Source organism: Hippoglossus hippoglossus, chromosome 1 (genome assembly GCF_009819705.1).
Source record: "Hippoglossus hippoglossus isolate fHipHip1 chromosome 1, fHipHip1.pri, whole genome shotgun sequence".
NCBI classification, from domain to species: domain Eukaryota; kingdom Metazoa; phylum Chordata; class Actinopteri; order Pleuronectiformes; family Pleuronectidae; genus Hippoglossus; species Hippoglossus hippoglossus.
The window spans coordinates 270,289-393,813 of record NC_047151.1 but is presented as its reverse complement, the minus strand read 5'-3'; the positions used below and the strand labels follow the sequence as shown (position 1 = coordinate 393,813).

At 41.6% G+C, this 123,525-nt stretch overlaps 3 protein-coding genes, 2 long non-coding RNA genes and 1 pseudogene across 5 annotated transcripts; 4 read left to right on the top strand and 2 right to left on the bottom strand.

The window, feature by feature from the left end:
* Positions 1–6,702: 6,702 nt before the first annotated feature.
* On the top strand, positions 6,703–9,293 carry hmgb2a (high mobility group box 2a). Its single transcript, XM_034608982.1, has 5 exons — positions 6,703–6,839; positions 7,636–7,795; positions 8,060–8,208; positions 8,313–8,487; positions 8,654–9,293. The coding sequence occupies exons 2-5, from the start codon at positions 7,649–7,651 to the stop codon at positions 8,813–8,815; spliced, it is 633 nt and encodes a 210-aa protein (XP_034464873.1). The 5' UTR covers positions 6,703–6,839; positions 7,636–7,648; the 3' UTR covers positions 8,816–9,293.
* A 2,812-nt stretch (positions 9,294–12,105) lies between these two features.
* On the top strand, positions 12,106–55,578 carry wdr17 (WD repeat domain 17). The gene is given in 36 exon segments (XM_034603036.1): positions 12,106–12,216; positions 22,977–23,105; positions 30,884–31,067; positions 31,178–31,408; positions 31,568–31,678; positions 31,806–31,897; positions 31,899–31,923; positions 31,926–31,946; positions 32,064–32,127; positions 32,129–32,184; positions 32,477–32,664; positions 32,794–32,962; positions 33,301–33,392; positions 33,496–33,501; positions 33,503–33,579; positions 33,700–33,786; positions 36,814–36,978; positions 37,514–37,629; positions 40,058–40,144; positions 40,734–40,883; positions 40,967–41,097; positions 41,747–41,872; positions 42,755–42,910; positions 45,324–45,388; positions 47,249–47,381; positions 48,304–48,392; positions 49,721–49,820; positions 49,935–50,074; positions 50,609–50,720; positions 50,845–50,986; positions 51,336–51,441; positions 51,628–51,729; positions 53,334–53,432; positions 54,723–54,790; positions 55,156–55,253; positions 55,339–55,578. Coding segments are annotated over 36 exon segments (3,882 nt in total). The 5' UTR covers positions 12,106–12,171; the 3' UTR covers positions 55,459–55,578.
* Positions 55,579–73,985: 18,407 nt separating this feature from the next.
* LOC117770940 lies at positions 73,986–76,170 on the top strand (annotated as a pseudogene).
* Positions 76,171–77,288: 1,118 nt separating this feature from the next.
* LOC117776706 lies at positions 77,289–86,603 on the top strand. The gene is made up of 3 exons (XR_004616486.1): positions 77,289–77,400; positions 82,517–82,521; positions 86,591–86,603. It is a non-coding gene; the product is annotated as an uncharacterized LOC117776706 (long non-coding RNA).
* Positions 79,282–100,417, bottom strand: LOC117776786. The gene is made up of 3 exons (XR_004616491.1): positions 100,407–100,417; positions 99,221–99,225; positions 79,282–79,381 (listed from the first exon to the last, which is right to left on the bottom strand). It is a non-coding gene; the product is annotated as an uncharacterized LOC117776786 (long non-coding RNA).
* On the bottom strand, positions 79,705–95,297 carry hpgd (15-hydroxyprostaglandin dehydrogenase). The gene is made up of 7 exons (XM_034607942.1): positions 94,988–95,297; positions 94,019–94,142; positions 90,593–90,699; positions 89,290–89,386; positions 81,945–82,021; positions 81,698–81,861; positions 79,705–79,835 (listed from the first exon to the last, which is right to left on the bottom strand). Exons 1-7 carry the CDS (start codon positions 95,078–95,080, stop codon positions 79,712–79,714), a joined length of 786 nt encoding a protein of 261 aa, XP_034463833.1. The 5' UTR covers positions 95,081–95,297; the 3' UTR covers positions 79,705–79,711.
* Positions 100,418–123,525: the final 23,108 nt, after the last annotated feature.

The following is a 123,525-nucleotide window of genomic DNA, read 5'->3' as shown; positions in this document are numbered from 1 at the left end:
ATTTGAGTTTGTCTATTCGAGGCATTGATTCTTTATTGACAGGTTTAACTGTTGCTGTTATATAGCTTTCTTCCTCTGATGTCTCCATCCCACTCTTGTTGCCAAATCTGATTCAGCCTTTCAATGATGATGCTATGACACTCCATCCTTCCAAGTGGCACTTGTATATCTACTGTATTTCTGCCCAAACTTGCCTTTGCTGTCCTATCTGCCACATCATTGCCCTCAACCCCAACATGTGCTGGCACCAATTAAAAAAAACACGCTACTTCCCTGCCTCTCCAGTTTAGAGACCATCATTAAAATCTCCCCAACTATATCTGGCCTAGCTCTGTTTCCCTCTCCCCCCACCAATGTGACTAGGACAGATAAGGAATCTGTGCACAGTACAACTTTATCCCAGCCTCCATCTTCCACCCACCACAGCCCCCACAATAAAGCAATTAACTCTGCAGTGAATATTGAAATCCCATCTGATAGTCTTCTACTCTGACAGATTTGAACCTGGGGATGTATGAACCAAATCCCATTCTATTGCTTTCTGGATCCCTTGAACCAGCGGTGTAAATATTTATATAGTTACTCCATCTGTTCTTAAGATGTCTGTCTACATGTGCTGCCAGATCTCCTATTTCACCTTTCTGCAATAATTCTTTAATTGACAGATCCACATCAGCTTCTGCCCACAGCCATGTAGGGACACGTGGCCAGCATACCATTTCCCACATCTAGTAAATTCAGCTGAGGCAAAAGTTAAATCTATTTATACAATACCATTTACAACATGAAACCTCGTCGGTCTTACATCATTCAGCTTGACAGGTAAATGCTTATCTAAAAAATCTTCTAAAATTGAACCCTTCATGTATTTACATTTGCTGCCCCATAAAGGATTATGAGCATTAAAATCTCCTGACAACACCACTAGGGACAGCACTTGAGCCATTATTTCATCAAATTTTTACATATCGAACTGGAGACAAGGGTTGTAATAATTTATTACTAAAAAATCTTCCTGTTGAGCTCCATATTTCTATCACAACACACTCCTGTATTGAATTCCCTCCCTTACAAATACTGCACATACTCCCCCTGAAGTATTACGATCTTTGCGCAGACAAACATATCCTGGTAATACAAATTTAAGAGTAGGTTTCAGCCACATCTCTTTTACACATATTAACCCGAGTTTTTTCTTTAAAGGCATCTACAAATCATCTTCCTCTGTCCGGCCTCCACTTGTTTTTACCTTTCCTTCTCTAGAAAACACATTTCTGTAAAGTGTAGATGGCTCAACCCCTTCAATTCCAAGGACCCTCTCAGCAGTTTTCACCACACTTCTAACCATATCTGAATTATTTGTTGTCTGCTTTATGTCACACAATACCTCAACAATAAAGGTCAGGAAATTAAACTTGTTTACTACCATTGAGTCTTCTGTTACACGTGTTACTGGAGGGGAGCCTTCCCTTCATTCTTCCTCATTTCCTCTGCTTCACCACATTTAGTAACTTTTTTAAGAGCCTCAGCATATGTAGTCCCTGTATTCATCTCTCTGCACTGCTGCACCCTTATTGCATGCTTATACTGCTCGCACTCACGACTCCCAGCAATATGTCCTCCACCACAACTGCCACACTTGAGCACCTACAATCAGAAAGCTCATGTTCACCCCCACATTTACCCCATTTTCTAATTCCTCGACATGCAGCTGCAACATGACCATACCTCTGGCATTTAAAACATCGCAGGGGCAGCTTCCTATATAGATGAACTTTAAAGGACAAACATCCCAGAAACACTCGTTCTGGGAGAGCTTTTTCACGAAAAGTTAACACCACTACTGTTGAGTCAAACTTAGCTCCGTCACGAAAAACTTTTATCCGAGTTGCTTCAGAGATCCCCGCACAATCTACACCCCTGACCTATTAATCCATGGAGATTTCAAGTGAGACCCCATAAATCACACCTTTCATACCATCCTTACTTACTACTTGGAACAAATCCTTCCACTTGCCTATCCCTATCGCTTCCAGTGAAACAGCCTTGGCCAACTGAGTTTCTATTTTTCCTACTACTTTTTCCCCAACTACCTCCACCTTCATCTTCAGATTGCCTTGCAAGCGATTGCAAGGCAATCGTTTTCTTGTGCTCTGAAAAACTGTCAAATTGAATCAAACACTCCACATGCAGCGTCGGAGCTCAGCTTTTTCTCAAGAGACCTGAGTTTTGAATCATGGAGTTTTGCCTTCCTTAGTGACTGAAAAATGTGATTTCTCTTGATTGCATATTTCCTGAAATGAAGTAGTAGATGTTCAGCTGCTTCTGTCATGGCATTTACCAGTTGGGGGGCTTGTCAATTACTTTTATGCAATGTATGGAGACCTGTATGACAAGTGATGATGCTTTCCTTCCTTTCGTTTCCAGCCCACCTTCCTGTTTCATTAATGTCCCAGTACTCCTGTCATGTTGATTGTGCATATGTCCTAATGAATGTCTTTGCTCCAGTTTTGCTTAATTGAATTTGTAGTTCTACTTGCTTAATTCTAAGTGTTTGTATGGCCAGAATATCCACCTGCTCATTTCCCTCCACACCTACATGAGCAGGAACCCAAAGGAAATGTGTGAGGGTACCCTTGATATCCATTCGATACATTGTAATGAATATTTCATTAATTATATCAGTTATAAATGATGATTTGCAGGATCGTGCTGATTAATGCTGAAAAACTGTAATTTCTTTCTTTCTCCTCTATCCACTGCAAGGCCAGTAATATTGCCAATAGTTCTGTGGTGGATACTGATAGATGAGCGATACTCTTTTCTTCATGTAGAAATGACCCACCGGGAAATATACTGCTGCACCTTCACAACCTGTATCTGTATCTATGTTTTCTACTTTTGCATCACATGTTTGAAAAGATCTATTGCGAATTCTTAGGGCCTGCGCTTGTAAAAACATCCAGCTTCTGAAGATTTTATTTGCTGCTGACATACAGGTATAAGTGATACTCCCATAATCCAAGCCAGATCTCATTAGCGCTCAGTATATATTTTTAAGAGGCTCTACTTGCTCCCCATTCCTGCCCTGTCAAACAATTAAGTATATTTATAACCTCTTTACATTTATTCTGAACTTTCTCTCAGTTAATATTCCATGTCAGCTTCACATCAAACCAAACCTCAAGAAATCTAACCGCTTTTCACTTGTTCAAGAGGTTGTTCATATAGCTTCAAAGAAACCGGTTTAGCACTTTCATGTCAAAGTTCTTCTCAACTGATCAACAATTATTTTGATTGTCTCATTTTGGCTTTTTCGTCTGTGCTGAGCAGTTCAATGTCTCAGCCATAAAGAGCAAACAATCATTCTTATTCGCTATCAGAGTTCTCCTTCAACTTATCGCATCTGTTACATTTTCCTGTCTCTTTGTCTCTTCTAACTGTTTGTCTCAATACCTGTGTGTCTCCTGAAACCTTTCTTTACTGCCTCTGCATAGCTGATTCCCTTGGCAACCTTGACCTGCTGTACCTCTGCTGCTTTCTTACTAAACTTGCACTTACATTAAGCTGAGCTGTGTTCCCCTCCACAATTGCAACATTTCAGCTATGCCCCCTCTCCTCCACATCTACCACACCCTTGCACACCGCATGCACATGTCCTTATATTTTTATGTAAGGAGAATTCAGTTTCTTCCTCTTCTTTGTTGTAACTGATCTCAAAAGTTAGGTGCTTACTTCTGTCTTTACAAAGATGTTGTATCTTCACAGGACCTTGTCCTGTTGACCTACATGCTGAGGAGTGTGGTGGCAAGAGAGAGAAAAGAGAGAACATAAACATAATTTAACACAAACCTTCACATATTTTTGGGGGATTTTGGGGACCCAAATGTAGTTAATCTCAACACTGGCTGCCAGTAAGCCACATATATAATTTTAAAGTTTTAGGTCATTGCTTATTTCTATATATACCATGAATACATAACAGACATGATGGTACAAAATAAACCTGTGAGACCTGTGAGATCTCAGGTCTCAGGTGTTTTGAATGGTTCTTTTTGACTCACAATTGATACAATGATTGATACAATTAAACTTTGTCTGTGTTTTGAATGCCACTCTCCAGCACCTTGAATCTACCTGTGTTTATGAAATGTGCTATATCATAAAATGGCCTTGCCTGTGAGGAAAAGGGTGAAGATTCCTGCATTTGCAACATTTGCAAGCTCTAACTGCTTAATGGGGGGGGGGGGGGGGGGGGGGGGGGGGGGGGAATAAGAACTGACTCAGTAGGGTGCCCAAACTTGCCCAGTTAGTTGCATTGAATAAGATGCTTGACTTGATAGGGCGTAAATTTGCAACAAGCCATTTGCCCCAACAAAAGAAATGTTTTGTTCTAGTTTTTCTTTGACATGCATTTGCTACCTGCCCTGAGAAAAAGAGCCCATCTACTTTATGCATGGTTGACTTTCTAAAAAATGGTTTTTGAGGGGCTGCTGTGGGGATAGAGCGGTCGTCCTCTAACTAGAAGGCCTGTGCAGATCCCAGTCTTCCCCATTCTGCATGCCAAAGTGTCTTTAGGCAAGATACTGAACCCCAAAAATTGCCCCTTCTCATAGAGAAAGTGCTGTGATGCATGGATGAGTGGCAAAAGGTTTACTGTAAAGCATTTTGAGTGGTCAACAAGACTACAAATACAGATGTATAGGGGTTTCATTTTATTTCTCATTTATATGTGTTTGTTCAAATATGTGCACTGTCTCTCTGTATAGTTGCTTCATATAGACAGGGTATTTTGGTCTTTGATATTGAACTGACTTCCTATGAAAGACAAACAGGTTAAAGAGTAGCTGATTAAGTTTGTGATAATGTAAAAATAGGCCTACTTACTTCATTACTGAAGTGATTCAGTGCAGTAAAATGTAAAGTTAAACCTATTTCAAAGATGCAGTAAAACATTTGTTATTTGGTATTAAATGTTTCTTCCTGTATTTCTTTAGCTGCAGATAAAGTCATAATGGCACCATCTTCCTGCAACACTGTAGTTGGTAGAGTAAAAAAACATAATAATGAATGAATAACATCAGATGCAGTTTTTCAATAAAATAAGACCTTCTTACACATGGGTCATGAATAACTTCAGCATCTTGTGATGAGGCTCTACAACAATATTGTGTCTCCACTCACTCACAATGAGAGACTGATACCTGGTGATAAAAAGAAGCAAAAACCTTGGACATAAAGCCGAGCAGGTCTAAGGGCTCAGGTGGACGTCGCCCACTGTGGGTTTTTTATTATTATTATTCTGCTCACAGACAAAGCCTGACAAAATGTTTGGGCGGAACTGTCGTTCGACCAATTGTTTCCAGCCGTCTAACATTCCTTGGGACACAGCTAAACATAGCTTGACCGTGATCCTGGTACGGAGCAGGCAAGCTCAGAAGCATAAATTACAATGGCTACTGAGCAGGAATATTCGTAGAGTTGTATATGCTTCCCATGTTAAAAGATATGAGTGGCCACGCTGCTCTTCTACAGTTTCGAGATTTTCTTCGCGTTCCCCTTGCGATACACGAAAGAATGGACAGTGTAAATTATCTTTCACCACCTTTAAACATGAATATTTGCAACACTTCCTGTAGCCTACCCGTTTCAAAATAAAAGCATTACAGCGTTTCTGTTCTGTCTCTGTCTCTTTCGCTTTCTTTCTCTCTCTCTCTCTCTCTCTCTGAGGAGCTAAGAAAGGAGAACCACGGAGCTGAGCTGTCGGGTGTACGCTGACAGTTGTAATTTCCTGTTTAAAACTAAATGACGCATGAAGATGTTTTCATTTTATAGAGAGGGAACATTTAATCATTACCTACTCACAGGATATAACAAACACAGTTAAAATGAAACAAACGGGACTGAAATGTTAAAATAATGTAATAATGTGAGGAATAATAAGTGGAGAAAGTGGTATTTGTGTACATTTGATGGGGGGGGGGGATGACTTTCGTATTTGGGTTTAGTTACGATGATATTTTTAACTGAACATATTCGTTCAATATGGTTATTGTTGACTGGACAAATGCGACAGAGATAAAATCTGGAGCTCAGACAAATGTTGATGTTTTACATCGCTTCTGAATCATGTCATGAGAATAAAATAGCTGTTCTGTTTATAATATTTGCATGTGTGTTTCCAGGTGCAACTACGAGGCTGTGTCGCTTAAAATGTTGCTTCCGCAAAGAGTTGTTGGGGGTTATTTTCCCTTTCCTTTCATAAAGGGTGGTCCGATGTTTCCTATGCTAAAGGAGATAAGTTAGAAAGCATTAACGCTCCTTTCTCTATACTTTTGAAAATTCGATCAGCTCTTATTATGGCGGATAATTAAATACTTCCGGGTCATTTCAGTCAGTTATGAATGTTTCTTAACTACATGGACTATCCGAGGGCTCCGGCTCCCTCTCCCTCCCTCCCTCCCTCTCTCTCTCTCTCTCTCTCTCTCCCTCTCTCCTACATACAGTTAAACCGTTCTCATGACCGGACCACCAATGACTCCGACCAAACAAAGGGAATTTCGCGCCGAAAGTTTAAAAGCCCAGGTCAGCCAATCAGGGTACAGACAACACATACGAACATGATGTCTTCATGTCACATAACACAACCAATCAAAGCAGGGTATTTCAGTTACGTACTACGCTTCAAATTTAAATGGCCACATCTAGCCAATCCGCTGAAGGCAGGGCGGAGTTGTGGAAGTAGTTCTGCTTAAGTTAGTTCAGCCTCGCAGACAGTGACAAAACAGTTGTGCTTTCCTCGTCATCCACTCGTCAACAATTTGTCTTACTGCAAACAGGTAATGTCCACTCTTTTACAGCTCTAATTTGCGGACTGTGTTGTTTAAAGTAATCGGGGTTTCTACGGCGAATAGGTGTTATGTCTACGCCGAATGATTATCGTATGTAAAGTTTGTTAGCGGACAATTTTCTTTCTAAGCCGTTTGTATGTTATATATTACATCGCGACCTAAACGGTCACCGAGACGAAAGTTGTCGAATTTGGGTCATTTCAAACCACAGTCGGCAAAGTTTGGCCTTTTAAGTCGGTCTAGTTTACTGATGTTGCGATAAGCATGCAGCGTGCAGTTACGACGCCATTAGGTTTGCTAGCTTAGCGCCGCACAATACGGTAGCGTCTCTCCTATAGTCGCTCCTTAAGTTTGAATCGAATGTTGCTGTTTGGGTTGGTCCGTTTGTCAGTAGCCATCAATAGTATATTGGCCATGTCACATTATAATGACTTATTACTTTAATGGGCGAGTTTTTCGCGTAGTTAGGTTTGGGCGGGAAGATACAAAATGGAGTCTCGTCCTATTTATGCGGAGAGACAGAAATCCGATTAGAGACTAAAATACCCCTGAGCGCCCGCTTACCCCATTTCTGCTGCCGTAACGTATTTGCAGTGCTTGTGAGACGACGCATGTTAACTTTTACCTCGGGTGATGTTCTTTTAAATTAGAAGTTAATTAATAGAAAGATGGCGGTTATAATTTTAAGAGAAACGAGCCGTGTATGTTGGGCTGAAATTTTGCCTCCAGCCTACCCCGATGGTTACTAGTTTTTGACCGTGTCATGTGATTTTCTGTTTTGTAGATTGAACGCCGCCATGGCAAAGGACCCAAATAAGCCCAGAGGAAAAACCTCCTCCTATGCTTTCTTTGTTTCGACCTGCCGTGAAGAGCACAAGCGGAAACACCCAGGGGTCAGTGTGGGATTTGCAGACTTCTCAAGAAAATGCTCAGAGAGATGGAAGGTAAGATGGTCATAGTTTTGAAAGTCAAAATAATTGTAATAATGGACATTTTTATTTATTTATTTATTTTTATTTTTTATTTTTTTATTTAAAAATTTTTTTTTTTTGCTGCTTCCCTGCCTACTCGTGGAAAGGCAGGGTGCAGTACATAACACAACATTGTCACATTCAGTATATTAGGTATATAAACATGTGAGTTCAATGTTAAAATGTCATAAACTAGTTTGTGACATGGGACTGATTTTATAATTTTTTCATTATAAGACCGTGTCAGCAAAGGAGAAGGTGAAGTTCGAGGACATGGCTAAGACTGACAAGGTCCGATATGAACGTGAGATGAAAACATACATTCCTCCAAAGGGTGCAAAAAAGGGCAAGAAGAAGAAGGACCCCAATGCCCCTAAGAGGCCACCGTAAGTCTTCACACTACCTGCCCATATCAGATTTAGGTACACGCAGCTTTCATATAAAGGAGTGTATTCTGTTTTGACATTAAATCCATTTTTTTCCTGTCCAGCTCTGCTTTCTTCGTGTTCTGTTCTGATCACCGCCCCAGAATCAAGGAGGAAAACCCTGGTATCTCCATTGGTGACATTGCCAAGAAACTTGGAGAGTTGTGGGGTACACAGACTTCCAAAGACAAGGCTCCACATGAAGCAAAGGCTGCTAAACTGAAGGAAAAATATGAGAAGGTATGTAAAGTTTTTTCATGGTGCTGGTAACTTGAAAATGAAAACCAGTCCGCCCTATTTATAAGTTCTGGAACCAAAATTCACATTGTTCTGTAAGATGTACATTATATATACACATTACCATCGCAAGGCAGTTGTTTGAACATTCTCTTGTAAATTTGTTTAGGATGTGGCTGCCTACAAAGCCAAAAGTGGGTCCGGAAAGAGTGATGCTGGTAAGAAGAGTGGCCCAGGTAGGCCCATTGCCAAGAAAACGGCACCGGATGACGATGACGAGGAGGATGATGACGAGGATGACGATGACGATGATGATGACGAGGATGACTAAACAATTTGTTAATGGGTGTGAAGTCAACAATGTGTTTTTCAGCATAAGTATGTTTTGTGCATATGATTATAGCCTGCTGTCCCTGTTGGTCGGCCTCAGTAGGATACCAGACCTGTATATTTTTTTTTTTTTCTTATTCAGGGATTTAGTTATTATATTGTCACGTAGCCCCACAAAGCTCCTCCACTGAACAAGGGTTTGTAATGTATTAGATCTTTATTGCTACCTGAACCGGCAACCAGGTGACTCTGATAATACAATGTACCGGCAGTGGGCAGCAGCAAATCTGTCAAGTTTTAAAGTTCTTTCTGGAAACACTGCTTTATATTCTGTTTAGTGGTGTTGTTTCTTCAGTTATTTTACTTTCCAGATTTATCTGTAGTTAGAACAAGTGTTTGCAGCCATTTTAATGTGGAACATTGAAGAGTTTCGTGTAGAATGATTTTTTTTCTTTTGTAATAAAATTTTGTATATTGATTTATAGTTGTAGACAGTCATTTACTGGTTTGGATCTCTAAAAGCTTTGCTTTTTAATTTTCCATATCTACTAGAGTCCATTGAGGATCAGAATACAGATAGGTTCTGGGTGGCTGTTAAACTAACAAAGTGGTCTCATACATTAATTGACGGGATTTTAATTGTAATGTAGAACTGTTATGCAGGAATCTCGATTGCTGTCTGCATAGGCTTCTGTAGTGGCTTTCTCACAGATGATGTAATAACTGAGTGAAAATGAATGATGTTTCTGAACTGAGCCTTCAATACTTGTAAAACTGTCATTCTCCATTGCAACAATTCTAAACGCAATACCAGTATCATGGCTAACATTGTCCATGACTTTTGTTATCCAGGTAATCCTAATTTCAACATTTGAGTTTGGTTAATGAGATGCATGATTTGGGTATGCCCTTTCAGTTTTCTACCGTACACAAACAAATGTCTTACCTGTTTTCATTCCACAGTCCACACTCGTGCAGCTTAGGTTGATAGGTGGCTCTAAATATGTTGTCTCTGCGATACACTTGGGGACTTTTCCAGGGTGTCACTCACCTCTCGCACAATGTTAGCTTTGCTCCAGCTACCCCACCTCTAACAGGTCTGTGTAGAAAAGTAAGTTTAGTCATGTATTTTATTGCTCATGGTAACCTTTATTTATTCAGCAAAATTAAGTCACTTAAATATTTACATGTGTTTACAGTCAGGCTGACATTTGAAAGCGTAAGAGACCACAGACTGGAAATACCATCTCTGCTTCTTCACCGTGCCCACTGAATATGCTGACCTATTGGTCACAGTATTAGACACAGCCTCAGTTGAAGCATCACGATTAATGTGGCACTGTTTCTAATTAACATCACAACAGAACTATAAATGGTAATTAGATGTGGATTATTATTGTATCAAGTCAATTTATGGAATTTCTTCATTTTTAGTATAAATGTTCACTTGGACTCAAAGGTCATGGTGACCTCATTAAGCAAATTTTTTGCCTTGTGAAGATGATATCTCAGACCTTTCACATTTGACAAAAATGACTGACTCAAGGATGAACTGATCAAGATCCTGGTGGCCTCAAAGTATGCTTGTTTTTCTTGGACATGATGTCGTATAGCGATAGTTCATTGAAAAATTAAGAGCGCTTTTGTGCTGTGTTTACGGTGTGAATGTATTCCAAGGAGGATGTCAGAGGAGTTTTAGTCTTAAAACATTGTGTAAATGACGGCATTTCAAGTCGAATTTGAATGGCAGGCCTTGTGGACACTTGGATGAAACCACAAGGGTAGTATGGGGGCATGTTGTGTTTTTTCCCCAGTTGTATTATGTCTGAAGAATTAGTCACCAGATACTTCAATTGTATTTGATTTGGCTGCAACACTGTTTACCCCAGAGACTCCAAACATGTTTTGTGGACTCGGAACACTTCACCCGCCCCTCCATCGGCATAGTGGTTTGTAGATGAGTGAGTTTTCAGTTTTTGGTGAACTATCCCTTTAAGATCAGCTTAAGGATTCGTCTTTAAATTTGGGACAAGCATTCACTTAGACTTAAAGATGAACTGGTGGTTGAAGGTGAAAAGATCAAGTTCACATGACGCTATGTTGTTTTGAACACAAAATTACATGTGACACTTAAATTCACTTAGAGATATCTTAAGACCAGCTGTAGGGTATGTCTTCTAATTTAGTACAAATGTTCACTTTGACTCCAGATGAATGGATTAGATGTTGGTGTGTGAGGGGTCAAGGTCACAAGGTATATCCTAGCGAATTTAATTACATTTCACACCTAAAATCACATTTCACATTTCACACCTAAAATCACTGATTACCTTTCAGTGCTCGAAGGTCACATTGACCTTATATGAATATGGGGGGGAAAGTATGTAGAAATATGTACATGGAAACTGCAATGGTTGTCAGATGAGGCATACAACTGCAGTGCTGTAATTCTAGTTTTCTAGAATAATGTCTCCATTATTCCATATGTTTTTGTGTGGGTAAAAATTGTGTGGATGACCTATCAATAAAATGTAGATAACTTACTCGGCACCAAACAAAAAGAAAAGACCAACTTTTCTACAAATATTGTTTAGAATTAAATATATAAAATGAGTTTGGGGTTTTCAGACATTTCTTGATCTATGAGGCAAGGCAAGTTTATTTGTAGATCATATTTCAACAACTAGGCAATTCAAAGTGGTTTACAGATATAAAAGATTGAATGTAACAGAGCAGTGTAAGAATTGAGTAATTATTTTATTTATCAATAGGGAGAGTCAAACAAAGTCTTCAGCATTTATTTAAAAGAACTAAGAGTTGCAGCAGTCCTGCATTACTGCAGAGCTTTTTTCCACGTCTGGAGTGGATCATAAAAACGGAATGCTGATTCTCTGTGTTTAGTTTTGACTCTGGGGAAAAAAGCAGACTAATCTCTATAGATAGTATACAAAAAAGAGGAAACACGGTGTCCCGGAACCCTGGGACAGCCAATGGCTGATCAGAGTGATTATGCTAACAGACCAATCACCGCCGTGGTTGAGGCCCTCCCCACCGGGACAACGGGAGCAGGGTACATTTCAGCACCGGAGAGCTGTCCGCTGACACCTGACGGTAAGAAAAAGACGACACGCGCACACGCGCGCGCGCGCACACACACACACACATACAAACACATTTTCAGTGCTCGTTACATGTGTAATAGAAACAAAGCAGCAACGCTTACACTCTTAGCAGAGACGCTCGGTGCAGCTCTGTGGAGAAAATAGGCGACAGCGTGTTATTCCATGTCAGGATGAGTGGTTCTGCATAAACCTGTTGTAGTCAACACGCAGCAGGAAATAGTCTGCGTGCTGGAGGATGCAGCTCATCACAGCTCCTTCACGTTGGCAGCTGACAAACACGGTTAGCCTATTGATTAAACGGTGGCTTGGACTGAACGTTAAGTGTATCTTCTTCCTCTTCTTCTTCCTCTTATTATTATTATATTGAAGTGTCATGTCTGGAAACGAGCTCTTTGTGTTAATATTATGTCCTATATTCGATCTATTCAGCAACAGCAGGTGATGGGGGTTTGCATGATATTAATAATTGTGGCGGTTGTGGCTGAGGGGGTAGAGCGGTCATCCCCCAACCAGTGTCGGCGGCTCATTCCCAGTACTCCCCATCCTCCAAGCGTCCTTAGGCAACAATGTATGAACGTGTGTGTGAATGGGTAAGCTACATTAGACATATTATTTCAAAATAGAAGAAATATGAAGGGATGGTAGGGGTGTACACTGGAATCCACAGCATGGAATCTATATATTATACAGTATTTATTTCCAGCAGTAGGAGTGAACCCTAAGAGATAACAAATATGAGCATTCACATAGATGAAGTGGCCATATGTATTCTATGTTCACTTGTAAACTTTGCTCAGTTTCAGACTTAGCTTCTGTTGTGTGATGAGGGCTCTTTATGAACTGTGACAAACTGTGTAATTTGTTATGGTGCTCTCTTTTTCACCTCTAGAGTAGATCCCTCATCTGTCACCTTCTCCTCCTCTCCTCCGCCCTTCTCCTCTTCTCTCCTGCCCCCTCCTGCCTTAGTCATAACAAAGATGAAATCAGCATTATACATCATAAATAAATATTTATTTATTAGACTTTATCAGTTATTTGTACACACAAACCAAGATGAGATCGTACAAACACAAAACATTAATGTAGCTACTATTTCATCGGGCTAAACAGTCATCAGATCACATTATTTCATATGAGAAGACAGTCTCACATCATAGCAATACAACCTAGATATGTAGCTTCAGGTTAGTATTCAACAGATGTACACGAATCAGCATTTTATTGTTATTACTCACTGCAGTATGTTGCTCGTTTTTCTAACACTGGTTTTCCTTGGAATTTGTGTAATTTATGATTTACATACTATAATCATATGTAGAAAGATTTGATTGGCAAAGCTGAGGTTAGTTGGTCAATTAACTCCTGGATTCAAAAGGCAGCAGCAGAGCTGCCCAGAAGGAGACACAGGTGCAGACACGCGCCAGAGCTGAGCTGCCATGACCAGCACAAACTGCTGGACAACTTGTTTTTACTCCTGATTAGTAATAAATCATGTTAAAACCTGAGTGGTTCGTCTCTGGCTGTTGTTGGGGAACCCTGTGCCAACAGTCGGACAATGTGGGGCTCAAAGTGGGAGATGATTCCACAGGAGAGGAGCTTGATACTGAAAGCTCTGGTTCCTACTCTACTTTTAGAGACTTTAGGGACGACAAGTAAGCCTGAATTCTGGGAGCTCTGTGCTCTGGTGGGTTGATAAGGTACTAACAGCTCTTTGAGGTATAATGGTGCCATATTATTAAGGACCTTGAAGGTGAGGAGGAGAATTTTAAATTATATTCTAGATTTAACCTGAAGCCAGTTGTAGCGAAGCTAATACAGGAGGAAATGTTGGTCTCTTTTTCTTGGTTCTTGTCAGGACAACGTGCTGCAGCATTTTGGACAAGCTGCAGAGTCTTTAACGACTTACTGCTGGAGCCTGATAATAAGGAATTACAATAATCAAGTCTGGATGTAACAAAGGCGTGGACTAGTTTTTCTGCATCTTTTTGAGACAGGAAATGTCTGATTCATGAGATATTATGCAAGTGGAAGAAGGCGGTCCTAAAAAATTGTTTTAAGTGAGAATTAAAGGACAAATGGGGATCGAAGATTCCTGACTGTTTCATTGGAAGCAAGGGCAATGTAGTCTAGCGCAGCTATATCATTAGATAATGTATCTCTAAGGTGTTTAGGGCCAAGTATTTACCAAGTGTGTCCTGATAATGTTTCCTAGTGGAAGCATATATAATGAGAATAAAATTGGGCCGAGCACAGAGCCCTGTGGAACACAGTGGTTAACTTTGTTGTGCACAGATGACTCATCATTAATTTTATGTGTGTCTCTCTCCCTGTGGCAGCTGTTCCTGCTGCCTTTTAAACCTGAGGAGTAATCAGCTAACAACCATCAGCTACACTGATTACTCCCCTGGTACAGGTGGAGGTTCTCTCTGAGCCACACCCACAACACGTCAAAGCTGATCGTGGATAGTGGTGGTGGATCCTGATAGCGGAAGTTTTTCATGACAATGGATTGTGGATTATGGTGACATCTGATTGTGGTGGTGGATCCTGATAGTGGTGGCAGCTGATCGTGGACTATTTTCAACAAGACTGCTTGATATGCAATATGCCTACTCTCATACTCTACCAATACTGACAATAACTCCTCAATTCATTTATCATTGCTGCTCTCTTCATCTCTATCAGACATTTTTCTTATCCACAAATACTTTAAACATAGGCACACTTTCCATTATGTTGCAAACTGTTTATTCTAATCAATGTTGTCAATACTCTTATTTTACTGATGTTCTCAGTTACACTGTAGGCAATCTATTGCACTTTTGCCGGACCTGGGAGAGGGATCCCTCACATTAGATTAGATTAGATAAAACTTTATTGATCCACATACGGGGAAATTCACTATTTCCCCATGCGGCCCTCTCTGAGGTTTCCTATGTTTTTTTACCCTGTTTAAAAGGTTTTGGTAGTTTTTCCTTACTTTTGTTGAGGGTTAAGGACAGAGATGTCACACCTTGTTAAGCCCTATTAGACAAATTGTGAATAGTGATTATGGGCTATACAAATCAAATTTGATTGATTCATTGAAAGCAGGAAATGCTCAGTTGCGATTAGCAGCATTAATGAAGGCCATTTGAGTGAGCCTGACTCACTGGACAGGCTTTCTGACACACTTGATGTAAAAAAAAAAATGTCCCCAGATATACAGTAGTTCCACACATATATACTAGTGTGTGTGTTTGTGCGTGTGTGTGGGTGTGTTAGAGTTAGCGTTAGAGAGTACCAAAAGACAATTTTAGGTTGTTTGCCCATAGCATTATTGAATTCAATATAATAAACTGTAGAGATAAAGAGACTGAAGCAAAAAGTTATAGTTGGGTATCACCAATGCCATCATGAATGTCTGTATATAATTTTGTGTCAGTTAATAAAATGGTGATTGAGATATTGCACAGCATGACTGGTGCTTCTAGAGGCAAGGATCACTCAAATCAGCCGGATTCTTCCTCTGGACACAATTTTATGGCAAACAATCTAAAAACTGTAGAGATATTTGTATAGAAATATAGAAAAATTTGAGTCTAGACAAATCAACTGACTGGCCATCATTGTCATTCCCAGGGTAATGCTGCTAGCGTGGCTTGAAATACATATTTTACTATTTCAATGTTACACATAAACGTAAGACATAAACTTGTGACTACAAGATACAGTATTTGCAAATACTGCAATATGCCAAGAATAACTCAACCACAATCATCTCCAGGCATTATGTTGATTGTATCTTATCTGAGATTCCTTGAAGCCAAAAGTGAGAATTTATTACCCTTGATCAAAACAGGGACCTGCACCTACTCTAAGTGAGCAGCCCAGTAACAAACAATCTCAATCGTGAAGAGTGTTAGCTGTTAGAGCTATTTCACACACAGGTCTAACTTTCCAGAAGAGATAGAGGAATTTATATTTTTAACTATAGAAATTGTCCAAATTAAACTGTATGCATATTAAAAACACAAAGCATACATGAAGCAAACATATGAGGTGAAAGTTTGAACAAGATACTAGATTTAGAGGCTCTTTATCATAAAATAACACTTCAACTTATAAAATCTACCAAATTCACTGACAGAGACAAAGAAGAGCTAGAATCAGAACTTGCAATAAAAAAAGAAAAATACCTTTTAGCCTGAGGATGTAACATTAAAGGTCAAATACTCATATTGTTTCAAAAAATGTATCTTTTGTCAATTATGGGATTTCCATTAAACACCCATGTGTATCATGACACTTTCCTCCAACAAAGTGCTGTGTAGTCAGTATGTAATAAAGAGGATAATAAACAGAGAGGAATTTAAAACCGCCAATTTGCACCACAGGGAGAGGTTACAGGAAAACGGATGTCAGTGCTTTAAAGATTACCCTTGATAAAGTCCCTGGCCTAGCTAGGCCTATCAGATTTTTACCTCTCTACTGTGATTTGGAACTGTCCCTTTATAGATTAAAACTTAAAATACCTTATTATAAAGGTCAAAAATATGGTATGACATGTAGTTTACTGGTCTTTTACAGCATCTTTAGCAAAGATACTTGTTAGAACTACCCTGCAGATACACAGGATTGATTTAGATAACTAACCAATAGAAAAGAAGCTACATTTTTTAAAGGGGCCAGTTTAAAACTCTGGCTCAGAGGATGTGTAACAGCTTCAACGAGGGGACAGTGGCACCATTCCGATATGGTCAGTTCCTCACTTGTCTTAGCCAATCACAGCACAGATTAATACAATCCTCTCTCCCATCTCCTTGTCTATAATCATCTTATCTTCTCTAACCTGTGGGTCTACTGTATGTTAGTTTGCTGTGAGTGTTATGCTGGTTGTAGAAGAACTGTATGCTGCAATAAAATCTAACATTAACAGCACAGTAATAAATAATTGCTTCTCATAACTTTTATTAACAAAGGTCTTTAGATATGACTGACACAATTAGAAGTTGATCCAATTCATTCTCTAGGAAGAGTTAGTTAAGATACAGTGTCTGGAAAAAGCAAGAAATGACGCACAAAATTAAATAAAAATAAAGTAGATACTTTTTAATTCATCAGATCCTGTTGATCTGATTAATTTGCTTATTACTGTCATTAATGTATATATCTGAGTTCAAATATATACACAGTGGATTGTTAAAAATATGTGAAATGTTTGCCTCCTTTTCCTTAATACGTTCTTTTATAGACAATGAAAACTGCGTAGAGTGTAGTGTTTAGAACCTTTACTGGAACATTGTAGGCAGCATTACATTGCGTGTGTCTCTCATAGTAATACTACAACTAACTACTCATGTCTGTGCCCCGGAACTCTTTGCCCTAGGACATCATCAATAGGTCAAATTCCAGACTGTTTACATAACACCCTTTATATACAGTCTATGATAACACCACATCCCCCTTACTTTAAGTTCAAAGGAACCATGCCGTGGCTTTGAGGTTATATTCAATCAATACACAGGATAATAATATGCACATTTTCCTGTAACACTTTTTGTTTCAGCAAACAACAAAATTAGCTTATATTACCACATCCCCATAGCATCAAGTTCAAATGCATTTATTACCCTAACTCATATACACATTCGGACTTGAAATATCTATAATTTCCAGTCTCACAAGTCAAATCTCTGCAGTTTTATAACTTCTCTAACAGACCTTGTTCTCAGGACGCCAGGCGTGCTCTGCAGTTTTGACACAAAGTCCCTGAGCTCACTTCAGCAGTAGTGTCCAATTCTGGCGGGTGCTCATGTTGGTTCACACTCTGAGAGTGTTGTTTTTGTTTTGAACATTGTAAGCACCATTACATTACATGTGTCTTTCACAGTAATCCTGCAGCTAACTAGTTGTGTCTGTGCCCTGGAACTAACTCTTTGCCCTATGACATCATCAACAGGTCAAATGTCAGACTGTTTACATTACACCACAGGTGCCACAGTTTGTGTTAATGAGCAAGTTGTCGATCTTTTACAAAAATGAGTGAAACCAACGCATGCGGCCGGAAACATACATTCTTCACTTGAATCCATCGCACAGTGGACAAACACACTTCTACTATATCAGAGATGGAAACGGCCCTATATACTCACTCAGATAACATCACAACCTTGGAGCAAGAAGTAGTGGAGCTACTGTAGAAGTTGACCTCCATAACAGAGAAACACAGCACACTTCAACCGACTGGATAATATGTTTGATGCAACGTTCTTGCTTTATAATTTTACTCTTTATTTGGTGTTAATACGCTGTCCCGAGGCTTTTATGTTTAAAAAGTCCAGTCTTTTTACTGTCAAGAAGTATTTAGCACAGAACTAATTTCTTACAACAGACATAGCCCATTTATTTTTGTTATAACTGATATCTGTATTGATCCTTCTTAAATAACAATGATCTTGGCATGTACCAAGCATAAGCGTGACTTTATCCACTGCTTGGGAGTGGGTGTCTTTATCTAAGGTTTCTGTTAAATGTCATTATATTAGCTTCCTCTCTTTTTATCCAACACATCTTATTGGTCTGAATTGCTGGGCCTAATTTTTGCCAGCTCCTAATTTCTTAATGTATTGTGTTTCAAGTTTCTACTTAACTGTTAAAATGTTTATATGACATTTATTCTACACCTCAGAAGTGTAGTTCACTGTATGGTAAACCTATTGTGTGTAATCCAATCCTGCTACTTGTCCTGTTCCATTATGGCGAGTTTAGGATACAATTTGTCAATTAGTTCCGAGTTAAATTACTGTTTGAGTTTTTGTGGGAGTGTTTTGCTCTGTAATGGAAGATTTTTATATATTTTATTTTCAATGGAAACTTTTCCTGAATGCATTCAAAATGCATACATCTTTACTCTTCTTATCTTTTATACTTTCTCTAAACTGGATGCAACTAATGGTGGATCCAAACCTTGGGTTGGGCAAATATTTTATTCAACCTTTAACAGCAAATCTAGGGGTGGCGCTATTTTGATCAACAAAAGGCCGTTATATCGTGTGGCATTTTACATCAGACTTTAGTTGTATTGGTTAGTGTTTATGCCCCATAACACGGACAACAATCATTTTATGACCCCCTTTTTTTCTAAGATTCCAAATCCAGATACCCACCATCTCATTTTAGGGGGGATTTAAGTCTAGTGATCGATCCCAATCTGGACCGCTCACAACCTAAAACACTTACACCCTCTGCTATGTCAAGGACACTATCATCCCTTGTAAATCAATTGGGATGTTTGGCATTTTCTCCATCCACACAAAAAAATTTGTAAACATTTTTCTAAGGTACTGTAATGTAAAATTTTACCATTATACCACACTATATATTATCTCTGCTTATGCATACTATTTCTGTTTGTGTAACTACCAAGATGACATCAGGACCACAAATCTGAGACTGTGCTCGTCTCTCCCCACCAATACCTCAAAGAGGCATTCAGCGTGTGTCTTATCTCCTGGGATTTTACTATTCACTCAGTTCACACACACACACACACACACACACACACACACACACACACACACACACACACACACACACACGGTTCAACTCTTCACACACACATCACAGTACACACCAAGTTTTCTCTCGAATTGGGATCTTGGATCATGCACCACTTATTTTAGATCACGCACTCTTGCCCAATAATAACAAACAATGGAGGTTCAATACAGGGCTACTAGCAAAAAATGAGTTCTGTGATTAAATTTTTCAATGTTTTTCTCAAGTTTAACAGGACTGAGTCAACTTTCCCCTTGTTGTTATGGGAAACTTTAAAAGCTGTATTACAAAGAGTGATTATTTCGTACAGCACAAATTCGGACAATAAAAATAAACAAAAACAACAGAAGCTGACTGTTGCAAGTGTATTCCATCTCTCCCCGCCCAGACCTTTATTGCAGAAGAATTAAATCAATCTGAATTTGATTTGCTCTCCACAAGTAAAGCTGAATATCTTTTAAGACGGACCAAAGGAACATACCATGAATATGATGATAAAGCTAGCCGCCTCTTAGCCCTTCAGCTTAGACGCCAGTCAGCCTCTTACTTTATACGTAAAATTTATGATTCCTCCCACTCCATAATTACCAATCCTTCTCATCCTTCTACTTTTTTCTCTACAAATCTGAACCCCCAGTTAACAAGTTAGCAATGCATTTTTTTAGATGGCTTCCTATAGATTAAAATTAGAAAACATTTTTGACAAACCTTTACGAATATAAATAAAGAAATAACCAAGTGTCGTAAATTAATGCAAACTAAAAAAGCACCAGGTTCTGATGGATTTCCAATCGAGTTGTATAAGAAGTTCTCCTACTAACTTGCGCCTTTATTATTGGCTCTCTCCCTCCAACTCTAAATCAAGCCTCAATTTCACTTATTCTTAAGAAAGATAAATGTCCAGAGGACTGCAGCAGCTACAGGCCAATTAGCTTGTTAAATTCAGATGTAAAGCTATTAGCCAAGGTTTTCAACTTCTCTAACTTGGATTAGTATATAATGAAGGAAATTCTTCACATCCTTCTTCACTTGCCCTATGGTCTTTGCCCCTCTTGTCCCACTTACATTGGAAACCCAGTATTACATTCTTTCTGCCCCTTCCCCACACAGCCCCATTTGTAACAATCACATGTTTCCTCCTTCTAAGTTAGACTCGTCTTTCACTCTGTGGAGAGAGAAGGGTCTGACTTGTTTCTCAGATTTATACTTTGAGGGCACGTTAGCCACTTTAAAGGGGACATAGCATGCAAATTCCACTTTGTTAGTGCTTCTACAGGTTAATGTGGGTATCTGGCATGTCTACCAACCCAAAAACTCTGGGGAAAAAACACTCGCGCGTTTTGTTATAGTTCCTCTAAGTCAGAAACGTCATGCTTGAGCGACTCCATTGAGCTTCCTGGGTTTTGTGTCGTAACAAGGCACTGGAAGTCTCCCTACATGGTCTTGGCCCACCCCCCACCTCATCCCCCCCCCCCCCCGTCCGCCCACACTCGTTATGCCGGGTTTACACCGGAGGCAGCGAGGCTGCGAGGCAGCGCAGCGCCGTTCTCCAGCACGCAGCCGCCTGGCTGTTCACACGGGACGTGCATTTCTCCGCGCTGGTCAGCCCCATAGACTGTATATATAAGGTCAGGCCGCGATTCTGCTTTCTCCGCTTGTTGTTGTACCCATTGAATGTCGGGGTTCGGGGGTAAATGATGGTCTTCATAGCCCCCCCCCCCCACCCCCACCCCTCTCTTTCTCTCTCTGTCTGTCTGCTTGTGTGCTTGTAGTGGATGGGCAGAGGGGGACATTTAATTATGTGATTGGGAAAATTAAAACTCCAGGACAACAGAAGGGGAATACAAAGTATGGGATGCATATTTGATAATTTATATCATATAAAATATGTAATTTATATCGTTTAAAATCATGGGGGGAGAGGGGGGAGGGGGGAGCTGGCTCATTAGCATTTAAAGGAACAGGCACTCAAAACAGGTCACTCTGTGGAGGGCTGTTTTATACAGGGTAAAAAGGGTGCTGTTTTAAATGATCCTTGTGGTATTTTGACCAAAGTATGTTACAGACATTTCATTAAGACCCCAAGGAACCATATCAACTTGTGGTAAAATGGGCATGCTATGTCCCCTTTAAATGATCTTTGTGCTAAGTATAATTTGCCCTGATCCCATCTATCCGATATTTTCAAGTGCGAGAATATGTTCGCACAAACTTTACATGTTTTCCTCAACTTCCAACGGATTCTCCAGTTGTTGCTGGGCTTTCGCTCCCTGAGAAACATGGTATGATGTCACTTTATATGAGCTTATATCCTCTTCGAGTGTGGTCTCTCTTGTGGAGGTTAGGGGTAGTTGGGAGAAGGAGCTTGCGTTCAATCTGACTGACTAATGGTGGGAAAAGGCACTAATCAGGGTCAACTCCACATCCTCCTGTGCACATCCAAGTTTAATTCAGTTCAAAGTCCTGCATCGGATTCATTTTAAAAACGCTAAACTAAGCAGGTAATTTCCTGGCACTAATGATACATGTGATAGGTATGGTTCATCTCAGGCCAATCACACTCATGTTTTTCTCTTGCCCAAAATATGCGTAGTTCTGGTCTTGTTTCTTCAGTTCATTAAGTAAAGCCCTTAATACCACACAAAAACTCAGCCCCTTAAAGGGATAGTTCAGCATAAAATGAAAATTCACTCATCTACTCATCACTATGACGATGGAGGGGTGGGTGAAGTGTTTGAGTCAACAAAACAATTTTAGAGTTTCAGGGGTAAACAGTGTTGCAGCCAAATCCAATACAATTGAAGTAAATGGTGACCACTTCTTAAAACATATAAAAACAACATAAAGAAAACATAAAATGCCTCCATTCTCCTCCTGTGGTGTCATCCACGTGTCCGTAAGCCAAATTCAACTCGAAACTGCGTCATTTACACCATGTTTTCAGCCTAAATGTATTATTATCATTGGAGACCTACTTCTCCCTCTGCCCTACCCTGGCTGTCATTTTTTATGCTTGAAAAGGTGAAATATTCCCAGAGAGGCTCTTTAATAAAAAAAAAGAGATGGCAGCCTATCGTCTCCTATGTAAATACTGTAACCTCTCTGGACCCCATTTGATTTTGAATGCATTTATTTTTGTTCTGAGGTAAGTGTCTTGAACATCCTTCCCATGTTATTATTCTCCCTGTTATATTTATTACAGTCTTTATTTAATTATTTCAATTTTATTGTTTTTACTTTTTGACTTATTTTTGGTGCTTATATTTCGTATTTTCTTTTGAGGGTTTGTGTTGGTTGGGCGCTGGAGTTATGTGGTGCTCTGTTTCTCTTTTGTCACACCACATGATGGACGGGAAGGGGAAAAACAAAGAAAAAGAAAAGCTGGATCACAGCACACTGTATTTGTTGTCTGTACACCGCTGACCTTTAATAAAAATACATGGGAAAAAACGACTTAAATATAACATGAATAATGTCATGTATGTGTTTGTTTGTCTGCAGGTGAGGATGGCCAATGTGAAGCAGGTGGGCTTGCTGGCAGCAGGCTGTCAGCCCTGGAACAAAGATGTGTGCGCTGCTAGTGGAGACCGCTTCGCCTACTGTGCTACATTGGCTATTTACATCTACCAGGTGAACCAGATGTGTGTGTACTTGTTTGCATGAGAAAATTGTTTAGACGTGAAATGTTCAAAGGATGTTTAATTTTAAAATCTGAGACGATATTATGTAGCATTACCAAAGCAGCTCTCACATACAGTAATGTAGGTTATTATGTGTGGCGGAAATTTGGTCAACAAGCGAGGTTCTGAGACAAGTTGTCTTTGTAAATATATTTGTAAAAGCTTTCTGCAGAAAGGATCACACAGGCAAGGTGGAGGTTGCAAGTGTGATGAAAAGTGAAGTGTCTGTGCTCATATTTAAGTGTCTCTGCGTGGGTAACCTCCTGACCCCAAAACACGCAGGGGGGCGGGCGGGGGGGGGGGGGGATGTGAATGTATTGTTCTGTGTCTGTAACATATTGTTTGTAAAGGTGTGACTTTTAGGCTGCATCCTAAATGTGTTGGAGAGGGCATAGTATCATGTATGGTTAGGGTGTCAGTCAGCTGAGTTCTTCGAACAAAGGACAAACACAGTTAAACCAGAGTAGAGCAAAAGGTCACTTGAATTCAGGTGATCTCAGGATCAACTTCTGCAAGACATGAATAGACAATGGGCTCACATGCTAGACAGTGGGTGCACCATAAAGTTTATGTTGAGTTGTACCCTAGATTGAAATGTCTGCTGTAAGCATAAACTAAGAAATTATTAAGTAAATTTCCATTAAATTTGTTATTTTATACTCTACTCACTACCTGATTTTGCTGAATGTTGAATACGGTACATATCCATATCCGGTGGTAATGAGACACATGAATTAAGTACACATGTTTTGTGTTCAGCAAAGCTTATACAGTATAATTAAACACTGTATCCACATCTTCTAACGGAGTGATTGAAAGCAGTGGTTCCAGAATTTTTTTTTTTCATTGGTCCTCTCCTGCAACCGTGTTAGCAACTGGTGTGTTTATATAAACTGTATTTTTTTAAAACATTATTTATATAAATGAATCCTCCTCAACCAAACAAAACCAATTCACTTTGAGAAAAAATTGAACTAATCAACTTCTCCATCATCACATCTCCTCTCCCACTGTTGGATTTGGCTTGATGGAGTTTTTGCTGTGACTGCTCTAATAGAAACGCAGAGAAGTGTGTACTGCAACTCAACTCTGGATTGTCATCGTGTTGACTGACTACAATTTCTAGATATGAGAGCCACTCCATCCAAAGTGGGATGAATGGTGTCTCTCCTAATCAGATCAGACTTTCCCCAAAAAACTTCGACAATTATCTACGAAGTCCACATTGTTTTCAGGACACCACCTCGACAGCCAATGGTGAAAGGATGACATGCGGCTGTACATGTCATCACTGGTCATATTAGGCATGGGTCCAGAGAAAACTACGCCACCGTGAATAATAATCTCACTGTATGTATGCTTACCCTGAGCCAGCAGTTTTAAATATTACTCTATGTCGCCTGCTCTAGCCCCAGGAATGCATTTGACTGTGGTCGCCGGAGTCGCTAACTTCACGTTTCTCAGAATAACCAGAGTTGGTTCCTCAGCGGGTGTGTCGCTGAGTGGGGAACATTTTTCAGAAACATGAACAGGTTGGTGGTGAACCAAGAGCTTTGGTTTAGGACTACGCTTCATATTTCGGAAAGTCATCCAGCCACCCTGGCTTCCCTGTGTTCCAGTTTAACTGGGGATCATGTCAACTGGTAATATTTGTTGTCTTTGTTCCAAATGTTGTCAGTCGGTGGCAGACTCGGTTGCAGATTTGTCATTTTCACAAAGTGCCTGTGTCTGAAGTGCGGTCATATACTGAAGGTCTCGTTGAAATTTACATAAATTAAGACATATCACGAATACCGGGAGTGTAGTCTGATGATTTTTTCGGAGTCATGGCTACACAGGGACGTTCCCGACCAAAACGTTAACATCAAGGGTTTACAGAGTGCATCAAGGAGTATATAAAGTTCTATGTGAACTGCACTGTCCGCACAAGGACTGTCAGCTGTTACCCAAAAACAAGCCGTGGGTAACAAAACACATCAAAGCCATCGTTAACGAGAAGAAGAGGGCTTTCAGAGGTGACAACAGGGAGGAGCTGAGGACTATTCAGAGGGACCCTGAAAATCAAGATAAAGGAGGCAAAGGACAGCACACTCTTCATTTATGAACTCAAACAAGGCTTTATATTTCCCTTCCTAAATTCTGAATAAATTCTTTAGGTTTAACACTTCCATCCCACATTTCCCTAGCTCCTTCTTTATTTTTTCTCTATCTGTTTTATATTTCTGGCAAAGCCACATTCATACTGTCCTGATGGATCTTTCCCTATTAAATTTATTTGTTAAATCCTGTGTGTCCTTATCTATATATTGATATGACTGTTTGCTCTCTGGTGTTTTTACCTATCGTTTTCATCCATCCCACTGTTTTGCTTTATTTGATATAGATGCTGTCCTTTACTTCCCTCATCTCATTGTTTTTGCCAGTCAACCATGATGTCGCTCCTAAATACATGTACTGCTTCAATGAAAATCTCTCCTGTTTTAAAGATATTAGGGACAGTGTATTATTTGTAGTCCTTAACCTTCCCTCTACTATGTCTGCCCAATATCCTTTTTCTCTCTTCATTTTCTCTTGAATATAAAAATCTAGGGATACAGGAGGAAAAGAAACATGTCGGAGTCACTGGATAAGGAACTGTTGAACTGTATCGTTTATCATGCAATCTCATCTCTTTTGCCATTTTACTAGCAGCCCAAACATAACACTCTCCAACTTTCCCAGCATGGTCTAAGGGCCCTCACAGTTGGGTGATCTTCTTCCTTGTGTCCTTGTAGGTTTATCCAGTAATTTAGCATTAGTTGTTTGCACCTAAGATTCCGCAGCATTTCTCCAATTACTTGGACTGCTATAGTTGGAGAAGTCTTAATAGCACCACAACATAATCTCAGTGCCTGATTTGGTAATATTTCCAGTTTCGTTAGCAAAGTTTTTTGCTGCTGACCTGTAAACCACACCCATAATCTATCACTGATCTAATTAAAGCAATATAAATATTCCTCAAAGCTTTTCTACTGGCTCCCAATTCAGACCCTTTGAGATAACTCATTACTTTAAGAACCATCTTGCATCTTTTCTCTATCTTATTTATATGTTAATTCCAGATCAGCTTTGTATCAAATAAACCCCCATATATCAAATAGTGTTTACCTGCTCTAACTGTTCTCTTATACCAGCTTCTTTCTAGAAGATATCACTACCTTTGTTTTTTCCACTGAAAACCTTAATCCCCATGAATATGACCATTTCTCTACCACCCTGATTGCATTTTGTATCTTCCCTTGGATTATTGTTACATCTTTACCACTTTTCCATAGAGCCCCATTATCAGCAAATAATGAATTTCCAATATTGTTTTACGGACGTTGAGATGGAGGTTGTTGTCCTGGCACCAAGATGTCAGGGCTCTGACCTCCTCTCTGTAGGCCATCTCATTGTCACCGGTGATCAGGCCTAAATTTGATGATGGTGTTGGAGCTGTGGGTGGCCACGTAGTCATGTGTGAACAGGGAGTATAGGAGAGGACTGAGCACGCAGCCCTGGGGAGCACCGTTGTTGAGAGTCAGGGTGGATGATGTGGTGCTGCCTATCCGCACAGCCTGGTGTCTGCCCGTCAGGAAGTTCAGGATCCAATCACAGAAGGGGCAGTTGAGCCCAAGGTCTCTGAGCTTGGTGACGAGCTTCAGGGGCACAATGGTATTGAACATTGAACTGTAGTCAATGAACAGCATTCTCACATATGTGTCCCTCTGGTCCAGGTGGGAGAGGGTAGTGTGTACTGTGAGGGAGATGGCATCTGCAGTCGATCTATTTGGCCTGTAGGCAAACTGAAATGGGTCCAGTGAGTCAGGGAGGGAGGAGGTGATGAAGAATATAGGGGAGAATTGGGAGAGTGAGCGGTTGGTTGGGGGGGGGGGGCTTTTTCTTGATTTCATTAGATGGAGTTGAGGGGTGAATCAGGGAGCAGTGTGGGTGAAGGAGACAGTTCTGGTTTTGAGAGGGGCAAGCTGATTGAGGAGTGTGTCGTTTTAACTTTATCCAGTTAAAATATATGGTCAAAAAGACCAGGATCTAAAAGTGGTTCGTAAAGATGTGGCCTAAAACTGGATAAAAACTCAGATCATGACAGAGCCCTCTGACGGTCTGCTAAGTTCAGTGGTACAATGCCATTCAGTGATTTTAAAAGTTGGATTTGTATTGCTGTGATATTTTGGTAATAAGTTATTTGAAAGCGAATTTTAGTTATGTTATGCTCTTCACCGGATCTTTCTTTGCATGCAACTAAGTACTTTCTCTAAACTGGCACCAATACCTCACACACACATCTCCCCAAACTTAACACATACATGTGACCTCAACCACATGGGGTCTTTTGTCTTCATAGTGGCCAGCCGCCATTTTGAAAGCACACTTTCTCACTCACACATACACACACACACACACACACACACACACACACACACACACACACACACACACACACACACACACACACACACACACACACACACACACACACACACACACACACACACACACACACACACACACACACACACACACACACACACACATGTATATAGTACACCTTTAGTTAGTTTGTGTGTATTTACTTTTACTATTTTCATAATAAATGTTTTTCTTTAACACACATGTTGTCCTCAGTAATGTTGCATAAGTGTGAGTTTTATACTGCCAAGAACTCCATATTCTTCAACTTGGCTAACTACTTATGTGATCATTTTGATTAAAGTTATTAATTTAATTATTGATCAAAGTTTCAAATTTGTAGTTAGTAATGACACCTAATCAATGAATTGGCTATATTTTCCCCTCCATTGAAGGGTGGTGGCCAAAGGTAACTTTAATCAATTAAAGTTATTATTTAATATTAATATTTTTAATATTAATATTCAATATTTTTCTGATAACCAAATTTAATGAATGCCCAAAGGCACACCATTTAATGGTGTCATGCTTAAGGTATAATAATCACAACACTCCCTTATTCCACCTGCTTCCCCACTTTAGTCACAATTGTCATTTTACGCTTTCCTACCTCCTTCATCCTACATGCCCTTCTCTCTGGCCATTTTAATCTCACCTACTTTATTTTTTAATATTGTGGTTAGCTTTACTTGGCTCAAAGTGTGGACCCCATTCTCACTAAATCTGAGTATTAACTTAAATCCAATTACTTCCGTTTCACCACTTCCTCCCTCAAAATTATTCTGATGTTCTCAAATTACACGTGGCATCAATTGCACTTCTGTTCGTCCTGGGAGAGGGATCCCAATTTCGTGTTTTCCATGAAAACTCACACTTTTATTTATCAAATGAGTTGCAAAATGAATAGAAAATATAGTCAAGACATTGACAAGGTTAGAAATAATGATTTTATTTGAAATATTAATTTTGTTCTTCAAACTTTGCTTTCTTCAAAGAATGCTCCATTTGCAGCAATTACAGCATTGCAGACCTTTGGCATTCTAGCTGTTAATTTGTTGAGGTAATCTGTAGAAATGTCACCCCACGCTTCCTGAAGCACCTCCCACAAGTTGGATTGGCTTGATGGGCACTTCTTGCGTACCATACGGTCAAGCTGCTCCCACAACAGCTCAATGGGGTTGAGATCTGGTGACTGCGCTGGCCACTCCATTACAGACAGCATACCAGCTGCCTGCTTCTTCCCTAAATAGTTCTTGCATAATTTGGAGGTGTGCTTTGGGTCATTGTCCTGTTGTAGGAGGAAATTGGCTCCAATCAAGCGCTGTCCACAGGGTATGGCATGGCGTTGCAAAATGGAGTGATAGCCTTCCTTATTTAAAATCCCTTTTACCTTGTACAAATCTCCCACTTTACCAGCACCAAAGCGGCCCCAGACCATCACATTACCTCCACCATGCTTGACAGATGGCGTCAGGCACTCTTCCAGCATCTTTTCACCTGTTCTGCGTCTCACAAATGTTCTTCTGTGTGATCCAAACACCTCAAACTTTGATTCGTCTGTCCATAACACTTTTTGCGGGTACCATTTAAAGAAGCTGCCAGTTGAGGACCTGTGAGGAGTCTATTTCTCAAACTAGAGACTCTAATATACTTGTCTTCTTGCTGAGTTGTGCACCGGGGCCTCCCACTTCTCTTTCTACTCTGGTTAGAGCCCGTTTGTGCTGTTCTCTGAAGGGAGTAGTACACACCGTTGTAGGAAATTTTCAGTTTCTTCGCAATTTCTCGCATGGAATAGCCTTCATTTCTAAGAACAAGAATAGACTGGCGAGTTTCACATGAAAGTTCTCTTTTTCTGGCCATTTTGAGAGTATAATCAAACCCACAAATGTGATGCTCCAGATACTCAACTAGCTCAAAGGAAGGCCAGTTTTATAGCTTCTCTCACCAGCAAAACAGTTTTCAGCTGTGCTAACATAATTGCACAAGGGTTTTCTAATCATCCATTAGTCTTCTAAGGCGATTAGCAAACACAATGTACCATTAGAACACTGGAGTGATAGTTGCTGGAAATGGGCCTCTATACACCTATGTAGATATTTCATTAAAAACCAGACGTTTCCACCTAGAATAGTCATTTACCACATTAACAATGTATAGAGTGTATTTCTGATTAATGTAATGTTATCTTCATTGAAAGAAACAGTGCTTTTCTTTGAAAAATAAGGACATTTCTAAGTGACCCCAAACCTTTGAACGGTAGTGTATATGTTCCACATATAGACAGAAAGACAGATGAAAAAACAGACTGACCCTAGCCCTATCATACAGCCCTAGAAGCAGCCAAGGTACAGAGGTACACGCTGAAGCTCACATCGTTTGTTAAGTATCATACTTGATGATTTATAAAAATTATTTAAAAAATGTTGATGCAATATTCTGCAGTTCTTTCGTAATATTGGTGTAGTTAACTTGGTTTTGTAGAAAAGGATTTAATATGTCATGGTAAATGGATCTGTATTTATATAGCGCTTTTCTAGTCTTGATGACAACTCAAAGCTCTTTACAGTAAAGGTTAGTGCCATTCACCCATTCACACAGTGCGTCTATTGGCAGCACTTTTTCTATGAGGGGCATTTAGGGGTTGATGATCTTGCCCAGGGACACTTCGGCATGCAGATGAGGAAGACTAGGATCGATCCAGTGCTTCTACCCCTGCCTCTTTAAGGCCTGTTTTGTACAAACATATCAGTTATAGTTGAGGCCCCTAGTTGGTAAGAAACTGATCTTGACATTGGGGTTGGATGAGTTATTGTCAATAAATACCCTTTACTAAAATAGATATATTAAGATAAGGATCTCATAAATTTATTATCCTACCATTGTTCTTTCACAAGTGTGGTACATTTACTTGAATGTAATTAAAGGCACGTTGAACATGTGTTTTTTTCAATCAAACCATCCTTATCGTTTCTTTTCTGTACCTGAATTACTTTACATTTACTGCAGAGAACCTTTGGGTAAATAGCCCGGGTGATGAATCACATAAATCATTTGTCAACTATTTCTCCCATATAATGTTTTTTTCTTCATTTTGTCCTTTTTTTTTAAGTGTCTACAGTTCTGGACAGAATTGAATCTGTCTACAGTATAGTGTATTTACTACTGCAGAAAGGTTTCACCAGAGAACTAATGTGAAACACATCCCAGGATAAAATCTGTTGCTGATTTATTTCTGTTTATTTCCCCCTTAATTCCTTGTCATTCTCAATCTGTCTGTTATAGTTGGACCAGCAGTACAATGAATATAAATTGAGATCCATCATGTCAGAACACAAGAAGACTATAACAGCTATCAGCTGGTGTTATGACAACTCTGATCTCTTTGCATCGGCCTCTGCTGATAACCTGCTCATCGTATGGAACGTCGCAGAACAAAAGGCTGTTGCAAGACTGGACAACACTAAAGGTAGATGGATGGTTGACATAGGATTTATTGTCACTGTGAAATGTTTAAGAGCAGATTATTGCACAGTCTTCCATCTGTAAAGTTTACAGTGTCTCCTCCTGCGTTCCTAGGTGTCCCCACATCAGTCAGTTGGTGCTGGAACTCAGCTGATGGAGTGGCCTTTGTCTCCCAGCGTGGTCCGTTGTATATCTGGGTGTATGGAGGTCCTGACCCTGGGCTAACAGTGCATAAAGAAGCTCACTCCTTCCTGTCTGATATCTGTCTCTTCAGATGGCACCCGAAAAAGAAAGGCAAACTGGTGTTTGGACACACAGACGGAAGTTTGTCAATTTTTCAGCCAGGTAAAGACAGTTGTTTCTTTTCTCATCTCAACACACAAACTCACACACACACCTGGCTTAAATGCTAACTTAACCATAATGTAAACTGTACACCTGCACTTCTGTACCTGTAAACATACATCTTCTTTAACCTATTCACCTCTGTCTTCTCTTGTTTAGGGAGTAAAAGCCAAAAGCATGTGTTACGTCCAGAGTCATTAGAGGGCACAGATGAAGAGGATCCAGTTAGTGCTCTGGAATGGGACCCTTTGTCAACTGACTATTTGCTAGGTTTGACAAAATAATCACATTATCATCACTCTCTTGATAAAGTGTAATACTTATGATATGACACATTGAATAGAACAACGTTCAATATAGTTTTACTTTATTGTTTGGTTGTTTTTTTCTCTTACAGTGTCTAACCTCCACAATGGTATAAGACTGGTCGACAGTGAGGCCTTGAATTGTATCACGTCCTTCTGCTTCCCCTCAGCGGCTGCATCAGTTTCAGTGTCTGGCCTGGGTTCCCTCTGCGCAGGCATGTTCATTACCGGAGGTAAAGGTGGCTACATGTTTATGTGGGATATGTGTATGATCTCATTTCCCATCTGCCTCAATGTGTTTATCACCAGATGACACCACACACCTCATTCCAGCCATCTTTGTATGTCAGACTCTCAGGTTGGAGTACTGAGGGTGTGGAATGTGTCTCGCTCCACTCCTCTGGACAGCTTTAACTGAAAAGACTGGGTTTCATGCTTTGCATGTCCTCAACTCCCCTCTCGCCAAGAAAGGTAATATTTAGAGTAAAACTTGTTGGATATGCAGTCCGACTGTTGTTCAGAAATGAAAAGTGTTACAATCTGCTGTGGATGTTTATTCTGTGTATGAGCATCACTCACTTTTTATCATATGTGCACTGTCTGGGCAGTCATTCAAACACTCAGGCTTCATGTGATTAATTCAGCAGCCCTCTGTCTGTTATATAAGGATGAGAGTGAATTTTAAGAAATATGAGGATTATGTTATTTTATAACACACTAGATATTTTTCTTTGACTTAATTCCCTCTCTACTCACACTACAGCTCCAAGTTCCTGTTCCCCCAATAAAAGTCAGCACACCAGTTCCACCAGTGAGGCAGTGCCTCCCCCGAACCTGTCACAGAACTGTTCCTTCTCCCTGCCTCCTGGCCACGCTGTGTGCTGCTTCATGGATGGAGGAGTGGGACTTTATGATATGGGTGCCAAAAAGTGGGACTTCCTTAGAGACCTGGTATTTTGTAACATCCTTTGTGCTGTAAATTCTACAGCTTACACCTGCTTATGGAAGACAGATGAACAAATATTTTACCATGTTCTTAGCGTATGATTTATTTGTTCTCTGTTGTCGTATTGTTTCCAGGGTCATGCAGAAACCATCTTTGATTGTAAATTCAAGCCAGATGATTCCAACCTGCTGGCCACGGCTAGTTTTGATGGAACTATTAAAATCTGGGACACAAACACACTAACAGCTGTTAGCACCTCTCCTGGCAATGAGGGAGTGGTCTACTCTCTGTCCTGGGCTCCAGGTATATAAACTCCACATAAACAATCAAACACATATACGTGCATGCACACACTTTTTTTGTGGTGAAGATTTTTTTTTTTCAACACTTGGAAAAATATGCTGTGAAAATAACAGCAATTAACTTTAGATGATCAGTGTTCATAGACAACATCCCTACACACATGATACATTCACAAATTTCATTTACGGATACAAAAGAATTGTAGTCCCATCCGATCATCCATATAAAGTGTATCATCTTTTGCTGATGTGAAAGTTATTGATCTTTCTCTGTGACTGTGTGTGTGTGTGTGTGTGTGTGTGTGTGTGTGTGTGTGTGTGTGTGTGTGTGTCTTGAAGGCGACCTGAATTGCATTGCAGGGGCGACGTCTCGTAACGGAGCGTTTATCTGGGATGTCAGGAAAGGAAAGATCATCACTCGCTTTAATGAGGTTACTTTAACTTTCAGTGCAAAATGCAAAAACATTATTCTATTCTTTGAGAAACTACTAGTTAGATGTGGTGTGAATTAACAACCTCTCTATTATCCTGCAGCATGGTTAAGAATGGTATATTCTGTATATCATGGAGCCATAAGGATTCTAAGAGGATTGCTACCTGTAGTGGAGACGGATTCTGGTAAGTGCTCTTTTTCTGCTCTGTTAGGAGTATGTCTTTTATCAGAGAGAGTATTTCATGTATTCTATCTATTTATCCCTCGGAGATTCATACATGTTTTTTTTTATGTTTTAACAACAGTATTATTCGGACCATAGATGGCAAAATCCTCCATAAGTACAAACATCCTGCTGCTGTGTTTGGCTGTGACTGGAGCCAGAACAACAAGTAAGACCTAAATCACTCTGTCACATCACCTCACGTTGCTGTTAGCTACATATGGCCCACCTAGTAATTACTACTTACTCATTTCACTTATTGAACAATATATGTGGCATATAGTAAGACTTGAAAGACAACACTTAACAATAGCATAAAGCACAATTGCAAGATATTTCTAGTGTTATAGTGACATTCTTGGCCTGGCTTCAGGCATCACTGAGCCAGGATGTGGAAACCCAGCCTATGACCTGTAGGCTGACCTCCACCCCATCTCCACACCATAAAACCTCCATTTCCGACAAGAAATCAAAAACAAGGGTTGCTCTTCTTCAAAACAAACAGTTTTTAACCTGACAAAATAAATATATGACTGGCACTGCAGGTTAGTTAGACGGAACTGGCAGAAGGGGGGCAATTACACCAAATCCCATGCAACTAACTGACACCCCTTCTCAGATAGAGAGGTGCTTATCTCTTGATGATGATAAAAGCCATAAACCCACATTCCACTGTGAACTGAAAACCAGTTAGTTTTATTGAATTTCTGAAACAAGATAGAATAATGTTCAAACTTTCTGTTATGTGATTTCTGGAGCCATGTGAATTCTGGATCATGACAGTTTATTACTGTTATAATTAACAGTTCATTATACCGTTGTCAAATTTACTTCTAATGTTGTATATTGATCCTTCAATGATTACCTATAGATAACCTACAATATAGCATAGTGGGAATAATAAAGAGGCAAAAAATTGTCATTAATGCTCCCTTCATTGCTATCAGATATTTTCTTATGTATAAATACTTTAAACATTGAAACAACTTTCCATTATGCTAAAAAAACATTTCTTCTCATCAAAGTTGTAAATATTGTAATTTTGGAGATATGCTTATGTCTGTCCTGGGAGAGGGATCCCTCACATGTGGCTCTCTCTGAGGTTCCTACATTTTTTCCCCCTGTTAAAGGGTTTTTTATGTAGTTTTGCCTTGCTTTTGTTGAGGGTTAAGGACAGAGGATGTCGCACCTTGTTAAGCCCTATGAGACAAATTGTGATTTGGGAATATGGTGGAGGAAGGGACAAAGGTCTACAGCGGACAGGTTTGATTAATGAAACATAAAAGGTGGGATGAATCTTCAGAGAGACTAGATGTTTTAGACGTGCAGCAGAGGGATTGATAATACTATAAATTTCAAAGATACCAATGAACCAAGAGGCAAGCTTCTTAGAGTCAACTATGAGGGGAAGATATTGGAAAAGAGCCATCTCTTTTGGCCAGTGGTGAAGACTGGAGCAGGGAAGCAGTGGCAATTGGCTTAGGACTAGGTCTTAGTGAGTGTGAACTTGAATCTACCAAAGAAGAAAGCCCAACTGGCTTGCTGGGAGTTCAAACGTTTTGCGGTCTGAATGTAGGATGGGTTTTTGTGGTCTGTACACTAAATGAAGGGAAGAGCCAGTCCTTCAAATATTATAATTCTTTTCTGCAGATGAAGGTTTGTGGAAAAAGGAGGCACATGGGTTAGGTCTGTTATTAGAGGGACAACATTGAGACAACGGCGCACCTACTCCAGCTTCCATGATAAACTGAACGTCCAGGTCGGGTTGTGTGAGAACTGGGGTGGTGGTGAAGCGACGTTTGAGTTCCAATAATGAAGATTCAGTGGCACAGGCCCAGTGGTACGGGGAGGAAATGAAGGTGAGAGTGGTAAGGGTTGCTACCAGGAGATTGTATTTGCGAATGAATAGACTAGAAACTAGAAATTTACAACCCAGGAAATGCTAAAGCTCTTGAGGTTAGTTGGTACTCCTTTGCATATTAGGAATGGAAATAAATAGTGTGTAATTAATGTGGCATTATGAAATAAAAAGTCAATGAAATAATTAAATGTGGCATTATGAAATAAAAGTCCCATGAAATAATTAAATGTGGCATTTTGAAATAAATGTACCCTGAAATAAATAAATGTTGTCTTTTGAAAACATCATTTTGAAATAAGTGCCATATTTTGTTTATTTCAGGGTTTATTTCATAGCCATATTTATTTACCTATTTACCTATTTATTTATTTATTCAAATGGCATTCCATATTGATGTTTTGTTTTGTTTTTGGCGATGAAAGTTCAATTATAATAATAGAAGAAACCAAACCCCCAAAAAAAGTATTTAAAACCTGATCATGCTGTCGAAGCAGAATGCCTTGTCCAGTTTCTGGTGTTAGAGGCAGCTAACTAGTGGATCATAGACACAGATCAGGAGTCAGATGATCAGCTAAAGGGTTTTAAATACCGCAGTGGAAATTGAAGGTGATAGCAGGGTTTCTTACTTCACAGCTAGAGTGCAGCAGGTCCAGGAATAGTCCACAGGCAGAAGTGAGCTGGATTAAAACAAGCAGCAGAGTGGTGTATTCAGAGCAGGCAGAAACTGTGAGATAACGGTAACTCACGGCAAAAACACTCTTGAAAGAAGCTACAAATGCTAAAGCAGTCTTATCACCACAAACTCTCTTGAAATCTTTGTCTGTGTCTTCTATACGTTTTTGGCTTTGCTTTTTCACTCTGAGATATCTTTCAGTTTTGCGTCTGTCGCAGGTTAGAAGCATCATCAACCCCCCACTCACCCTCAGTGAAACAAGCGGGGGATCTCCTGCTGTGTTGTCACAGACTTATGCAGCCTTTCTGAATACTTTATACTAGGGGGCCAGGTGGGGCTCTCACACTGACATTTGCGTTCACACTGAAAGCGGCTTAAGAGGTAGTTGAATCTATGATCTGGTGGTGTGAAAATGGCAGGGTAGAGTATATTAAGAGGGCTGATTAGGTGATGAAACATGCCGGTGTTCTTCCCCGACTCTTGCTCACTAGCAGAAAGAGAAAAAGAGAGAGAGAGAGAGAGACTCACTCTAAGGAAACTTAGTTTACGGAGGCCTTGATGCAGAAGATTCAAGGGCAGATGTAACAATGCTGTGTCCTCTGCTTAAGTGGCCCCAGTTTGTCACTTATCCTCCGGCCTCTTCCTCCTCTTTCTCTCTGCAGGGACATGATCGCGACAGGCTGCGAGGATAAAAATGTCAGAGTGTACTACTTGGCCACAAGCTCTGAGCAGCCTCTGAAGGTCTTCACTGGTCACTTAGCTAAAGTATTCCACGTCCGCTGGTCTCCACTCAGAGAGGGGATACTGTGCTCGGGATCAGATGATGGGTGAGTATGTTTAAAGAGACCGAGGTGTAGCTCAGACTGAGATCAACAGGAGGAATTTGTATTAATGCAGCGAGAAATGATCAGGCACAAAATTAAGAACGAGGAGTCAAATTAGAACATACAGCACAAAATGAATAACATGCATATATTTTTTGTTTTTAATTATAATTTTTTCAATAGTAAATTTAAATTTCCCAGACTTTTTCAAGGATTTTTATTCTGTGTTACAATAATTTAATGACCATTCCCTGTTTTCAAAGTGTCATCCCACCACTGAAATTAACACAGCAGCATTTGACTGAATTGACTGTCAGGTCTTTTAAAACAACTGTTCTAAACAACAACCAAGTCTATGTTATGTAATTATTTTAGATGCTTGAATTTGTCCTTATGATGTGTTGATTTATCAGTTGTAACTTAACTCTGAACTCACAAACTGATCTGAATATACATGCATTTTGTAAGGTGAAGAAAATAAGGGTTGAGTATTTAGTTTCATTTTAATTTAAACAGTAATCTCTGTCTTTCTGTCTAGAACTGTTCGTATATGGGACTACACACAGGATGCATGCATCAATGTGCTGAGTGGTCACACAGCTCCGGTCAGAGGCTTGATGTGGAACACAGAGGTTCCTTACCTCCTCATTTCAGGTAACTAATGCAGTTCTAAACATGCCTGTTTGGAATGGGCTGTTTGTTTAGCCTTAACCTACTTTAGAATTACACATTGTTAGTCACTTTTCTTCAAACAGTTCTACAATATAAGAGCTTTCTTTATACAGTTTATGCTGCAGAGAGAAGTTAGAAAACTTTGCATTCATTCTACCTGGTTCAATGAAGATTTTATAGTCAATGTTTTTTACAAAATTAAACTGAATTTGCTTTATCACTGTGTTTGTGTATAATGCATGTTTAATATTAGTTTAAATATATAGGTATATAGAATTATATATGGTTGACTTAATAGCTGTTATTTTGTCATATATTGCATGTCAGCTATTTCAGAGGTCTGTTAAGCAAGTGACACAATCATTAGACCGGAGTTCACAACCTTTCAAAATCAATGCTCTATAATTCAGCTCGGTATAAAGCATTGCAGCAACAAAGATGAAGATGAATGGTTTGCTATTCAAAGATACATCCTATGCTGCGCTGGATCTTTCAACATCATCCTACCTTACTCAGGTCCCCCTGGCTGGGTCAGCAGCATTGGCCCATGGATCATCCCTCCTTACCCAAGCCATCTGAAGGCCCTTTCTGCAGCCTTCATGATGGTCTTGATTGTTTTCCTTTTTGCAGCCCCAGTGATGATAGAGTGTAGAACTTGCATACTGAATGGCCAGCTAAGCCTCTACACCTCACTTCAATGTGCTCACAACGTGCCTTCCAGCCTTTCCTTCGGCACTGCTCCACCAGTTCCTAGTACTTGGGCAACTTGTGCTTGTTCGACTCTTCCATTTGATTCTCCCATGGAACAGTCAGGTCTATAAGAAGCACTTGCTTTGAAGCCCTTGTTGGCCACAGCTTAGGAGATGGCCTCAGTGACGGTCATGGGCACCTCCCAGTGACCTTCCGCAGAGGCTGTTGGGCAGCTGCTAAACACGTGCTCAATGTCATTCCAGGATATCCTCTTCTCCAGAGCACCCTCCTACGCTCCCAGCCGCCACATGTCCACCATATATCTATACCCCCTGCCTGTCCACGCAGTAATGCCTGCTGATGCCACCCTATAGATAGAGTATTGCCTTGCTTGTGCAAGAGACCTAGAACTCCTCATCTAGGCTGATGATGGGGAGCTGGAGTTTGTTCCTCACATACAGTGCTGTACTGCAAATTCTGCGTGGCAGACCCAGCAATGTGGGGAGGTAGCTGCTGCTGGTCTTACTCTCCATGGTCTCCACAGTCGAAAGGGTTACCTTGTACACCAGCAGAGGCCAGAGAACTCAAGGTAAAATGCCTGGCTTGTAAATTCAAGCCTTGAACCTGCCTGTTCAGACAAACTTGTTGACTGAGGTGAGCCAAGTTTCCAGCTCCTTGATGGTAGCTTGGACTGACGCTGCATCTCTGGGCTCCCTGGTGTTAAAGTCCACCGCGGGAGATGGTATGTCCAAGAGGGCTCTGAGGGGTCAAAGCTCTTGCTCTCTGCCAAGGTCACTCAGGGTGTCGTGCAGGAAGAGTCCTACCTCTTCCTTGAAGTAGGCAAGACGTACACTGTGCTTCTGCCCTAGCAGCTGTCTTGTGAATCTTAAAGGATTGGCTATAAATAAAGTCCACTTCCGGGCCCTCTCTCTCCTTCTTCCCCTGTGCCATTCTGCTCTGCGCAGGGTAAGGAGCTACTTCCCAATGATGTTGCGAAGCTCCGCAAGTGGTTGTTTCTCCTCCTCAGATGCTGCCTTCAACTTCCTTTTCGCAGTGGATGGATCTTGTCTGCCCTTTGGTTTATGGTGAAGTTTGTGCTGGTGGTCTTGCACCTCTCTGCCGCAAAACTGACAATGATGGGGGTCAATGGCTTGAGAGACAGGCAGGCAGGCAGAGAGACAGGCAGGCAGGCAGACAGTAGTTTGTAGTATTAGTGGGTAGATGCCAGTAAAAGTAGTGATTAATTATAATTATCTTCATTAATTCCAACCGTTTGTTATCAGTGTGTTATTAGTGTCTGCACTGCTGATCCACACATGTTCCTGCTTGCATTTTTTCAATGCCTTAATAGACTCCACAGGAGAGGAAACATGACCTGTTTTAAAAAAGAAATGCATATTGTGGGTTTGAGGTTGACTTTTGATATATGGAATTCTACTTAAGAGCCCACATACCTGGATAGAGCTGGTTCTGTATCATTCACTTTTACTCTAACCACTATAAAATGTAATGTAAAAATCAATAGGTAGTTGATGCATTATCTGCTGGAGCTGACAGTTAAATATAGCTATTAAGTAACTTCTAGTGTCTGCAGTTGGAATCTATGATGGCAGGCAACATATCTCGTCTTTATACTTGTATTCTGGAGTGTATTTTAAATTGATGTTACTATTTCAGCATTGGTTGTATTTGAGTAGTAAAATGCTGTATTATTTTCTAGGTTCTTGGGATTATACAATCAGAGTGTGGGACACAAGAGATGGCACATGTCTAGATACAGCCTATGACCACGGAGCTGATGTCTATGGTAAGACGGTATTCTAATAATTCAACCTAATAATGCCAAACATACCTGACTGGTTTCAATTATGTATGTGATGAATGACATTCTTCACTGAAAACGCAATAAAAATTACAGTTTCATGAAATGAAATTTATTACATTGGGTAATATACTTTTGAAAAAAAATTATATCAAAGCCAATTTTTACTATTATGCGGCTGTGGATCACAGTCTTCCCCATTTTGGATGCTGAAGTGTCCTTGGGCAAGATATTGAACCCCAATGTATATATGTATGTGTGTATATTTCTACAAGCTGAATGGAAACAAAGTTAGACACTGTTTCTTTCAGACCACTATTTAGTCTCTATAACATGCATTTATGGCTGTTGTACATGAACACATGGCTCCATTAAATTAAATGTCTTCCCCTTGTGAAATCCCCAGTGAAATTTTGAATGAGTTATTAATGCTGGCTGACATAGAAACTAACCCTATTTTCCATATCATTAAATCTAACTGTGTGTGTGTGTGTGTGTGTGTGTGTGTGTGTGTGTGTGTGTGTGTGTGTGTGTGTGTGTGTGTGTGTGTGTGTGTGTGTGTGTGTGTGTGTAGGTTTGACATGTCACCAGAATCGTCCTTTCACCATGGCCAGCTGTAGCAGAGACAGTACAGTGAGGCTGTGGTCTCTCACACCCCTCATCTCTCCATTGCTGCTGAACATTCTTACTGACCAGCCTTGGGAAAAGATAATAGGAAACACAGGTGAGAAGAGACTTGGTTTGTTCTGTGTTATGGTGTTATGTTCTCAGCTGTCATTAAACCATGGTGGCTGTGTGTTTCTGCAGACACAGCTATGGTTCCTGGTTCACCTCCCCTGCTCTGTGGTAAAGTATCTAGAGACATCAAACAAGAGCTGGACAAACTGAACTTAGACATCAGGGCCAAGAAGCTACGCTGGTTCTCTGAATGCTTTTCGGTAACCACATTCTAAATGCTTATTTATCAATGCTAAGTCATTGTGATGCTCTCATAATGCCCTTCAAGATTGATGACTGATTCTGAAAGTTCTGCTGTAGTCTGTTTGTATTATCAGCAGTTTGTCTTGATATGCAACATACAACATACAACTAGGAAGGATTTTTAGGATGCAAATATGTTCTGCTGCTAAACTTGTACTTCGCAAGGGAGTTTGTTTTCATACTTAATTAAAAACTGCTACTTTCACCACCAAGCTGATTATTTCTATTGTATATCACACCTTGAACAAATGGAAGTATGAAACTATCTGTAGCTGACACACCATGGATTTTAAACCATCTGATGCGAGCCTGGTGGTATTACTCGTAAACACAAGCAGACATTAAGAATAACCGTGTAAAATGCTCCCTGTATATATGAATGATAGATTCATTTAAGTACCCTTTAAGAAGCTCCAGCACCTTTTTTCACTGATTGAATATAAAGCAAAAAGTAATCAGCTGCATTGAACATAGTTTTTCGTCAATGAATCCGTTTTTTTGTGCGTGTGTGACTGTGTGTGTGTGTGTGTGTGTGTGTGTGTTCACGCTGCTTGTGTGCGTGTTTATGTGTTTCTGAACACATCTGTGTACTCTATCCCATGCCAGCCTCCAGGAGGCACCAGTAACCTGTGGGACCTAGTGTCAGTCATTAATGGCCAGGATGACTCATTGCTACCAGCCAGCTACAGCAAAGGAGTGATGCACATGAAGCACCTGCTCAAGTTTAAAACAGTGAGTTGCTCCTATTCCCAGAGTCTCGGTTTAAAACAGAAAAGTCCAGATAAATCAAGAGCGACCACACAGTGATCACTGTTCATGATCAGCTGTAGTTTATAACAGACAGTCAATTCAATTTTATTTTATTTGTATTGTGCCAAATCACATTCATTATTTAATGGCACTTTACAAAGTAAGGGCAAGACCAATCAAATATATAACACACTCAGAGCTGTTTACTTCATTCAAGGTGAAGTAAATAAATATAGTTGATTCCTGCAGTCTGCTTCCTTTTATTTCAATCATAATTATATTTTTTCCACATGTATGCCACTAGATTTGAATTTATTTAATAACATGGGGGGGAAAAAGGTGATAGTTTCTGGTGCGCAGCAGAAAGTATTGTGTGCACATGTGATATCTTTCAGACCACGGTGCATTTCGAGTTGCTATGTGTCTGTGTGGAAATGACAGTAGTTACTTGACTGCGGTAAAGTTGGAAAGATATTCCCGGATTCTGAATTTATTGATCAATAACTAATCAAGCCTCCTTCCAATCAGATTGATTTACACAAACAGCTTTAGCTTTCTTTTCATCAAAACAAGCCTGAATCCATTCAGGAGAAAAACCTTTGTTCTTTATGCATTTTAGACGAGTGGGCAGGGTCCGTCTACAAAGTGCAATGCCGAAAACACTGCAAAATATTAAATAACATCACTGCTGTACAGTGTAGAGTCACCAAAATCTATAAATCTTCTGGTTCATATAATTTGAATCAAACTTCTCCAATTCACAATGTCAATCGAAGAATACATATAGTGAGTGAACCTTTGTTTACAATTAGTATAATTAAAACTGTCTTTTCCTGATTTATTGTTTTTCATTCTGTCACTCAGTCTGAAGCTCAGGAGCTGACTATTGTGAGGATGTGTAAGTTTGGAGGAGGCATCGGAGCTCCCAGTAAAGAAGAGAGGCTGAAAGAAGCAGCAGACATCCATCTGAGACTGGGACAGATTCAACGATACTGTGAATTAATGGTGGAGCTGGGACAGGTATGGAATGTGCGTGTGTGTTTGTGTGTTATTTTTCTATTTTCTTTCCCTGAAAGCATGGAACTCAAACATTATTGAGACTTAAAAGTTGTGTTGGTACCGATCCTTTCTGTGACTTTTTCCATTTCAATATTTTCTCTAATCATTGGCTGGCTCAACCACAGTCTGTTTTTATCTTTGTATACCATGTAAAATTGAAATTAAACTTTTCTGTAATGAAAATGCTATCCAAAAATCAAAGCAGTTTTCTAGCAGTCAGCAAAACACTGGTGTTATGGTATCTGTGTCTCCCTTTTGGCTCCATCTTCATGGACCAGGTCATAGAGAAAATCCAGTGGAACCTGGAGGTGAAAGGAGTTGACAGGAGAAAAGTCAGTCATGTAGGACTTGTGACTGAGTGGAGAAAAAAAGCAGGACCTGACAGGCACCTGCATACCACAGCTGCAGATACAACGGCCAGGTGTAGAGGAGGTCATAAATTGTGAGATCTGAGCATTATCAAAGAGCTTTTGACACACCAGTTAGTTTTTGTATTTGAGAATGTTTGGTTACAGTCACACCAATGAATCTCTTTCGAATATAAAAAAGATATAGAAATGAAAAGAAAGAAAAAATATATATGACAATGTAACTCAAATTAATTGAGGGAAAGTATGGACTCAATTTAGAAGAGTGTGTAGAGTGATATTCACAAATATGTTTGTAAATCAGTCTTTGTAAACCTGTTTACTAAATGTGCAGGGGAAAAGAAGTTTGTTCATGTGTAGAAAAGATTTGTATATGAAAAAAGATACTATGAATCTATCAATCAATCAAATTTTATTTGTATAGCCCATATTCACAAATCACAATTTGTCTCATAGGGCTTTAACAAGGTGTGACATCCTCTGCCCTTAACCCTCAACAAGAGTAAGGAAAAACTACTAAAAACCCTTTTAACAGGGTAAAAAGAACGTAGAAACCTCAGAGAGCCACATGTGAGGGATCCCTCTCCCAGGACGGACAGAAGTGCAATAGATGCCAAATGTAAAGGAGAACATCAGAAAGATAAGGGTATTTGCAGTTTTGATTAGAATAAACACTGGGTAGCATAACTGAAGGTCAATGAATTGATGGATTATTGTCAGTAATGGTCGAGTATATGAGGAGAAATATTATATATCAAGCAGTCTTGTTGTAATCATAGTCTATGGTCAGCAGGAGGAAGAGGTCCAGAGAAACACACACACACCCGGCTGCTCGGGACAAGTCGAGGGACTGCTAGCGGAGGCTAAGCTAGGTGGCTCCGCGGCGGATAGCGGGGGCTGGCTAACTACAGCTAACGGAGGTTCTAAGCTGCGGAGCCGGGCTTCGCTAAGCCTCGCCTCCATCGCTACAAATACATTACATTTGTTACATGTACCACTACTGTTAAAGGAGGCAGATAAGTAAGTTAACATTAGACACTCGGAGCAGGAGAGAGCAGTGGAGCAAGAGGGAGGGAGAGAAGCCATCGCTGATATATTAGCCTACGAGGGTGAGCTCAAACAGAAAAAATCCGGTGACACGCAAATGGAAAGACACAATCGCTAAAGCACCAAAGAGTAGGGGTTGGTATGTGTGGATGTTAAACTATAGTAAAGTATAGTAATATAGAGAAATATCGGTGTTAGTAGAGCTAGTTCAGAGAGAGTGGCCACCACCAGCGGCAGGAAAACAGGAAGTGACGCAATTCGCTTACCCTACTAGTCAGACCTCTTATGAATAAGATGACAGCTGATATCAGTGGGGAGGTCACACAACTACTTGTACAGACTTTAAGCAGAAACCTGTGTGTAAAACTCAATGTTCTAATTTCTCACGCTCAGTGTGATACTGAAGTTAACATTTTTACCCTGACTCTAATTAGACAATTACAACCCAATCACAAAGCAGAATGGTCATACGGTGTAATCAGAGGGTAGATGGGCAGGTGATCTTAATTACACTTAAGTAAGATACTGTAGAAAATAATGGTGAACATTTAATATGTTGTGTCTGGGTGCAAGCCCACTTGTGTCATGCATGATCATCCGTCTTGAAAATCTGCTCCACCTTCAAGGACTTAGAGGTAATGAAGCCATCTGTCCACTATTGGACTTTTTGAGTGGTTTGTCATCTTCCAATCCGTTTCATGTGTAAAATGGAGTCAGACGTACCTGTAACATCAGTGTCACTCAGAGTGTTTTATGCAGTTTTATGCTTTGCATTTGTACACATTAGTTAATGAAATCACTTATTATTCACAGTTTCATTTTACAAATACACAAACTTTTTACAAATGGTATTTCCCACATTTACTTTACTGGTGTACAAAGGTTAATTTACAACTACATACTTTGGAATTGTTTGTAAATCTTACCAACTACTCTGAGCTTTATTATCTCTCTGTCAGTGGGAGAAAGCATTGTCTGTGGCTCCAGGAGTTTCCATGAAGTACTGGAAGAAACTCATGCAGAGGTAACCCAACCTTTTTTGCTCTTCAACTAAACAACATTAAAAGTGAATTACAACAAATAATCATGCTCCCTTTTCAGTCAAAGTGTGCACCGCTATCATGATTGTGGAAGGTGTTTGCTCAGCAAGCTGCTGTCACAGTGTCTGTTTCAGTTTATTCGCTGCACTGTGAATGCAGATGAACAAGGGAGTGGACAGAATAAGAAGTGTTGATTCACAGTTACGGGGATCTCTGGGGCAGCAACGATGAACAAAATATCAGGAAGAGCAAAAAACGAAATAACAACTACACAACTTACCTGACAAAGTATTGAGGAAAGTTAAATACTACTTGAATGAACAACTCATCGTCATCATCACCACCTGTTGTTCTGATTTGTAATATGCTGTTACTTTTATTGTGTCCACCCTGCACACTTCACGTATAAGGCTTGTTCATTTCAATTCAATTTTTATTTGCATAGCGCCAAATCAATACATATATTATCTAAAGGCCCATTCCATAGTAAGGTTGAGACCTTAAAAATGATAAAGAAACCCAACAGTGCCAACAAAGAGCAAGCACTTTGGCGACTGCAGAGAGAAAAAACGTAACAGCAATCAACCTTTAGACAACCAGAGTCAATGTGGGAGTTATTATTTTATTTTTGATGATTGTTATTTTAATAATAATAATACATTTTATTTTTATGAACCTTTCACAGCACTCAAGGTCACCATACAAGGCTCAAATAAAAACCGAAGAAAATAAACTGAGGGCAGCTCAGATATGCTGATATGATTTATAGCAAGAGAGACAAAAGAAAGAGAACAAACAAAGCTGCTGCTGATTATGCAGCATATCACTGTGAGGCTCCTAATTAATGTAACATAATTAATAATAATAAATCGATAACATTTTTTTTTTTACAAGGCAGAGAACTAATGTGCAAACTGCAAATGTTGCACAAGAAAGTGAGATACTTGCACACCACATGAATAGCTCTTTGTCACACCAGTGTGCTCAGCAAGTTTGCATTGTTACATTTTTAAAATCTGATTTTTAACATCATTAGTAATTTTCCTGTAAATTTTGGCCCATTTTAATAAACATAAACACTAGATGTGGGGAAATTAATTGTTTGTTTGATGCATTGCTATGGGGACATGGACGACAAAGAACATAATAGATTTTTTTAGATTTTTTTTTTTTTATTTCACATTAAAGGTCCGGATGTCTTTTACTGTGTGTCTGAGTCTCCTGTCTGAGTGTCCCCCTCCACTCTCCTGCATTACACTTAAACAATAAACACCATCACTAATCAGAAGTTATTAGGCCCTGAACAGTACTGAAGTTTACTTTGTGTATGCTAATTCACTTTCGAGATTATGAGGTACGTATTTAAACATGTGCGCACGCAGTTCATCTGCTACGCACAACACGAGATGCACAGACCCAGGACATCAGGGTTAAAATGCTAAAGATGCAGCACACAACTCTAAACTGAATGAAAATCCAATCAATGTGGAGAGCAGTCTGATTTCAGAATTGAAAACTGTATTTTGTAAATTACAGAACACCTGTAAAAGCAGTAACAGTCTAAAATACTTTTAAAGCACAAATAATGAGGCTAGTAAAGATGCACAACTTTAGTAGTCACACAGTGCTGAAAAAATACATCATTTATAGAAATGAAATTCTTTGATGCATAGAGCTGCATCTGTAATCGTTTTATCATCGGATTGTAGCGCTCTGAATCGTAATCGAATCGTGAGGTGCAGATTCCCATCCTTAATAATCATACATAGAAAACACATGATTGCAACTTTTACAGGTCACATGTTGTCTAATAAGTATAGAATTGTAATGTGTTTGTGTTGCAGGAGAGCTGACCAGCTGATGGCCGAGGATAATGATGATGTTATCCCATACTGCATCGCCACAGGAGACATAAACAAACTTGTAACTTTCTTCACTGGCAGAGGACAATTGCAAGAGGCCTTACTAATTGCACAGGTACAGAGAGGGAAGGGATAGTCTTCTTAAGGACTTGATGAATGGTATACATCTTGAACTAATGGCTACAAAGTTGAAAAGGAGGGCTGGATGAATAAGTAAAGTGGAGACAGACACCCTGTTCAGACTTTAGAGACCAGATCACAAGTGTTCTGCTCTTAGTAGATCAGTTCACAACTGAGAATATGTCTCCAGTGACGTGTGATCAGATCTGACGTATCCTCTCTATATGCAAATAAACATGTACATCATTTGTGATCACAAAGACCAAAACATATATATAATTTTAATCTGTCAGTCAATGTTAATGTTGTGTCAGGGGCCACAAAGAAATCAATGTATGTGAAACACTGAGATTTGTAAAAACACTTTAGGTTGGACTTTAGTGGTTCAGAGGACATCAGCTAAGTATATAAATACAGACCATTTACATGTGTCACCGCTGAATGTGATTGATCAGATCTCAAATGCATAGTTAACTCCAGGTCTGAACAGGGTCAGAAGCACCTTCTAAACAGCCTGTTCAAGGCGGGAATATTGCACCCTTTTCCAGCTCATTAATCTTTATCAAATTTACAAACTTAAATGTGGGGCAGCATTGTTGATCCTCCTACAAGACAGCAGAGTAAGAAGATCTGAATCAACATGTGTGTAAAAATGTGGGACGGCGGGTGATGTTGTTGTGAACGTCACATCTGGAACACCAGGATGATTTCTGAAAATAGACAGGCAGAAATATGTCGGCTTTGTTTGGTTCAGTGTAAACAAGCATAATGAAGCTTCTTCCTGAGAGCAATGTAGCAGGACCTCTGTTTAAAAGAGGCCAAACATGAAGAGGTGAGGGAATACCTGAACAATCATTGTGATTGTTGTGATAATATTGATAAAAATGATAACAAATAAAAATAATATTTGTTTCCAGGGAGCATGTGAAGGGAACATTCTTGCACCACAAAGCTCCCCAGTCAACCACACAACTAATGATATGGATAACATACAACAATACCAGAGGTAAAGCAAACAGACACTCACACACTCTAATGCCAACTTTCTGTCATTAATTTACTTTTGTTGCACTAATCAAACTGAATTTGAAAGTAGTTTTTGAATGAGCTCAGGTCTGATACACAATTACACATCTCTTTGGACTAGAGCAACAAACTCTGCTGATATTCAGTATCTCGACCTCTCGTGACATCATCAAGGTTGACATCTCAAGGGGTCGAGACACTGGTGGTGGTTGGTGGTTGGTTTCAGGAGGGCACTGGATATGGAGATTGGAGGTGACTGGGGAGGAGAAGGGTTGAGAATCAACAAAATGATAGCTGACAGCCAAAGAGAGGAGAACAGAATTAAAGTTTAACAGCAACGAGATATTGGCTGATGGAGATCATGGCAAAATCTTATTGGATTACCATCAGCTGATTCAAAGGGGGGGCTTTAAGAGAATTGAGAATGAATGAGAAATCGGGAGAGTCTTCCTGATTGAACTATTGGTTAGCTTTATTTTATAAATATGACTAGTTTCATCAACAGTATTGTTAGAATATATTTTTGGCAATCTATCTTCTCAGTATGAAAAACAAGATCACATCCAATAAGCAAAATTCAACTGACAGCTTGACGATCAAAATGTAATGTAGGCCAGTAGTCAGTTCGGATTAATGTCAGATACAAAGGATTCTAAAGCTGCTTTCAGACATACACTGAACGCAGTTCCTCCGGAGGAGAACTTGTGAACGCAAATGTCCGAGTGAGACGCACCACAGTTTCTGCTGACTTTATCCGCCTGGCCTCCTAGTAAAAAATCGGTAGAAATCCAGGACATGTCGATGTGTGAACACAGCAGGGGATCCCCCGCTGGAATCACCACGAGGGAGTGGGGTGGTTGATGATGCTTCTAACATGCGAAAGCTGCAAAAATGAAGGAAGATGTCAAGTCAGTATGTGGTAAGAAGCGGAGTTAATGCATCACATCCTGCATCTGTCTGCTGCATCTGGCTGCTCCACCTCTCGCCTGAATAACACAGAGGATTTGTTGCTGTTGTGAGTGCGTCTGTGCAGAAAACACCCTGCTGTGTTGTGTGTGTGTGAAACGCAAACTGCGGGTAAAGCCAGTAGCCAATTCCATGGATTTTACCCGGAGGTCATGTCAAAAAATTGAAAAAGTGATCAAATTTCACAGTGGAGTGGAGCTTCCTGATTATTCCTCTAAAACTAAACTAAATAAAGAGAGCCTTGCTAAGTAAATTAATGTATCACTAAAATTCATCCCAGGGTATTTTTGTAGCTGATTCACTTCCATCTCAACCGCTGACTTTTGATCTTCTTCTGTCCAGCCTCCTCCATAAGATCTGTAAGGAATTAGCTGAATGGTACTTCCAGAATGGAGGCTCTGTCCGGGCAGCATGTTGTCACCTTGCTGTGGAAAACATCAAGGTATGCACACCACAGCCTGTGCATGTTACCATTAGCAATTTGTATGCATACTTTTTGTAAAAATGTGGCTGAAATGTGTGTGTGTGTGTGTGTGTGTGTTTGCTATATTTTTAGCTATCCATGTGTAGCCTGATCCGGGGTAATGAGCTGGAGTTGGCTGCATGTGTGGGCATTGTCATAGGAGACAGAGCCAATCAGAGCACTGTGTACTGCCTTGAACTCTTGGCCAGGAAGTACATGACCACACCTAAATGGTACGTCTATATCCATGCACATCCAATGTATGTGCTACACTCATCCAAACTCCAAACTATCACTAGTCCAGTTTGGGCTTTTTTGTGTAAAATTCTTGCTTTTAATTTAGTATTTTTAATTTACTTTTTCTTACCCATGAATAATTTGATCTGGATCAGCTACCATGACCAATGAATTGATTACCCTTACTTGGTTTGGTGTTAATTCATCTGTAATAACAGTGGGTTTACATTATATATTTATGTGTGTTAACTTCAAACACTGACCCTTATTGTTTGACCACAGGTGAAGCTCAGTGGCCGCTGCTATAGGCAGACCTCATCCCTCTGTGGAGCCAGGAACTTATCTTTAGATACATAGTTGTCTATTCAGGACCAATTCCAGTGTCTTCTCTTCAGTTTAGACTGTATATATCTGTCAGAATTCACCTCTGCAGTCACATAGTCACATTTTTCCCTGTAATTGGCGGTGGCTGCTTGAAAGTTACAACATTTGAAAAACAGAATGTTTATGTTTTCTGTGTTTCCTTGTAGGGAGCTCTCAGCTAACTTACTGCAAATGATTCCTGACAATTACATCTTACTGGCTAAGCTCTGTGCATTCTACCCAGGGAGTGCTGCTGAAATCAACCAATTACATGGGAGGGTGAGTAGATAATCTCTAAATTAAGATGTGTTTTGGATGAGATGGAATGAAGGCATCATGTCTGATGCTGATGATACTGACAGCTGTGATGATTAGAGGGATTATGTGTTGTTTGTCATTCAAGTGCGGCCTCCCTTCAGTAGAGGAGTGTACGGCCTTGGCAAAGGAAGCTATGAGTGAAGGAGATTTGTTTTCAGCAGTTAAATTTCACCTGCTCAGCTCTGAACCTGAGAATGCACTTCGGATTGGGATTGATCATATCAAAGGTACTGACAACACACTGTGTGTTTGTATGCTACATCTGCAACATCCTCACATGAAATTCATTTGTGTAATTGAAAGAAATGTCACTATTGTTATCACATTTGAGCCTTAAACAAGGTCATGTATCATTTTTTGTTTATAATACTGTATACTATATCTAAAGATAAATTCAACAATTTGATGTTTTAATTTATGAATAAACAGATTAGTCTTTGTGAAGGCCATAAAAATATGTAACCGATATGTCCGAAAATACAGTGTAACAATTACAATCAAATAATTCATCAGAAATTTTTACTACAAAGACGTGTGCAAATGAATAACTAATTAATCTGACATCTTTCTCACCAGAACAGCTGAATGGATCTTCTGATTGGACAGTGGATAGCATTCAGCCAATACTTGACCTGATGAGTTACATCAGAACAGATCGCCTCATCATGGCCAAGCTGACAGAGTAAAATCGATTATTACTGTCGCTTTAATGTGAAATAGTAATTTCACTCAACTCCCACTCTGCTTTTACTTCCTATATTTTGTTAGATGTGACAATCATCCTGTGTGTGTGTGTGTGCGTGTGCGTGTGTGTGTGTGTGTGTGTGTGTGTGTGTGTGTGTGTGTGTGTGTGTGTGTGTGTGTGTAGAGTCCGCAGTGAGCTGTTGATCCTGTGTGGTTATATTGGAGGTTTGCTCGCCATTAGAAGACAATACTCCAGCATCGTACCTGCACTCTACGAATACACCAGGTAGACACACTTTACTGTGTTCCAAACCTCTACATTAGACTGCATCTGATTAGTCTTGAGACTGACTGCCTGTTGTTTGTAGATTAATCCCATTCTTCTAAAATCTATCTGAAATCCTCCTAATAAAAGAATAGTTTGTTGCCTACAACATATTTCTTATCTCAGTCCATGAAAAACAATGAAAACACTCTTAGTCTAAATCTTTATTTTACCCCTGTAGAAGAAAATATTTTACTTTCTTTTCTTGTTATTTTCTTAACGCACCCAGATCTAGTTCCTTTATTACTCTACACCAGGGGTCTTCAACGTTTTTTAGGCCAAGGACCCCCAAACTGATGGAGAGATGGAGCAGGGACCCCCTACTATATATATTGTATACAATTTTGTTTTATATTAAACTGGGCCTAGTGCCATGTATAAACATAGCTGTGTAAAACTCTGAATCAACTTTCCAAGGAAGCTGACCTGCGAGAAAACTTACTTACTTAAGCTGCTTTCAGACTGATGTACTGAACTCCAGATTTTATCTGCAGTTTCTCCAGAGGAGGTGTATGTGTTAACAGAAATGTGCGTGAGATCCTCTGGAGTTTCTGCGGACTTTCTCTGCCTGGCCCTCTAGTATAGTCCGTAGAAAGCCAGCAGTCGTCGATGTGACAACATAGCAGGAGATCCCCCGCTGCTCAGCGGATTCTAACACGTGATAGACGCAAAAATGAAAAGAAACATTAAGAAAGCAAATATATCTGGGTGAAAAAGTGGTGCCATACACGTAGAAGACACAGACGAAGATGTCAAGAGAGTTTGTAGTGATGAGAGCCGACGGCTGTGTCAATGTGCTGTAAACAAAAATATGAGATCTCCACAGTGGACAGCAACACACCTCACCTGAATCCTGCAGAGATTTTGTTGCTGTTGTGAAAGTGTCTGAGCAGAGAATCTCCTGCTGCATTGAGCATGTGTGAAAGGGAAACTCCAGAGAAAGTCCAGACCAAACTCTCCCGAGATCCTCTTCAGGACATGTCTGAAAACAGCTTTACGTAGATTCAATTTCCCAGAACTCCCACTGATGCAGACAGAGATTTGACATTAGCAGAAGGGGATGAAGAGACTGACCAAATGAGTTACGGACAGATAGGAACCCTTTGTATTGTAAATTAGACTGTCCATGACCCCCTAAATTGAATTCGCCCTTTGTTCACACATACACCCTTTGTTTAGCTCAATCCACAACCTATTGTTTTAGATTTATCTTTGATGTGATGGTACAAAGACTCTTCTGAAGGTTGACCAGTAGACAGAATTGTGTTGTCTTGCTGTGATGCATGTCTCCACTGCCCAGTTAATTACACTCCTCTGAACCAGCTAGAGAATTTGGTCATTATAATACTGTCCACAAAGCTCTATCGAATGAGTCCTGCGCCTTGTTACACAGTTGGCATATATACATCTAGGATCTTTATTTGTACTTTGTGATCTTTACTTCACCATGTTAGATATATGAGTCTTCAAGAAAATGTTTTTTTCAATGATAATTAGTACTAATTAGTCTTAATCTTAGATAAGATAGTTAGACTAACTAGCATGTTTTTCTTTCTTTATCTCAGTCAGCTGTTGAAACGGAGGGAGGTGTGTGTTCCTCTGAAGATTGAAAAGTTGTCCTTGGAACTTGATGCCTGGCGAGCCTGCACACAAAGTAACAGCAAGTAGGTTACTTACACACACAGACACACACACCAACACAAATAGCCTTACATATTACAGATTAATGTTATTAAAAACCCATGAAAAAAACAACAAAATAATAAAACAAAGACTGAATTTAACAAAAGTAGGGCCAAAGTGTGTAGAGGAAAATTGGGAAGGTCTGATCATTATTATGCAACACAAGATTGTACAACAAAAACTACATATGTTCTTCTTGCCACTGACAAAATATAGACTAGAATTAGCGTACTGCGGTTGTTTGCTTCCACCAATCATTGCAGTTTTCCATCAACATATTTCTACATATTTGTTTCCAGTTTCATATATAAGGTCACTGTGACCTTTACATTTGACCACTGAAATCTAATGACTTCATCTTTTAGTCCAAGTGACAAATGATAACAAATTTAGAAAAGATCCCTCTAGGCCAGGGGTCGGCAACCTGCGGCTCATCAGTCCCTCTGCAGTGGCTCTGTACAGTGTTGTGCATGTCGCGCATATTTTTCACGAACGGTGAACTTAACGAATCAGTTTTCATATGATGAACGTGAACATGAGTGAACGTTACGATAAACGTGAGTGAACGTCACGATAAACGTGAGTGAACGTCACGTTCACGTTAATTTTTTAAATCATCATCGTATCAGGACATCATGAAATACCAGGAGCAGGCGTGTGTGTGTGTGTGTGTGTGTGTGTGTGTGTGTGTGTGTGTGTGTGTGTGTGCTCCCAGATAGCGCACACACACACAGGCCCCGGGGCTCCGCCCCCACTGCAACACCCATGTGACTGCTGATGACATCAGATGATTTCTGATGTGCATTTTTTTATTTTTATCTGATGGATGTAACAAACGCACCAGTAAATTAACTGGACAGATTATATGGTTGACATCTTAACATTTAAAAATTGTTCTTCCACCTCGACTCAAAGTGAGCACCAGAGATTATCAGTGCAAAGACAGAGTTTGCCTCCTTGTGTCACCGGAGTCTTGTGTTCTGTCCCTATGGAAAATGTTCTTCCCATCTATGTTGGGTCAGAGCCTGGTGTCTGAGCATGAGTCTGTTCTATGTATTTGCACTGGTTGTGATGAAGTTTGGTCTGGCTGATCCTGATCCTGAGTGCAGAGTATTTGAGGGTTCTGCTGCACTGTAATATAGCAAAAAAACTAAAATGTAGCTAATGGCTGTCGTCATAGAAATCTCTATATAGTGAGTAAGAGGTATTGTGTGATCTTGGACACAGCATGAGTGCTTAAAAATGTCTGTCTGTCCGTCTGTCTGCAACAGTCCTCCATCAGAGTGTCAAAGAGAGGAGTTTAATTGCCTGGATAGAAGAATCCAGCCAACAGACTCTGGTAGGAACAACATACAATGCTTCATCAGGAAAACCCAGTTATGAGGAAATAATGCCGTGTTCATAAAATATGTTTTGGGATTTGATGTAGACTTCATCCAGGACTAAGCCAGGATGTTAATGCTGCTCTGATGTTGGCTTCAGCATTATCAGCTTGATTCAGCAAGCTTTAGGTGCAGCTAAAGTGGGTGAATGAGTATGTTGATAAGTGATTGGCCACTGTACATCTTCTTGGAATGAAAAATGAATGAAAGAGCAGAGGAGACAGAATTAAGCATTACCTCACTAAGCTCCAGTCAAAGCTGTTGGTAGTAAATACATACTATATGTAATCATTAACCAGTAAATCATGCACCCTTGTCTCAGCTGCATTAGTCCTGTGTGGAGCTGATTATGTGACAGGCTCCAATCTGCCGAGCCACTCTGATGTTCAACTGTCCTGTTTCACCGGGCAGAGAATACAGGTGTGTGTTCTCTTTTTTACATATGTTGGACATAGATCTTCATAACTTGTGACTTTTCACATAATTCTCTTTTTTTATTGTGCAGGGTCCAGTGTTTTTGTTGGAAGATGGTAAATCGGCAATCTCCCTTAATGATGCACTTATGTGGGCAAAAGTCAATCCATTCTCCCCACTGGGAACAGGACTCCGCATTAACCCCTTCTAGCTCATAAGGAGGACATTACAAGGGAATCATTTACAGACTGGAAGAAAGGAAAATAAAGGATGAAGTGTGGAAGTGGAAAAGAAAATGAAAATGGCGGAAAATAAAGATTTTTGTGCATCAGTTAAGCGACTAACTTCATTTTAGAATTGACTGGGTCAACAAACATGGTGACATCAACAAACAATTCTTTTGTGAGGATGATTGTGTTTCCAACAAGCTTGTGGTTTTGGTAGGTAACAACTCTTCAATGTATGAGTATCTGTATATTGGGTATTAATCTAAAGCACTGTCTTCTCTTGTTGTAAAAACTAAATAATGGAATAAACCAACCTCTGTATATTTAGAGGAGAGACTCTGTTTAATTGTGTTACACTCATACTGAGATGCACGTAATAAATGGGCTGGCTGTGGCTGAGGGGGTAGAGCAAACAAGAAGTTGTTAGTTCGAACTGCAGACCCTCTTGTTAGAGGACGACTGCTCTACCCAATCTGCATTCATTGCTTTTTATGTCCCACCTCAAATCAAGAGCCCCCCTCCACCTCCATGCCACAACAACCCTGAAGCAGAGTCCAATAGCCTGCTGAAAAGTACTGGAGTATTTTTCATTTAATGCTACTTTCCACTCCACTTTATTTTTAAAGGGAAATATAGTCTTTTTTACCTCACTACAGTATATTTGACAGCTCTCTATTTCAGATGGACATTTTTAGTAAGGAATCATATGGCACAATTATAAAATACCAGTGTCCCACCACTTTTGGCACCATGCAGTGTCTGGCTGGAGTTCTGTGTCACATCTAACATGTCTATTTGAGACGTTAGCAGTTCTATCAAAGACGCACTTCAATCATTTAAACTGTTTGCAGCCCAATGAGGTATAAGCCAAAGTCATTATGACAAATATGTGCATGAAAATGTTGTATTTTTCCTGTTTCCTCTCTTTCTCTCTTCTTCCTCTCTCACTTTACCATTGTGTGGTGATCAGTGTTGATATCGGTGGTTTCATACAAATTAAGGAGAAGGGAAAAAATATGTTCGATTCCTAGTGAAACTGCAACAGCTCAGAGAACGTCACTTGAGTAATCGTTCTTTCATATGTGGCCCAGGACGGATTTGCATTCTCACTGTTAAAAGAATGTGGACATATAACGTTACGCCCGAACTAGGGGAAACCTGAGCATAGCATAAAATGTGGCTACCCTTTTTCCTCACTCCCAAGGATGACCAGTGCCACAGTAGATTGCAGTCCAAACAAATGATTTACTTTATAAATCAGGTAAAATGGGTGTCAGGGAGAGCACAGCTAAAAAACTAAAAAATAAAACCATCTATAATATCAACTATCAAACCTTTTTCAACCAAAAGTAAAGAAAAGAAAATACAGAGATCTTACCTACCTAACTAACATAAACAGGAGAAAATATTGCAAAAACAAACAGGGCTTCTCACCCCTGCAGCTAACGGGACTGCTCTTTAGAATATTATTTACAGGCTTTCAAAACAGAGGACAGCACAAATTGGATTGGTTACAGCGAAGTTGGCATGGTCGTGTTGGGAGCCAGGATAAAGGCGAAGGCCAACCGGCATCGGCAGGTGAGCTTTCAAAGTGAGCTCCATCAGTCTCCACTCCAGTCACCAGCCTCGACCTGAAACTCCACACACAGGAAAAACACAAAACAGAGTGAATACCACCACCCTTAGGCAGGGAGGGAGAACAACAGCATAAATCACACAAACTTGCACACAGTATGACTCAGAGTCATAACAGTGGCCCAGACCACCTCCGAATGTGGTCTGGTGTAATCAGGTCACTATCCGATCTGAGTGTACGTTCACATCTGTACTCAGAGTTGTCCACTAAATCCCGGTCAAATAACCCAGTTATAAGCTGCTTTTAGACTTTATCCACCTGGCCTCCTAGTATAAAGTCCATATAAATCCAGGAGAAGTTGATGTGTGAACCCAGCAGGGGATCCTCTGCTGGATTCACACTGTGAGCGAGTGGGGATGTCTGATGGCGCTTCTAACAGATGCAGATGCAAATCAGGAAAAAATATTTTCAGGCTAAAGCAGTAGGTCCAAAATGCTGCAGCATGTGTCCTGAAAAGAATTAGGAAAAGAGACCACATTTCTCCTGTATTAGCTTCACTACACTGGCTTCCTGTTACATTTAGAATACAATTTAAAATGTTCCTCCTCACTTAAAAGGCCCTTTATAATATGGCACTATCAAACCTTAAAGAGCTCATAGTACCATATCACCACACCAGAGCACTGCGCTTCCAGAATTCAGGCTTACTTGTCATCCTTAAAGTCTCTAAAAGTCGAGTAGGATCCAGAGCTTTCAGCTATCAAGCTTGTCTCCTTTGGAATCATCTCCCAGTGCCAGGTAGGGAGGAAGACACCCTCTCTATGTTTAAGAGTAGGCATAAAACCTTCCTTTTTGATAAAGCTTATAGTTAGAGCCGGTCCAGGCTTGTCTTGGACCTGCTCTTAGTTATGCTGCTATAAGTCTAGAATGCTGGGGACACATGACACATGGAGCTTCTCTTTGCTCTTCTCACTCTTTGTCACATTAATATCTCATCAATACATTTTACTTGACTTCTTCCCCGGAGTCCTTGTTCTTTATCGTTTGCAGATCCAGGACTGCAGCTGCGGCCACATAATTTTTTTCAATGTTAATAGTGTTTTTAGTTTTTCCGTACTCTTGTTGAGGGTTAAGGACAGAAGATGTTGCAACTTGTCAGAGGGATAGTTCACCGAAAAAGGAAAATTCACTTCCCCACAATTCATCTCTCCAGCCTCAACCTCAATATCTCTGACCGCCTGGCAATCACCATGGACATTGACATCCCTAGCCCGGACTAGCGCAATATATCCTTTAGAAATCTCAAATCTATCTCCCACACAACTCTTTCAGCCTCTCTTGCCCACCTACTACTCACACCTCATACACTCTGGCTCCTCCAACCCCAAGGCTCTCTTCTCCACAATAAACAAACTCCTCAAACCCAGGGACAACACCGCCAAATCCTTCACAGGGAACAAGTGCAACTCTTACATTTCATTTTTCCCCAAAATAATTAATACCATTTACAGCAACCTGAACACCTCCCCCGCCCTGTCCATTGCTCCACCTGCCCCACCCCCCCCCCCGTTTTCCAACGTGTTGTCGCCTCACAACTCAAAGTCCACTTCGTCTCCAACGATCTGTTCTGCTATTTCAATCCGGTTTCCGCTCACAGCACAGCACAGAAACAGCCCTCCTCAAAGTCACAAACGACCTCCTCCTCTCCTCAGACTCTGGTCACCTCAACATCCTCATTCTCCTTGACCTCACTGCAGCTTTTGACAACATTCTTCTTTCCTGCTTTGAATCCTACCTCAACACCACTGGTACTGCTCTCTCCTGGCATAAATCATATCTTACAAACAGACAACTGTTCATCAGTATCAACAACTGCACCTCATCCACTACTCCTCTGTCCCAAGGCGTCCCCCAGGGTTCGGTGCTTGGTCCTCTGCTGTTCATCCTCTACTTGCTCCCTCTTGGTAATATCACACGTCAACATGGTCTCCACTTCCACTGCTACGCCGATGACGTCCAGCTCTACATCTCCACTGAATCCATCACCACTGCTACTCACTCCACTCTGACCAACTGCCTCACTGACATTAAATCATGGATGCAAACCAACTTCCTCAAACTAAACTGTGATATATCTAACATTGTTAATCATCATCGGTCCCAAATCCCAAAACTTCTGCCTCACCATTGACAACTCTACTCTGTCTCCCTCCCCACACATCCACAACCTCTGACTTATGTTTGGCAGCAACCTCTCCTTTGAACACCACGTTAACCAAATCACCGGAACTGACTTTTTCCACCTAAAAACATTGCCGCCCATCACTCTCCTCCTCTGGTGCTGAAACTTTGGTCCATGCCTTCATCACCCTAACCCTATGGCACATGATCCAAAGTACTAAATAAACTACGACAAACATGTCGGCCATTAAGACAGAGCCACAGGTCTGACTCTGTAGGTAATCTTGGACATTGAAATATTATACAGGATGGGTTAAGCACTGCTTATTTAGCAGTATGGTCTGCTAATGCATAACCTTGTGAGACTGAATCAGTACCACCTGTGTGTGCTGCAAATTCCACAACTGCAAATTGTTTGGGTAAAAGGATTGCTTTAAACAGATTAGATATGAGAGCTGCATGTTGGATCTGTTTGCCCAAAGACGTTACAAAACTTTTGAGTTTCCACATAGAGCCAAAATCATGGGTGACACCAAAAGCATATCTGGAATCAGTGTAGTTAGTAGCTGACTGTCCCTCAGTCAAAATGCAGGCATGTGTAAATGCGTACAGTTCTGCTTGGTGTGCTAAAGTGCCACGAGGCAGCACGTGTGCTTCTACTATCCTTGTCTCTGTAGTCACCTCATCGCTGAACCATCACAAAAGAAAATGGCATCAGAGTTTTGAATAAGAGTTTCTTTCAAATCAGGCCTAGGGGAAGTGACAGTGTCAGGATGATACAAAAAAATATAACCAATAAAAAAGTACGTTTGACTTAAAATAACATGCATTGTTTAAATATGCCAGTAGAAAAGAAATATGATTGAAAGGAAGAAGGAAAAAACCAAACAAACAAACATAAAAGACAATAGTATTGACGGTGATAGTATCACGAAAAGTTTATTGTCCTTTAACTCTCATTGATATAGAATGGTAAAAAGGGATTTAAGAACTATAAGGTTATGATTTATGTGGCACTAGGCATAATTTGCTTCCACTCAGAAGGGTATTGGCCTTTTAACAGTGTATGTTTGAGCTCTGATGGTAAATACTCTAGGATGGGGCTCCAGATCTTAAGAAATGACCCCTTGTTACCCCTAAGCACCGCACTTATCCTTTCGTGAGGCAAAACACAGAAAATCTCTCTGTACCAGAGTGTTACTGTAGGTAGGGTATTCTTAAATCATTTGAACAGAATGCATTTATGATCAAGTACCAAAAGTTTGTCGAACAATTTTTAGTGATTATGGGAGAGTGCTTCTTTGGAGGGCAAACCTAGTAATAACAGTCCTAGATCTTTCCCTATTGCACTGCTCTAAGATCTTAAATGAAGCGCCATTGGGTTTAGGAGTTGGGAAAATAGGTGTGCTGTTTTAGCCAATGATTGAAAATTGTTTAATGACAACAAGTTAGAGAGTTTCTGAGATTGAACATGCCAAAAATTCAAATTAGATGTTTGTAAGAATTGAAACACTTATTTTCCAAAAACAAACCACGAGGAGTACAGTGAATCACAGCATTTAAAGCGCACAAGTCATCCCTGCCTAAAAGATTTACTGGTGAGTTAAAAACATTAAAACTGACCGTTCAAGGGAGCGATTATCGATATTCGCCCGAATTAGTATTGAAATGGGTTCTAGTATTGGGATACCAAGCAACACCTATAGTAGTAACTTTTGAAGGTTGGCAAGCTACAACATTTTTCCAATTGTAGAAAGTGTTGCTTCGCAACATAGAAACTCTTTGACCATTTAAAACATTTGTTACCGGATCTTCTCTGGGTGAATTAGACAACAAAATTTTAGAGGAATTTGTAACAAATCAGAGGTACTGATTTCTGTCTGGCACCTCTATGCATTGTTTTGATTTCCAAATGGATCAGTCATTGTGTGAGGAGAGGGCCCGAAGGACGAAGTGCAAGCGCGATTTGCTTGATATGACACTTATTGTTATGACGCACAAGATTGTTGTTGTGGCTGAGCATAGGATTGTTTTTTCTGATTGTGACCATGCTTCTGTTGATCATAAGACTGTTGTGGATTATAATCATTAGATCTGAACTTTGTTCAGTCCTTGGCACAATGCCCCAGTCTTCCACAATTGCAACATCTGTCTTTTCTTTTTCCTTCACGTCTCTGCATTGCTCCTGTGTTTTCATTTCATTTCAAGTTGCTAGGGAAACTTGAAAAAAACGTCACATGGGCCACAATGAGGATCAATACATCAAAATCAAGAAGCATCGATAAGCAAAGGTAAGAGATCAATCAATCAATCAATCAAATTTTATTTGTATAGCCCATATTCACAAATCACAATTTGTCTCATAGGGCTTTAACAAGGTGTGACATCCTCTGCCTTTAACCCTCAACAAGAGTAAGGAAAAACTACTAAAAAACCCTTTTAACAGGGTAAAAAGAACGTAGAAACCTCAGAGAGAGCCACATGTGAGGGATCCCTCTCTCAGGATGGAGAGAAGTGCAATGGATGCCACGTGTAATGGAGAACATCAAGATAAAGGTTTTAGCAGCATTGATTAGGGTAAACATTTTGAAGCATAACTGAAGGTCAATGAATTGATGGATTATTGTCAGTAATGGTCAGGTATCTGAGGAGAAATACTATGTATCGAGCAGTCCTGCTGCAATCATAGTCCATGGTCAGCAGCCACCACGATCATGATCCACAATCAAGATCGGATGCCACTATAGTCCACAGTCATTATCCACTGCCGCCATTAGGATCCATCATCAGCTGCCACCTCAATCGTGGTCCACCCCCATTATCAGATGCCAACATGATAAAGGATCCGCCATTATTATCACGATCAGCCAGCACGATACAGAATCCGTCATACTGGATCCACCATTACGATCTCTGATACGCGATCCACAGATCATAATCCACGATGTGGCCACAGCTGCGGCCCTGGATCTGTGGACGATAAGGCAAAGGGACTCCGGGGAAGAAGTCAAGTCAGTAATATGCATTGACGAGATATGAATTTCTTTGATGTGATAACGGTTGAGAAGAGGAAGGAGAAGCTGGAAAGAGAAGCTCCGTGTGTCATGTGTCCCCCGACCTTCTAGACCTATAGCAGCATAACTAAGAGCAGGTCTAAGACAAGCCTGGACCAGCTCTAACTATAAGCTTTATCGTAAAGGAAGGTTTTAAGCCTACTCTTAAACGTACAGATGGTGTCTGCCTCCCGAACTGAAAGTGGGAGATGATTCCATAGGAGAAGAGCTTGATAGCTGAAAGCTCTGACTCCTACTCTACTTTTAGAGACTTTAGGGACGACAAGTAAGCCTGAATTCTGGGAGCGCAGTGCTCTAGTGGGTTGATAAGGTACTAACAGCTCTTTAAGATATAATGGTGCCATATTATTAAGGGCCTTGAAGGTGAGGAGGAGAATTTTAAATTCTATTCTAGATTTAACCGGAAGCCAGTGTAGCGAAGCTAACACAGGAGAAATGTGGTCTCTTTTCTTGGTTCTTGTCAGGACACGTGCTGCAGCATTTTGGACAAGCTGCAGAGTCTTTAACGACTTACTGCTGGAGCCTGATAATAAGGAATTACAATAATCAAGTCTGGATGTAACAAAGGCGTGGACTAGTTTTTCTGCATCTTTTTGAGAAAGGACATGTCTGATTTTGGAGATATTACGCAAGTGGAAAAAACCAGTCCCAGGAATTTGTTTTAAGTGTGAATTAAAGGATAAATCAGGATCGAAGATCACTCCCAAGTTCCTGACTGTTTCATTGGAAGCAAGGGCAATGTCGTCTAGCGCAGCTATATCATTAGATAATGTGTCTCTAAGGTGTTTAGGGCCAAGTATTAGAACCTCTGTTTTATCTGAGTTTAATAAGAGAAAATTGCGGGTCATCCAGGTTTTTATGTCCTTGAGAGATGCTTGGAGTTTAGTTATTTGATTACTTTGTTCAGGTTTTATTGACAAGTATAACTGGGTGTCATCCGCATAGCAGTGGAAATTTACCGAGTGTGTCCTGATAATGTTTCCGAGTGGAAGCATATATAATGAGAACAAAATTGGGCCGAGCACAGAGCCCTGTGGAACACCATGGTTAACTTTGGTGCGCACAGATGACTCATCATTAATTTGCACGAATTGGGAGCGATCAGAAAAATAGGATTTAAACCAGTTTAGGGCGGTTCCTTTAATGCTAATTAACTGTTCTAGTCTCTGTAATAAAATGTGATGGTCAATAGTGTTGAATGCTGCACTAAGATCTAACAGAACGAGGACAGACACAAACCCCTGATCTGAAGCTATTAGAAGGTCATTAGTGACTTTTGCCAAGGCTGTCTCTGTACTATGATTAGCTCTAAACCCTGACTGAAAGTCTTCATATATATTATTTTCCTGGAGAAACTCACACAGCTGATTGGCTACAACTTTTTCTAGGATTTTAGACAGGAAGGGGAGGTTAGATATTGGTCTGTAATTGGCTAAAACCTCTGGGTCTAGGGTGGGTTTTTTGAGAAGGGGTTTGATTACAGCTATTTTAAAGGACTGTGGTACATATCCTGATGATAATGACAGATTTATTGTGTTCAGTAACGAACTATCAATTAGGGGCAGAATTTCTTTAAGTAATTTTGTAGGAATGGGGTCTGAGATACAAGTTGTTGGTTTAGAACATGAGATTAATTTGGTCAGCTGATCAAGGGTGATCAGAGAGAAGCTGTCTAAATAATCGGTAGGATTCTTGGCCGTTTCTGAGATTTCTGTTCTTGATGGGGTATTAGTGCCAATTGAGGGCAGGAGATGTTTGATTTGATTTCTAATAGTTCGAATTTTATCATTAAAGAAATTCATAAAGATATTGCTATTTAGGGATCGAGGAATACTGGGTTCGGTGGAGGTGTGACTCTCTGTCAGCCTGGCTACAGTGCTGAAGAGAAACCTGGGGTTGTTTTTATTCTCTTCTATTAGTTTCGAATAGTAGGCAGCTCTTGCTTTGTGGAGGGCCTTCTTATATGCTTTAACACTACTCTTCCAGTCTAGGAGATATTCAACACGGTTGCTGGAGCGCCACTTCCTTTCTAGTTTTCTTGATACTTGTTTTAATTCATGTGTCTTGGAATTATACCAGGGAGCTAATTTACTATGTTTTACACGTTTCTTTTTTAGAGGCGCTATTGAGTCTAATGTTAATCGTAATGAGTCTACAGAGCTATCGACGAGATGGTCAATCTCAGTGGAGCTAGGGTTTTTAAAGAATTTGTTGGTTATATCGACGGATAGTACGGGTTTAAATGTAATCGGAATTATTTCCTTAAATTTAGCTACAGCACTATCAGGTAAACATCTAGAAAATGAGTTCATTATTAGTGGCATATATTCTGATAGTGAAAAATCGAAGGTTATTAAATTATGGTCTGATAGAATTGGATTGCGCGGAAGTACCGTTAGATGTTCAATTTTGACACCGTATGATAATATAAGGTCAAGTGTGTGGTTACAACAATGAGTAGGTTGGTGTACACACTGACTGAAACCAATTGAGTCTAGTACTGAAATAAATGCTACGCTAAGGCTATCTTTATTATTGTCAACATGAATATTAAAGTCACCAACAATAATAATTTTATCGGTCTTTAGGACTAGGTTTGATAAAAACTCAGGGAATTCTGTTAAAAATTCAGAATAAGCCCCAGGGGCACGGTAAACTACAGCAAATATGATTGGCTGTTGGTGTTTCTTGGATGGGTGTGGAAGACTAAGAACAAGACATTCAAATGAGTTGTAGCTTAGTTTAGGTTTAGGATTAATTGATAGACTGGAGTTAAAAATAGCAGCAACTCCACCTCCTCGACCAAATTCTCTAGGAACGTGTGTATTTACATGACTGGGGGGAGTAGATTCATTTAGACTGACATATTCATCAGGATGCAGCCACGTCTCAGTGAGGGACAATAAATCTATTTTATGATCTGAGACTATTTCATTAACTAAAATAGCCTTTGATGATAATCTTATGTTTAAAAGACCACATTTAAAAGTCTTTGTTTCCTGAGTTGTTGCAGAGGTTGTGTTAATTTGTATTAGATTTTTGTGTGGAATTCTCCCTCTGTTATTGTTTGAATTAAATAATGTAACGGGACGGTGGACAGACACAATCTCTATAGGTTTGTGGTTGTGCGACTGATCCAGAGGGAGCGCAGAGAAGTGTGTAGCACTGCAGCTCTGCGTCCTGGTCCCAACTCTGGGTTGTCATTTAATAAACTGAGTAATATTCCTAGATAAGAGAGATGCTCCATCCCAAGTGGGATGAACGCCGTCTCTCCTAACAAGACCAGGTTTCCTCCAAAAAGTTTTATTATCTACAAAGCCCACACCATTTACAGTACACCACCTCGACAGCTAGCGGTTAAAAGACAACATGCGGCTAAACATGTCATCACCTGTTGTGTTAGGGAGAGGGCCAGAGAAAACTACTGTGTCCGACATCGTCCATGCTTCCTGGCAAACTAAAGCTCAGGGGCCTCATTTATAACCATTGTATACGCATCTTTCAGACCCCTGATGCAAACGTTGGGATCTACAAAAACAAAGTTGATGGGAGAATGTGCGTACTTGTACTCAAAATTAAACCCAATGCATAAGAACATTTTGGAGATAGGAAAGTGGCGATGCAGACATGAGGAGGTGAATTTTAGCCAGATTATTGATCTGACTCATCATTAACATTGAAGCCAACAGCTTTATTTGTGCTTGCGCAAGATAACTTTTACCCTAAGAACCTTCAATTGTAAAAGACACATGACGTTAAAATACTAAAACGAAAAGGTTATATAACGACTCGAGTTTTGATATAGTGTGGATCAATCAATCAATCAATCAATCAAATTGTATTTGTATAGCCCATATTCACAAATCACAATTTGTCTCATAGGGCTTTAACAAGGTGTGACATCCTCTGCCCTTAACCCTCAACAAGAGTAAGGAAAAACTACAACAAAAAAAACCTTTTAACAGGGTAAAAAGAACGTAGAAACCTCAGAGAGAGCCACATGTGGTCGATCGTGGTCCACCACCACTATCAGATGCCAACACGATACAGGATCCGCCATTATTATCACAATCAGCCAGCAAGATACAGGATCGGCCATTATTAGATGTGTGTAAAATTGCTGCAATGAACTGTCAGGCACATCGAGCGCACTTGAGACCATTTACAAAAAATTGTAAGTGGAGGTTAGTATCCCACTGATGTGTGAAGTAATTGGTCCCATTGCTATAAACATATACTGTGATGTCACTCGTCCGTAATGCTGCGAGATGGATATAGTTATTCTTTGTGCTAGGTCTTTCTTGAATTATTTGCTTGATTCTGGTTTTTAGATGTGTTGGAGTTTTAGGTCCATTAAATTCCTGTTGCTTTGCCGATTTTGAGCTGTCGGATTCCATTACGTTGATATAGAGCAGCATCAACAACACAAAATACAAAGATCATAAATTCAATGCAACTTGAGGCTTATGAGTATTTGGTTTTGGTTCTGATTGTGAATTTCAAACTTGTAGGTGAGTTGTGGGGTCTCTTTGTTCTGATTGCACATTTCTCTGCCACTATCTCTGTATCGGACTTGAGCAGATGATATACACGATAAAAACTCACATACTAAACTATTTAACTGGCATAGATTCTCATCCCTCTTTCTCTGCCACTGTCTCTGTATCTTGTAATGCTGTGGGGGTTCCTAACACACCACAGTCTTTTCTTTTATTTATCAGCCAAAGGTGAGCCAGATGAATTTCTTTTTTCAAACATTTCGTTACTATTTTGTCAAGAGGCAAGACATAGGAAAATAAGACAATTTCTTTACTTACCCAGTGTCCATCTCTATTGGAATCTTGTTTGTGACGCCAGTTAATTGATGAAGAAATATCTTCTGTACAGTTGTCTGATGATAATGTTGATGATGGCTGAATAAAGGAATTACTTGATGAGCCTCAGAGATCCATGTCATAATAGAGAAGATTCTTGGTATAAAGTACATGCAGATAGCCAAACCTAAAAGCTTAGAGTACAGCAGATGCTTCAAAGTATTATACGTTCTGGAATGAAAAAAAGATATTAGCCTGCGTCACCTCGGTCCCCCCACAGACTTTCAAGGTTTGCCTTATCTCGACACACAGACAGGCTGGCATCTTCCTTACACAGGCATCATAAATCCTATAGAGGATCTCATAACTCCAGATCAGGGGTCGGCAACCTTTTTGACAATAAGTGTCGATGTGACATTTTAATTGTTAATTAGTGTGCCATATTATTGACATTATTGAACCACATTAATATTTCCAACAGACATGTCATTTTATTCCATCCATATTGGCTATATATAGAACAACACTTTAAAGAAACATGTTTATCTCATTATGATTGCAATAATAGGTTGTCATTAACCCCACCAACCACACTCATATTCAGAATTGTGAAAGCTTGCTTCAGTTGCATGGTTTTTGGCAGTGGCAAAGACTTTGAGAGAGTTGGCTCGCTTCCCATACCTGGACACTGCACGTTTGATTGATTCTCCCTTGTCTGCCTGATCTTTGAAACTTCTTTCGTGCTTTGTCTCAAAGTGGCGCTTAACACTGGACATTCGACAAACAACATTTTCAAAACATAACGTGCACACAGCACGGTCCTTATGAAAAACAAAGCCGTAGTCTTCTGCCCATGAGAGCTGAAATGCCCGTGCCTTAGGTTTTTTAGCTGGCGGGGTTGCCATCATCAATACACCTGAATGACTGCACTTCACTGAGATTCATGTGGGAAAATGCGAGCAGCGCCGGCAGAGAGGCTTCTTCTTATTATTATTTAATGGCGATTGGCAACCAGCCTATGGTGCATTACTGGCACCTAGTGGCTGGGAGGTGTTTACATCAATAAAGCCAAATAATACAGGCTGCGTGACGGCAAAACCTTTGAACATTTCTTTAATAAGAAATCGCCTGAGTGCCAATGATTATGGTGCCATCATAGGCACGCGTGCCTAAGGTTGCTGACCCCTGCTCTAGATCAACCACTGATACACATAGTTGTCTATCTCTGCTACGTTATTATGTAATCTTTTTAAAGTGTTATCAATATTTCTGTTAAAGGTTCAGTGTATACAATTTAGTGAGATCTAGTGGTGAACTTGCATGTTGCAGCTGAATACCCGTCACCTCACCCTCCCCCTCCAAACATGAAAGAGAACCTGTGGTAGCCTTCAGTTGTCATAATACTTAAAAGGTGTTAAGTTTGTCCAATTTGAACTACTGTAAAAAACATGATGGCCTCAATAGAGAGGACACACTCCAGATTCTAGGGTAATTATCCCATGTTAGTGAAAACATCACCAGGATTATTCTATATAAATGTTTGCCTATAGGTCCCTTTCACCTAAATCGTACACACTGGACCTTTAATTCAGCAATGATGATGATTTCAGTTGACTATTTCAGTGAAGTGGAGTAATTTAGTAGATCCATTGAAAATCAGTTAAAAAGGGTGCGCATTAGTAGGTGGTGCTTGGACTTAACTTCACTATTTAGGGTTTGAACATTGAAGAGCAAGGAAAAGTCAAATGATAATAACATGTTACTTCTATTTATTTGTTGATACCTGGCGCGAGTTCCACACATGGTGTCAATCACCTCATCAGCAGCCCTACAAGAACCCAGGTCTTCCCAAACACTCATGGCCGAATTGTTCCTCCTCTGTGGTACACACTCTCAGCCGACTTAACCTTTTCCTATTGAAAGCTATTTTGTATGTTTCCAGTGCAAACTTCTAATGCTTCCTTTTTTCTTCTACGCCTGTCTCAAGCTCACAGGTACGCCTGGTCAGTCTCAACCAGCCACCAGCTTGTAAACTGCCTGCCTCAGTGCTTTAATTAAGAGACTTTTGTTTCACTCACTAACCAATGCCTTTCCCTGTCTGCTTTTGGGTCCAGTTTTAAAACAAAACGTAACAGAACAATCTGGCCAACTATGGACCCGGCAACTAACGTCGCCCAGCTCAGCACCCACTGGGATCAAATAACATCCTAGTCACCCAAGAGGCCACTCCCTCTCCACGCAAGGTATATGCCCTTGATGGTAGACTGTTGGCCCAAGTCACTCACCAGACTGACAAAGTGAATCTTATTTTGTCAGGCAATCACCGGGAAAGAATCGGATTTCTGGTCATTCCCTCACCTCATGCCCCTATTGTGCTTGTTCAGCCCTGGCTTAGGAAACATAACCCCCCATATTGAATGGTCCTACTGTTCAGTAACAACAGGCCCTTTTGTTATTCGCACTGCCTACAGTCTGGTCAAGCCCAGTATCCCAGTATCCACACCAGTGCCCCTGACATCACGCTCGTTTCCCCAGAGTATCACGACCTTGCTGTGGTTTTTTCTAAAATTAAAGCTCAAACTCTGCCTCCTCACAGGCCTTATGTTTGCGCATTGACTTGCTCCCTGGCGCCCCCTACCCCTACGCCTGTGCAACGTCTCCTGAGAGAGGCCATTGAGAAATATATTAACGACTCGCTGGCAGCCAGTTCCATAAGCCCTTCCTTCTCACCTCTAGGCACAGGGTTTTTCTTTGTGGCAAAGAAGGACAAGACACTCCTTGCATTGATTTTAGAGGACTCAAGGAAAATGGTAAAAAATAAATACCCTCTCCCTCTAATCGACCCAGCCTTGGTGCCTCTAAACCAAGCCACAGTCTTCTCCAAACTGGACCTTAGGAACACCTACAACCTTATCCGGATCCATAGAGGGGACAAGTGGAAAACAGCCTTCAACTGCCCCCTGGGTCACTTCAAATAACAGGTCATGCCCTTCGGACTCACTAACAGCCCAGCTTTTTTCCAGGCCCTTGTCAATGATGTCCTCCGTGACATGCTGAACCGTTTCCTCTTCGTCTACCTCGACGATATCCTGATCTTCTCCCGGAACATGGAGGAACACATTCAGCACATATGGTTAGTACACCACCTCTGGGAGAACAAGCTGTATGCAAAGGCAGAAAAATGTGAATTTCATGTAACATCTGTGAGCTTCCTTGCTTTCAATATCGAGCAGTGGCTGGTGAAGACAGAGCCCGTCAAGGTTCAGGCTGTGGCAGAGCGGCTTACTCCCACTACCCTCAGGCAATTACAGCGCTTCCTGGGCTTTGCCAATTTCTACAGAAGCTTCATCAGGAACTACAGCTGGGTGGCATACCCCTCGCCAAACTGACTTCCTTGGACTCCCAAGGTAGAGACAGCTTTTCTCACTCTTAAGCAACTTTTGACTCGTGCACCTGTGCTGATTCATCCTGACCCCAAGCTGCAGTTTGTGGTTGATGTAGATGCCTCTGATACTGGGGTAAGAGCGGTCCCGCTCCCCCAAAGATCACAAACTGCATTCCGTTGCCTTTTTCTCCCATCGTCTCTCCCCTGCAGAGAAAAATTATAATGTAGGTAATTGGGAACTCCTGGCGGTGGTGTTGGCTCTGGAGGAGTGGCGACATTGGCTGGAGGGAGCCGAGCAGCCATTCATCGTATGGACTGACCACAAGACCCTTTCCTACCTGCGCTCAGCTAAACGGTTGAATTCTCGCCAGGCCCGCTGGGCCTTGTTTCTAGGCCATTTCAACTTCACCCTTACCTAACGTCCCGGAACCCGCAACACTAAGCCTGATGCTCTCACCTTCATCCGGCAGAGGCTCTGGTGTCTTAGGACACCCGTGCCTTTGTGTCCGCTTGCTCCATCTGTGCCCACAGCAAGGCTTCCAATCAGCCTCCAGCTGGTCTCCAGTGCACCCTACATGTACCCAGCAGACCCTGGTCTCACATAGCTGTGGATTTTGTAACTGGTCTGCCACCATCCCAAGGTAACACCATTATATTAACCATTGTTGACTGGTTCTCCAAGGCTGTCCACTTTGTCCCTCTCCCTAAGTTACCCTAAGCCACAGAAACTGCGGATCTCCTCACCCTCCATGTTTTCCAGCTTCATGGTATCCCATCGGTCATTGTATCAGCCCACAATTTTCACAAGTATGGAAGGCCTTTTATCGGGCGCTGGGGGCTACAGCTCCTCTGGATATTACCCACAAACCAACGGTCAGACGGAGCGGGCTAACCAGGAACTCGAGTCAGCCCTTCGTTGCGTCTGTGCCCATCATCCTGCTTCCTGAAGCAGTCAGCTGCCCTGGGTCGAGTACGCACACAACTCCCTCACCAGTTCTGCCACAGGTGTATCCCCTTTTATGGCTTGTCTGGGCTATCAACTCCCCTTGTTCCCTGTCCGGGAGGAGGATGCGGCAGTGCCATCTGTTCAGGCCAACCTCCGCCGTTGCCAGCAGGTCTGGAAAGAGACTTGGTCCGCTTTTCTGCCCGGAACCAACGCCTTGCTGACCGTCACCGTGCCCCCGCTCCAGCCTATCAACTCGGTCAGAAGGTGTGGCTGTCCTCTAGAGATCTACCTCTTCAGGTTAATTCTCGAAAATTGGCTTTCCCTATTAACCCCTCTGCCATCAGATTAAAATTGCCTTCTTCCATGAAGATCCCTCTCACGTTTCATGTTTCTCTGCTGGAACCGATCACGAACAGTCCACTAAGCCCTCCGGCCACTCCCCCTGCACCCACCAGAGTCATCGATGATGTCTGGCGAAAGGGCCGGGGGTTCCAATTCCTAGCTGACTGGAAAGGATACGGTCCGGAGGGATGCTCATGGATCCATGCAGCCTTATCCTGGACCCTTCTCTCATCAAGGACCTATACTGGGCCCATCCTGACAAGCCTGAGGTGCCAGGAAGCGCCCGTTGAGGGAGGGGTCCTGTCACGGCTCAGACTGTTAGTCCTGTGTTTCCCTATTTTTTGTGTTCCTCTCCCCGTGTGTATGTGTGAAAGTGGCAGTCCTGGCACCTGGCAAAAGTTCCCCACCTGGTTTCGATCTCCCAATCAGCAGCCCTACAAGAACCCCGGTCTTCTCTTCACTCTTCACCAGATTTTTCAGTCTCCTCAGTGGTACACACTCTCGGCCGATCTACATGTCTAGTGGATTCTATTTTTGTATGCTTCTCGTGAAACCATCTAACACTATTTTTCTTCTGGGCCAGCTCACAGGATAATCTGCTCAGTCTCAGCCAGCCACCAGCTAGTTATCTGCCTGCCTCAGCTCTTCATTGAAATAATCTTTTTTCACTCACGAACTCATCCCTCTCTATGTCTGCTTTCGGGTCCAGTTCAAAATGAAACGTTACAAGTAGCGTCTAACACTCTCCAGAAAAGAACCTTAATATTTTGTTCAATAAATAATGAATAGATATTTGATAGTGAATTGATTGATAACTAAGAGAGGCTTGCAGGGGGGTCCACTCAAATAAAACAGTTCCCAACCAGGGCAAGAGGCCGCAAACAGTGAAGAAAAAAAAAAACAGGGTGAACACTATTGTGTGTTTTAGCAAATTTGACTTGAGTCCTGTGAAATGAATCTGACCTAATAAAGTGTGTAGAGTTAATGAGTGTATGCCAAGGTTGGCAGTACAGAGTGTGAGTGTATGCCAAGGATGGCATATGAAAAAAGCGCATGATTGAATAGCTGCAGCTGAAACCAAGTAACGGTCGAGTGAGATACAGCCTGACTGCATCTGTATTGGTAGGGATAGAACGCAAAAGTAGTTCATATACTGAACCGCTTAGGGCTCAAAGAAATGGTTCAGTGAGCAACAGTGTAGTTGGCACACCTAGTATTTATACTCGTGAGGCAACCCACGACTATGAGCAAGGATAAACTTCTAAACTGGTTACCAGTGAGACTACAAAAAAGTAATCCATTGCATGAAAGTTTAGACTGTAACTCAGAAAATTTTGCAGTCACTAATCAGAGGGCGCCTCTAATTATACATTGCTATTATTAAAATAACTTTAAGTAATAAATAAAGGAGATAGGAGTTAAGTTAGGAGTGAAGGCTGAAGTTGTTTCTGTGATTTAAAAGTAGCTGTGTGAGTCAGCTGACTGTGTGTCTGTGTGTGTATGTGAGAGTGTGACGCAGATAAGGAGTGGGATGAAAAAATAGACATTCCAGAGGTTTAAAGTTTCAGCGAACAGTTCACAATATAAAAACGCTAGACTAAAAATTTAAGTTAGTTGAACTAAAAAAGATTAAAATGTAGTTAAATACGCTTTAATTGCAGGAACATCACTAAAGATGTGTCCAGAGGAATCAGAAGATGTATGTTCACAGGTTACACCCTGAGTCATCAGTGACAGCCAGGAAACACTGGATGACAACCATGAAAAGTGTGGTGACTACTGGAAAGACAGTGACAGCTCTGAGAGACGGCAACCAGGGCAGAATCTGTGTTGTCTGTGAGGAGGACTCCCAAACAAAGCTACGATTAACCCAATGGAAAAACACCCCCAGGGGTGTCCGAGAGGGGGGGAGGATGAGCAGTCCAGTCGGAAGGACATAATGCTAACAAACCCAGACAACGATTACGAGTGAACAGTGTATATGTGGCAAAGTCTGCAAGAACAATCGCGGCTTGAAGATCGACCAAGCAAGGATGAAGTGTATAGTGGGAGCAGGAGCAGCACAACGCACAGGTGTTCAACCTGGTGAGACGCAGGAGGAGCCAGGCCAGGAGACAACCCCATAGAGCCTGGAACCTCCAAGTGTTGCAAACTAACCCCTCTAGCAGCAAATCCACCAGGAGGTGGATCAAATGGCATCCAGCTAACATGACTGCACATTGGAAACAGTTTGATGACGATGTTGACCAAATTCTGGAGGCAACGGTGAAGGTAGAGGCCGATGGGAAGCTACAAGCCATGACCACCAGCATTACCAGCATCTCTGCTGAACGGTTCTGAGAGGAGGAAAAGAAAGGTTCCGCAACACCTTACACAAGGAACCATAGAGCCGCGGCGATCCACAACCTCAGGCAGGAGATGAAAGCACTGAAGACCCAGTACAAGGAAGCAGGAGAGAAGGAGCGCATTGGCTTGGCCCAGCTGATGTGTATCCTTCGAAAGAAGATCAGGGTCCTCCGCCGGGCCGTGTGGCATCGGAGGCGGCGGTGCAAAAGGGCCCGGCAACGAGCAGCCTTTATCGCCAACCCCTTCAAGTTCACCAAGGAGCTGTTGGGGCAAAAGCGCAATTGGAAACTGGTCATATCATGTCCCCAGCAAGATCAATTTCAGGATGAGGGTCTTTTTGGGAGCAATAACATCAGGCTGGCACTCTCCCTAGCCATGAACATGCTCACAAAGTCCGCTGAACCAGAGTGCAGATGGCCCAGAATGAAATCCGCTCAATGGCAACCACCTATCAGGGCATTCATGGATGACCTCACAGTCACCACAGAATCAGTCCAAGGCTGCGGACTGTGGATTCTTCAGGGGCTCGAAAAGCTGTTGGAGTGGGCCAGGATGCGCTGCAAACCAGCCAAATCAAGATCCATGGTGCTGAGAAAAGGCAAGGTTGAGGACAAGTTCCTATTTAAAATCGCAGGCACAGCCATCCCAACCCTCACAGATAAGCCAGTCAAGAGCTTGGGCAAAGTTTTTGACAGCTCTCTGAGGGACACAACATCCATCCAGTCGACCTGCACTGAGGTGGATGGTTGGCTAAAAGCTGTGGACAGGTCTGGCCTACCTGGGAAGTTCAAAGCCTGGATTTACCAGTATGGCATTCTTCCCAGAATTCTGTGGCCCCTCCATCTATGCAGTCCCATTGTCAACTGTTGAGAACTTGGAGAGGAAGGTCAGCAAGGAGAGGAAGGTCAGCAAGCCAACGCAGGGATCTAAGTGAGGACTGGCAGGAAGTGGAGGGCAGAGGAGGCTGTTCAGGAAGCTGAGGCAAGGCTACGCCACAGGAGGCTGGTGGGAGTGGTCAAACGAGGCCGAGCTGGGTTAGGATCCCTTCCGACTCCCCAAAAAAACATCATCAGAGGGAAGGAAGGGTGCCGTCTAGTTCAGGAGGAGGTGAGAGCAGCAGTGGAGGAGATGAGATCCAGCAAGGCGGTGGGGATGAAGCAACAGGGAGCTTGGATAAGATGGGAGAATGCGGTTGAGAGGAAAGTGACCTGGAGCGAACTCTGGAAAGCCGAGCCTCACCGCATCAAACTTCTCATCCAGGCAGTTTATGATGTGCTTCCAAGCCCATCAAATCTACATGCATGGGGCATAGCAGAGTCACCAGCATGCCCACTGTGTTTCAAGCGAGGGACCCTGGAACACATCCTCAGCTGCTGCACAAAAGCACTTGGAGAGGGACGGTACAGATGGAGGCATGATCAGGTCCTGAAGAACATCTCTGAAGCCATCAGCACAGGACTTGAGTGGGCGAGGCAGTGCCGACCCTCCAAGAAGTCCATCGTCTTTGTCAGACTTGGAGAGCAGCCAAACCCCACCAAGAGGCCATCATCTGCAGGTATCCTGACCTCGGCAAGGGACTGGCAGCCGTTAGTAGACCTCAGGTGGCAGCTGGAGTTCCCCAGCCACATCGCAGCCACCACCCTGCGACCAGACATTGTCCTTGTGTCTGAGTCCGCCAAACAAGCTGTGCTGCTGGAGCTGACAGTCATTGTAAGATCAGTTGGAAGAAGCCTTTGAAAGGAAGCGCTCCAAATACGCGGGACTGGTCAGCAACTGTAAGCAGGCTGGATGGAGAGCAAGGTGTCTCCCAGTGGAAGTTGGGTGCAGGGGTTCTTTTCGGCCCGTTCTCTAGCAAGAGCCTTCAGCAGTTTGGGCATCGAAGGAGAGAGGAAGAGGAGAGCCACCTGCAGTACCACCAAAGCAGGCAGAGAGAGCCTCAAGATGGCTGTGGCTCAAAAGAGGAGAGCCATGGAGTCAGAGTAGCCATCTTGACACAAGCTGGGGTCTGATCAGCCACAGCTGGGTCACCTGAAGGAGGGTGTATGATGTTGAAAGACCCGTAATAAACCCGTTGATTCCAGGAACATCACTAAAGATGTGTCCAGAGGCATCAGAAGACGTATGTTCACAGCTATAATAAAGACAATTATGTGTTGAATGTCCTTCTGGAAATCTAGACATTTAGGCAAATTGCTGAGTAATATAATTTTCTGCACTGTGTGGTTTGTTCAAGAGTTTTTGCTGAACTATAACACCTGATGCTGCACTAAGTTTGTAATATCATGTGCTGCTTTAAATTTAGTCGGTTAAGGCTGATGGCCATAGTGAAACAATGAAACTTTCTGAATACAGTTGCTCTACAGTATTTCATTTCTTATGTTTTGTTGATTCTTATGTACTTTTACTAATTTAAAGGATCTAAATACTTAATTCAACACTTCATTGCACATTTTATTCATTCCCTCAAGCATATCACACATAACCTAATGTATCTGAAATCCTTCACTTCTAAACTGTTTTACAGATATTCAAAACTGGATGGCACATAATTTCCTTCAGCTGAACCCAAAAAAGACAGAAATACATCAGATTGCTACCAACTCCTCACACACCGAACTCACAAACATGCTAGGTCCTTACTCCCATCTCATTACTCCTCAGTGTAGAAACCTTGGTGTTATATTTGACAACAACCTCACTTTGAACAGCCACATAAAATCTATCACACAGTCATGCTTCTTTCAACTCCAGAAGATTTCTAAAATTAAGCCTTTTCTCTCTGCCAAAAACCTAGGCTAATCATTCATGCATTTATATTAACACGGTTAGATTATTCGCAACTCCCTTTTCTCCGTCTGCAGCACAAAATATCTCTCCTCACTTCAGCTCATCCAAAATGCAGCTTCCAGGATTTTAACAGATACCTGAAAACATGAACATATCAGCATAGTCAGCATACACTCCCTTGCTTTTTCTGTTGTTAATGTATGATCCTCCATTCAGTGTAATTTCTGTTAGCATCTTCGGGGTGTGGTTCTTTGTCTGTTAATTTCATACTGCTGTATCAATATACAAATGCGAAATGCCATCTCTAACCGGTTTGTGCGTTCTTGGCGACTGTAGCAACATGGCTGTGGGAGCACAACCCGCTTTGTTCTCAACAAATTATGCAATGTACATCTGTAAAGATTTTAAACTTGAATAATTCGTTCATCAAGTTCTGATGTGTGATTTAAGTGTTCCCTTAATTCTTTTGAGCAGTGTATATAGGGCTTATTCTAATGTAACAAAACACTTTTAGGGTTGTTACACAGTTGCTATTGAACGCCTCTAAGACAAAAGAGCTCATCATTGAATTCAGAAGGAAGAAATCTGACCATTTAAAGGGGACATAGCATGCAAATTCCACTTTGTTAGTGCTTCTACAGGTTAATGTGGGTATCTGGCATGTCTACCAACCCAAAAACTCTGGGGAAAAAACACTCGCGCGTTTTGTTATGGTTCCTCTAAGTCAGAAACGTCATGCTTGAGCGACTCGATTGAGCTTCCTGGGTTTTGTGTCGTAACAAGGCACTGGAAGTCTCCCTACATGGTCTTGGCCCCGTCCCCCCCCCCCCCCCGGGTTGCTCGGGCGCGACCTCTCGCTCTCCCATGCGTGAGCTGGAATTTGTGTCAGCGCCGACACAGCCAGCAGTGTGGAAGACTTCCGCAGTGTTCAGCACTACTGTACCAGTGGGACAAACACACCGAGCCCCCCCACTCGTTATGCCGGGTTACACCGGACGCGGAAGCGCCGCTGCGAGGCAGCGCAGCGGCGTTCTCAAGCGCGCAGCCGCCTGGCTGTTCACACGGGACGTGCATTTCTCCGCGCTGGTCAGCCCCATAGACTGTATATATAAGGTCAGCCCGCGATTCTGCTTTCTCCGCTTGTTGTTGTACCCGTTGAATGTCGGGGTTCGGGGGTAAATGATGGTCTTCATAGCCCCCCCACCCCTCTCTTTCTCTCTCTGTCTGTCTGCTTGTGTGCTTGTAGTGGATGGGCAGAGGGGGACATTTAATTATGTGATTGGGAAAATTAAAACTCCAGGACAACAGAAGGGGAATACAAAGTATGGGATGCATATTTGATAATTTATATCATATAAAATATGTAATTTATATCGTTTAAAATCATGGGGGGAGAGGGGGGAGCTGGCTCATTAGCATTTAAAGGAACAGGCACTCAAAACAGGTCTGAGGACAGCAGCAGCAAAATGAGCGACAGTTTATCTTTTATTACAGGATTTATAAATAATGCAATTACTATTTTTAGTAATAAAAACATAGTATACTGTATATTCAAATTCACCCCTGAATCATCAAGGTAATGTCCAAACTAGAATGTAATAATGTAATTCAAAGTTTATGAAGTTTAATGTAAAATTTGTAGAATCTTAAGGAAATATCTAATGGAAGTATGTATATGATACGTACGTCCTACCAGCACAGTTCAGATCCATCATAAAAATCAGTCCAAACTGTGACCAGATCAACATGAAATATGAAATGGATGGACAAGGTCCTCAGAGGATGAACAATAATAAGCTTTCCTCTGGTGCCATTGCCAAAGGTTCCACTTGCACCAACCTTTTTGGTAAATCACAGTCGTAAAAGCATATGTATATAATACTGAGCCCATTAAAGCCCACTGAAAGTGAGCACACATTTGAAAATGATTTACTTAGCTTTTCTTTGGCATCACCCTGTGAACTTTATCATTTTTAGCCCCAGTACTGGCAATGTTTGTAGAATATGAGGTTTTATTACTTTGGCAGCTTTTATATGTGAAGTGTGCAATGAATTGCATGCCTGGCATTTAGAGAACATCTATATTACGATGGTTACATTATTATCTCTCCATTTTGGCCCACAATCAAAACTGTAACTATAAACTTTAGCAAAACAGCCTTCAGTGTGTAAATCTTAATACGCTGGTTTGGTGTCTCAGTGTGTATGAGGTATGTTAATTCAGACAGCCCACTAGGGGTCAGGGCCTGTGAGGCAGTAAAAAGCTACTCTCTCTGTGCTCATTTCAAATGCCAGTATAGCTGACGACATAACAGATTTTGATGTCAGACAATTTGTATGTAGTTTACAGAGACAGTGATTGTAAATTATTTTATTATTATTTTATTATTCATGTCATGTTTGTGGGCCACAAGAAAATACTTTTTTGGGTTGCCTGATTGTGTAAATGAGAACAACTTGTAACCATACACACACACACATATAATGAATAAGTCCCATATCAAACTATACCACTGGATATTTTTTTTAAAAATCTATCAAATCAGCTACAACTCTTACAGTAAAGTCATGTCTGAGGTGGATGAGTTTTAATTACGATAATTATGGAATTATTAAAAACAGTTTTTAGATGATCAAAATTCAAATGCCGGTCAGATGCAGTTCAGATGTTAACCCCAACAGCAGCCAGATGTTGTCCTGAATCAGTCTGCGGTGTGTTATAGTGAGACAGATTAAAGCGCTGCACTGTTCCTTGAGCAGCAGCATGGAGTCCAGTTTGTCCAAGCTCAAGCAGACATGGGTTCATAGGTGTGGAAGTGGATTCCCTTGGAGCAGGTGATCTTCATCACTGCTCCATTCAGACTGGAGTCCATGATCAACCTCATCATGCCCTCTGCTATCAGTGAGGGCCTGCACATAAGCACAGAGAGGAAGAGGAACATGAGGCTGAGATTATACACACACACGCACGCACACACACACAACACAAAGTGAACAATAATGTATTTCCAAGGGAAATGCATCTTTGTTAAAAGAAATTGTGTTTATTTACATATAGAGAATGGAGGCACATATGGAGATGATTTTGCATGCTTTGTGCAAACTGACAAACTCAAAGCTGAACACTTATGATGGATCACTGATGACAGACGTTAACGCCAGGTCAGAACAGGGTCTATGGATGTGTGTGTCAGGAGGTCATCTGGCCTCAATTTCCTCTGACAGTAAAATACTTCCTGCTGCACGGTTTTAACTTTTAAATGTTTCCCAAGAGCAATAAGCACAGAGCACAGTTTGGTCACATAATCTGATCAATGCTCAGTATCAACTGTATTGAACCCTCATAGTAAAGTAATAGTGACCTTTGACACATTATACAATTATACTTTGTTTTATTAGATTTTCTAAGCTTTCCTGTTATGTGTAGTGCAAGAATACACATTTGTCTTCTTTCATTCTCATTCAGAACTGCTCCAAATTACTTAATCATAAATAATCATTCAACAGCCAAATGAACTCTGGAGCACTATGTAAAAAGAATGTAATGACAACAGAGACAGAGAAAGGCCAGAAAGTAGCAGAGGAGCTCTGACGTAACTGTGTTTGCAAAAAAGTAGAAGTAGTTCAATAGCAGGAAGAAAAAGAAACACACAAGGAGAAAAAACAAAAACCAAGTAGGAAGAGTAGTTTATTAGCACACATCAGATTGATCTTGACATGTCTTCTCGCTGACGCACATGCACCTTAGGCTTTTTTGACCAGTTACTGTGAGGCATTAATCAAGCTGAATAATAGTTGTAGCAATTCATCACTTTGGTCCAGACTGAACTATCCAAACAGTTTGAGGGTCAGTTACCATGACGTGACGTTCATGTACCTCTAGATGAAATGCATTAAATATGATCATGTTGCACTTGTCCAGTTCTTTTGTTTTACCAAATATCTAGCAGAACTAAATACACTGTTCATTTTGTTTTTGGAATCAATTAGCAAAAGTTTGCATGCTAACATGTTAAACTGCGATAATGTCAAATCACCAATCTGCCCAAGTACATGGCTGTTGAGTCATACAGTGATTCATCTGGTTCATGAATACAACAGACTTCAAAATTATAATTTCATGTCATAAAGTTATAGGTTATTAAGCTCGCTTTATATGTGTATGCCTACAAATGTTTTTAACAAAGGTTCTTGGCTCTCAACATTGCATAAAAGTAATTTTTTCATTAGACCATATGTCTTGGCTACTATTTTTTAGTATCCTCAGCTCCGGTGACAGCTGTGGTAGGAGACAATATATTTAAAATCTGTCTACTTGTCCCACTCTATTTCACACAAATTTGGCTCAAATCTTTACTTGCACCAATAAAACCGAATTTGTTAGATTTTGGTGGTCAAGGATCAAAAGGTCAATGGATAAAGCTCCCTGTGACATCACAAAACACATTTTTGGCCCGAATGTCTAATATAATTAAATGACGAAGTGAAGATTTTTTTAATCCAAAAGGTCCGAGTTCAACCATTTTTCTGTTGTGAACTGAGCCTAATAATTTCCCAACTTTTTAGAGATTTTTTGTTTTTTAAAGATTTTTATTCAGCACAGCTGTATCACACAGTGAAAGAAATTAGGCTTCTTGTTGTACCTCACCACCATCAACACAAAATCCCACTATTAATTCAAAGCACTGTTGTCCCTGTAAAATATATTGAGTCTGCATTAAAGTTAAGAAACAGAAGGAAAGTAGACAGTGTTGTGTTAGTCAATGACTCACTGTAAAACTCCAAACTTGTGCATGCTGCGTTTGAAATCATCCTTGAACTTGACAAACTTGCCCATGTTGTCCTCATGTTCCACCGAGTGCAGCAGAGGTGTGTCGACGAAAGCTGGACACAGGACGTTGATACGAACACCGTAGTTACCCTGAGTGGATGCGTCCTGTAAGGACATGTGGAATGAGCTAAGGATCTGCTACTGTGTGTGTGTGTGTGTGTGTGTGTGTGTGTGTGTGTGTGTCTTACTGCCATAGCTCTTGTAAAGCCGATGACTCCATGTTTGGTAGCAGTGTAGACAGGCTGATGAGGAGAATGGAGGAAGGCTGAGGACAGAAGAAAACAAACACCTCAGCAAAAGAACTAAGACTCAGTTAAAATAATTCAACTTTGTTTCAGATATATAGTGTTTTTTGCCCACCGCAAGTTTTCCTGATGTTATTCCTTAACAAGGCACCCATCAGAGTTGGTCAAATAATCCAACTGCATCTGCTTCCGAACAGCAGCCTTACATTTCAACCACTGATCCGCTCATATTTCTCACAGCTGCACCAGAACATCTAAATCTACAGGTTTTACAGTCACATGTTTAAGTAAAATATATCTGAAATTAGTGTTTCCAGTCAAGCCATGGATGGGGTATTTAATGGTATTTGATATATGGTGAATGTTTGATATATGGTGAATGTTCCTGTTTTCTGAAGTGTTGAGTTTGTGGGCCCTGTTCCTTCAGGACAAATGAATGAGAATTTAAGAGTTTGTCTTTAATTTTACATGTGTTTCAAAGCTTAATGCACAGTGACAAAAAGTGACAAAAACAGATTTTGTCATGTTTGTGTATAGAAACTATTCATCCTGTATATGGACAAACAGTATTCTTAAAGATCACATGATCAGGAAGGGGTCCTCCTCTTCCAGAGAGTTCATGTTGCACAGCAATATTTCTACAGTGACCCAGTACAGACAAACCAAACACTGGCTCTATAGAGGGTCTTTCCAATTTATATGTGATGTAAAGGGGTCACCCTGGATTTTCCCTTACACACTTGGAACGAGGGGTAAGAAAAGGGGTATTCGGTTGGTTTCACTCTGCACCATCACTGCTGGATGCCAGTGAATTCTCTACATGTATAAATATATAGAGACAGGGGTGCAGTAGGTAGCACAGTTTGCATGTCTCTGTGTCTGCACAGGTTTTCTCCAGTTATTCTGGTTTTCTTCCACAGTCCCACAACTATGAAGCTACATACTGGAAGTGTTGTTGCTGTTGTTTTCTCTCATCTCTGCACTTTGGAAACAAGTGAAGTTGTGCCTCTACTCCACATCTTGTATTCTTTACTTTTAGCTCTGCTTTGGTCTTCATCTACCCCTGACAGAACTATTTTTGCTGTTTAGCTGTGTTTCACTATGTTCACGAGCTTGTCACTAATCAATCAATCAATCAATCAAATTGTATTTGTATAGCCCATATTCCCAAATCACAATTTGTCTCATAGGGCTTTAACAAGGTGTGACATCCTCTGCCCTTAACCCTCAACAAGAGTAAGTAAAAACTACAAAAAAAAACCTTTTAACAGGGTAAAAAGAACGTAGAAACCTCAGAGAGAGCCACATGTGAGGGATCCCTCTCCCAGGACGGACAGAAGTGCAATAGATGCCAAATGTAAAGGAGAACATCAGAAAGATAAGGGTATTTGCAGAATTGATTAGACTAAACACTTTGTAGCATAATGGAAGGTCAATGAATTGATGGAATATTGTCAGTAATGGTCGAGTATCGGAGGAGAAATATTATATATCAAGCAGTCTTGTTGTAATCATAGTCCATGGTCAGCAGCCACCATGATCATGATCCACCATGCCACTATAGTCCACAATCATTGTCCACTGCCGCCATTAGGATCCACCATCAGCTGCCACCTCAATCGAGGTCCACCACCACTATCAGATGCCAACACAATACAGGATCCGCCATTATTATCACAATCAGCCAGCTAGATACAGGATCCGCCATTATTATCAAGTTCAGCCAGCACGATACAGGATCCACCATTACGATCAGGATCTCTGATACCTGAGCCACCATCATAATCCACGATGTGGCCGCAGCCGCGGCCCTGGATCTGCGGACGATAAGGCAAAGGGACTCCGGGGAAGAAGTCAAGTCAGTAACATGTATTGATGAGATATTAATTTCTTTGATGTGATAAGGAGGGAGAAGAGGAAGGAGAAGCTGGGATGAGAAGCTCCGTGTGTCATGTGTCCCCGGACATTCTAGACCTATAGCAGCATAACTAAGAGCAAGTAAGCCTGAATTCTGGGAGCGCAGTGCTCTAGTGGGGTGATAAGGTACTATCTGCTCTTTGAGGTATAATGGTGCCATATTATTAAGGGCCTTGAAGGTGAGGAGGAGAATTTTAAATTCTATTCTAGATTTAACCGGAAGCCAGTGTAGCGAAGCTAAGTACAGGAGAAATGTGGTCTCTTTTCTTGGTTCTTGTCAGGACACGTGCTGCAGCATTTTGGACAAGCTGCTGTCTTTAATGACTTACTGCTGGAGCCTGATAATAAGGAATGACAATAATCAAGTCTGGATGTAACAAAGGCGTGGACTAGTTTTTCTGCATCTTTTTGAGAAAGGACATGTCTGATTTTTTAGATATTACACAAGTGAAAGAAGGCGGTCCTAGAAATTAGTTTTAGGTGAGAATTAAAGGACAAATCGGGATCGAAGATCACTCCCAAGTTCCTGACTGTTTCATTGGAAGCAAGGGCAATGTCGTCTAGCGCAGCTATATCATTAGATAATGTATCTCTAAGGTGTTTAGGGCCAAGTATTAGAACCTCTGTTTTATCTGAGTTTAATAAGAGAAAATTGCGGGTCATCCAGGTTTTTATGTCCTTGAGACATGGTTGGAGTTTAGTTAATTGATTACACTGTTCAGGTTTTATTGACAAGTATAACTGGGTGTCATCCGCATAGCAGTGGAAATTTACCGAGTGTGTCCTGATAATATTTCCTAGTGGAAGCATATATAATGAGAATAAAATTGGGCCGAGCACAGAGCCCTGTGGAACACCGTGGTTAACTTTGGTGCACACAGATGATTCATAATTAATTTGCACGAATTGGAATCGATCTGAAAAATAGGATTTAAACCAGTTTAGGGCGGTTCCTTTAATGCTAATTAACTGTTCTAGTCTCTGTAATAAAATTTGATGGTCAATGGTGTTGAATGCTGCACTAAGATCTAACAGAACGAGGACAGACACAAATCCCTGATCTGAAGCTATTAGAAGGTCATTAGTGACTTTTTCCAAGGCTGTCTCCGTGCTGTGATTGGCTCTAAACCCCGACTGAAAGTCTTCATATACATTACTTTCCTGGAGAAACTCACACAGCTGATTGGCTTCAACTTTTTCAAGGATTTTAGACAGGAAGGGGAGGTTGGATATCGGTCTGTAATTGGCTAAAACCTCTGGGTCCAGGGTGGATTTTTTGAGAAGGGGTTTGATTACAGCTAATTTAAAGGACTGTGGTACATATCCTGATGATAATGACAGATTGATTGTGTTCAGTAACGTACTATCAATTAGGGGCAGAATTTCTTTGAGTAAGTTTGTAGGAATGGGATCTAAGATACAAGTTGTTAGAACATGAGATTATTTTGGTCAGCTGATCAAGGGTGATCAGAGAGAAGCTGTCTAAATAATTGGTAAGATTATCAGCTGAGAAAGGGTATTAGTGCCAACTGAGGGCAGGAGATGGTTGATTTTATTTCTAATAGTTAGAATGTTATCATTAAAGAAGGTCATAAAGATATTGCTATTCAGGGATCGAGGAATACTGGGTTCGGTGGAGGTGTGACTCTCTGTCAGCCTGGCTACAGTGCTGAAGAGAAACCTGGGGTTGTTTTTATTTTCTTCTATTAATTTGGAGTGGTAAGCAGCTCTTGCTTTGTGGAGGGCCTTCGTATATGCTTTAACACTATCTTTCCAGGCTAGGTGATTTTCAACATGGTTGCTGGAGCGCCCCTTTCTTTCTAGTTTTCTTGACGCTTGTCATTGTGTTGGAATTATACCACGGAGCTAATTTACTATATTTTACACGTTTCTTTTTTCGAGGCGCTATTGAGTCTAATGTTAATTGTAATGACTTTACAGAGCTATCGACAAGATGGGGTTTTTAAAGAATTTGTTGGTTATATCGACAGATAATACGGGTTTAAATGTAATTGGAATTATTTCCTTAAATTTAACCCTCAACAAGTGTAAGGAAAAACAACCAAAAAACTCTCTTAACAGGGGAAAAAACATAGAAACCTCAGAGGGAGCCACATGTGAGGGATCCCCTATCCAGAATGGACAGAAGTTCAATAGATGCCATGTGCTACTAAGAACGTCAGCAAAATAAGATTATTTACAACATTGATAACAAGAAACATGATGGAAAAGTGTGTCAATGTTTAAAGTATTTATACATAAGAAACTTTCTGATAGAGATGAAGGGAGCAGCAATGACAAATTAATTGAGGAGTCACTGTTAGTAATGGTATAATATAAGTATGCTTGTATGCTTGACATCCTTAGTTATACATTTTGTTGTTTGGATAGATTTTTATTTCCTTGGTTAGTACGACTGACTGCACACATAACTCGATGTGGTCTGTTATTACAGTTGATATTTCAACCAAGGAGCCATGATGAAACTCCTCCCACACTATACATCCTTAAAGCTTTTCTATACTGTCAGATAACTTAACTCTAATTACTTTCTTCTCTGGTTTTCTACTTTTCAGTTTAGACTTATATTTTGGTACCAGATGGACCACATTATGACCTCTGTGGTTTGTTGCTGAGTGGATAGTATCCAGTGTGTTTTTCAGAGTAAACAGGTGGGCTTTTGCAGGACAAACAGGACTGCATTTTATAGGGTTTATCTATTTATAGTTTGTCTTGTCAGTTTACCTGTCAGTGTCATAGCAATCCCTAGTGTGTTTTCAGTCAGTGTATGACCATGCTTTATTTTCTGTGATTTTGTTATCTTGCCTAGCATATTCTAATTGATCACCTGTGGGCAGAACTTGAAAAGACAGAATATAGACCCTTTACTGGTATTTTTCTTTTGGGAAGTCTGCATTTGGGTCCTCGCCTGTTTCTGCTTTACAGTGTAGTTGACATTCACACACATTCATACAGTACTTATTTATCAAGCATTTTGTCTATCAGTCAGGATCATTTTGGGGTTCAGTCTAAATCACCAACCCTTCTGTTAGTGGACAACCCGCTCCACTGCCCTAGCTCCCATAACAATGGAGGTGCTGCCTTCTGCAACAAACTTTGTTTCTCCAATACATAACCATTATTTCATCCTTCACTTTAAGTTTAAATGATTTGCTTTTGAAAATGTTAATGTCAAATGTGCAGCTGTGCAATTTAGGCAGTCAATAATTAGCCCATGAGTGACCTATCAGTTACACACGAAAGGCAACAAGGTCTAGGGTAGAGATGCAGTACATTTTTCATCTTTATGAAATATGGAACATATATTGAAATATTGCAATGTGGTAAGACTATCAATACGTCACGACACAAATAAACGTGCACTACAGGTGACCTTTGTGTGGTTCATCAACAGTTAAAAAGAAAAGGACCCTGCTTTCTGTTAGATGCACTTCATGTTTTCATACTTAAGAGAAGAATTTTGCTGCTGTATGTTTTAATGGAATTCCAAGATAAGCGTTGTTTGGTTACAGTCCGTGCTGTGTGTGGATGTTCTTGATTTCTGCAGGCAGACATATCACCTTGTAGATCTAGAACAGTTCAGCCTCTGGTTAGCAGACATATGGTAATCGTTTTTCACTTATATCACTCATGATAAAATCTGTGTGTGTGTGTGTGTGAGTGTGCTTTTCATTCCTATAACAAACAGACTTGTCCAAACATGGGCAAACATATTACAAGCATATTGTTTGGGGGAAAGAATGTGTATCTGTGTTGTGTGTGTGTGTGTGTGTGTGTGTGTGTGTGTGTGTGCGTGTGTGAGGGTGTACGTTGAAAAGAGCAAAATAAGATTTTGAAGAAGCAGGAGCTTTTCCATACACATTCATATATGTGCACCATGATTCAGTATTTTCACTTACAGTGGACATCCACCAACCTGGAGTGGCTGATTTTTGTGTCATGCACTTCACACATAACATTAACTCAAAAAAGAGATGAACAGATTTCAAAAGAGCATTTGGAAAGTAGAAAATGTAACATTTGACCCTTGTCTTTGACCCTTGTCTAGAACTGAAGTGTCACTAAAGTTCATACTAAAGGTCATACTCAACACTGTCATTTTAATTTCGCAAATTCAAATGTGTTATAATTATTAAATATGAACATGGATTTAAAAAAATGGTGTAATCGGACATTTAACAAACTTCCAACAGCTTCAGTGAACAGTTTGCTTCTTTGTCATCTAATGGCTGACATATTCTTTACTCTGTAATTTGATACCAGTGAAATGACTACACTGCAGCAGGATCCTGAGTCAGAGGAAAGTGAAAATACATTTTCCGTCCTACCTTCCAACAAGGTTAGTCCTCATGGTTAATGTACAGTCATTTTTTTCTCCTACATATTGCCTTCCTCTGAAATCTGCAGTAGTACACTATTCACAATTCAACAGAACCATTCATAATGATATCTTGTAATAACAATGGAGACCATCCTATTACTGGAATGTGCAAATGGGTGTGTGTGTATGCATGGGTGTGGGAGAGAGAATATGTGTGTGACATTATATATCCATAGCTGCACACTATTACTGTACATTGCTCACGTCACTCCTCTCCAACTTATATGCACTGAGGCCAATTTCAAAGCACCACAGATCATTGTAGTGCTTTTGGACCACAGCTTGGGCAGTTAAATGTGAGGTATAGTTGCTGTTATTACCAAACACAACATAAATAAACTGACATAGAGAGAAAGCAGTGAGAGCCAACAAAAGTTATAGGGTCCACATTACACCTGTTTGTTTTCAGTCCAGCAAAATCAAATTCTGCCAAACTTTTCCTTCCACAGCCCGTTTAACTGACATAATGATTCCATCAAGTTCTGGCAGCAAGTCAGTATTTGTCAATGTGCTGTGAAAACACTTTTCCTTATCTTTTTTAGAATGTGCCTGCATAGAAAAAATATATAAATACATTTTTTTTTTTAAAGTTATATATTTTCTTCATCACTGTAGGTTTTCTTGATCCATGCTACCACAAACAATCCAATACTTTGCTGCTTCACCTGATCTCACCTTCATTACAAACCAAACTGAGACAGGAAATGCCTTTACAGTTTGCATCTCTGTAAATTTGTATACAACTCAGATCTATCTGTATTAACATGACTTAAATAAGTCAATCCGAAGAAAACTGTTTGGTTTCCATGTTGTCTTTTAGTTCAAACAATGTTTACCTCGTCAGCTTGACTAATGTTATATGTGTCAAAGAAGGTTGATAACACATTCAAAATAAAAATCATTGTCTTTAATGGTTCAGTAAACATGGGAATACACATGTGTTAGTATATGTGTGTGTGTGTCTGTTACCTGCCATAGAGGATACATTAATAATGGTGCCTCCTTCGTTGCCATACTCTTTACTCATGTGTTCCAGTGCCAAGTAGGTTCCCTTTATAACAGATGTCTACAAAGATAAAGAGACAAAATGGTCACAGCAGGCAAATTCAGCATGTTAAGCAGGAAGTGAAACTAAAAGTGATCAATGTGTGAACTGAAAGGTTAAGGTATTTATACTTGTGTTTGTAACTCAGGACATCTGTTGCTAACTGTGATACTAATACTGTCTGCGAAGCAAGGTGCTTTTGTAACCTCCATACTAAACCTTTATGAGAGTATACTCCTTATGCACATCATTCCAAAAAACATGAGATCCATTTTTATCTAAGACAGAAAGTAAAGACTCCCCTTAATACTGGGTCACTTAAATGCGATCAGGTGTAATTTATGTAATATATTGTATGTGATATACTTAAACAAAGAAAAACTAAACTAGAACACGATTCTACTTCTCCCCCAAAATTATTTTGAAAATTGATGTGTTCATTGGCTCATAAAAACAGGTCATAGTCACGCCGGGTAACCCGCAATAATGATTTTTATTAGTGTGTAAATTCACGGGTACTGGCACTGGTAAAAGTGAATTAAATGCAGGCGAATAGCAGGTGAGAACAAAACTATGTGGTTGCTGTAATTTTTTGCATCTATTTTGGAGGAGAAGCCTGGCCCATTATGAAGGTTAATTAGTTGGTTAGGATAAATAACTGTGTTGCTGAGCAACCAAGACCTGAACAATGAAGAACATTTAACTACTGTGACATTATTTCAACCTTTTTCGCCATTTCGCTATTTTAATGAAAACGGAGAACATGTTGTATGTGTCGTGAAGCCTCCAGCCAATTTGGACAAAATTCTAGAAGTGGTTTATTGGTGAAGGGAAACTGCAGCACCTGATTCAGAAAACTGCAGCTGTCCTGCTTCAGCAAGGTTCTAATATCATGTGATATGGTGGCATTCTGCAGTGTCTACGAAAGTTTCACAAAATTTCAAACCAGCGTACAATAATCACAGAAGTGGATTCAGTCAAATGTACCTTGGGTTTGAATTTACACATGTAACTTGAGTGTCAAGCACAGTGAGGGAACTTTAGGCAAAGGGTTTTATATTTACATATGTACACAGATGTTCACAAAACCTCCATTCTTCCATGTCTGTGTGTAAACTTTACCACTCATATCATTTGTTTACACTGTCAATTTTTTGTCTCTGTACACATTTTTGAATCTGATGTAGATTGATTTTACAGGTTTATAAAGTCTTACTGCCATCTTACCAAGTTGACTTGTATGGTCTTCTCCCAGTTCTTTTCATTGTTAATGCCAGCATTATTGATAACGATGTCCAGGCGACCAAACTGGTCCACAGTTCTCTGGAAGGCATCTAGCACAAATAAAAGTCATTTGTGAGTAACTTTAGAAACTGACATCATAAGAGCTGAAAACCAGGATTTTCAGCTTTAGCCCATTTCCTGAAAACTCCAGACCAGAACTGATGAATTTCTCCACTGTTATGCAATTAATTGATCAAGATTGACTGTGGAAAGAAGGGCAGAGGGAGAGGCACATATTGTAATTATTTTTGCATAATCATGCTTTCACATCCTTTATATTATAATCTAGCAACTTTTAGCTACATTTCAGAGAGCCAATAGCTACTTCTGGTGAGATTTGTTTGGCAACACTGGAGGCAGTGTGCAAGTCGATGTGTCTGATGTATGTACATGAAATCCCAGAGGTGGGCACTCACTGCCAAGGCTCTTTGAACTATGCTGCTTGCAGTGTGCCCTTTCTGTGTATGAAACGTCCTACAGATTTTTTTTACCATTCCAAGCGCCTCCTCAGTGCAGTCTATGTACTGCAAATGGTAGTTACTGCATCCCCTGAGCAAGCCGCGCCCCCGCTGTGACCCCCTTCCTTTTTCCAGCTAGAGGACCAAAAATCCACCCTGCTAAACTCACCCAAGCAGTGTAACCTTATGCCGATTCTTTGTTTCAGTAACATAATGTTATATTGACACCCAAAAGAACCAATCAGATTTCAAGTGGGAGGTTCAACAATGAAAAATAACCAATTACTTAAGTAAGAGATGGGTGGAGATTCCCAACAACTCACGCTTGCATAAAAGATGATGTTTTCACTGATCTCTTTAGTCTGTCCAGACAGGCTCTGGTTTATTTTGGTTGCTGTTTGTCTTTATTTCTTCACAGAAGATACACACAGACTGTATGGTACTCTGTGCTGTAGGCTGTGCACCTACAGTTATGGTTTATATATAGATTTAATTGAAAATGAAAATAAAACTGAGGAGCTGCAATGTTTAAATAATATAATGAAATGAGGAATATTCGTGGAGAAAACCTTATATAATTGGACAGAATTTTGTTTTGTATGCATTCTGCAATCGGTGATCAAAACGACTTTTATATTTGTATTTTGTTGTGATGATGATATTTATATGTGCATTTAGTTTTGATGATGATATTGTGAATTGTATGTTTAACATGTTTGTTGTTCAGACTCCTGGACAGATGTGAGAAAGAAGAAATCAGGGGCTCAGACAATCATGGGAGGATTTACATCAAGTCTGGATTTTGTCACTAGAATAAAGCTGTTGTTTTTTTATATTCTCTCCAGTTGCTACTTAAAAGGTTGCGTTGCTTTAAATGTTGCTGCTGCAAAGAATTGTGGTACAGCATTTTCTCCTTTCCTTTCATAAAGGATCCAGTGTTTACTATGCTAAAGGAGAGAAGACAGAAAGCATAGAAGCTCCTTTCCTTGTCATTTAGAGAATTTCAACACCTCCTATTATTGGGCCCCTAAAATACTTCTGGGTCATTTCACTCAGTTATGGACCCTCATAAGCAAAATGGAGTATTTGAACACACCCTCAGCCATTCTGTTACAGTGTCCACTGTCTGCTCTTATCTCCCCCCCCCCCCTCATCCTTTTAATTTATTTGCCTAATCACATCATGCTTAATGTGACAAGTCAGATGCATCCTATCTGACAAAGGCCTATTAGGTAATATCTCAGAAACGCAAGAAGGGAATGTCTTCATGTTTGAAAAAAACATTCACTTGGACTCAAAGATGAATGATTAAATTGTGGTCGTCAAAGGTCAACAGTCAAAGACCAAGATAACTGTGACATGACAAAATACATTTTTGGCCACAACTCAATATTTCATATGCTAGTTTTTTTACAAAATGTCTCACAACTCTCTAATAGGATAAAAAATAATTTTCAATCACTGTGATATCACAACGTTCTGTTAAAACATCTATCTGGTCATTTTTTTTACCTCCAGGATTGAAGATTGTGACCATACCTTATATTTCAACATATAATGAAATAATGTCACTAATGTTAAAACTTTCAAACTGTGGGGAGGGTGTAGGGTGTGTTTTAAATATGTGGCTTCTTTGCAACACCATACATATTTGAGGGACCATCTACTGTCATGGCTATATTTCCTCTAAAGTCCTCACTACATATGTTATTAGTCTGATTGACGTGGATGTAACCTCCAGCCTGACTGGTTGACAAGACACAATTCTAGTTTCATTTAGGCGGAATCCCACCTAAAACATGATCTCTTCGTCCAAATGTTTTTTATGTTTCGTAGAACTTGAAATTCTTTACAAAAGAATGTGTCAGTTTTTCCATTGCTGTCTTAACAATGAGGCAAGATCCCTTCACTGCACACATATTTTGTTTCCTTGTGTATGCGGCTAAACTGACTTAAAACATGTCGGCCACAGACACAAAAATGGATACGCATTGTGCTCTGAAAGAATGAGCCTTCACCTCGTTATTTATCTCCCCATGTGGGCAGACAGACATGGCTGGATAAACAGCTGCAGGGAGAAACCTGAGGTGGTAAAACCTGCATGTGTCATCACCTACCGCATTCCACACCTGGACAACCCCCAATTAGAAACAAACACACTCACCTGCCTGAGACACACACACACACACAAACACGCAGACATGCAGGCTAGCATGTACACACACACTGTGTCCATATCAACAGCAGTGCTATCACAAAGTTAGGAGCAACACCAAACAGCATTCCGCAGCCATTCGCCTGCAGGGATTGACTTTTTCAATGTCAGACAATGAAACCTTGTTCCTCTCTCTCGCTCTGTTCCCTGCTTCTTCTCTTCTTCTCTCACCCAGACACACCCACACACAAACACAAACACACACAACAGCAGTGGCAAAAGTGAAGAGCATGGAGCATTGTATATATCTATGTACACGTTGTGTGGTATAAGTATAATTTTAGCTTGACTGTTAAGGTAATGTTATGGTAAGAACCTCCTGCTTTGACAAAAGTCACAGATCATCCTTTTCAGTCTGCTTGACTGAGTATGCTGCTTTTTCACACCCTCTAACTGCGGCTGTCAACTCAAAGAGGCTCTCCAGGTTAAAGCTTCAAATGCTTGCTAAAAAGAGACCTGTGTTTTTGATGTTTTAATTCGCTTCATTCATCAAGAGGAAGCTTAAAAGGATTGGGATTAGTACAGCCTTCTTGTGCACAGTCATATTTTTCAGGTTGCCTAAGGAGTCATAACAACTGCCTGGGCAGCTGCCAACAAATCAACAAACTGAATGTGTCGTGTCACTCAACAAGGGGTAGGTGATGTAAAGGCACCATTGTCATTTATCTCTCTTTCAAGTCCCATAGGCACTCTTACCTTTCAGTGAATCTCCATCAGACACATCACACTGAATAAAGGTGCAGTTGCCCTCTCCAAACTCTGCATCCAAATGTGTCTTGCACTCTTCACCACAGGTCTTGTTCAGATCGACCACAGTCACCTGGAGGATAAAACTCTGCTTGTCAGTCACATTTTTTAATTCACCTGCAGCGGCATGCTGAATGAGTGTAGGTTCTAACGATTGTGTTCATCTCTGCAGAACGTAGTGCTACAGCACAGAGGAGAGAACCCTGCTTACTCATATCATCTGCTGTGGTTTGACAAGTGTGGTTTTGAACAGCACATGAGGAACAAAAACCAAGAATAATGACATGGTCATGTTTGTGCTTTGCCACAATTAGCCGGCTTTCACAGGGTGTGAATGAAGCTCACACCCTGTGTAAGAAGCTAATTTGTCTCCCTTAAAAACCTGTTTGCTTTGCCTTTGAAATACATTTTTCTTATATAATAGTTTGTATAATTTCAAAATAATTCCGTGGTCTCATTTTAAAACATTAGTAAAACTCAATGGATTCAGTTCTTGATAGCAGCATATGTGCTGGCCTTAAAAAACATAAAAGCAGGTCAACAGCCGAGCTGACATTGCTGGATTACTATTAGAACAAATGTGGTGATGCAGTAAAAATAAAACACAGGAAATATGATTAAATGTAATAAAGTAAAGACAATCACATCAAAATAGCCTGAAGCAGTGCTGCTGTAAAGTCAGTCAGTTGAGCTGCAGACAGCTCCAGTACACTGTAAATATTTTTAGTAAAGTTAAAACAGGCAACAGTAATGTTGTTCAAGAGCTGAGCAGAGCTCTTAATGTGGAACATGGTTTAAACAAACAGGCAGTAAAGTGAAAGCACCATTCGTTAAACTTAGCATTTTAATGAAGATGTTTATAAAGTCAGAGGATTAAAATGGAGAGTTGTAAGGGAATTTGGACGCTGTGGTACTGACCTTGGCTAAGCTGTGTAGCAGTGACTGGACCACGGCTCTGCCGATGCCCTGAGCCCCCCCTGTCACAAGAGCCACCTTCCCCTGAAGAGACATGATCCCAGCACAGCAGCAGCAAACCCCCTAACAGTTTGTCTTTCTCCTTCTCTGTCACACTTCACCTCTCCTGCTGCTTTCTCTCTCTGTGCCTCACTCACTCACTTACTCAGACTTTCCCTCTCTCTGTCTTCTTGCTCAGTCCTCCTATGTGTGTTTATGTACCTATCTGCTCTATGTAACACAATCAGACTTTCTCACCCCTCACTGTGTTTTCATTCTCTTAACTGGGCTGATTTCCCTCCCTCTTCCCTCCCAGAGAGAGAGAGAGAGAGAGAGAGAGAGAGAGAGAGAGAGAGAGAGAGAGAGAGAGAGAGGTAATCAAAGGTTAAGTAAACTGTGGGATAATAATTACAGGTTTTATCAAGATTGTTGTACCTGCCCTCCTGCCTTCACCTCATCTCTGAAATCTATCTGTGTTGACCTGAGAAGAAAGGAACTTGGATGCTAGCTTTATAAGAAGTTGTCAATCTCACATTCTTCTCTTCAACACAGCAATGTAAGCTTTTAATGTGTTTTCTGTGTGACTGCTGTTACACAACATGTTCAGTGATACATTTGACTAGGCGTCAGGTCTCTGCATGTTGATTTTGACACTGTGCTGAAATAAATGGAAACAACAGCAGCTAACTGGTGACTAAACATGGTCATATCTTTCCTCCTTGAGATTCCTAAAAAAGAATACAGAATAAACATGGGAAAAGATTTTAAAAAAAGGAAAACCTACTTTTTGTACTCTTCACTTCCCTCCTCCCTTCCTTCCCCCCTCCTCCTTATCTTACTTCCTTCCTTCAAGGATGACCTGGCTATGCTCAGCACTATCACCCATCATGACTTGAAGTAGAGTGGGGGCCTCTTCATCACAGAAGAGGGACGTCCTGTTCCAGGTAAGCCTCAGCTTTTGAACCAAACCAAAGTACAGGAGGCAAATGCAACAATAAGAACTGTGGAGGAGATAATCGGATCTCACTCCCCTGTGCTTGTACATGCTGTAACTCGGGGAAGAGACAGGAAAAATCATTCTAGACTCCTCACATCCTGGATGTAAATGGTTTTAGCCTCTCCCCTTCAAAACATACTACAGAATACATAGATACCAGAATAGCCAGACACAAGATTATCTTTCCACATGGCATTACACTCAGTCTCATTCCATGTCTGTGCCTCTCTCTCTCAAATAGACCTGCAATCATGTGTGTATAAAATAGATTTTACTGTACATATTCAAGTACATTGTGTAGCAGCTTGTCCAGCAGTAAGTGCATTTCAAATCAAACTCACTTATGGTTGAAAAGATGAGCTTGTAGCAAACGTTGGTTAGATATTGTCTTTTTGCTGTCTTTATGACTTTCCTATCTCTCTCTAATGCTATGTTTATGTTGGAAATGTTCTAAGCATTATCAAGATGACAGTTTCAGAGTGACGTCATCCATGAGATCAGACACGGGGCAAAGAATGACCCAAACTAACTGAGAGCGTGTGAGGAGATCAACATGAAAAGGGTTTCTTTTGTGCCTAAAAAAATGCAAAAGTAATGACTGGAAAATTATCATTATCTCAGTGATAAGCCTGCTTGTTAGCTCAGAGTGCTGTGAGCTACAGTGATCTGTACAGAGCTCCAGATCTTATAAAGGCTGTGGATGGGTTTACAATGAAATTGCAATTTTTAACATAAGGCAGGCCGCTCTGTTACTGTGTGTTTGATTTTTCATGAATATGGTCTGATATGCATTTAGGGTTTCAGCATGGGAATGGATGTCAGCTGACAGAGGAGCAGAATAATGGTTTTAGATGGAAAATGTGTCACATGGTCTGTTACATGCCGTGTTGTGTCTTCTCTCTGCTCTCTCCCCAGTGTCCATTCAGGTGCCACTCTTTTCCCTGCCTAACAGCTGCAATGTGTGAGTGTACGCAGCTGGGCTCAATCACCAGTTGAGGCCATGGTGGTTAAGAGGCTGGGAGAAGCAGACAGACACCCCAGTGGGCCAGGTGGCAGCGTACAAGCTGTGTGTGTAGTGGATGTGGTGATCTCCTCTGCTCGAGTCGTGTGTGCTGTTGTTGGTAGCATGAGCAGTTAGTTTGTCATTCCATTTTGATCTTCTTGCCACTCTTGATGCAAAGCAAGAATCCCTTGGGTTTAGTCCTTCTAAACTTGTGTTTGGTGACGAAGTGCGTGGCCCGTTAAAAGTGTTAAAGGAGAAGTTGCTCTCTGGGTCTTCGCCCAAGACTGACGTGGTGAAGTTTGTTTCACTGTCTGGAGCGCTTACAGCGTGTGTCCATGTTGGCAGGGGGATTCTTTCTTCCTCCCAGAGCAGCAAGAAGAGAAGGTTTGATAAGACAGCTGTTGAGCGACAATTCAAGCTTCGTGATAAAGTGCTGATTCTGTTGCCCATGCCTGGTTCTGCTCTTATTGCCTGTTTCTCAGGTCCTTTTATGGTGAAAAGAAAAGTGTCTGACACCAGTATGTCATCCGCACACCTGAGCGCCGAAGGAGAACACGGTTTGTGTCACATTAACATGCTAAAACCTTATCTTTCCAGAGAAGTTGCCCAGGGGAAGCAGGGAAATACTGTGGAGACTCCTGCCCCCAACGAGATATCTGCTTCCTTGATTTGTATGGAGACCACAACTGATGATGGTCTGGCAGTGCCCTATGATGTACAGCAGTGTGGTAGGTTGTCCAACTTTTAGTTTGTTTTGAGTTTCTGTCCAGTCTAGACTTGCATCTGTAGTACCTGCCTTAGAGTCAGTGAGTTGATGTGCTCAATTTGTTCCAGTCCTTCCCTAATCTGTTTGGAGATGTGCCGTTCCAATTAAGCAGCATGCCTATAGTTGTCCTGTAGAGAAAAGGGAGAAGATGAAGAAAGAGGCTAACCATCTGCTAGGAAATGGTTTAGGAAAACCTAGTCGCAGTCCATGGAGCACCCTGTGTTTACTGGCTCTTAAATCTGATGGTACACCTCTTTTCTTCACAATGCAGTAAATGGACTTGTTCCTGCTGCTTTGCATGGATGACTGTATTTTACAGCATTGGTCCTGCTGTGTTTATCACCAAACTAGATCTGCTTAAAGGATATTGGCAGGTTTCTTTAACTTCTAGAGTATCTGACATTTCAGTCTTCGTAACACCGGACCATTTTATGCAGTTTACTTGGATGGCATTTGGCATGAGAAACATGATGTGCCCCACTGTAATGTGTACCTTGATGATGTTATGGAGTATTCAAATGACTGGGCACACCACATTGCAAGTCTTGGAGTGGTGTTCCAGCGGCCTGCTGAGGCGTTGTTAAAGCTGATGTAGCACTTGTAACACGTAGCACAATTAACACTATTGGACCAGTTCTAGGCTCTAATGTATTAGCTTCACTACACTGGCTTCCGGTTAAATCTAGAATACAATTTAAAATTCTTCTCCTCACCTTCAAGGCCCTTAATAATATGGCACCATTATACCTTAAAGAGCTGATAGTACCTTATCACCCCACTAGAGCACTGCGCTCCCAGAATTCAGGCTTACTTGTCGTCCCTAAAGTCTCTAAAAGTAGAGTAGGAGCCAGAGCTTTCAGCTATCAAGCTCCTCTCCTGTAGAATCATTTCCCAGTTTCAGTTCGGGAGGCAGACACCATCTGTACTTTTAAGAGTAGGCATAAAACCTTCCTTTACGATAAAGCTTATAGTTAGAGCCGGTCCAGGCTTGTCTTAGACCTGCTCTTAGTTATGCTGCTATAGGCCCAGAAGGTCGGGGGACACATGACACATGGAGCTTCTCTTCCCAGATTCTCCTTCCTCTTCTCCCTCCTTATCACATCAAAGAAATTAATATCTCATCAATACATGTTACTGACTTGACTTCTTCCCCGGAGAGTCCCTATGCCTTATCGTCCGCAGATCCAGGGCCGCGGCCACATCAAGGATTATGATGGTGGAACGTGAATCAGACATCGTGATCAAAATGGCGGATCGTGTTGGAATCTGATAATGGTGGACCACGATGGAGGTGGCAGCTGATGGCGGCAGTGGATCATGATTGTGGACTATGGTGGCATCCGATCGTGATGGTGGATCCTGATCGAGGTGGCTGCTGACTGTGGACTATGATTACATACTGCTTGATATACAATATGTCTACTCAGATACCATTACTGACAATAATCTATCACATAATTTGCCTTCCATTATGCTACAAACTGTATTCTAATCAATGCTGCAAATACCCTTATCTTTCTGATGTTCTCATACATGTACATGTGGCATCTATTGCACTTCTGTCCATCCAGGGAGCGGGATCCCTCACATGTGGCTCTCTCTGAGGTTTCTACATTCTTTTTACCCTGTTAAAAGGGTTTTTTAGTAGTTTCTCCTTACTCTTGTTGAGGGTTAAAGGGGACATAGCATGCCCATTTTACCACAAGTTGATATGGTTCCTTGGGGTCTCAATGAAATGTCTGTAACATACTTTGGTCAAAATACCACAAGGATCATTTAAAACAGCACCCTTTTTACCCTGTATAAAACAGCCCTCCACAGAGTGACCTGTTTTGAGTGCCTGTTCCTTTAAATGCGAATGAGCCAGCTCCCCCCTCTCCCCCCATGATTTTAAACGATATAAATTACATATTTTATATGATATAAATTATCAAATATGCATCCCATACTTTGTATTCCCCTTCTGTTGTCCTGGAGTTTTAATTTTCCCAATCACATAATCACAAGACCATGTAGGGAGACTTCCAGTGCCTTGTTACGACACAAAACCCAGGAAGCTCAATCGAGTCGCTCAAGCATGACGTTTCTGACTTAGAGGAACCATAACAAAACGCGCAAGTGTTTTTTCCCCAGAGTTTTTGGGTTGGTAGACATGCCAGATACCCACATTAACGTGTAGAAGCACTAACAAAGTGGAATTTGCATGCTATGTCCCCTTTAAGGGCAGATGATGTCACACCTTGTTAAAGCCCTATGAGACAAATGGGGTAAAAACATAAAACAAGCCAGAGATGTATATTAAGCATATTAACAGAACAATATACAAAACCACTTAGTGAACCATATATACATATACCTTAAGGCAATAAAGAAGTGTAAAAAAATGAGTGGAGCTTTTTTCAGTTTGTATCTTTACCTAGGTTTGTTTAGTTCTAGTTTTTAGTTAATATTAGACCTGTGTTTATATAAGACCGGTCTGGTGTCTAATTTTAGGTCAAAAGACTATCTATTTTTCTCCTGAGTGAACTATTTTTCCTTCTACCTTATCTCAGGTGAGAAAATAATATCCCTGCTTCAAATAAGCCCAAGTGAAACGCCACTATACCTTAGGTTATACACACAACATTGACAATTGTGTTACCTTCTCTGGCCAGTATCTCGGCTCCGAACCATAGTTGGGAGCTCACTGGTTATTTTGGCTCGCTGTCCCTGGCCGGTAACCAGCCGTCCGGACCACTCCGTGAATAAGGAGGAGGAGACGTTTCTTTAGTTTCAGCGCCGCCACTTTATTTCTTGACTATACAGGAGCAACACTGTCATCACCTCTAGGTGGTCGTTCACTTCTCGTTATACACACACTTTTTTTGCCCCCTTTCCCACAATACCCAGGTGCACTACGTCACTCTCTGGGCCCTTTCCTTAAAGGGGCAGGCCATACCTGCAACACTACCCCCACCTGGATGATAATTAATCCCTTAACATCACTCCAGCATGTATACATTATAAAGGGAAAGCATGAGACATTAATGGTACCAAAAACATTCCCCATAACAACCCTCTGATTTCCCACAGTCCTTGAAGGCATCTTTACCCAGTGGAAACAGCTTAAAGCAGGAGGCAATGTCCATATAATGTCCATGAAGCATACTGCATAGATCCTTTTTTAAATGCAACAAAGATGTCTTGACACACATACTGAAAATAGTGATGCTATTAATCAATCCAGTTACCTTAAACTTGGAAAAGTGACTAAAATAATACCGTTGTCAAACAACAATAAACATTCCACCTTCTTTCCTGTTGTTTACTCTCATACTGTAATCTCCACAGCGACCTATCGTATATCAAATTCAAAACAATAGAACAGTCAAAGGACTCATTGACAACAATAAATAACTAAAACATAGGCCCATAAATAATGTGCAAAACATTAAGAGGTGACTTTCATTGAACACTTTTGGTTACAACATGGAATTGTACAATTCAGGAACTCTTTTTTTTCTTCTCTGAGTAGGGCAGCGATCCACCTACACCCTGACTCAGGTTAAAGGCTTTGCACAGTTCAGTGACTGACCCAGTCACCAAACCTGTCCGGTGCTCCTCTGGGCCGCTGGGACCTCCGGGCAGAGGTAATAGGCAGATGGGAGCCACTGGCTGCTCCCCTAACTGGATGCTGAGTCCCAGCCTCATCCAGCTGTGACTGAGAAAGGGGGTCAGGAAACAGACTGATGTCCGGCGTAGCAGGTGACGAAGAACTGGGGCCCTGAAGGGCCTCCACAGCAGGATCCTCTGTGTCTGATGGGGTGTCCCACAGGTTGAGGGGCCCGATGACTGTGTCAGATGAGTTGAGATCTGGCTGAGGGGGCACCACCTCTACAGGTGCCCAGGTGTCAGTGTCGGTGAAAACCCAGCTGTTGTCCAGCGGGGCCCTGGAGTAATAGGGCTTCAGCTTGTCATGGTGGACTACTTTGGCCTTGGCTCTTTTTAATCCTGTAGATCAAGTCGTCCAGTAGGCCCACGATGAAGTAGGGGCCCTCATAGGAAGGTAGAATCTTCCGCACCCTGTCTTTAACCTTTTTGGTGCCTTTAATCAGGTGCCAGACGGCATTTCCGACTTTGTGTTGGACTTGACAGATGTTTTTGTCGTACTGTCTTTTAGCACATTCAGCAGATTTTCCCAGAGCTTCTCGTGCCAGCTGGTGAGACAGCTCTAGCCGTTCTCTGAGTTGCATGACATACTGTGGTGGGGTGTTTACATTGTCACTGTCAGGTGGCAAACCAGCGACCAGGTCAACTGGCTCAGTGATTTCTCTTCCAAAGAGCATCATGTTTGGTGTCAGTCCTGTGGAGCTATGTTTGGTTGCTCTATAAGCCATGAGTGCATACGGAATCATCAGATCCCAGTCCCAGTGACATCTCTCAGCAGTGGTAGCCAGGATTTTCTGTAGGGTGGCATTAAAGCGCTCCACTTGTCCATCCGACTGAGGGCGAAATGGTGTGGTTCGTGTCTTTTCGATTCCCAGGAGTTTACACATCCCCTGGAAAACAGCTGACTCAAAGTTAGTGCCCTGATCACTGTGCAGGCACTGGGGAGCTCCATACCTACACACCCACTCAGAGGCAATCTTTTCAGCCACTGTGGATGCCTGTTCATCTGGAACTGGATAGGCTTCTACCCATTTACTGAAATAGTCCTGAACTACCAGTATGTAGCGGTTATGTCTATCTGTCTCATTTAAAGGTCCCATCAGATTGACTGCAACCCTCTCCATGGGAGCACAACTCGCATTGTACCCATGGCGGCCTTAGGTGTTTTCTTTGGGCGAGCTTTTGCAGCACAGCTGGGGCAAGTGCGACACCAGAGGGTGACATCGTCCTTCATGTTGTACCAGTAATACCTGGTCTTAAGGTGTGTGAGAGTTCTTTCTACTCCAAAGTGTCCACCCACTGGGCCGTCGTGCATCTGTTCCATCACTGAGTTGAGATACGTGTGAGGCAGTAAGATCTGAGGGTAAAACTCTCTTCCTTCAGTGCAATAGAATTTCCTCAGGAGGACTCTGTCTTTCTGATCAAGTCTTTTCCACTGTGCCCAGAAGGCTTTGGTGGCGGGGCTGCAGTGTGCTATGTCTGCATATGGTGGCCTGCCTCTCCCTTCATCCATCCACTTTTTCACTGGTCCTATGTCAGGGTCAGACTCCTGGGCAGTGCTAAGCTGTTCTTGAGTCCAACCAGCGAATAGGTTGGTGTTGGGAGGCTCACTCACCCTGTTGATGCTTGGATGTAACAGGTCCTCACTGCAGGTGTCCTCTACCCCCACTAGAGGTTGCTCTGTTGACATCACCATGGCGACTTCAGCTGTGATGTCTGTCAGGTCACACTGGACCCCTTTGTGCTGGTGTTGGTTACTGTTTTGCTCGGGCTCTGGCATCGTGCAGGGGCATGACTCCCTGCAGGGCCTCCTGGAGAGTGCGTCCGCATTTTGGTGGTGCTTCCCTGGGCGATGGACCACCTGAAAGTCGTACTCTGCCAGCTTCTCAAGCCAGCGAGCGAGTTGCCCCTCTGGTTCCTTAAACCTGGTTAACCAGCGCAGGCTGCTGTGATCAGTTCGGAGTGTGAACGTTCTTCCTAACAGATACTGTCTGAAGTGAGAGGTGAACTCTATGGCTGCCAGGAGTTCTCGTCTGGTGGTGCAATAGTTTTGTTCTGTGGCTGACAGCCTCCTGCTCCCATAGGCTAACACCCTCTCCTCGCCCCCTGAACTTGGGAGAGGACCGCTCCGATCCCCCAGTCACTTGCATCTGTGTCGAGAAGCATCTCACCACTGTCGAGGGGGTAGCCTAGGACAGGAGCTGTTGTCAGATGTTCTTTCAGTTCATTGAATGCTCCCTGGCATTCCTCTGTCCAGTTAAAGCATGCATACTTTTTGGTGAGTTCGTGGAGCGGCTTAGCTATTGTAGCAAAGTTTTCTACAAATCTTCTGTAGTAGGAAGCTAGGCTGACAAACTGACGTACCTCTGAGATGTTACGAGGTGTAGGCCAACCTGTCACCTTTTTCACCTTCTCAGGGTCGGTGGCGACACCGTGGGCAGAGACGATGTGCCCCAGATAGGCCACCTTTTCCTGGAACAGGCAGCACTTTGATGGTTTCAGCTTGAGATTAGCTTCACGTAGCCTGTTGAAAACTTGGTTGAGTCGCTCTAGCATTTCTGTGCCATCCCTCCCCAGGACGATGATGTCATCGAGATACACCAGGCACGTTTTCCACTGCAGCCCAGCCAGCACTCGATCCATTAACCTTTGGAACGTGGCAGGTGTGTTGCACAACCCAAAAGGCATCACATTCCATTCGAATAATCCTTTGCGGGTGCAGAAAGCTGCAGCTTTACGGGCTCTTGGTGTCAACTCTACCTGCCAGTAGCCTGATGTTAAATCCAGTGTACTGAAGTACTTGGCGTTGGAAAGAGTGTCCAACGTGTCCTGTATACGTGGCAAGGGATAAGCATCCTTAATAGTCCTTTCATTGAGGAGTCTATAGTCCACACATAGTCGTGTGCTTTGGTCCTTCTTCTTCACCATTACAATTGGGGCAGCCCAGCTGCTGTTGCTGGGTCGTGCTACTCCAGTCTCTAGGCTCTGTTGCACTTGTTGATCTGCTGCAATCTGTTTGTCTCTGGCCATCCTGCGTGGTGACTGTTTTACAGGCGGCCCTTGGGTGGTCAGTATATCATGCTGCACTAGGCTAGTGCGGCCAAGGTCCAGTTGAGAAGATATCTCCATACGACTGTAATACGCCAACTAGCCTGACTCAGTCTTCCTCAGAGAGGCGGGCACCACTCTCAGCATACAGGTCCTGTAGGTGGCTGGGTACATAAGTAGATGGGGGGTCATTGGGCTCAGGTGCCGCTCGGGCCTTAGTCGGTTGGGGAGCCAGCTCCCCTAACACCTCTGCTGGCTGGAGAACCCCGGCAACTGCCCCTCTCTTCAGGGTGATAGGCGCAGGGCCAGGATTATAGACTCTGATGGGGATGTTAGTGTGTTGCTGGGTCTGAACAACGACGCGGGCCACCAGGACACAGTGCCTCTCAATGAAACCTTTGGTTGGGGTCAACATCATTTCTCCAGCTGCTGCATGACGGAGTCGGGCGGTGCCTGGCACTATATACTCACACCCAGACTCCAACATTGTGGTGCGGGCTACTCTGACTATGTGCACCTCAGGCTGTGGGGCGGGCTTAAAGTGAGGTATCTTCTCACCGAAAAGGGTGATTTCTCTGTGACCATAGTCCAAGTGGGCCTGTGCCTGCAGCAGGAAAGGGTGCCCCAGGATAACTTCCATGTTATTAGCTGTGTCTGCCATAAAGTTCACGTTTGTAACTCTGCCTCCGGCTCGCACTGGCAGGTTGACTTCCCCCTGGACTGTCAGACCCTCAGGACCGATGCCCTGCAGAACTTGCACGGTGGATGGCTGGATTTGAGGTCTGGATTCATGAGGGATGGCATTGAAATGACGAAGGGGCAGTACATTCCTCCGAGCGCCAGAGTCTAGCAGAGCACATAGTTCAAGTCCATATATCCGTATTGGAATACTCATGTCATCTTCTGAGCCTTTGGTGCAGGTGACCACTGTACCTGAGTCAGAAACCGGAGCTGTGCTGGCTCTGGGTGCAGATCGTTTGGGTTTACGGGGAGAAGGGCAGTTCCTCTGTATATGCCCCACCCCAGAAAAGTTGTGGCAAATGACTTCTCCAAAGTTTGTTGTACAGGCTTAGCTTTGTTGGACTGCCACAGCTGGTGAGATCTTTGCGTTCTTACTGGTGAGTAAGCGGGCTCCGCAGCTCGCTCATCAGCGACCCCCACTGGCTCTTTAAACGCTGAAACACTGGCGCTCTCATGCACCATAGCGGCCCTGGGTCTCCGTTCTGCAGCATTCCGAAGACCTGGCTGCATAAGCTGTGTGACGGCTCTGGCTGCCCGTCTGGTGGTTTCACACCTGTGGGCTATCTCGTAGGCTCTCGCCAGGGTAGGAGGCTTCTCCTCCAGCAGCTTTTGAACTAACTCGGCGTCAGCCAGGGCATTAATGAAGATCTCCACGCTGATGCTGTCCTGCTCCGACTCTCTACGGTCAGCATACACAATAGAAACTTTCTCGTAGATATCGTCTCTTAGAATATGCAGGGGCTCGACTGATCCTCTGATCCTCTGTCTCAGTTCGATGCCAATGGCTGCAGCGTATTCGGAGCACGGCCCGTAGGCTGCCTCAATCTCATTCACAATCCTCTGATAACTCCACCGAGCAGATCTGGGGTTCTTGTGGACGATGGCACCTGCGGCTCCGGTCAGGTTGAATCTAAGCTGAACAGCCATAGTCTTTTCTGACCAGTGGTTTGCTTTAGCACAACTTTCAAACTGGTAAAGGAAGTCTTTCCATGAGCCCGTCCCATCAAACTGACTCGGGCGTAATGTGGGAATTCTTTCTCTCTCTCCAAAACGGTCATCATCATCACTAGTGTCCATATATTCACATTCAGGCGCCACACGTGCTGGGCAGCTGCGTGGTTCAGACCGAGCCCTCCTGTCAGGCTGGCCATATTCACACCGGTCAAACTCCATGCTCCGTCGCGGTGCTGCTCCACAGTGTGCGGCTGAGCTGGGTTGAACTTGTACTCCATAATGCTGTGTTACATGTTGGGGCATGCATGGGGTGAAAGGTGACACGGCTGGCTGAAGGCACGATGCATAGGCTGAATCGGATGGGTTTGCTGACATAGAGTGACTATAGTCCATTGAGATGAAAGGGTTAGCTGGCGAAGTCGGGTTATCTACCCCGCTATGCGCAGCTTTCATTGGTGTGGATGCAATGTTCTTTAAACAGTCACAATTGCGCTGAAAAACGCTTATAAACTCACTGTTTGTGGGCACTTGCTTATTTGTCGGCGTGATGAAAGGGTTTGAGGGCGCCAGTGACGGCGTGCAGCTGCCGTGGTCTGCCGCTCCATGTGCAGCTAACGTTAGCTCCATGCTAGTCACGAAGGGGTTAGTGCTGTAGCCATGCCCGGCGTATCCGTATTTCTTGACTATACAGGAGCAACACTGTCATCACCTCTAGGTGGTCGTTCACTTCTCGTTATACACACACTTTTTTTGCCCCCTTTCCCACAATACCCAGGTGCACTACGTCACTCTCTGGGCCCTTTCCTTAAAGGGGCAGGCCATACCTGCAACAATTGTGAACATAAAGTACAGCATAAAACGTCACACTTCAGTTTAGTTCAAATCACAGTTTGTTTCCAATTCAGTTCTGTATGAGTTTCTCATTCAGTCCAGTTCAAACAAAAGAAAAGATATCAATAGTCCTACCACTCTGGCAGCGAGTCATCAAAATCCAACTAAAGTTCAGTGGGCAGCGGTGTAAGTCCTCTCCGGTGTGAAAGGGATGAAGGTTTTTGCCTTTACAGACGGGTTCCGTGGGTCTGGCTTGCCATCTTGTCTCTGTCCCGCGTCTATCTGTCCCCACACACGCTGAGGTCTCTCCTCGAAGTTTTCACCAGATCAAAAAACTCTGACCAAAACTGGTGTGATATACTCGGACACAATCCTCATCAACCACCCTGATAGGTATTGTTCTCAGGTCCTAAGTTATATCCTCAAAAATGTTTTTATTGCGCCAGTTAATTTCTCCGTTTCTCTCGTTTGTCTCTCTCGTCTGCCTTTTGCTCCCGCTCCTGCTTCACCTGCGTCACCTCGACAGAGATACTCTCTTAAAGGGGAAGTGTCACTATGATTTTTATCCGGCATACCTTTAAATATTTTCCCATTAAATTATTATGAACTTGGTTTTTAACTGACTTTAAATGGATGTCTTGTATGGATTTGATCAGTTTCACCTATTTATGAATTGTAATGGACTATTTATCTATTTATACATTTTAATGAATATTTATATTTATTTATTTCACATTTATTTCTTTTATTACTCAGTTTTAATGTGGGCTTCATCAATGTGGGCTACACTGAAGCTTGCTAATAGTGAGTTCGTACTTTAGTACTTCATATATGGGCATGTCGTTTCACACCTGAAGGAAAACTTTATGGATGCAGTCCTCCCAGTAAAGCTTACCTGTTCCCCCTCTGGGTGTCATATTCCAAACGAGGACATGGTCACCTTCGTGCAGCACAGAACTCCTTTCTTCACAGTCATGATTTCTTTTGCTTCTCATATATTCTTGATGATGTGCATGGGGTCTAACCAAACATTAAGTCAAGTCTTGTTGACCTCCCAAATAGGAGATAGAAAGGGGAGAATCCTGTAACTTCACTCATGTATAAATGAGCTTAGGCATTGACTCTTTCCAATTTGGCTTCTGCCTTTCAGTGAGCGTCAACATTTGCAGCATTGTTCTATTGAAGCGTTCAACTTGACCATTCCCTTCTGAGTGGTACGGTGTGGTTCTTCAGCCCATCACTCTACAATTCTTCTTTGGCTGTGCCAATAACTGATTTTCAAATTCACCTCCCTGATCGTGGTGGATTCTCATAGGAAATCAAAACTTCAGTGAATAATAATGAAACACCTTATCTGCAACTGTCGTGGTGGATTTAGACTTCGTGGCATAAGCTTGTGCAAAGTGTGTGTAATGATCAACTATTGGTGCAAAGTGTGTGTAATGATCAACTATCACCAATATGTATTCATATCCACCGTTACATTTGTCTTAATGCAGGAAGTCAATAGAAACCAATTCAAATGCCTGTGTCATGACAATGGGGGTGAGAGGGGCTCTAGTCTCTCTAGAGGGTTTCTTCTGTTTGAGGCATGTACAGCTCTGAGACACGTAGCGCTGCATGTGTGGCCAGAAGAAACGATCTCGAATGAGCGATGTTGTGCCTTCCATACCTTGGTCTCCCATTTCATCGTGGAGTTCTCTCAGGACTGTTGTCGTGTACTTCTCTGGTAGCACCAGTTGTGTGCTTGAGGCAGTCTTCCATCTAGGCTGAGTTTTTCCCAATCATGGAGTAAACACTTGCTCTGAGCACTGAAAGATTTTAGCTCCTGATCCACAGGCCTCTTATCTAACCGTTTAGCGTGTATAACAGGGCCAATGTTCTGATCATCTCTTTGAGCTTGATGTATAGCTGATCTTGAGAAAAGCGTAGGTATCCCCTCATCTCCCTCTGCACATCCATAGCCTTCACGGACCACACCGTGTTCACATCTTTTGCTCCCACTGCTACGATATCTGCTGGTTAGGTGGAAGTCTGCCAGTTCAGCAACCCACTTACATCCTGCAGCGTTGAGTTTGGCTTTCGATGACACATAGGTAAGCGGGTTGTTATCTGTGTACACAGTGCACGATGAACAAATCATATCCAAATCAATATGGAAACCGTTCAGTAACGGCCCACTTTAAGACTAGGAATTCAAATTTCCCTGAATGAAGATGGTAATACTTCAGGGTCTGCTTCGAGTAGGGCATACAGTGGTCCAGTTATTCGGGAGAAGTCCCTAATGTTCTGTCGGTAGTAGCTCAGTAGTCCCATGACTGCCCTCACCTCTCCCACAGTTCTTGGCTTCTTCTCCTTTAAAGCTCTCACAGCAAAAGTATCAGTGGGGGCCATTTTACTGCACTCAGCGGACACCATCTACCTGAGGTACCTGAGGTAGCGGACCTCACGCCTGAACACTTCACACCTACTGGGCTTCAGCTTTATTCCAAGCTTCCGTAGTCACTGGTGGCTCAGATTCACAGGTGGGTCCCATACATCGTCAGCATCTTGATTCTTTTCAACTCTAATTTGATTCATTGTGCGAGGTGCAGGGCGGGATCCTTCTAGTATGGAGGCTGGGTAAACTGCCTGAATGTGCTGGACAGTGCCGATCACGGTTCTCCCTGCCAACACTATGTCATGGTCCGTGGGGTTCTGCACACTCACAATAATTGATGGTTTGGTAACTTTAATCACTTTTATGAGTGTGTCACAGTATTCAAGCCCCTCTGTCCAGCGGGGCTTCAAATCTGGCTCCAAGATTAGTGTGATATCATCTTGTGGTGAATGCATGCGCACTTGACCCTCAACTTTGACAGATGTGTGTTTTGGTATGCTGATCCTCTCCTTTGTCTTGACCAACATACTCCTTTGTTTGCTCAGCACTGATTTGTTCCACAAAGGCATTTGCTTGAGTCAGCCCTAGTTCAGGAAATACTGCCCTCCCTGTGTAACCCAGCTGTTCACTGTCAGTGGTGTTCAGTTCACTGCCTACAATGAGCTCAATGACATTCAAGCCAAGGATTGGTTGAATAAGCTTAATTCCATTTCAAGTGTGGGGACAACAACTCCTGTGATAGGAGCTTCCCCTGAAGCTAGTCTGAAAGTGACTTCTACCCACCCTCTATATGGCATGTTCTCACCATTTTCTGCCACGATGTCTAGTGTGTCTGCTGTGTCAGAAATGTCTCTTAGTCTTGTGTCTGTTAAGTGCACTTCTTTCCATAGCTCATCAATTATTGTCACTTGGGAGCCTGAGTCCCACAAGCCTTGAACCCTTTTTAACTTGGATATAACAGTCAAACAGATACTTTCTCCCCACCAATGGAGCCATTTTAGCCTGTTTTTCTCTTTTAGTGGTAGAGTTCATCTTCATACAAAAGGGTGGTGCACATTTTTCTTGGTGTGCAGCCCAATCTTCAACTTGACATGGTTTAGAGCACTAAAGCACTTTTTAACATGAGGCACATTGCTTTAATTTTACTTTTTCACCCATTTTTCAACAGTGCACACAGTGTTGGGACATTGCTGTGTAACTGGTCACTCCCTGTCCCGTGCGAGCAACCCTTCCCCGTTTAAAGAGTTACCTCCAACCTGTCTTTGTCCTTGAACTCAACTGCCAGACGGGAAGTGCTTGCTACTGCCACACCTGCAACAGTGCGTGCAGTTGTCTTCAGCTCAATGCTGTTGACATCTGAAACATCCCCCATGCATCCACGGTTTGGAGGAGGAAAGCTGCACTGTGGATCACACTGCTGCTGATACTGGGCAGTCTCCCCTCTATGTCCAGGGTCAGGAGTGAACCAGTATCCTTGTGGCGGTTCCTGTATCTGCTGGCCTGGAAATTGCTGAACTGATGTGCCATCTGGCCCTCCTGCTGGTGGTTGCTGTCTGGGTGTGTAATGGGGCTGCTGCATAGACTTTCTAATTTGAGACACTTCAGCCTTGAGATCTTTCAGTAGAGCCATCTCAGACCATAGGGGGATTTTATCTGAGTTTTCAACAGGAGTGTCTTTGGACTGGGCTGAACGGATCGTGACAGGCCATTGTTGTCCTAACAATTTTCTTACTCTGCCTCTCAGCCTCACAAGCTGCATTCATCCACTCAAGTAACAACTAATCTGAGATGTCAGTCTGCTCAAGATATGGTTGGAGAGCCCGTTTCACATTATCACTCAGTAGGCAAATTAACAAAGTGTTTAGGAACATGTTCAGTACTAGGCCTGGGTCATATTTAAGACCTGACTCGGCTTCCTGCGAGGCATACAAAATCTTCTGTCTCAGGTCGAAAGCTTGAATAAGGAAGTTCTCTGGGGTTTCTTTGATGCCCTGCACAGTAGAGGTGAGCTGCTTATAGAGATCGGTTGTACTCTTCTCCTGGTAGTGAGAACGGAGTATACTTCTCAATGTGGGCAATGTCAAGTTAATTTCCCCTCCAAATAGCTTTGGAGTTCCATGCCAGGAGAAATTGCTCTAATCACTGCATCAACAATCTCAAGTTCTGGAAACCCTTTACTTTGAAAATGAAAGCTTGTCTTTTTGTCTGGGCTCACCGATTTGGACAGATATTTTGAAGTCCTTGTGCCAAGGGGAGAAGTGCATGACTGTGGGTTGTGCTCTGTGCTGCGTTTTTGCTGAAAAACATATAGTTGGATTCTTTGTTTATTTGCTTATCTTTCTCACTTGAGTCTGTGTTTTCCAACTGAAGCTGCACAGCCTCAAATTCTTTCAATATCTTTTCCCATTCCTTTTCCTTCCTAATCTGTTCCTCATTCACATATTCTCTCTGTTAATTGACTTGTTCTTGTGTGTCACTTGTAGCTGCTGCCTGTAGGTCAGAAATGTTGTCTTGAAGATGGAGTAGATCAGACATTCTCTTGTCCTCCAGCTCCCACAGCTCCTGCCTCTGTATGTAGTCCGAAATGAGTGTTTATGAGAGCTGTTCGACTCTTGCCGGTAACAAACTCAAACTTTGGTCCTGCGATGGTTAGAAAGTCACATAATTCCACCAAAATCTCTCTGGGAGCACACACAGTTCTCTCATTATTTCCAGTTGTAAATGTTCCATCTCTGACGTATATCTATTCTTCTAGTAGAGCGTGGGGATGAACAGTGGGATGTGGTCCCTTTAAACCCTTTTTAGAGGTAGGTTTGTAGCAGCTCTCCTGGTATTTAATAACTCCTCAAATGGCATCCGTCCTCAGGTTGTCAGGATCCCACTGTAGCCGGTCCACCACCTGCTTGCGATGTCCGGGTAGTTAATAGAGGGCAGTGTGACAGTTGGAGACATCTACTTCCTGTAGAAGCTGATCCAGGCCGCACACACATCCCAGAGGTGCCTCCAAATGTTAGGCCCCTATAAAGGGGAAAAGAAACCTGGAAGTCCAATGTGATCACAAATTTATTGTCATGACTCTCTGGACTTTGACTCTTCAATTAAGAGTATTTTAGTTTTGATTATGGACTCTTTGTTTATTACTTTTCCTCTTTTCCCTGTGTTCAGGTTTGGGTTCAGTTGTTTCATTCTGAGTTCTGTGTTTCCTGTTTTATTTTGAGGTTTCTACTCCTTGTGTGTCTCTGCCTTAACTTCCTGTCTTTGTCCTGTTTCCCGCCCCTGTGATTGTCTGCACCTGTTCCTCATGTGTTTCACCTGTGTCCAATTACCCCTGCCTCCCCTGTGGATATAAGTCTCTGTGCTTCCCTTTGTCTTTGTCAGACCGTCGTCCTAAGTGATTACCTTTCACTCTTTCGTTGTCTTATGCCGTTACCTTTCATGTCATCCACCTTCAGATCCTTCGCTTGTGAGTTTTTACTTTTTTTTTGTGTTTTGTTTAGATCAAAGTGTTTTTCTGTTCGTGGATTTTTGGAATTTGTTTTTGTAAGAACTTTACCTTTAATACCTTTTGTTAGTTTACTTTGCTCCTGCCTTGCTTCTGCATTTTTGGGTCCACCTGCTCCTTAAACCCTGACATTTATCTCTACACCAAAGCAATGGATTGCAGATATCAACTGATTATTAAACCTCTGTAAATAAAGAAACATTAGGAAATGAGAGGCATTTTTCCAGTGCATCTTCCCAAAATATTAAAGTATTTTTAACATATATTTCTACATTTAGTGCACAAGCACATTAGTGCTCTTGAAGAGTGTAGCAAGCAAACACTGACAATGGCTACAGTATGAAGTAAAAAAAAATCTGCCTTCCACACGACTTATTTTCAAACCTGATGAGGTCAAGTAAAGACTGAAGGAGAATAAAATACAATACATGCAAGAGCTAAGAAAAGAAAGTTGTTGCCGATAAAATAAAAATAATGAATTGATCAAAGTGCCAGAGTAGCTAAGTGATATTCAGTACAGTACATAGAGGTTCCTGGTATGTAAATATTTGTATATTTGTTAAGTAGGTAAAATTAATTTTGAGTGCATCTCACAATTGGATTGATGTAATATCAATATTTATGGATTTGGGCCTCTGCCAATCCATACATTTAGTATAGTGTCACACGCATAAAACAGGCACTCTTAACAGTTGCGTGCGTATTGTGTGCATATTGTGTGTCTCTTAAATGTTCCTGCCAAAAGGAACTGTGGGATGGCATTGTGTCCTTTCTTTGTGTAAGGTCCAGTGTCAAGATAGGATGCACTGACACTCCTTTCCTTCAACTACCTCTTATCATGGCTGCCACATAGATATTTGATCATTTCATTTAGGAACCTGCCTGAGAACTTTAGACTTTAAACAATTCTTATGGTAACGCAGTTTCAGTTGATTGTTTTAAATGCACAGGTAATTTTTCTTTACCCGTGTTTAGTGTTATCACTGCCCTCTGGGGCGGCTGTGGCTGAGGGGGGTGGAGCAGTCAACCTCCAACCGGTCGGCGGTTCGATCCTCAGTCTTCTCCCTCCAGAAAAAAAACATTGTCTCAGAGATTTACTGAAAAAGTAAAATATGTAGGTCTGGGGGTCGAAACAGCAACAGGCCTTTGATAGTATCTAAGAGGAACTGAAGACACCTCCAGCGCTATGATCCAAATGCTGAAACACTCGTCTCTGCTGAATCATCCTCATATGGGATGGGCGCCGTGCTTCTCCAGCGACGAGCAGGTACAGAATGGAAACCGGTGGCATAATGGTCTGCTGCTTTATGGTAGCAGAATAGTAATCCCAGCATCCCTCTGAGCAGATGTACTGACCAAGCTGCATGAGGGCCATCTGGGAATAACCAAATGCAGAGAGAGAGCTTAACACAGTGTGGTGGCCAGATCTCAGCAAAGAGCTGACTAAAATGATAGAGAACTGTGACACATGCAGTCGTGAGAGAACAAACCTCAGAGAAACATTAATGCCTACAGAGTTCCCATCGAGACCATGGTCCACTCTGGGAGCAGATCTGTTTCAGACAGAAAACAAACATTACTTTGTCGTTATGGACTATTTTTGCAGAGATGAAGTGACTACATCTACTACATCAGAAGCACTGATCGATCACTTTAAGTCCATCTTTGCACGTCATGGAATACCAGAAGTGGTACGCTCAGACAATGGACCACAGTTTGCATCCGAGCCATTCAGGAAGTTTGCACAGGATTGGAGCTTCAGTCATGTGACATCCAGTCCTCATTTCCCTCATAGCAACGGGAAGGCTGAGCAGGCTGTGAAGACAATCAAAGGTCTCCTCAAGAAAGCTAGTGATCCATACTTTGCCCTAATGACCTACCGTGCTGCACCCCTGGAAAATGGATACAGTCCCACAGAGCTTCTCATGGGGAGGAAAATAGGGACACCTGTTCCTGTCATAGCATCCCAGCTCATCCCTGGATGTGCAGACATGACAAACTTGAACATGACAGAGCAAAGATAGAGACAAAAATAGATAGAGACAAAACAAACACATACAAGGACACACGCACAAACATCAGTACTGTGGTTATAAAAGCTGTAGCAGCTGTTGGAATAAACAGACCCTTCCACTGCAATCCTGCCTCCCTTTATTCTTCATGAAAATCTTCTTCAACATTTGGCGATCGGTAGAGGACGCCTGCAGACTGCATTTTGGGCTGGGTCAACACTGTAAAGAGGCCTAAAAAAAAAGGTAAGAAAATTCTTACCCTTATTAAATGTACAGTCTCACCCAGACCCAAGAGCAGTAGGTAGCATCTAACACTCTCCAGAAAAGATGTGATCATAAATTGATTTGATAACTGAGAGAGGCTTGCAGGGGGGTCCACTCATACAAACCAGTCCCCAAATGGGACAAGAGGCCCTAAACAAAAACAAAAAAAGAGAGTGGGAGGGTCTTGTGAATTGAATCTGACCTAATAAAGTTTGTACTGAAGCATTTATGCCAAGAGGGCAACAATCAAAAATCCGCACAGTAGGCCAAGAGGGCACTAAAATAGGGTTTATGCCAAGAGGGCAGTGATCAAAAACCTGCACAGTTTATGCCAAGAGGGCACATAAGAATTCAAGCCAAGGTTGACATATGAGCATGAGTGAATAGCTGCAGCTGCTTCAAGTCCAGAAGCCAAGTAACGGTTGAATGAGATGAGGCCTAACTGCATCTGTACTGATAGTTTAGTACGCCAAATTGCTCATATACTGATTACCGCTTGGGCTCAAAGGACTGGTTCAGTGAGCAACAGTGTAGTTTGCATACCTAGTAATAATACTCGTGAGGCAACTCACGACTATGAGCAAGGAGTAACTTCTAACCATTTACCAGAGAAGACTACAAAAAAGTAATCCATTGCGTTAATGTTTAAACTGTAACTCTGACAATTCTGAAGTCAACTTGAGAGGGCACCTCTAATTATACATTGTTATTGTTAAGATAACTTTTAGTAATAAATAAAGGCAATTGGAGTGTCTCTCTGTCGTGAAGAGAGTCAAAATTAGCCGTGTGTGTCTGAGTGTATGCCTGGGTGTGCCTGTGTCTGTATATGTGAGAGGGTGACGCAGTTAAGGAGTGAGACGAAAAAATACTTTTCAGAGGTTTAAAGTTTCAACAAACAGTTCATAAAATTTTAAACACTAAACAAAAAACTAAAATTTGTAATATCATGTGCTGGTTTAAAGTTTGTCAAAGTATGTGAATGCGTGTATGGTTCTGATATCTTTTGTTTGGAGCACTATATTGTTGAGCAGATCACCATTGGGTGTGGTTGTGGAATGCGTTGATTTTGCATTGTTCTGCTTGAGACTATGTGTTGCCTACAAGGTTGAGACTGCTCTTTGTACTCTGTGTTGTTGGGACAAAAAAGTCAGTGGGCATGCTGATGCAGCTTTATGATTAAAGGTCAATTGGCAGTGCAGTTGTGCTCTTTTAATATTTGTATTAAGTGAGTATATTGCCATTTTAGGTGAGTTCGAAGAAATTGTGTGTCGAGAGACTACACTGTGTCAGTGTCGGTGAGTATGGTGCATTGAAAGAGAGAGTTGTTTACTCGTTGCTGGCCAAAGCAGTACTGAGACAAAAAAGGAGGTCAAGGGGGTCTGGCTTATTCCCCAGTGTGTGTGTGGAGCTGCAGTTGTATTAAAATGTGATGCAATTAAATTATACACATTATAAACCCAGAATATAGTGCTGAAAGGGTTTTTATATCAATGATCTGAGAAAATAAGACATAGAATTGTCCTTGCTTTGTATCATTTGTGTTGTTTGATTGTTCAACTCTGTTACTTAAACCCTGTGTTCACGACTAAGAAAAAAGATAGAAATTGTAGTTTGTCTACTGCAAACATAACCTCTCTCTCTCTCTATATATATATATATATATATATATATATCAGGGCGTTGTGAAATCCCATTAACCCACAGTAACCTGCATTTAAATATAAAAAAGTCTGGAGCCAAAGTATTTTAATTACGAAAGTTGCCAAAATCAATTAAAGCTATAAGCCCAAAATTATTATCTAAGTTAAATAGTACATCAACAATAGGGTACACCAATAGTTCTCCTAGTCATAAAATACCCATCAAAGAAGAAAGACATATAAAAGATGTCTAAAAAATGGGAGAAACGTACTAAAGTGTTAGACCCAGCTTGGCCAAAGAGGGGTACATTTAATGTGAGCGTGTGTGTGAGAATATGGAGCTCAGAATAAAAGACTATAAACCAATTGATAAGAGCAAAAAGAGACAACAAAAAAGAGAAAAAGAATAAGAAATCGTACAATTATTCAAAAATGTTGAAGCTAATTACAGAAAAGTCATGAAAAAACAGACCACAGCTGACCCGAAATTCAAAAACATAGAAAAATAATTAGACAAAAAAGCAACTGCTGTCACAGGACGCAGCTGGACTTTATCCAGTCCTGTCTGGAACAGTGCTGCTCACAGGAGATGTCAAGTTTGAGGACTACAAAGCACACGTTCCAAAACTTTGCAGCACGATAAAGAAAAAAGAAACTCAAACTCCCAAGAGGGTGCAGGTAATGGACTGCTACTCTGAAAAAGATGATGCTCTCAGGGGAAAGAGAAGAGTCATACTGGTTACACCAACTCCCCAACCTTACTTTAAGCAGAGGAGAAAGTGAGGACAGAGGGGGAGCTGGGACGTCAGGGAAAGAGTATGGACTAAGGGTTTTACTACAGTAAAACCCCCAGACAGGGGGTCCCTGCTGAGGAGGAGACAGCAGGAAAAATCTTGGCGCTTGATGATATCAAGGCTCTGTGGGCCAAAGTTGTGGGGGTGCCAGAAATGGAGGCCAGTCTGCGCATGAGTGGAAATGCTTGGATGATGAACCCACAGGCAGACGGGACTGAGTTTAACGCGTCCCTGAGAAGGGAGTATCTGGTTTTGATTGACCCCAAAGCGCTGAAGGGTGAGGCGATCTCTGACACTGAGAATCCAGCAACATGTGTCAGTCGCCAGGTGAAAAGGTGGAAGCAAGAGACAGAAGAAGATGCGGAAGTCCTCTGCTGACTATGCTCTTCAGAACATCAAGAGACTATGCCCGTCCTGGTGAAAAACAGGCTGAAGATGTGGTGGGGCTGACATCTGTGATCACGTGGTCCATGCTCAAAACAAATACAGAAGAGATGACCTGAGACTGAGCGAGCAGGATCGAGACACACAGAAAAGTCTCAACTGGGGGGTGGGTGAGCTTCTTTTAACCAATAGAGCTGATAAAGAACCTTGAGAACCTCTCCCCATGTCTGATTAATTTGTAAAGACAGTAGGATTCTCTGGACAGAGACAGACGATTCCAATGACAGCTCCAGTTCGGCTATAAATTGAAGGCGGAGAAGCAATACTGCCTATTGTGATAGGCAGTATTGTGACTTCAATAAATTTGTAGATGAGAGATGCTTTGTATAAATTAAAGATGAACATTTGTTGCTCACCACAAGGGGTGGACATTGATGGCTCTGGACCCGGCCTCCAGATGAGTACATGGGATAAGAGGGCTAATATTTACTGGTTGGGGAACATATCAGAACCGGTAAGTGAAGTGTTCAGGAAGTGGGAAAAGTTTATTCGTTCTCAGATCCCAAAAGCAAAGGAACCTGTAATGGAAATTCCACTACTACTGTTTTGAAGGTTTTCTGTGCACTTAACTGATGCAACCTCAAAGTTCATGCCCTTACTTGGTAATTCCACCTCATGTTGACCTTTATCTGTGCAACTGTGTGCTGGGTTTGATTCCTCTTTCTGTAGCAGTGATGCCAGACAGCCGACATTTCCTGTCTGCTTTCTGTCTTGTTTCCTGTTCATCACATTGTATAAAAACCCTCCTTTTTAACTACTCGTTGTTGCACTCTGAGCCATGTTGCTGACTGTGTAACCCTCTGCAGAGCTAATAATTAAAACTCTAAGACAACTCCGGTCTGAGAAACTCATTATTTCAAATCTCGAGATAAATTTCCACGACAAACTTGGCATCACGAACAGGATCCCTTGAAAGATCGTCTGGACCCTAGAAGTCTTTGGTGGTTGGCCACCCGGGAGAGAAAAATCTTCTGCCTCTACCTCTGACATTTAAGAGACGAGAGGACCGAAGTGACTGGGGTTCCGGACCTTCTTCACAGGGATCCAAAGACCTCTCTTTGGTCATCTTATATCTGGTGAGATGTTGACATTCAGATTTTTCATGACTGTTTAGAGCAGTGGTCACCAACCTTTTCGAGCCCAAGAGCACTTTTTAATTCCAAACGTAAGCCGAGAGCTACCACCCTGATATCTTCCAAAAAACCCACTTAGCAATTTCTGTTAAAGGCTGAATGTACAAGAAATAAATATACACAAAGAGAGGCAGTTGTGCAACTTTTTCTATTCAATGACAATATTCAAATTAATATCAATTCATATTTACAATGCAAAATATGTAGCTTCTAAGTTCCACATCATGTTCTGCAGTGGAGCTGCTACTGCAGCGCACTGTTTTTACATATAGGCTTTGATTTGAATATGGCCACAAATATGATTATTGCCTTGTATGAAAGAAGTCCCTTGTACTCAAATAAATACCAGTACTACACAGTATGAAGCCGTGCATCTTTCCGCTCCTGCAAATATTTCACAATAAAAAAAACTTTTTAAACAAGGGAATGGATATCATTAACAAACTCTGGAGTGCTTTTATTTTGAAAAGGCTTACACAAAGTGTTGCAACCATTTGTTTGTGACATAAATTCATCAGATAAGCATTAAAACTCAGGTGAAATATCTTTCTCTGTTTATACTGCTGTGAACCAAAAATGTTTATCTGTCTATGACACAAATGTATTTACAACACTTTCCGAACACGTTTCAAAGTAAAAGCACTCCAGCATTTCACTTTCTGAATCCACTCATTTGTTCCAACGGGGCTTTCATTGTTATCGACAGACCGAAAGATGCGCATCTTCATAACGTAGAGTCCTGACATTTACTTTAGTACATAAACCAACGTGTTGTTGAAGGAAATGCAGGAGATAAACCTGCAACTCAGACGCCAGTAGCGGACACACAGCGCGTGTGAACAACAGACAACCGACACACAGACAACCGACACACAGCCAGTGAGTCCAGAGAGTTCGGGGATCGACAGTGAAGACTGGGAGATCGACCGGTAGATCGCGATCGACGGGTTGGCGACCACTGCTCCACATTGTGCCGCTTTGCCGTCGCAACAGTTGCCCCGCAAATGAGACACACACATTTTTCTTTCACTGTCGTAAAAAAGAACTCTTCCTCCCAATCATAGTATGTTTTCTTTCGCTTTTCTGTCATGTTTTCTTTAGTTTGGGGGGTAAAAACCACATCTAGCTCGCCATCGTTGCTGCTCCCGCTAGCTTGTCTCAACATAGAGTGAGATGGCGGTTTGACTTTTTTTTTTATTTCAAATTTCAGTTTTTCTTTTTTTTCTTCATTTTTCAATTTTTTTTTCTTTTTCTTTTTTTAATTTAGAGCATGCCTTGCGGGCGACTCGCGGGGTCCCTGCGGGCGACCAGGTGCCCACGGGCACCGTGTTGGCTACCTCTGGTTTAGAGGATTTCTCAAATAGAAAATCAAACAGACATAGGAAATAACATGTTTATGGTTTTATTTGGAATGGGTGTATTAGTCATTCTCTCTGGATTATTGTTGTTAATGATGTTTATCTCACCCATCCTCATGGCAATCATCCTAGTTGAAGGCATTTTTCCTGTTTTGCCGGAGAAAGAAACAAGATTCGTGAAGACGTCCACGTCTTAAATTGAGTGTTCAAGGGAAATTGTAGATGTGCACGATTTCATACACTTAATTAATAAGGATGGGCAGGAGTTAGGAACTCCCAGACCCAGAGGGTCCAAGTGTGGACTCTATGATTGCAAACTGGGGATGGGAAAGTGTGACATATCTTCCAATATGGTCCACAGACTTTGCTTTTCCTCATAATGGGTCATTCAGTGTCGACAAAATTAAACTCCTAAGAGAAAAAACAATAAAAAGGTCACAATATGGAAAGACAGAAGATAATAAGAAATGTCTTGAAATGTGGAAAAAAGAAACAGAATGTAGGGACAGAAAACAAACGTTTAAACAGATGGCTAAGTTTAAAAATAAATTTAAAAAAGAGATTAAAAGAACTGAGAAAGGTGAAAGGAAATCACATAGATCTCTGTATCCTCCATTTACAGGGTGTGGCGGTCCTCTTCTCGACGCCTGCTTTCCTCCTCCCCAACAACAAAACCCTCCTCAATATGATGCAGTGACAAGACCAGACTCTACCAACCAACGAAGAGTCAGTCGCTGACTATCTGACTCATCTGACTCATCTGACTGTCCTGTTTGACCAGCACAGCGGCATCCCTGTCCCTCCGCAACTGGGTGACCAACCGGGTGCTTATGAAACACATCTGAAACAGGCCTTCCTGAATGGTCTGCTCCCTCCACTACGGGCAAAAAGATCAACAGCTCCAGAAAGCACAGCTAACCATGATGCAGGCTGTGTCAGCACTGGTGGGGCCCCGTAGTCAAGATGGCGGCACCAGCAGAGCCAACTTGACTGTACCAGGAAGAGAGGGGCGTGGTCGCGCACATGGCCATGGGCGAGGCTTCCCCCGACGCCTCCCACTGGGCAGAGATGAGTGTTTCATCTGCAGACAGAAAGGACATTGGGCAAGGGACTGCCCCCAGCGGCAAAAGGGGGGGGGGAAGTGAAACACACACAAACACGCTCATGCAATGAAGACTCAAACTCAATTTCATGGTCGATTCTGGTGCAGTTTATTTTGTGATTAGGATGTCAGATTTGCCCACATCTCCTGAAATGAGTGGTCGCTTTATTTTCTCTCAAGGCTCAACAGCAACAGTGAAGGAAAATTTCACAAAACCTCTCCCGTGCACGGTTAAATTTGACAAACATCTCGAGATTTGAAATGAGTTTCTCAAACCGTAGTTGTCTTAGAGTTTTAATTATTAACTCTGCAGAGGGTTACACAGTCAGCAACATGGCTCAGAGTGCAACAACGAGTAGTTAAAAAGGAGGGTTTTTATACAATGTGATAAACAGGAAACAAGACAGAAAGAAGACAGGAAATGTCTGCTGTCTGGCATCACTGTTACAGAATGAGGAATCAAACCCAGCACACAGTTGCACAGATAAAGGTCAACAGGAGGGTTAGGGTTATGAACTTTGAGGTTCCATCAGCTAAGTGCACAGAAAACTGTCAAAACAGTAGTAAGACATTCATCAGTGGAATTTCCATTACCCTGCCCCCTTTTGATCATACAATGATCACACGAAAATAATCAAGAAACACCATAACAAACATCAATAACAAACATCAAATCATAGAAGAATATTGACGAGTCTTCAACCCATGCACTTTGCGTACATAGAGAGTTAACATCCACCATGGAGAGGTTCTAGAACATACAATAGGTAACCGCTGCTGTTAATGTGCAAAGAAAAAAGTACTTTCCTGCAATTGAGCAAGCATATAAAAAAGAACATGGAAGGTGTAGGAGGAAATCAGGTTACACAACATTATCACACAAGTCTGTGGACGGAAGTTGAGAGGACAACAATGTAAAGAGAATCTCATAAGGTGAAAGATTAGACCTGATTCGTTTTCTCATCCTCATTTACATCAGCACCAGAGGCAGGACCTTTGTCCATGTGAGACCTGTGTCTTCACAGCACTTTGCAAGCTTAGTTTCCAGTGGCTTGGTGACCACACTTGCAGTTTGTTTTGAGGCAGGAAAGGCTTCAACCCATTTTGAGATTTACCTTCTGATGGTGATAGCTCTATGAAGTCCATCATCAGATGTTCAAAAGGTTGTACAGGCAGTGGGTGTGCTGCATGGCTGGTTACAGCCACTGGCCTGTCAATATTGTGTGTGCCGCAGATTACACATGCCTGACAGTATTTTTTAGCATAGGTGGAGAAACATTTCGTAAACCAATGTTCTGTGATCATAGATAACATCCCCATTTTAGATGTGTGATCTTTACCGTGAGCTAACTTAGCATAATGAGGGAAGAAATGTTTTGGCAAACTGGGTTTGTTTGTCAGGACCATACCACACACCAGTTCGGAACATAGCACCAGAGGTCTTCCATAGGGAGATCTCAGGAGGAGTGACAGTGGACTGTACTGCAGAGAGAGAGGAGGACATATCAGAAGTGATAAATACTGTCTGTGTATGAAAAGAGGAAGTGACATGTCAGATGTGAGTGTGACAGCCTGTTGTTTGAAAGAGGAAGTGGTAGGCGAGCCGCAGCTTAAGCAGCAGCATTCCCCCGAAACAACACATCCGTATGTGCAGTACATTTGCATACAGCAACAGTCAGTAGCAAATTTGCATCCTTCCGTGCTGTTTGGGCTGAGAGGTGATGAGGAAGAGAACTCGAGAGGAGAACGTCGTTATCTGAACAAACAGAAAAACTAACAGTTAGTACCAGAGACAGCGTCACGTGAGGAGGACCCATCTACATACAGAGTCAAGTCAGAGTTACAAAGAGGTTCGTCAGAAAGGTCAGGTCGTGGTGAACACTGG

What these genes read in the sequence shown, in the direction of transcription:
- hmgb2a (XM_034608982.1), top strand. Translation starts at nt 7,649, where the DNA reads ATGGCAAAGGACCCAAATAAGCCCAGAGGAAAAACCTCCTCCTATGCT. An exon ending in AATGCTCAGAGAGATGGAAG is followed by an intron (nt 7,796 to 8,059) that starts GTAAGATGGTCA and finishes TTTCATTATAAG; the next exon opens with ACCGTGTCAGCAAAGGAGAA. An exon ending in TGAAGGAAAAATATGAGAAG is followed by an intron (nt 8,488 to 8,653) that starts GTATGTAAAGTT and finishes AAATTTGTTTAG; the next exon opens with GATGTGGCTGCCTACAAAGC.
- hpgd (XM_034607942.1), bottom strand. Translation starts at nt 95,080, where the DNA reads ATGTCTCTTCAGGGGAAGGTGGCTCTTGTGACAGGGGGGGCTCAGGGC. An exon ending in TGCTACACAGCTTAGCCAAG is followed by an intron (nt 94,143 to 94,987) that starts GTCAGTACCACA and finishes TTTATCCTCCAG; the next exon opens with GTGACTGTGGTCGATCTGAA. An exon ending in TGATGGAGATTCACTGAAAG is followed by an intron (nt 90,700 to 94,018) that starts GTAAGAGTGCCT and finishes TATTTGTGCTAG; the next exon opens with ATGCCTTCCAGAGAACTGTG.